The 106,653-nt window shown below is 43.7% G+C and overlaps 5 protein-coding genes across 5 annotated transcripts; 4 read left to right on the top strand and 1 right to left on the bottom strand.

Annotated features, from left to right (window-relative positions):
• Window positions 1–16,602: 16,602 nt before the first annotated feature.
• Window positions 16,603–53,058, top strand: kcnd2 (potassium voltage-gated channel subfamily D member 2). The gene is made up of 5 exons (XM_022755821.1): window positions 16,603–17,996; window positions 45,909–46,071; window positions 50,185–50,280; window positions 50,360–50,598; window positions 52,140–53,058. The coding sequence occupies exons 1-5, from the start codon at window positions 16,885–16,887 to the stop codon at window positions 52,321–52,323; spliced, it is 1,794 nt and encodes a 597-aa protein (XP_022611542.1). The 5' UTR covers window positions 16,603–16,884; the 3' UTR covers window positions 52,324–53,058.
• Window positions 53,059–59,692: 6,634 nt separating this feature from the next.
• On the bottom strand, window positions 59,693–65,591 carry tspan12 (tetraspanin 12). Its single transcript, XM_022755859.1, has 7 exons — window positions 64,936–65,591; window positions 63,804–63,886; window positions 62,903–63,038; window positions 61,753–61,818; window positions 60,650–60,757; window positions 60,422–60,565; window positions 59,693–60,177 (listed from the first exon to the last, which is right to left on the bottom strand). Exons 1-7 carry the CDS (start codon window positions 64,999–65,001, stop codon window positions 59,851–59,853), a joined length of 930 nt encoding a protein of 309 aa, XP_022611580.1. The 5' UTR covers window positions 65,002–65,591; the 3' UTR covers window positions 59,693–59,850.
• A 1,835-nt stretch (window positions 65,592–67,426) lies between these two features.
• ing3 (inhibitor of growth family member 3) lies at window positions 67,427–73,756 on the top strand. Its single transcript, XM_022755822.1, has 12 exons — window positions 67,427–67,537; window positions 67,679–67,750; window positions 68,697–68,797; window positions 69,284–69,349; window positions 69,512–69,608; window positions 69,748–69,819; window positions 70,468–70,584; window positions 70,670–70,833; window positions 71,165–71,355; window positions 71,567–71,759; window positions 72,137–72,175; window positions 72,611–73,756. The coding sequence occupies exons 1-12, from the start codon at window positions 67,510–67,512 to the stop codon at window positions 72,725–72,727; spliced, it is 1,257 nt and encodes a 418-aa protein (XP_022611543.1). The 5' UTR covers window positions 67,427–67,509; the 3' UTR covers window positions 72,728–73,756.
• Window positions 73,757–78,271: 4,515 nt separating this feature from the next.
• On the top strand, window positions 78,272–97,031 carry cped1 (cadherin like and PC-esterase domain containing 1). Its single transcript, XM_022755827.1, has 21 exons — window positions 78,272–79,285; window positions 83,324–83,498; window positions 84,103–84,197; window positions 84,280–84,364; window positions 84,465–84,528; window positions 84,601–84,748; window positions 85,079–85,209; window positions 85,302–85,374; window positions 85,634–85,780; window positions 85,856–85,960; window positions 86,261–86,388; window positions 86,590–86,663; window positions 86,797–86,983; window positions 87,052–87,220; window positions 93,302–93,401; window positions 93,485–93,621; window positions 93,769–93,986; window positions 94,082–94,186; window positions 95,914–96,001; window positions 96,452–96,598; window positions 96,774–97,031. The coding sequence occupies exons 1-21, from the start codon at window positions 79,034–79,036 to the stop codon at window positions 96,990–96,992; spliced, it is 2,847 nt and encodes a 948-aa protein (XP_022611548.1). The 5' UTR covers window positions 78,272–79,033; the 3' UTR covers window positions 96,993–97,031.
• Window positions 97,032–98,257: 1,226 nt separating this feature from the next.
• Window positions 98,258–103,568, top strand: wnt16 (Wnt family member 16). The gene is made up of 5 exons (XM_022755836.1): window positions 98,258–98,271; window positions 98,605–98,724; window positions 101,143–101,369; window positions 102,686–102,975; window positions 103,110–103,568. Exons 1-5 carry the CDS (start codon window positions 98,258–98,260, stop codon window positions 103,566–103,568), a joined length of 1,110 nt encoding a protein of 369 aa, XP_022611557.1.
• The last annotated feature ends 3,085 nt before the right edge of the window (window positions 103,569–106,653 follow it).

Below are 106,653 nucleotides of genomic sequence, written 5' to 3'. Positions count from 1 at the left end.
AGTCAGTAATAAAGTTAAATAACTGCAGAGAAAAAGCAACATAAAGGAACTCACAACACTGACTAATGTAAAAGTAGTAACAACATAATGTAACAAAATATAAAGTAACAAAAGGAAAAAGAACCTGACATAAAGTAAAGTGATGTAATACAGTGTAACTTCATGTTATGTTAAAGAGTGCTGCTTGAACTAACGTGACAATGTAAAGTAACGCAACTTAAAGTAACGAAACTCAAAGTAATGAAACGCAAAGTAATGCAACATAAAGTAACGCAACATAAACGAATGCAACATAACACAACATAAGTAACGCAACGTAACGCATTATGGGAAATGTTGACAAATGACAGAGGAGGACGAGAAACACCTGAACGCACCATTAGCTCTGGTCTCTGTTCATTGACGCAGGAGTAAATCTTGTGTAGACTGTCTCTTGTTGGGGGGGGTCGTCCTCTGAAGAAGGGAGAGTCTCAGAGACACGTCTTTCACTGAGTAGACAAAGGACGAGTGTGTGTTTATGTGGACACCTGGGCTATATGTCCTTACAGTGCACCTTGGTTGTCTAAGTCTGGGTTTCCTGGTCTGGGTTTCCATTTACAGCAAAGTTCATTTATGTTATTTATTCATACAGCTGCAGAGTTCACCTGTGCAGGTTCACCTGTGTACTGCTCACCTGTCTACTCCCTGTATCTGTTGCTCAGACTTTAGAGACGTGTTGTTTGTCTTCAGACTGGATCTATAACTGAGATCTTCAGTGTGTAGTTGTGTAGTTGTTTGTGTAATTGTGTAATTGAGTAGTTGTGTGTGTAGTTGTGTGTGTAGTTGTGTAGTTGAGTAGTTGTGTGTGTAGTTGTATAGTTGAGTACCTCAGTGAGTCTGTAAAGACTCATAACAGCAGCATCAGTTCCTGACCGCTGGTAAAGCTGAACCACCCCATCCTCTCTGCTCCTCTCTGCTCCTCTCTGCTCCTGTGTGCTCCTCTCTGCTCCTCTCTGCTCCTGTGTGCAGAGACCAGACAGCCCAACATGTGTTTCATCTTTAAGATTCACATGTTCATCAGAACGAACCTTGAACAGATGATGGTTCCAGCTGTGGTCGACAGCTGGATGACAGTAACTACGACAACGTCTTCATCCTGTCACTGACAGACGAGCTGAGACAGAGGAAATGTATCCCCCCCCCCCCCCTTACCCCGCTGATATGCAGAAAGTGAGTTATCGTAGGTCATAAGCAGGAATCTATAAGCTGCAGTTGAGCCAACGAATGATCCCAGCTTGATTTCTTTTGGGGGGGGGGGGGGGGGGGCAGAGCAAGTGTCTGAACTGAATGTGTTTAAATTTTGATCACATCACCAGCTTTATCGTCCCTGAGTGAGGAAGATGATAAAAACACCAAGTGGCTGATGGGACTGGAGCCTGAGGCGGCGAGCTGACAGAGAGCTGACCAATCACAGCGGGCGGAGAGCGACTTCAAATCAGGCCTGTCATCATGTAAAACATCTGTAAACAACTGTCTCAACAGTTTCTCCTCGTCTCTGTGAAGACGAACTGGTTGTGGTTTCCTGGTTCATCAGGTCTGAAGGTTCATCTTCTGGAGAGAGAGACAGTCCACCGCACATTTCTGTTTTATTGGTTTAAAAAAAGTCACAGATCTACACCGTGACGCCGGCAGCTGTAGTCCTGTACACGCTGTGCGTACATGAGACCCACTCACTCACGTTCTGAGTCTGGATTCAAGAGGAGAGCAGGAGATAAAGGAGGAGTCTGGAGCTTTGATGCCCAGTGTTGAGACTGCAGATGTGGAGCACTGATGAACATCTGTCATGATATTTTTGATGTGGAGGCCGTTGTGTAAGAGTTAGATGTAACGTTCACACGCAGAATGAACGGGGAGTCTGTAGATCTGGACTCTATTGCAGATCTAGTCTCTGCAGATCTGGACTCTGCAGATCTGGACTCTGTAGATCTGGACTCTGCAGATCTAGTCTCTGCAGATCTGGACTCTGCAGATCTGGACTCTGTAGATCTGGACTCTGCAGGTCTGGACTCTGCAGATCTGCAGGACCAGGACTCTCACTGTGTGATTAGTGACATGTAGAGACGCAGCAGGAAGCGAAAGCTTGTACTGTGGACGCTCCTCTTTGATCCTCGTTCCTCGGGTGAGTCACATGTAGCTGTTCTGACTCATTAACACTGGACTCCACCTGTCTGACCCTGTTCCCTGCGGCAGCTTAACCTTCATCGCTCTTCGCCCTCTCACCTGTCTGAGTGACAAATGTCCGACTGAGGAGAAAATAACATTTAAATCTAATATTTCCACAGGAGAAGGTCATGTGACCAGATGACAGAGTGATGGAGGAGGTCACAGGTGAGTTACCTGTGTGAGGAGGACTCTGTCTGATTCATGTTTGATTAGAGGAGCTGCTCCTTTGATATGATTTTTATTCTGATGATTTCTTAAAGCTGAGCTGCGTTCACCTCAGATATTTACCTGTATAATGAGGAGGAAGATGATGATGATGGTTTATCTTCTTCGTCCCTGTCCTCCCCTCCTGTCATGTGACCTCAGCTCCATCAGGGACATGTCCTCCAGAGGTCTGACTGTCCTCAGCCAATCAGACGACAGGAGCAAACAGCTGATTCAGGAACAACGCAGCACAGAAGAATCCAGGTCAGACTAACTTTACATTACAACAGAAGCAGGAAACAGGTCAGTCTGACTGGAGCTGTAAACGATGATTAATCAGACAGGTAATATTTGTCCGTGAGCTCAAGAAAAATAAAAACCTTTCTATCTAGAAAACAGGAACCTGAGGATGATGAGTCCTGAGGTGATCAATATTCACGTTACTACAGTCACTGAACATTTCATTTACAGCAAAGTTCATTTATGTTATTTATTCATACAGCTGCAGAGTTCACCTGTGCAGGTTCACCTGTGTACTGCTCACCTGTCTACTCCCTGTATCTGTTGCTCAGACTTTAGAGACGTGTTGTTTGTCTTCAGACTGGATCTATAACTGAGATCTTCAGTGTGTAGTTGTGTAGTTGTTTGTGTAATTGAATAGTTGTGTGTGTAGTTGTGTAGTTGAGTAGTTGTGTGTGTAGTTGTTTGTGTAGTTGTGTAATTGAGTAGTTGTGTGTGTAGTTGTGTAGTTGAGTACCTCAGTGAGTCTGTAAAGACTCATAACAGCAGCATCAGTTCCTGTGTGCTCCTCTCTGCTCCTCTCTGCTTCTCTCTGCTCCTCTCTGCTTCTCTCTGCTCCTCTCTGCTTCTCTCTGCTCCTCTCTGCTTCTCTCTGCTCCTCTCTGCTTCTCTCTGCTCCTCTCTGCTTCTCTCTGCTCCTCTCTGCTTCTCTCTGCTCCTCTCTGCTTCTCTCTGCTCCTCTCTGCTTCTCTCTGCTCCTCTCTGCTTCTCTCTGCTCCTCTCTGCTTCTCTCTGCTCCTCTCTGCTTCTCTCTGCTCCTCTCTGCTTCTCTCTGCTCCTCTCTGCTTCTCTCTGCTCCTCTCTGCTTCTCTCTGCTCCTCTCTGCTTCTCTCTGCTCCTCTCTGCTTCTCTCTGCTCCTCTCTGCTTCTCTCTGCTCCTCTCTGCTTCTCTCTGCTCCTCTCTGCTTCTCTCTGCTCCTCTCTGCTTCTCTCTGCTCCTCTCTGCTTCTCTCTGCTCCTCTCTGCTTCTCTCTGCTCCTCTCTGCTTCTCTCTGCTCCTCTCTGCTTCTCTCTGCTCCTCTCTGCTTCTCTCTGCTCCTCTCTGCTTCTCTCTGCTCCTCTCTGCTTCTCTCTGCTCCTCTCTGCTTCTCTCTGCTCCTCTCTGCTTCTCTCTGCTCCTCTCTGCTTCTCTCTGCTCCTCTCTGCTTCTCTCTGCTCCTCTCTGCTTCTCTCTGCTCCTCTCTGCTTCTCTCTGCTCCTCTCTGCTTCTCTCTGCTCCTCTCTGCTTCTCTCTGCTCCTCTCTGCTTCTCTCTGCTCCTCTCTGCTTCTCTCTGCTCCTCTCTGCTTCTCTCTGCTCCTCTCTGCTTCTCTCTGCTCCTCTCTGCTTCTCTCTGCTCCTCTCTGCTTCTCTCTGCTCCTCTCTGCTTCTCTCTGCTCCTCTCTGCTTCTCTCTGCTCCTCTCTGCTTCTCTCTGCTCCTCTCTGCTTCTCTCTGCTCCTCTCTGCTTCTCTCTGCTCCTGTGTGCTCCTCTCTGAAACACTGAAGAATACACGTGATAAATAATAAATGTCTCTGAATGTTGAAAACAGAAATCAGGATTCTGTGGAGCGTCGAGTTTCTCAGTGTGAATCTCTTCAAGGCCAAATAGCAGCTCTACAGCCTCAGTTCATAGGAGCTGCTGCAGGCCCCAGGGGCTGATGGGAAGGTGGGTGGGTGGGTGGGTGGGGGGGCTCTTCACACCTTGTCTTTTAAAGAATCGACCTGCAGCTTGGATTGAAGCTGGGCTTTTATTGTCGAGAGAGACGAGCAGAAACTGCTGCCTCCTCTCTGGATCTCCTCTGTCCCATGGCCTTATGGGAAAAAAACTCCTCATTGTTTGAGCTCAGAGGGAGATGACATCAAACCTAACGTCCCAGAGCTGATCTGAACAGAGACAGGAAGTCAGCAGGAGAGAGGTTCAGTCTGAAGAGATGACGCCTCATCTGCTTTTACACTAAATTAATAAAACTACTCGTCTGAATATTCATCAGCAGGAACGAGGAAACACCTGGAGATGATCAAGGTCTAAACACAAAAACGACTATTAACACTAACAGGCTAACAGGATAGCAGGCTAACAGGCTAACACACTAACAGGCTAGCAGGCTACTTGAGAGGCCAGGCCTTCGTAGACTGTAAACACCACGAACACTGAACCAACATGAAACCGTCTGGTCGACAGAGGATTTCTTCTTTATCTTCTGCCTCTGGATCAATTGTGAAGTCTGCTTTTTGGAAAGTGATTAGTCACCAGCGCACAATGAATCTTGGGAGAGGTTGCGCTGCGTTGCCCGGGAAACGAAGGATGCATTTTACAGCCGCATTCAAAGGAGCCTTCGAAATGAAATGTTCTTTTTGCACCGCTGTGACGTAACCTGTCTTTGAATGCAGCATTTGAAGGATGTGGCTCCTGAACTTAGACACAGCCAGAGTCAGACTCGAATCAGACTACTTCCTGGAGGCTGTTTCCTGCAGAGTAAAACTCCAAGGAGAGAGAGGAGAAAAGATTCAGTGACAGTGTCGCCTCATCACGGCTGCTTCCTCCAGGAAACCTCCACTCTGCATTGTGTGTGTGTGTGTGTGTGTGTGTGTGTGTGTGTGTGTGTGTGTGTGTGTGTGTGTAATGAAGCTTCACTCTCCAACAGAAATCCAATCCTAACCCTAACCTGCTGACGTCTGCAGCTCTCTCATTAACCACAGTCGTCTTTTATTCTGCAGGTAAAACTAAATATATTATGTTAATTAGTCTGATCCTGAGTCCAGATCCTGAGTCCAGACCCTGAGTCCAGATCCTGACCTGGTACTGGTCTGCCTGACCCTCCTCCTCCTCCTCCTCTTCAGTGTCCGTCTGAATAATGGAGTGAAAACAAAATGGCGTCTGTGTGAACGTGTCTCTCGGGACACGAGGAGCTGAAGAGGTCGGTCGATATTTTCTGTTTGTGTCAGAGAGGTGTGAACGTTCAGGTTGAGTCTCCGCAGAGACACCACAGAAGAAGAAGAGGAGGAGGAAGAGGATCCATATTGATGAGGGCATTTACATTGATGTGGAGGGAGAGAAAGTGAGAGGCATTCTGGGTAAAAAAACTCCAGGCTTAAAGAGGTGCTGCGACAACGCTCAGAGACTGCTGATCACACACCGAGAGAGAATGAGAGAGAGCACGTGAGGGTCACACACACACACACACACACACACACACACACACACACACACACACACACCAGCTGTACTTCAGTCTGAAACAGCATCTCTACAGCTTTAGTTCATAGGAGCTGCTGCAGGCCCCAGGGGCTGATGGGAAGTTGGGGGGGGGGGGCTTCTTCACACCTTGTCTTTTAAAGAATCAAGACTTTTATTGTGGAGGTTTTGTCTGTCAGCAGCAGAGAAAGGAGGAGAAACTGCTGCTTCCTCTCTGGATCTCCTTTGTCCCACGAGCTGATCTGAACAGAGACAGGAAGTCAGCAGGGGACGGGGGGTCTCTGGTGATGAGCTGTTCTTGTGGAGGTTTTGGTCCTGATGAGAGACAGACGACAGCTTCGGGTCTCTTTCTGCAGAAACAGAAATTTAACAGTGAAAGTTCCGTGTTTCTCTTTGTGCAAGAACCTGAGAGCGTTTTTATTTCTGCAGCCATTTTGTTTTCAAGTCGTCCGTCTCATTCTCGTGTAACACTCACAAACATTCACTCGGACTCACGGATGAACTGATTAGATTTTGGAGGTCAAAGGTCAAGGTTGTGGTGACCTCAAAACATTTTTTAGCCGTTACTCAAGACTTTACAGCAGTTAGCAATTTGACAGCGACGGTTCATGTTTGATATTCTAGCTCTGACACGGCGTGGACATCAAAGTGATGGCGGTTGGCCCGAGGCCTCGCCGCAGACACACACACATTGAATATGAACAAGCTCTCATCACGTCTGTGTTTGCTTTGTTCATTTACACCATACATGAAGAGAAGGATTCAATTTGAAGCGTGATGATGACGAGAGCTTCATCCTCTCATGCTCTGATTTCCAGAAGAAACCAACTGATCTGATCAGCCAATCAGAGAGCAGCAGTTTGAAATATCCATAACAAGAACCTTTACTACTTCCTCTAACACGTCCTTCAGTCAGTGATCTTCACTCAGCTCTCACCCCCCCCCCCATTCTCCTCCTGTCTGATTCTTCACATTAACTCAAAGAGAAGAGACATCGTCACTAACGTGAGGAAGGTTCAGTCTCCTCATCCTCACTCCTCATCTGATTCATTTATCCACTAGAACCCGAGTGCAGGTCCGACCTGTTGATCCAGATAAAATATCAAACATGAACCGTCTGCGTCAAATTTAGTCATAACTGCTGTGAAGTCTTGAGTAACGACTAAAAAGTGTCTTGTGAGGTCACAGTGACCTTGACCTTTGACCTCCAAAATCTAATCAGTTGGTCCTTGAGTCCGAGTGAATGTTTGTGCCAAGTTTGAGGAAGTTCAGTCCAGGTGTTTCTGAGAGAAGGAGACAGATGTACAACCTGGAAACAGTCGGCGTGGAGGAAAGATAAATGAACATTATATATTTCAGTAAGAGTAGCAGGAGTCTACAGTTCCTCCTCTTCTGGACCAGGTCTACATGGTCCAGGGTCCAGTCCTGGTCCCACACTGTACTGATCACACCTGATCACTTTGAATCCAGTCATCATGAGTCACAAACACGTCTGTCACATGACTGTGATGTCACTGAGTGGTACCTGCAGTTTAATATCAAACAATAAAACTGTGTGTGTGCGTGCGTGTGTGCGTGTGCATGTGCGTGTGTGTGTGTGCATGTGTGTATGTGTGTGCGTGTGTGCATGTGCGAGTGCGTGTGTGTGCATGTGTGTATGTGTGTTGACTCTAACTGATCTCTGAGACTAATGAGCTGTAATTGTTCCTGTGGGAAAAACATGTGTCATGAAAATATCCGTTAAATCTGAATCTGATGTTTCTTTTCACCTGAAACTTTTCCTCCAAATAAAACTCAACCTCTTGTTAGTAACAGACGCTGGTTCATAATTAAAGGAGACATGGACGTGATGAGCTTTAGTTTCCATTAGAAATATTAACATAAATCATAGAAACATATAAAAGGAGGAGGTGATTGTAGTCTTATATATAGAAGCAGGAAACGTTTGATGATGACCCAACAGTTATTAATTATTAATAATGAGAAATGTCTGTCTGTTGAACAGGTAAAATAAAATCATCCAGTGACAGTTTGACACCGTAAAATAATCTGTTTTTTTATTTTTAATGTGGAGCAGAGACCTGGGGGGGGGGGTTGAGAGCTGAGTGAAGGTCAGGAAACACTGACACAGGAGGCAGGAGGTTTCACTCTGCTCCTAAATCACTGAACAAAAAGAACTCAGAGGAGCTCAGATCAATGCTGTGTGTGTATGTATGTGTATGTGTGTGTGTGTGTGTGTGTGTGTGTGTGTGTGTGTTTACGCTACATAGAGAGTACCTGTGTGTGCATTGAGCAGCCAATCAGTATGTTTGATTGATGGCTCCCTGCAGACCTGACAGGAGTCTGAGCAGTGTGTTCTTGTCTCTTGCTGCGCGCGCGCACACGCACACACACACACACACACACACACACACACACTCGCACGCACGCACGCACGCACGCACGCACGCACGCACGCACGCACGCACGCACACACACACACACACACACACACACACACACACACACACACACACACACACACACACTTCAACCTCGGTCTGCAGATGATGTTGTCACTTTAGACAGATGATGGAGTGTGAGGGTCTGGTCCTCCACAGACACTCAGTCAGGACTCTGAGGTGGTCTGAGTCCAGCAGGTCCAGACTGTGGTCTCTGTCAGGACACTTCATTAATTTATTAGTGTTTATTTAACACTAAATTATTATGATCAAACACCTTCAATAAAGTGAGGCCACTAAAGTTTCTGCAGAGAAACTTTTTCCTAATAATAAAATGAAGTGTCAATCAATGAAATATTAACACAAGTTTAATAAGTAAAAAATACTGTGTAAAACAGATTAAAATCATGTCAAACTTCAACTTGCAGTATTTGTGTCAACATTTAATCTTTAAGTGTAAAGTAATGTTAAATCCTGTAGAAGCAAAATCTAAATACAATATTTACTGATTCAGATTCGGATTAATTTTCTTACATTTCTCATAAAATATAATTTACTTAAGAAATGCAAATTAAATTGTTAAGTCTCTGTATGTAGTCTTTCAACTAAAGTGGGGTTGGAAACTTAATTACAAATAACATACGCACCACTATTGACTTTATAACACTTTTATTTAATATATTCAGATGTAAATTTACAATATCAACCAATTATTCACAAATAGTTCTTCAGAGCCCCGGGATGATCTGAAGAACTAAAACTGGCATTTCTCCATTGGTCTATCTTGCCTGTTAAGGTTCCTATAATGAGGAGGTGATGATGTCACCTCTGAAAGAGGGGGGGCTGTGGAGCTGAGGGGGGGTGGTCTGTTGTTTTTTAGCTTGTATCTTCCAATTCAGTTTTATCTTGTTTTCCACAGTATTCTCCATATAGTTCTGACAACATATGTGGACAAACATTATACTATCTTTTATGTCAGAATCCCAACTATACAGTGTATTAATAAGTCAAATCTAAACATACCACAAAGGTCAAGAATGTGTTTCCTGGTCCTCTCTGTCTAAGTGTACAAGTGTGTACAAGACAGTTTTCTCATTCACTTCACTCATTTACCTCTCATCAGTTCGTTTAAGCTTTAAACCAGCTGACAACATTAACACAAACTAGCAACACACAGTAAAATTAGCTTCTTCTACATTGAAAAAAATGCTGTTATGGCTAGCGCGCTAATCGCGGTTAGCTTTTCACTTTAACACGTTAATGACGCAGTATAAACACACATACTCAATGACATTTGTTTATCCGTCTATAGCATTATGTAATCCGAAATAAGCAACATGAACACAAACAACGTGATAAAAACAATAGAGTAAATGTTTTCTTACGTGATGTTTTTGCAGGATATAAATTCACTAGACTTCTCTTAGGTGACTCATTCAGTTGATCAAAGTTAGCTCCTACATGTTGTTTACCTGTAAATGTCTTGTTCTGTGTTCAGTTGTTCTCAAAGACACTCAGAGGAGTCGGCGGTTCAATTTTTTCCGGTAAGTACATTTTGTTTTAAGCCTGTTTCTTTGCTAGCCAAAATTAGCATCCCTGTTAATATCACAGTTCAGGTGAAGATGCACCTTGCTAACCAAGCTAGCCAGCTAGTGCTAGCGTTAGCTGATAACTTAGCGATTGCTATGCTAACGGTACCTGGACCCGCTGGGCTGATAACCTGTGTCAACCTGGGTTAGCCCGTGGAGGTGTTCAGTCAAAGCCCAATAAAAAGGTGAATTTAATCGACGTTAATCTAACGACGTTTGGTTTGTGTTTCTCCACATGTGACCCAGTTTAAGTGATCTGCGTTAGTGTAATGCGCAGCGTTAATGTTAGTTAATACATTGTCCATCAAGACGTCGTGATAGTTCAAGTTAAGATAACGTGACGTTTACAAAATGTGTAGACAAATATTTGTCATATAGAAGATTGTTCATTTAATACTCAAACCAGTCCTCAACTGAAGCAGACATTCATGCACCTATCCTGACAGCTGATCGATATTTGTGATTAACTGTGATCCACCGCATCTTAACTCAAGTGTTTGTGTTTTATTGTCATTTGAAAGGTTTCCACACTGAAAACTGAGTGATCTGTGCCAACAGAAGGAGGACCTCATGTACAGAGCAGCCCGTTTGTTTCCATTCATCTGGTTGTGGAGAAGGGAGACTGCATGGACATCCTTAGTTCTCTAATGTGCTGTGATGATGATGATGGTAGAAAACCTCTCCCAGTTCATCTTCCTCTGATGAAATGACAGACCAACTGCTGATGAGTTAGTTTATTATTCTCTGTCTTCAGGATTCACACGTTCAGTTTCTTACCTGCAACTTCATTTCTGCTGTTGTTGACAGGTGATGGTAGCAACACTTTTAAGATCAGAATTTATAAATATTAAACTGTGATTAAGTGATGGATCATCTCTAGCTCCGTCACCACCTCCACAGGTGAAAGTATTTACCAATTAACATCTGTATGTTTTTTGATCCTTCATTGCCAGTGTTGTCGGACAACAAAGTTAAAGCAAGATCTTCATAAATAACTTTACTGGACATTATAAACTACTCAATCATCAACCACATTACATCAACACTTTGAGGTATGATCCCTGCACATGACAGATATTGTCTATACTGTGATCTTTTGTACATCCCCTAATCAATACCTTTTGCACATCTTGCCCAGCAGGAGTTTTGTCATTCTAAACACTTTTGTACATAGTTAGTTAGTATTGTTAATTTTTTTTTTTAAAGTGTGTGTGTATATATATATATATATATATATATATATATATATTAATCTCTTCCAAATTCTTTACATGTATCATTTGTTCTGATTTATTCATTAAGTCTTGTTTTTATTGCAGTATATGCTAAGTGAGGTTTAAATGGATGATTGATACATCTTTTATGTTCTGAAGTCCTTAGAATGCTTCAAAAACATTTCATAGTCTAAAGAGGAGCTGCTTATTATGATTTTCCTCTTATTTTCATTGGGATGGCAGAATCCACCTCGGGCGAGAACGACACCTTGCCCAGCAACATATGGTAAGTCATGCACATTACTCCACCCCATACATATAGGCTCAAATTAGGGTCAAAATGACTGAGCTTGTAAAGTGACCTTAACAAATAATTCCAATGTTTGTAGTTGTAAATCAACATTTGTTAACATGTAAAATAAATCTGCATGACAAATTCAAGTTTCTGCATCTGTAGAAGAGATCTGTATTTGTTAAAGTCTGAATGTAAATTATGAACAAATGATCAGTTTGAAGTTAAACACAAACATGTAAAAGGAAGAAATGGTTTTGTCAACATCTGTGTCCTGATATAGAGAAGAGAACTGTAAAACGCTGTTCCCACACACTGACGTTACAAGGGTCAAACTATGCAGTTGTCAGTGTCGCACACTGGGAGCGTTACGTGCTGAGATTTACAGTTTTCTGCTGTGTCTGCACAGACATCCACAAAAGCATTTCTTCTTTCCCTGTCTTTGTTTAACCTCACCACTGAGCATTTCTTCAGTTTTGATTCAAACTGTCTTAACAAATACAAATCTCTTTGTCACAAGCACAATTTGTTTTCCCATGCACAAACTTGAATTTCACATGCAGATTTTTTTTTCCAGGTTTACAAAGTTTGATTTACAACTACAAATATTGGAATCATCACTTTATAAGCTCAAAATCATTTTGAGCCTAATTTGAACAAGGGGCTAAGTCGGGGGCGAGCTAGCCGCTGTTTTTGTTAGCTTTTTTGAATTTAAATCTTTATTGGTGAAAAACGGACAAAACAGAACAGAGGGGGTGGTGGAGGGGTAGCTTGCTAGCATTAGCAGCTAGAATCAGCATTAACTTCTCGTTTTTTCTTCTTTATTGGTGGGAAAAAAATAGGGAAAAACAGAAAAGAGGGGTGGGGCTTACTTGCTAGCATTAGCATTAGCAGCGGCCAATAGATTGCAAATAAAAAAATGGTCGGCTGGCTAGCATTTGCATTAGCTTTGATCATCAGGATTAACTTCTTTTCTACAATAATGACACTTATTACAGGTATAATGTTTACAATCATGTACAATAAATAAATGATGATGATGGCGGCAGTGTGCGTGTACAGTATATAGACCTGCCCCCCCATTTCATTAGCTTTAGCATTAGCAGCTGGCTTGCTGGCATTTTTCACTGATGAATGAATTTAAGAATTTCATAATAAGATTGACAGGTGGGGGTGTTAGTTTTCTATCATTAACATTAACTTTTTTTTTCATTGGTGAAAAAAAACGGACAAACAGAAGGTGACACAGAGGGGGGAGTAGCTTGGTAGCATTAGCAGCTAGCTTGCTGGCATTGTTCATTGATGAATGAATTTAACAATTTCATAAAAATAAAAAACAACAAGTAGGGGGATAGCTAGCTTTAGCATTTTTATTTATCCTTATTGGTGAAAAACCGACAAACAGAAGGTGACTCAGAACATTTTAACAATGAAGCACTATAGACAAGTGACAGTCTATATAAAGTGACATTTTGTTTGTGATTGTTTACAAAAATAATAATAATTGTAAAACTAACTGATAATGAGTATTGATAAGTTATAATGCTAATAATGATATATTATAATGGCAATAAATGATAATGATAATGGCAGCAATGAACGTGTGCACGTACAGTACATACAGCTGCCCCCCATTTTCATTAGTGCTAACATTAGCAGCTAGCTTGCTGGCATTGTTCAACGATGATTGCATTTAATGATTTCATTATAACATTGCAGAATGACAAGTGGGGGGGCTATTTTGCTAGCATTAGCAACTAGCATTAATATTAGCAGCTAGCTTGCTGGCATTGTTCATTGATAAATGAATTTAACGATTTATAAGAATATTCAAAATAATAATGTAACAAAGTCAGAACTTTCTAAATGCACTGTATGTCTCACTGATTGATCTGTCCAACAGCCATCTCTAGTATTCTTTTCCAACAGGGAGTTTCTCTAGGATGAAGTGTAATTCAGGCAGAGTTTATGTTCTTACAGCTGCTTTCACACCACTGCTGTGTGTGTACTAAAATCACACCCAAATATTAACATTATCATGTGAAACCTGTCTCTGTCTATCTCTCCCTACAGGTGACAAAGAAGCTGCTGGTGCTGCTTCTGAAACGGTTGCCTGGGTTACCAATGTTGGTGTGTTGGCTTTCCAGGATGGCGGCTAGATTAATGACACCACATCTTGGAGGTGGACCCCCGGAGGTGCCTGTATCATTGAGGCACAGCGGTCCGAGCTGGAGGGGAAGCACAGGATGCTCGGCCTGACTGTTGCCGTGGTGATCCAGAGGATCTCCTGGGAGGAGTGGAGGCTCCACTGTTGGAGGAGGACACATGGGGCAGAGGAGACGTCCTCCTCATCCAGGATCTCCACGTCACCCTGGACATCTCTTTGCTGGATTCTCTCTGCATCCAGGACATATGGAGACACAGAGGAGCCACCAGTTGCATTCAGGACCCAGCAGGTGCAGCTGTACAGAGACTGGTAGACTGACAGAGGGCGGGGTCAGCCTTCAGGTTTCCACCTTCACCACTTCATCCCAGGTACATGCGTGTGTCATAGCTTGTGATTAAGTATATTGTGTATTATCATTTATTTATTCATACAGTGCCAAGTACTTCCAAGCTCCTGGCAACACCTGCCAGACAGAGCAGGAGGAAGAGCGAGGTGTCTTCCCTCCCAGAGACCAGGAGAGGCAGCCCAGGTGACAGTTCAAGGCAGCGACGGGGAAGAACACCTCCTGTCCTGGGAAGGAGAGTCTCCAGAGGTGAGATTCACTTCAGATATCACTGTTTCCTCTAATGAATATCAGATCTATATTAACACACACTGCTCTCTGATTATCTTTCAGCTGTCTTCTTGGACTGAACTCGGGCCCTGCTAACTGGGCCAGTGTTAGCCGCCTGGTGGAGGCCGTTTGCAACCAGCTCTGCGTCTTCACCCGGTGGCCACGTGGTCCAGAGGGACCGTGAGGACTCGGTGGTCATTCATTCTCAAGGATTATGTCGCATCAGAGAGGCAGTGCTGGCCGGCCCCAGGTTGATGGCTCAGACCAACATCCAGCTCTTTGAATTGAATTGAGGACTCAGTGGTAAGAGTTTGTCATGAAGCTGTTGGTGTGTTGGAATCTGTTCTGTGATTTATCTTTTAATGAAAGCTGAAAATCCTAAAACAGTCAGTTTGTCTGTGTGTTCAGGTGCTGGCCAGACTCTCCCTTCAGCAAAGGGTCTGTCCTTGGTCCAGGTGGGACAAGGACAGACCTTTAACCTCAATGTCCTGGAGGAGCAGCCTGGGCCCTCCAGCAGGGGTCTTCCTCCTCCTCCTCCTCCTCCTCCTCCTCCAGACGATGAACAGCATGGCCCCTCATCCAGTGATGTTGGTCCTCCCCTCGCTCCAGCACCACTCCCCTCTTCTGTTCCTCCACCTCCTCTGCCTGGACTACCTGTACCCAGGACCAGAGCCTACAGGAAGAGGAAGGTGACCTGAAGCTGCTGTGGCAGAGCGGGGGCCGCTGCCTGGAGGAAAAACCCTCCAGCTGTCACACACTCTTTAGTGTGAACTGAACACTGACAGTTCAGATTGTGAAGCAGTTGTCAGTGTAGTACAGCTCATGTTCATTAGTTTTATTCACAACTTCATTGTTGTCATTGAAAAGGTGTTTAATAAATAATCCTGTGATTAAATTGTACTGAATGTTTCTTCATATTTACCATCTGCCTCATGATGAATCTAACAGTCACTTTGGTGAATTAGTGTTTTCATTGTTATTTAAATTGGTAAGTTCATAAGACAAATTAGAAAAGGACAAACTCTAGTATCTGTCTCTAGATCCTGTGTTGTCACTGTTGAAGGACGGACACATTTAAACATTTCTATCATGTTTGTTGTTGATTAAAGCAACATAGAAAGTCTTTGATTAATTACAGATTCAGGAAAAACTTCAATGTTGTGATTTCTATACTGTGCTGCTGCTACTGTTTATTTGCCAAATGCTCAGCCAGGAGCCTGTTGCTGTCAGGTTGCCGATGCAGGTGGGTGTACTTGGTTTCCTGGAGGACACAGGTCAGATCCCCCCCCCCCCTCCCTCCTCCCCAGCTCCACCCTCTCATCCAGATATGGTTTCTTCTGGCACAAACACAAAGCCTAGTAACGTGAAAAATTACAAAAGAATCTTTAAATTGTTAGTGTGGACATTAACCTTTGTAATAACAGGCTACATTTTTAATTACAGATAATTAGTCAGTAATTACAGTAATTTGTCTTTACAGAAATGGGAAATAAATGTAATTCATTATTATTGGCCTAATGCTTAAAATAGAAGTTTGGCTGTTAATCCACAGATCGTTTCTGTCATTTTACAGACTTTTGTTCACAATTTTAAAAAGACAGGAAATTACTGTTAGAAAACAGTTATTTCCCGTAAAATTAGGATTTTTTTACAGTGTATATTAAGTGGTGCAGTGTTATTTGATCAGTTGCAGCACTTCATATAAAGGTGTACAGCCTCTTCATTGTGGAGCATTTAGGTTTCCACCTGTCTTTGCTACAGGGGGAGAGGTGTGAATGTGTGTCAGGCCTGTTGTCACCGCCCGGGGCTGATTAACCAAACGATCCCCTGACATGTAATCTCCACGGCGTGTGTCCCGGTGCACGGTGCTGTGTGACGGTGCGTAACGCGGAGGAGATCCGCGGGGTTTCTCCTCAGACACGCCCCCAACGAGAGAGAGAGAGAGAGAGAGAGAGAGACACAGACAGAGAGACAGAGAGAGAAGCGTAGTTGCGTGGTTTCAGTCTCTCTCTCAGCAGCACCTGTGTGTGTGACCGGAGAACCAGCCTCCCGAACATCTCCTGTTTTACCGCTTCAGTTTGGTTCGGTTCTTCTCGGCTCGGACCTCCTCTCCGCTGCGGCTGAGGACACCTCTCTCTCTCTCCGCGGGGAAACTCACGGGTTGCTGCGGAGCCCGGGAGACTCCGGTGGGGAGACCCGGAGGAGAGCATGCCTGCGGCGGATCGGTGCCAGCTCCGTGTCCCGGTGCGGAGTGCGGGATCCTCCTGATGATTCCGGAACTTGTTGCTGGAGGAAACTCAGTGTGTATGTGAGTGTGTGTGTCCTTGTGTGTGTGTGTGTGTGTGTGTGTTGTGTGTGGGGAGGGAAAACGCCGCGAGGAGGATTTTAGCGGGTTTTTTTTTATCAGACTGAAGCTCCAGAGGAGTTTTCTGTGTGGCGGTGAGTTTGTTTTTGCGTTTGCTGCTTTCCCGCGCTCAAAAAAACGATCATTGACTCCTGCTGATCACTTGTGGATTTGGTTGATTGTGGCTAAAAGCGTCGATTTCGCGCGTAAAATCCTATTTTTTTCCCGGAGTACCTCGGTGGATCAGTCCCATCCCTGTTCCCGGTTCTGTGTCTTCTGTCCCCGGATGTCCTCTCGCTGCTCCGCCGCTCCCTGAACCCTCCGCAGAGCTCCAGGAGCAGCATGGCAGCAGGAGTGGCGGCGTGGCTGCCGTTCGCCCGGGCGGCGGCCATCGGGTGGATGCCGGTGGCCAGCGCGCCCATGCCGGTGCCCCCGAAGGACAAGCGCCGCGGGCAGGGCGGGCTGATCGTGTTGAACGTGAGCGGCACAAAGTTCCAGACGTGGCGGGACACGCTGGAGCGGTACCCGGACACCCTGCTGGGCAGCTCGGAGCGGGACTTCTTCTTCCACGAGGAGAGCAAAGAGTACTTTTTCGACCGCGACCCGGACATCTTCCGCCACATCCTCAACTTCTACCGCACCGGGAAGCTTCACTACCCGCGGCAGGAGTGCATCTCCGCGTACGACGAGGAGCTGGCGTTCTTCGGCATCATCCCGGAGATCATCGGGGACTGTTGCTACGAGGACTACAAGGACCGACGGCGGGAGAACCAGGAGCGGATCCAGGACGACGAGGAGAACGACCAGAGCAATGAGCTGGTCTCCCCGGACCTGAGCTTCCGGGAGACCATGTGGCGGGCTTTCGAGAACCCGCACACCTCTACCATGGCGCTGGTCTTCTACTACGTCACCGGCTTCTTCATCGCGGTGTCGGTGTTGGCAAACGTGGTGGAGACGGTCCCGTGCGGCACCGCGCCGAACCGCGTTAAGGAAATGTCGTGCGGTGAGCGGTACGCGCTGGCTTTCTTCTGCCTGGACACCGCGTGCGTCATGATCTTCACGGTGGAGTACCTGCTGCGCCTGCTCGCGGCACCAAGCCGCTACAAGTTCGTCAAGAGCGTGATGAGCATCATAGACGTGGTGGCCATCATGCCCTACTACATTGGCCTGGTCATGACTGACAACGAGGACGTGAGCGGCGCTTTCGTCACGCTGCGCGTCTTCCGGGTGTTTCGGATTTTCAAGTTCTCGCGACACTCCGCGGGACTTCGCATCCTGGGCTACACGCTGAAGAGCTGCGCCTCGGAGCTGGGCTTCCTGCTCTTCTCCCTCACCATGGCTATCATCATCTTCGCCACCGTCATGTTCTATGCGGAGAAAGGATCCAGCGGCAGCAAGTTCACTAGCATCCCGGCCGCCTTCTGGTACACCATCGTCACTATGACAACGCTGGGGTAAGTGGCGCTGATGTATGTGTCTGTGTTTAGGGGGCGTGGCCCCCAAAATGGGCGGGGTTGAGTGTTGGTGGTTTCAGGAGTTTGATGTGACATCAGGTGATGAGCTGAATCTGACGTCATGTTGACTCCAGTGTTACGCTCACTCTGGATTTTACTCCACTTTTGGAAAGTGAGTTTGAAGAGGAGCAGAGTGAAAACACCTGGAGACAGGTGTCTGTTCTAAAGGTCTCTACGTTGTGATTGGCTGCTGGAGGATAGGGTTGTTTTTCTTTAGTCTCCATGTTTGAAACGTTTGTCTGTGATGATTTAGGTGATCAGTCATAGCTCATTGTGTTGTTGTGAGTATGTTTGTGTGTCTGTCTGTGGTGCTGATACTGACCTGTTGTCGCTCCCATGATGCTTTGCTCCACCATCCTCTCACTTCAGATGAAGCTTGTGATTAACTGGAGTCTGTTCCCTGTTTGTTGTAAAAGTTGTTGTTTAACCACCAAGGTCTCTCTCTCTCTCTCTCTCTCTCTCTTTAGTGTAAAACGTCTCCGTCTTCAAACGTCTCATTTTGTCCAAAACTCAGAGATTCCGTTACTGAAAACCTGAGAAGATAAACCAGCTTTTTCATTGATAAATGGCTTTAATTGATTTTTTCCTACTAATATCTACATTCTTGTCATATGTCCAGATATGTCTGTTGTTGTAGCTGTCTCTGTCCGTGGTGCTGAAACTGAACTGTCTCTTCACTGACTGTCAACAGTGTTTCCTTCAGTCAGCTGGAGTCTGGGACATTTTCTGTCTCTGTCTCATGAACAAACTGTTGATAAAGACTGGTCTGTCTGTCTGTCTTACTGTCTGTCTGTCTGTCTGTCTGTCTGTCTGTCTGTTCGTTCGTTCAGGTGAAGTTTCCTGTCCTCTGATTGGCTGCTCTGTAGGATTCAGTGTCTGTAGTTTGTCATGTGACAGACACAGAAAAAACCTGTTTGTTTGAACATAAAACCTGATGAGAGCTGATGTTAACTCTGACCACACACACACACACACACACACACACACACACACACACACACACACCTGCTCCCCAGCCATTAATCAAACAGCTTGTCATATAATGACACATCACTCTGCGTGTGTGTGTGTGTGTGTCATGTTTCTAGTGACCCGACTGCAGGGGAGCACAAACACACATGTATTATTCAGTCACATGACCGCCTCCTCCTGCTGCTGTTAAAGACTCTGACTGACAGAGAGGTCAGAGGTCAGCGCTCTGTTGAAGAAAATGTTGTTTTTCTTGGTACAAACTAGATGTTGTTCATATCCCAGAAGGACACAACATCTGTCCAACATCTGTCTGTGGATGTCGGAGGTTCTGTGACACAAAGTTTAAGATGTGTTTTCAGTTGTGACATAAACACACTTTCTCCCTCTGTCTGTGTTTCAACACAAATCTTCACTGATGCAGGGGGATGAAGGACTTGGATCAGCAGCAGGATCCAGACACAGACCGGTTCTTTGACCTGGTTCAGGTGGAGACAGGACAGGCAGGGGTTGACTGTGGTGACGTGGATCCACACCGTGAAGGTTGAAGTCCAGGTGGGCGGCCATCTTGTTAACGGCTGTGTCTCTGAGTTCGCTCGTGTTGTTGTATCTGAAGAGATGAGAGGTAGTGAATCAAACGCATGATTGGCTGTTGGCTGCAGAGCTTAACGAATCAGATTGAGTCTGTATCTGTGGAGGAACCTCAGACTGACCATCAGAGAACGTCTGTCTGTATATTACAAATGAAAAGTCAAATGAACATAAACTCTTTCATTATTCACTCAGATTTATTCCACACAGAACTCTGCAGTCCAGTAACATGAAAGAGTTCACCTGACACAAAATAAATGTCACATGAACCTCGTCTGACTGGAGATTTGTCAGTTTGACACAAAATCTTCTATCAAGTGATAAAATATTTTGTGTTTTAATAACAAGAAATTAGAACTATATCAGCTTTAAAAGTAAAATTAACTCAAAAATCACATAAAAAAATCATGTCAGCCTCACAAGGATGAGTGTGTCAAGTGAACGTAAAGAACAAACTTATGTCATGGATGGACTGGAGTTCACAGTGTTTTCACATCAGGCAGCAGCCGTTCTTCACTTTAACCCCCCTGAGGACTTTTATTTTGTTTCCCTCTTCAACAGGAAGTGGTTAATGAAGGTGATTTCCTCCCTGCGTCTCTCAGGGAAGTGAATCAATCTCAGATCCTGTTCATGTTTTATTCTGACGTCTCTGTGTTTCCTCTCTCTCTTCTTCTCCTGTCTGTGGGCTGATACGTCGTTAATGCTGCTAATTAAATTAATGCGTTAGCAGCTCAGAACACTCAGACTTCCTCTGTGTGTCTCAGTGATGGTTATTAATGGGCTCAGTAATGAAGCCACCTACAGGAGTGGTCTGGTCCCACAACCCCCCTTTAATGAGCCGTGCAGATTGTTGGATGTCACACAATTAGAGCAGAGAAGAAGAAGGTGCTGATGAGGAGGCTGGTTACAGGAAGTAGAATGATTTAAATATCTGGAGGGGGGGGTTCCCCAAAACTCACACAGGAAGACGAGACCTGAGAGGAGCTGACAGTCTGGAGTCTCGGACTCGGACTCAGAGAGAGACCAGTGGAAAGTGGTGGTCGGATGATCAGTGTCAGTTCGTTCTGCTCACATCAGTTGATCTGAAATCCCATAATGCCAAGAGAAAATCAAGAAGGGGGGGGGGGGGGGGGGGGGGTCCTCTGGGGTGTATTTATCTTTCATCTCTCAGTGAACCTAAAAGTAAAAGGAGTCTTTTTCCTGCAGCTGAGAGTGTGTGTGTGTGTGTGTGTGTGTGTGTGTGTGTGTGTGTGTGTGTGCGTGTGTGCGTGTGTGCGTGTGTGCGTGTGTGCGTGTGCGCTGCAGCTGTGTATTTCTCTGTCATTGATATTCACAGCAGCTCTGGATCAATGACTGACTCTCCAACTATTATTTCATTTCTGCGGGGGGGGGGGGACCATAGACCAGTCAGACCAGTATGACATAATCAATGAGGAGCAGTGTGTTCAGTCACCAGTTTGTTCTGAGCAGGGCGTTTATAAGAGTCACACCTCCTCCTCCTCCTCAGGCTGTGACGCTGGTTGTCAAACACTTTGTGACAAACCTGAGTTACTTCCTGTGGAGGCGGAGTCAGTGTTGACCCCCAGTTGACCTTTGAGGGTGCGTTCCCATCACCTAGTAGTTCCCCTTGAAGTGTACTGCAGGCGTTCAGCCGTGTTAGTAAGACTCCAAACCTCAGGGAAGGTGCTGTTCAAAGAGAACTGAGCAACCGTTCAAGAAGATTACCCATCAGTCATTGCACCTTGCTCGTGCGCCAAAAACGACGATGGACAACATCCTGTAAATCAGTCAAATCAGTTACATAAATTTTAATAAAATACATTTCGTAATGGTATCAGTTTTTGTTTCAATATATAATTAATATTCAATATTTTATTTCAGTAGTGTAAAATGTCCATAGTGGCAGCAACACGTATCCGAGGTGTTTACGTTACTGGGGCAACGCACAGAGGAAGGAGGGGAGCAGGGAGCACTGTTTATGTAACTGTGGATCAGAACACTGTCTTTCCCTCCACAGACTCACCTGTCTGATCACAGTAGATACACCTGAAGTCACAGCTCAGGCTGCACCTGAGGTGTGTGATGATGTCAGTCTTTAGTCAAATGGAATAATACTTCATAGAATAAAAACACTGATGATGTTTGAAGCTGATAAAACTGATATATATGAATGTATTAATAAATATACATATATATATATACATTAATATATATATGACATTATTGGATAATGTCAGAGGTGACATCACACTGATCTCCAGCATGTGACTGTGTCTCAGACCTGGACCTGGATCAGGTTTCCTCCCCTCCACACGCTCCCTGTGTGACCTGATCTCCAGTCAGTCTACACATCACCTGTCTGCACCTACAGGACATGTGACCTGTGACTCCGCCCCTAACGTACGCCTGGCCGGCTGATTGGCCCCAAGCTTGTTAAGTCTGATGAGAGATGATGCTGAATCATCTGTGAGTGTGTCTGTTTCATTCTGCACATGAAGAAGAAACAGCATCACTTTCATTCTGGTGATTTTAACTGAAAATTCTCTCATTTATTTTATTAATATTTTAATAAAGGAACTGATTTTAAAATCGTCCTGAGCTGCAGCTTCATGTTGTTACAACAGACAACCTGCAGAGAACTGACCTGAGAGAGACAGGGACACAGAGAGGGAGAGAGAGACAGAGAGGGAGAGAGAGACAGACACAGAGAGACAAACACAGAGGGAGAGAGAGACAGACACAGAGAGAGAGACACAGAGAGAGACAGACACACAGAGAGAGACAGAGACAGGGTTTCTCCTGCAGCTCTGTGGCAGTAGAACCCAGAGATGGAAGCTTGTTGTTTCTACTGTCGTCCACATGAAGCTGAGCTGCACACACCTCCACCTGTCGGAGGAGGAACACATCATCTCTCTGTCAAAATAAAAGCTGAATTCCTGTGCTGCTGCAGCTCCAGTGTCTCTGAAGGATGGACTGAAGGAGTCTGTCCTGGTCAACGTGAATCAGCTGTGAAACTGGAGCAGTGACATCACCTGCTCACCTGGATCAGGTGTTTACCCCAACATCTACATTAAAGCAGCATCTGACTCCTGACACACACACACACACAGGTCAGCTGATTTTAGGTCAGTGAGCTGACAGGAAACAGGTCAGCTGATGCTTTGTCTATGAACATCTGATCATGTGACGATCATTCAGATTTTCTAACTCAAATGTTTTTTCTTTCTTTGATTTAAACTTTAGTCTAATTTTTACAGGTGAAAATGTCTGGTCACATGTTTGTGTATTTAGTTCTCATTACATCATATTAACTACATACATACATATTAATTACTTTCATGACTGATTGATCATTGTCTTCGTTAGTCTAGAAGTCCAGTAGAAGTTTCTGATGACGGAGGTGACAGAACAAGAAAACTCACTTTGTTTCTATTATATTTATATATATATATATATATATATATATAATATATATATAATATATATATATATATAGTTATATAGTTATATATTTATAACTATAACATAAATATAGAAAATGAACATCTGGAGGAAAACATTAGAGATAAACCTGACAGCTCCCCTTAAACATTAAAATCCAATTTCTGAAATAAATTCAGGTTCTCTTCAGTTTCACTTTTTTCTTTTGTGTCAAAGTAAAATCTCAATAATAAAAACCTGTTTCTATTTGTTGGTTCCACTGAGACGCAGCAACAGATGATGTGAGTCAGACACTGACCATACGGCTTGTGTGTGTGTGTGTGTGTGTGTGTGTGTGTGTGTGTGTGTGTGTGTTTATCTGAAGGCGCCACAGTCTGAATGAGACTAAAAATACAAGAGCAGCTGCTGCTGAAGCTTTTTATTTCTTTATAGTGACAGTAGAGAGAGACACTGTGATACTACTGTACACTGTAGTACACTGTAGTATATCATACTGTAGTATACTATAGTATATTATACTGTAGTATACCGTAGTATATTATACTGTAGTATATTGTCCTATACTGTAGTTCACTGTACTGTAGTATATTATATCGTACTGTATTGCAGTGTAGATGGATTGAAGTATATTATATAACATAAAATCCAGACCGAGTGAGTGAGTCATTTTCTGGCCCGTGGTCGGCCCTCTGTCGTCCTGCTGCTCAGAATATAAACATGAGGATTTAAAGCAGGTTCATGAATATAAATCAGATCTCAGAGGATTCCAGATTTTATTGGTGTCTGCCTGGAGACATTGACTGTTGTTGTTGTTGTTGTTGTTGTTGTTGTTGTTGTTGTTGTTGTTGTTGTGTTGTTGTTCTTTGTTTGTCGCTTCACTGACTCTGTTTATTTTTCCTCCTGATTAATTTAAACCTGAAACCTTCAACCTCCCCATCCGTCAGTGTTAACAGGTTATTATATCACCATGACAGGTGTGTGTGTGTGTGTGTGTGTGTGTGTGTGTGTGTGTGTTATATAATCTATTTGTCCCTGAGAGTAATTACAGCAGCAGGTGTGGAGCTGAGAGGAGAAACTCACCTTGTTTCTATGTCACACGAGACGGACACTCACTCACACACACACACACACACACACACAAACACAGACACACACACACACACATTCACACACTCACACACACACACATTCACACACTCACAGAACAATGGATCCTGACAGCTGTTACGTTCTGCTGTAATCACCTGTCAGAGAGTTTTTGTTTTCCGTGGAAAAAATCCTCCAACATCACGTTTATCAGTTTACACACACACACACACACACACACACACAGTTCATTCTGTGGTCATCAGGATCCTGGTGTCTGTGAATGTTCTCATTCGTCCAGGTCATAGTTATCTCTCTCTCAAATTAAATCGAAGGCAACTGGACTTGTATTTGTCTGTGGAAGACGTTTCGCCTCTTATCCAAGCGGCTTCATCAGTTCATCATGTATTGGTCTCTCTAGTCCGCACTAGTCTGACCAAGAAAATGGAGTAGGACCCAGGTATTTAACCTCTTGTGGGTGGGTCCACCAAAGTACCTGTGAAAGTACTGGTTTCACCTGACCATTGTTGTGGTCTCATGTGGACGACCGTCGTTAGGGGTCAGGTGACCCTGTTGTTGTCCCCTGTGAACGACAGTCGTTAGGGTCAGGTGAGCCTGTTGTTGTCCCCTGTGAACGACAGTCGTTAGGGTCAGGTGAGCCCCTGGTGGATGACGATCGTTGAGAGTCGTCTGAGGTTATGTTGTTGACCCTCCTGGGTACCGATGAAAGGGCGCCATTGTAGATGGGGGATAGATGGTGTCGCAGACCACCTCCCCTGTTTAGCGATGGCCTCTCCACTTTTACATAGATGGCTTCCTTGACTCCCCTTTCAAACCATCTGTCCTCCCTGTCCAAGAGGACCTGGGTCCTTCTCCATTTTCTTGGTCAGACTAGTGCGGACTAGAGAGACCAATACATGATGAACTGATGAAGCCGCTTGGATAAGAGGCGAAACGTCTTCCACAGACAAATACAAGTCCAGTTGCCTTCGATTTAATTTGAGAGAGAGGATCCTGGTGGTTCTTGTGGCTCTAGTTCACACTGAGGAGGTTCTGGTGGTAATTGAGGAGGTTTTACTTCATGTGTTTTTAGTTGATGTGGTTCTGTGAAGCTCCTCCTCTGTCCTCAGTGATCTGGTCTGACTCGGGCCTCTTCAGGTTCTGGTTCGGGTCGTATAGACCAGGTTGGTTCCTCTGATCTGACCTGGATCAGGTGTCTCGGAGCTCCTGCTCTTCTTCATGTGTTTTATTCATGTTGATGGTTGTGAGGTGAGACCTGGTTTTAATTTGACATGAAAGTGATTTAATTAATTGAAAAGACATTAATACGTTTCAGTAATTAAACACCTTTGAAATATCATTAGACCTGATCATTATCACGTCGCTGTGTTTTAGAGAGAAACAGTTACTGATTCTTATTTTTATAGTGTGTCTTATTGTGAAGGTCTGTGAGCCGGATTGTGTCCAGGGGTTTAAACACTCACCTGTCCAGGTGTGTGGATCCTGCAGGTGTATGTGTGGAACAGAGGAGCTGATGTAATCAGAGAGAGGCTGTAGCTCCTTCGTTCACCTTGGAGAGAACATTATCATGCCCCCCCCCCCCAGACGAGCCTGACCGTCATCAGCAGGTCAGTGGATTAAAGCTCTCTGGGAAAAAGGTGGAGGTGAGAACTGATGGATGGAGGAGCTTTAGAGGAGCCCAGGCTTGTGTGTTTGGAGGACGCGGTCGCATGATCGGACCGGAGTGGAGACACAGTAAAGACAGAAAAGATGGAGGATGAATGGAATGGATCTGGAGGAGCAGGGCATCCTGAGCTCCGTCTTTCCTCCTTGACCAATCAGAGCTTTGAAGAATCAAAGGTGAAAGGTGTGGAGCAGGATGAGAGAGATCACAGGTACACAACTCACCTGCTGCAGGTCACATGACTCCTCAAGAACACACAGGTAGCTCAGGCTGTGGACAATTATTCTGCTGTTTCATCTCAAACAAACCAAATCCCTTAATTATCCCTAAAACTCCATTAATGAACCTTTTAATTCACATTCAACACATCAATTAATTGATGACATGAACGTTCTCCATTAATTAATCCTCTAGACATCAGAGATGATCCAGGTAAAACACCTGAACCTGTCACATGTCATTTATCCACTGACCTCCACACTGAGACAAAACCTGTTTCCAGATCATCACTGACTCACAGCCGACATGTTGCCGACTCAGAACCGACTCGTTGCCGATTCAGAACCGACTCGTTGCCGACTCACAACCGACTCGTTGCCAACTCACAGCTGACTTAGAACCGACTCGTTGCCGACTCAACGTCAACATGTTGCCGTCTCACAACCAACATGTTGCTGACTTAGAACCGACTTGTTGTCGACTCAACGTCAACATTTTGCCGACTCACAGCCGACTTGTTGCTGTCCCAGTCCGTTCCCTGTTTCCTCGTTCATAATGATGTAAATCTCTTTTGATGAACTGACAGAGGAAGATGAAAAAGTGTCTGACGAGCTCGAGGTAGTTTAATGTGAACTACAGTAGGACCTGTTTCTGTGGTGGCATGGTCTGTTGACCTGTAGTCCATCAGCTGTTCGATGAGATGGTCTTTGATCTAGAATCAGTATTCTCACTCCTCTGAGGCGTCGTGTTGTTGTCTGTTGTTTTATAATCAGAACTCTCTGTTTACACCAGGCGTCACGTTGTAGCGTGTTGTACCCATGAGCGTGAGTGAGTGTGTGTGTGTGCGTGTGTGTGTGTGTGTGTGTTCAGAGCAGCAGAGCGTGAACTGTAAACACCTCACTCTGTTGTATCACCTCGGCGACCAGATGGTGCTGCTTGGCGACCATCGCCAAGGTGACCCAGGAGCTGCCAGGGGCAACGACCCAAGAGAACCTACATCCATCACACACACACACACACACACACCATACATAGATATATTTGTACTTCTGTACTTGTGATGACCCTGATGGACTCAGCTGGACCTGAACCTGGACCTGGACCTGAACCTGGACCTGGACCTGAACCTGGACCTGAACCTGGACCAGACTCTGAACCCTGAACAACCATCAGACACAGAGTCTTTACTTTCTTATGTAAAAGCCCAACGAGGGACAGAACATCGTCCCTGTGTAAATGACGGAGAGATGACTGAAGACTCCGAAGGGTTAACTGTCCCACAGCCAATAGGAAGCTGCGTCAAAGTAAAATAAAGACAAGAATAAAGAAAGAAATCTGCATGTAAAATAATATCACTAAAAACAGAGTCATTTTAAATTATTGATATACTATAAAGAGAAGAGGAAATAAACACCTGTTCGCATAATTAGAGTAAAAATAAAATATGATTAAAAGTCTGTTGCTGCTGAATCCTGCGTCCTCTCTGTCTCAAGGTCTAAAATACTAATTAGTCCTCACAAGGACAGAAGTACAACACCTCACACACACACTCGTTAACGCTGAATATTAATCACATGACCTCCTACACAGAGTCATTAACACCTGTGATTCAGCTGCTGCTGTAGGTCACCTGTGTGGACACAGACGCTTCATGTCAGTTGATTTCAGGTAAAGTAGTGGCGGAGTTCACATGAAGAACTGACATTGAACTCGTTCTAATGAACTCGTTAATTTAAACTCGTTATTAAACTTATTTCAGGATGTTATTGGTCTTTCTCTCAGTGGTTTCACTTGTCTTTGTCAGCAGCTGTTACCTGTTTCCAGGTGTGTCACATGATGTTTCTGAGGAGGGTCAAAATGATTTCCTTCAAAGTTCACTGTTGATCATTTGATGATCTGTTTGTTGGAACGTTTCTTTCATTTCTTTCATTTTTGGGAGGTTCTGGTTGATCTTGTGATGTTCCCGTTTGTGCTGAGCTGTGAAGCTCCTGAAGGTTTCCTGTGTGAACTCGTCTGTTAAGGTTTAATAGAAGAATCATTCAGCAACATGTATCAATAACTCACAGTTTCCTCTGACATCGTGTGCTGAGCTTCAGCTGGTGAGCTTTATTAGCTGATTTATTCGCTGAACTTTTTCTTATCTGCTGATAATGAGGACATTAATGACCAGCCTGTGATGCAGCTCGTTGTTTTTATTATCCAGATTATAACTTCAAACATTTCAAGATCCAGTAAATTAAGTTAAGTCTCTAAATGTGACGCTGGTGGTTTGGTTTTATTTAGTTTTATTTTCCTCTTTCTTTAACTTGTAAAACATGACCGAGGTCTATATTTAGTGTTGGTTTCCATGGTGATCACATCTGGATCTTTCATTCATCATCTGGACAAGCTCATTATGTTTTAACACCCCATTGACACAGGAAGGTGTTATACAGAATAAATGTACAATGTAAAGGGTTTTAACTGCTCCGAGACAAACTGGAAGAAAAACAAATGAAAAGAGGGAAATTTAATAATAATCATTTATTTTATGTCAGGTATTAAAATGGGTTTTTAAATGTTTTTGCAATAAGATGAATAAATAAATAAAATACAAGAATAAAATATTAAAAAATCAGTTAAATTAACATAAAAAACTAAAAGCCAAAACTTTAATTGCTGCTTTAACAGCTTTTAAACAAAACTGAAAATTAAATTAATTGAATAATTGAATAATTATTACATAAAATACAATACTATCAAAACATATAAACCTATTAACACTGATTTACAAATTTAGTTAGTTAGTTTATTGGCTTAAATCATTTAAAACAGCTGAAATATTTTTCAGACCTTATACGTCCAAAATGGATCAGCTTCAGCTGCAGGTCGAGTTTTAGTGTTTTACTATTGTTATGTTTTGTAGTATTAGTATTTAATATTTTAGTGTTTTATAGTTTTACTGTTTTATAGTTTTATAGTTTTACTGTTTTGTAGTTTTACTGTTTTATAGTTTTACTGTTTTATAGTTTTACTGTTTTATAGTTTTATAGTTTTACTGTTTTATAGTTTTACTGTTTTATAGTTGTATGGTTTTAGTGTTTTATAGTTTTATAGTTTTACTGTTTTATAGTTTTACTGTTTTATAGTTGTATGGTTTTAGTGTTTTATAGTTTTACTGTTTTATAGTTTTACTGTTTTATAGTTTTATAGTTTTAGTGTTTTATAGTTTTAGTGTTTTATAGTTTTATAGTTTTAGTGTTTTATAGTTTTAGTGTTTTATAGTTTTAGTGTTTTATAGTTTTATAGTTTAACTGTTTTATAGTTTTAGTGTTTTATAGTTTTTGTGTTTTATAGTTTTATAGTTTTACTGTTTTATAGTTTTAGTGTTTTATAGTTTTATATTTTTACTGTTTTATAGTTTTACTGTTTTATAGTTGTATGGTTTTAGTGTTTCATAGTTTTACTGTTTCATAGTTTTACTGTTTTATAGTTTTATAGTTGTATGGTTTTAGTGTTTCATAGTTTTACTGTTTCATAGTTTTACTGTTTTATAGTTTTAGTGTTTTATAGTTTTATAGTTTTACTGTTTTATAGTTTTACTGTTTTATAGTTGTATGGTTTTAGTGTTTCATAGTTTTACTGTTTCATAGTTTTACTGTTTTATAGTTTTAGTGTTTTATAGTTTTATAGTTTTACTGTTTTATAGTTTTAGTGTTTTATAGTGTTCCAGTTCAAACCTCCATGACGAGCAGAGATGAAATAAATCTCAGACGATGTTTCTCTTGTCTGTAATGAGGTTTTTTTATTTCCCCCGCTCCTGCAGAAAAAATCAAATCATCTGCAGGTGGAAGAAAACATTCATGTATCTGAGAGAGTCACTCACGAACACAGAGAGGAGAAAATGATTTCTAGATTCTGATGAGTGGGTCTCAGATGAGCAGCTCTTCATGTTTTTAATCCTGCACCAAAAGAAGAAGCAGAAGCAGCTCTTTGGTTCAGCTCTGAAGGATTAAAGAAAACAACAGAAACAGCTACATGATGTTAAAACAGATGTTTTAATGTATGGAAGAGTATCTGTGCCTCCTCTGTCTCCTTTCATCCCTCCCTCCCTCTGACTCTGCTGACGGCTGCAGGAAACATGATCGTCTTATTGAACCTGGTTTCTGGTTTTTCTCACACTGACGGGGGTCAAAGGTCAGAGTCGGAGCCTCAGAGGTCGAACAGTTAAAGTCTGTGGAGCCTCTTACCTACAGGAAGAGGAAGATGTTTACCCTGTGGTCTTTTCAGAATAAAAGAAAAATAACTCACCTGCATATCAATATCATTCACTATATTTATTTGAATGGATGAATTCAGATGTTACAACTGACTCCACCCCTGAGGACGCAACATATTCAAAGTACATTCATTTCTCAGTCTCAATAACAACAGTATTCTGACGATAATGTTCTAGTATTATTTCTTTCTTTAGTAATATTTATCAAACAGCAGGTATTGAGTTTTGTTTTGTGTAGAACATAAAATCTATTGAGAGTCAAAATCGACCCAATTCATCTATTTGAATGATTATTGATGAACAGAAACAGGTGAATATATGATGAGAGGAACAAAATCATTCGCACAATAACTTTATACATTTTCTCATGTTAAAATGAGCAGTTGTTTCTGCATCTTGTAACTGAAGAAGAAAGATGAGATGTTGGTATCAGTGAGGTCCTGATGCTGGATCAGGTCTGGATCACACACACACACACACACACACACACACACACACACACACACAGCTGATGGAAACACATCTCAGCAACATGGTCCTGGATCACCTGGAAGTGTTTCCAGGACTCAGACTGAGTCTGAGGCCTGTCAGGAAAAGCTTGTGTTATGTTGCTGGACGTGTTTATTGATGGTGGTCCAGGGACCAGATTTGGTCTGTGGTTAGGGTTGATTGGTCCATTGTTGTCAGTGAATAACTCCTGGTGAAGAGTGTAGATGGATTCAGTCTCTCAGTCTCCTCGTCTCCTTCATCTCAGACGGACTTCTGGGTTTTCAGGCTGAAAGTTTTCAGCTGATGGGAGAAAAACTTTCAGGCTGTGAACACAGAGTTTCAGACTTTCATGAATAAATGATGCAGCAGCAGAGAAACTTTCAGTGGAAACACTGAAAACTACCAGAGTTTATCTGACCTGTTCTTCATCTTCTTCATCCTCTTCATCTTCTTCACCAGGGTCAATAAAACCATGTCAGATCAGAAATCATCACTTGTGAATGAGAGAGAGGTTCACTCTGCAGCTGCATTAAAAATACAACAGAGACCAACAGTCGATAATCAAACACTGGAGCTGAAGATCTCTGACATCATCGTCTGAACCAGCTGTTTAAAGATCCAAACATCCGCAGCGTGACATCACTGTGTGACCTGTGACCTCCCTCCGTCACCATGGTTACTATAATAACGGTCATGGCTTTGTTAGGTTTATGAAAAGATGGTGATACCACCTCGACATCAGATGATCTTTGCTGTCATGGTTACGACAAAAACAACGTCATGAATAATAGAAACAACACGGGAATCGAACACCGCTCTCCTGTGTCACGTTCATCCAACCACCACCACCTCCTCCTGCCGTGGACTCTGTCTCTCTTTATACTACGTCACTGACACTTTCCCCTTGCCCCCGTCATCATCACTACGACCACTAGATGTCACCTAGCAACAAAACCTAACTATGATGTCAACCTGCAGACAGACGACCTGTGGGCTCGTTTCGTATAGGAGGACAGACTTGAGAGATGAGGGAGCGCGCTCAGTGGCCTTCTTCTTCTTCTTCTTCTTCTTCTTCTTCTTCTTCTTCTTCTTCTTCTTCTTCTTCTTCTTCAGGGTTTTCTGAGGAGACGCAGAGAAGAAGAAGAAGAAGAAGAAGAGACTCAGGTTGTTTGTCAGGTATTTCAGGACAGGAAGTGTTTTTGTCTTTATTCTGAACTTCCTGCAGCAGTTGTCGAACACTTGTTAAATATTAATCTGCAGCCTCCAGAGATGGACTGAGCGTCAGCAAGGAAGAAGAAGAAGAAACTCGGAGGCTCCACAGCAGAAAGATGTTTGTCTTGAAGTTAGAGAGAATCTGAATCACATCTCATCTGTCGCAGAGCAGCATGTAGAAACCAGCTCACCTGTCCACTGTTTCTCACCTGCAGAAAACTTATTGTGGAAGTTCAGTTCAGGTTAAGTTAAGTCAGGTTTAAATTAGTCTACGTTTAAGTTAAGTTTAGATAAGTTAAGATAAAGATAACCTGAACATCCTGTTTTTACTCTTCTCTTTATCTTCTCAGAGATGAAGATGAGTGAAGTGGGTCAGTTCACATCAAACAAACAAACAAACACAACAAAGTCTCTGAGACTCTGAACATTTAAACCTCACAGCTGTTTGATGTTGAGTCAGCGACCTGTCGTCCTTCAATGTGGACATTCAGAACCAGAACTGATACTGATGGAGGTCTTCATGAGTCCACATGAACCCGGGGGACGAGATGTGACCCGAGACTCATATGGGTTCAGCTCCATGTGTTCTGTGGTCAAACAGTTCCAGATCAGGGTCTGTTTAACATTCTGTGTAATACCTGAGTGGATGGAAGAAGAACCGGCCTGATGGAGGGGTGAGAGGTCAGACTGGTCTGGTTTGGGTCTGGGTTTTCATCATGTTCTCTGAGTTAAAGAACCTGTAGTAAGCAGTCAGTGTCTGTAGAACCTGATTCAGACCATGAGGTTCCACCGACTCTCAGGTTGTGTCGAGGATCAGAAACAATCAGAATGATCAGTGATGTCTGTGTTTCCTCTCTGTCACAGCAGCAGCAGCGTGTCAGTGCTTCCCCTCCGATCGACACTGAACTAAATAGTCAGACTGTTAGAAAACCTCCTCACACAAGGGGGGAAGGATACGGAATGGGTTTCCACGGCGACAGCAGCATCCCCCGGGCACACTGTGGTGATTACCCCACAACACAATCAGCCTTCACTTCCTCTGCCCAAATTAGGAAGCAAATCCAATAAAGTCCATGTGAGAGGAGGAAGACAGAGAGAGATTAGAAAGCTGAGGTCTGGTTCAGACTGTTGAGGTTTAAACCTGATGATGAACAGGCAAGATCTTCCCCCTCCCCCTCTGTATATCTCTGTGACGCTCTTAACGACTTTATGATTTGACACTGTTTCTTGTCACTTCATTAATTTTAACTCCTCGCTGCTGCTTTTTTTATTCTTCTCTTTATCCTGCTTAAATTCATTAAATCTGAAATAACGAGTCAGTTTCAGTGAAACACTTGAGAGTGACCTGAACATGAACCAGTCCAGAGGATCCTGGTCCTGGATCAGAACCTGACCAGAACAGATCCAAACAGTCCAAAAGAAAAACAGCCCCCCCCCCCAACAAACTATCTGCTGATTATTTTCCTTCAGTGTTTCATTATTACATTTCTGACTTCAGAGGCAGAAACTGCAGCAGGATTCACAGCAGGTTGTTAATGGAGCAGGTCCTGATGGAGCCTGCTCATAAAAACCCCACAGTGAAGAGGAAACATTACATCTGTTCAGGCTCCTGCAGCGTCTCCTCTCAGCAGCTGATGGTTCAGACTGTCCAAACTGTCACAGTCCTGCTGTTAGAGCCTGGATGTGGTCTGTCTCTGCCCCCCAGGACTGAGAAGGCTTGTGTTTCAGACACCTGATCAGCTGATGGATGTAAAGGTTCAGGCCTCAGGCTTCCTCTGTTCAGCTCTCAGAGACAGTAAAGGCTCCGGCTGTGTGTAATCAGTGGAAACACTTGATTCTCCAACGGCCCCTGAACTACCCACAGCTCTCTCACTGACCCTCTGGCTCTGTGTATTTGCTGAAAACATGAAAACATTCTCCAACATTACTCAGGGCCATGTGTATTCTCTGGAACCTACACACTCTCAGCCCCCCCCCCCCCCCCCCCCCCCCCCCCCCCCCCCCCCAACTGAACTCTGTCGTCATAGCATCACCACAGATATGTTATTCAGTGTAGCGTGTTGTTGTCACATGACAAAGAGCGTGTGTTCGTGTCTGACTTCCTGTTTCTGGAGAGAAGATAATGAGGCTGAAACACATGAACACACATGATTAAACATGTTCAGCCTCATGTGCTGATGTTGCTGATGACGCACACACACACACACACACACACACACATATTTGCATGTGCGAGCAGATACATTATCTCCCACATACAGAGCTACAGTATAAACAGTATAAATAAAACGATGATGAGGATGATGAAGAGCATCATCTTATATACTCTGAGTTCTGACAGTGGGGAGGGGGTGGCAGCACCGAGGGAAGAGGCAGTGGTCACCATGGTGACTCGTCCTCTGGGGACCATGAAGATCCCCTGGACAGAAACTGTAGTCCAGTGATGACGGGACAGAAACCAGCTGCAGTCAGTGAGTCGCCTCCTCACGTCTGTTATTGTCTCTTCACTGTTGTCATTTCATCTCTTCCTCTTCCTCTCTTTCTCTTCATCTCTTTCTCTTCCTCTTCATCTCTTCCTCTTCATCTCTTTCTCTTCATCTCTATCTCTTCCTCTTCATCTCTTCCTCTTCATCTCTTTCTCTTCCTCTTCATCTCTTCCTCTTCATCTCTTTCTCTTCATCTCTATCTCTTCCTCTTCATCTCTTCCTCTTCATCTCTTTCTCTTCCTCTTCATCTCTTCCTCTTCATCTCTTTCTCTTCATCTCTTTCTCTTCCTCTTCATCTCTTCCTCTTTATCTCTTCCTCTTCATCTCTTCCTCTTCATCTCTTTCTCTTCATCTCTTCCTCTTCATCTCTTTCTCTTCATCTCTTTCTCTTCATCTTCATCTCTTTCTCTTTATCTCTTTCTCTTTATCTCTTTCTCTTCATCTCTTCCTCTTCATCTCTTCCTCTTCATCTCTTCCTCTTCATCTCTTTCTCTTCCTCTTCATCTCTTCCTCTTCATCTCTTTCTCTTTATCTCTTCCTCTTCATCTCTTCCTCTTCATCTCTACCTCTTCATCTCTTCCTCTTTATCTCTTCCTCTTCATCTCTACCTCTTCCTCTCTTTCTCTTCCTCTTCATCTCTACCTCTTCCTCTCTTTCTCTTCCTCTTCATCTCTACCTCTTCCTCTCTTTCTCTTCCTCTTCATCTCTACCTCTTCATCTCTTCCTCTTCATCTCTTCCTCTTTATCTCTTCCTCTCTACCTCTTCATCTCTACCTCTTCCTCTCTTTCTCTTCCTCTTCATCTCTACCTCTTCCTCTCTTTCTCTTCCTCTCTTTCTCTTCTTCTTCATCTCTACCTCTTCCTCTCTTTCTCTTCCTCTTCATCTCTTCATCTCTACCTCTTCCTCTTCATCTCTTTCTCTTCATCTCTACCTCTTCCTCTCTTTCTCTTCATCTTTATCTCTTTCTCTTCATCTCTTTCTCTTCATCTCTACCTCTTCCTCTTCATCTCTTCCTCTTCATCTCTCTCTCTTCCTCTTCATCTCTTCCTCTTCATCTCTACCTCTTCATCTCTTCCTCTTCATCTCTTTCTCTCTTCCTCTTCATCTCTTTCTCTTCATCTCTACCTCTTCCTCTTCATCTCTTTCTCTCTTTCTCTTCATCTCTACCTCTTCATCTTCATCTCTTCCTCTTCATCTCTTCCTCTTCATCTCTTCCTCTTCATCTCTTTCTCTCTTCCTCTTCATCTCTCTCTCTTCCTCTTCATCTCTTTCTCTCTTCCTCTTCATCTCTACCTCTTCATCTCTTCCTCTTCATCTCTTTCTCTTCATCTTCATCTCTTCATCTCTTTCTCTTCCTCTTCATCTCTTCATCTTCATCTCTTCCTCTTCATCTCTTTCTCTCTTCCTCTTCATCTCTACCTCTTCATCTCTTCCTCTTCATCTCTTTCTCTTCATCTCTACCTCTTCATCTTTTTCTCTTCATCTCTTCCTCTTCATCTCTACCTCTTCCTCTTCATCTTTTTCTCTTCATCTCTTTCTCTTCATCTCTTCCTCTTCATCTTTTTCTCTCCATCTTTTCATCTCTTTCTCTTCATCTTTTTCTCTTCCTCTCTTCATCTCTTCCTCTTTCTCTTCATCTCGTTCTCTTCATCTCAATTTGATGATGAATTCATTTTTTCAGTAAATTTTCGGAGATTTAAGTTTTTGCAGTTTTTTAATGCAAATATTTTCTGTTTTTATTGAGACAGTTGAAGTCGTCCCTTTGATTGTGCAGCAGATGATCCTCAGTTACAGACTCTGAACAGCTGTTTTTAATATAAACATAATGAGGTGAATCCTTGTATGTACGTGGCAGTAGATGTGATTGTGTTACTGACTGATTGAGGTCAGATGATGAAGATGATGTCAGCCTCCTATAGAGCAGTGCTGTAGAGTCTCTGTGGATGTGTGATGCTCTGATATGGAGCTGTCAAAGGAACAAAGCGCTCACAGCTCAGCTAATCTCCTCACTTGCTAATAGCCCCATGATGAGGCGAAGCGCTGTCATTGGCTGACTTAAGTCCTGATAAATAGCTGAGCTGCAGCAGAGCAACGAGCATGGAGGCCTTAATCTGCTGCAGCTGAAAGTCTCCTTGTCTCAACATCTCCTCCTCCTCCTCCTCCTCCTCTTCATCTTCTCTGGAGTTCAGGCTCATCTCTGACAGAGGTCAGAGCCTGAGTCAAGAGTAGAAGAAGAAAAGACCACGTGTTTTTACTGTGTGACGAGGATGAAATATCTCGGAGGTCCAGACCTGAACCAGGTTTATGTAAATACCCTGCAGATCAGTTCTTATTTACACCTGAGTCAGTAGGCTTCGTCCCGATCCTGTTTCCTGCTCCCGATCCTGAGCTGAGTATCTGAGTCCAGTCAGGTGCTTCACCTGTGAAACACTGTTTACTTCCTGTTTTTAAACAGAGTACAGGTGTGAGTGTGTGAGAGCTGCTGCAGATCACTGATGGATCTGGTTTCAGGATCATTCCCGGAGTTACCTGAGTATCATCGACAGAACAAGTCTTCAGGTAGTTTATCAAAGTGTTGAGAGGCGGGAACATGCTGGGAACAGTGGAGGCTGTCAAAAGGAAAATATGTGCAATTTTATTCAGATTTCTGCTCATGTCCTCCATCACTCCTTTTATTTTTTAGTGCAGTTACACAAGGTCCCTGCTCAGTTTTACACAGGTGAGATATACAACATTGTGATGAACTCCACAGAAGCTGCAACACAACAACAACACAACAATAGGGGGAGTCAGTGAGGATCAGTCTTTATGGTCAATAGAAGAAGAGCTGCAGGTGAAACAGGACTGTGTTTGGTCAGGTTATATCTGTCAGCAGGTGTAAACAGTTTGTCCTGTTGTTTCTTCTGCAGCTTTTAAGCTGAAAGTTTTATGTGTTTATAGAGCTGTTTCCTGTTGTTTACTGAGCTGCTTCATCCACTGACCATAGAGCTGCGGACTCTCTGAAGTTTATCATCTGCATAGAGACGGACATCGATCATAAAGATGTAATAAAATCACCAACAGACCTCCCGTGTGTCCTCAGGATGGACAGGTCTCTGGGTCTGAATCACACAGGGACATGGTCTTGAAGATCCTCTGCAGTGTTGTTTTCCTCTCTGTCTGTAGTCGTGCTGCTCTTACTGGATCTGACTGGATCGTGTGTAGAGGTGATAGTAGATGAGAGGACTAGTTAACAGCTTAACCATTAGTGTCATAAACCAAACCAGCTGTGGAGTCGGACACACTTTAACCTGGCTTCTCTAAAATCTGTGTATGGTCAGTAAATGAACATTTTAGTTGCTTCTCTGTTGTAAACTTGCCCCACAGTGTTTCAGGTCTTTGGAGACAGAGACGACATCGTAGAGAAGAGTGTTTCACTGACTCCACTCAGAGTAAATGTCTCCTGGCAGCTCATTAAGAAGCTGAATGTTCAGCTGTGATGAAGCTGCAGTCGTTTCCTCCTCTGAGGAGACGATAAAGAGTCTCAGAGCTGATCCTGGATCAGACCCGACACTGATCTGAGATCCTCCTCTCTGCTCCTGTGTCGACCCTGAACCTCCCCATCGCAGACTGGCACGCTCAGAAACCACAACTCCCAGCAGGCCGAGCAATTATCTGCTGAAAGAGAGACGAGGCCGTGCCAGCTGATCGTGTATTCACAGTGTGTGGTAATTAAAGCCACAGCTCTGATTCAATTATTCACCATGTCACACACACACACACACACACACACACACACACACACCCACACACACACACACACACACACACTCACACACACACACTCACACACACACACACACACACACACACACACTCACACACACACACACACTCACACACACACTCACACACACACACTCACACACACACACACACACACACTCACACACACACACACACACTCACACACACACACACACACTCACACACACACACACACACTCACACACAGCAGTTACAGGGTTTCATATATGACTGAGATGTTACATGTATATAATAGATGAGTGTTCAGTATTGTGGTTGTGTTGCAATGTGTCTCTGGATAGATACAGGTCCCTGTCTCTGTCCTGTCTCTGGTCCTGGTCCTGGTCCTGGTCCTGGTCCTGGTCCTGGTCCTGGTCTCAGTCTCAATCTCGGTCTCAATCTTGATCTCGGTCCTGGTCCTGGTCCTGGTCCTGGTCCTGGTCTAGATCTTGGTTCTGGTTCTGGTCCTGGTCTAGATTTTGGTCCTGGTCCTGGTCCTGGTCCTGGTCCTGGTCCTGGTCCTGGTCCTGTTCTTGATCTCAGTCTCAGTCTTGATCTCGGTCTTGGTCTCAATCTCGATCTCGGTCCTGGTCTAGATCTTGGTCTCGGTCCTGGTCCTGTTCTTGCATTCGGTCTCGGTCTCGGTCTCGGTCTCGGTCTCGGTCCTGGTCTGGATCCTGTGGCTGCTCTCAGGTCTCAGATATATTTGTTCACAAAGACATTGAACCTGAAACTGTTGAGATGTTAAACATCTGGAGCAGCGGATCCTGTCTGACATGTGAGGCGCTGCAGGTCGTGAACCTGGTCCAGCTGAAGGTCTTCATCTCCTTCAGGTATCTGTGTGGTTCAGGTGTGTTGATGTGGACGGTGTCTGTGTCTCTGAGACTCCAGTGGCTTCGTCTCCATTCTTCAGCTGAGAAACAGTTCAGCCCCAAACTCCTGAGGAAATAAATGACTGGATTCATCATCAAACTGAGATGAAGAGGAAGAGATGAAGAGGAAGAGGTAGAGATGAAGAGGAAGAGATGAAGAGGTAGAGAGAAAGAGATGAAGAAGAAGAGAAAGAGATGAAGAGGAAGAGATGAGATGAAGTAGAGATGAAGAGGTAGAGATGAAGAGAAAGAGATGAAGAGGTAGAGAGGAAGAGGTAGAGATGAAGATGAAGAGGTAGAGAGGAAGAGGAAGAGATGAAGAGGAAGAGATGAAGAGGTAGAGATAAAGAGGTAGAGATGAAGAGGAAGAGATGAAGAGGTAGAGATGAAGTAGAGATGAAGAGGTAGAGATGAAGAGAAAGAGATGAAGAGGTAGAGAGGAAGAGGTAGAGATGAAGATGAAGAGGTAGAGAGGAAGAGGAAGAGATGAAGAGGAAGAGATGAAGAGGTAGAGATAAAGAGGTAGAGATGAAGAGGAAGAGATGAAGAGGTAGAGATGAAGAAGTAGAGATGAAGAGAAAGAGATGAAGAGGTAGAGAGGAAGAGGTAGAGATGAAGATGAAGAGGTAGAGAGGAAGAGGAAGAGATGAAGAGGAAGAGATGAAGAGGTAGAGATAAAGAGGTAGAGATGAAGAGGTAGAGATGAAGAGGTAGAGATGAAGAGAAAGAGATGAAGAGAAAGAGAGGAAGAGGTAGAGATGAAGATGAAGAGGTAGAGAGGAAGAGGAAGAGATGAAGAGGAAGAGATGAAGAGGTAGAGATAAAGAGGTAGAGATGAAGAGGTAGAGATGAAGAGGTAGAGATGAACAGAAAGAGATGAAGAGAAAGAGATAAAGAGGTAGAGATGAAGAGGAAGAGATGAAGAGGAAGAGATGAAGAGGAAGAGATGAAGAGGTAGAGATGAAGAGGTAGAGATGAAGATGAAGAGAAAGATGAAGAGGAAGAGATGAAGAGGTAGAGGTAGAGATGAAGATGAAGAGGAAGAGATGAAGAGGAAGAGAAAGAGATGAAGAGGAAGAGATGAAGAGGAAGAGAAAGAGATGAAGAGAAAGAGAGGAAGAGGAAGAGATGAAATGACAACAGTGAAGAGACAATAACAGACGTGAGGAGGCGACTCACTGACTGCAGCTGGTTTCTGTCCCGTCATCACTGGACTACAGTTTCTGTCCAGGGGATCTTCATGGTCCCCAGAGGACGAGTCACCATGGTGACCACTGCCTCTTCCCTCGGTGCTGCCACCCCCCCCCCCACTGTCAGAACTCAGAGTATATAAGATGATGCTCTTCATCATCCTCATCATCGTTTTATTTATACTGTAGCTCTGTATGTGGTGTGTGTGTGTGTGTGTGTGTGTGTGTGTGTGTGTGTGTGTGTGTGTGTGTGTGTGTGTTATCTTCCTTCCAGAGGCTGAACAGTTTTTTTCTCAGGTGTTTAACACAATAAATGTGAATATGAGTTCATGCTAATGTCGTCAGATATAGATTGGAAGTGAGACAAGGGGAATGGTATGAGTGTGTGTGTGTGTGTGTGTGTGTGTGCGTGTGCGTGTGCGTGTGTGTGTGTGTGTGTGCATGCGCATGCGCGCATATATCAGCAGCCTGCGTGTGTGTCCTTCGTGTTTAATTAACTTCGTCACCCCCGAGGATTTCTACTCATCCCTCTGCTACAGATACCCATGTTACACACACACACACACACACACACACACACACACACACACACACACACACACACACCATCATCATCAATTTCCAATTTGTTTATGAATGTTGGTGATTTTTCAGCTGCAGCCTCGAACACAAACCTCCTGCTGTGTAACATACAGAACATTAACACACACACACACGCCTCTCTTTCTTCTTCTACTGTTAAACTCAAGTCTGTCCGTCGCCTCTTTCTTCTTCTACTGTTAAACTGGAGTTATCTGGGTCTGCATGAATCCGCTGAAGGTCTGATCGTTTCCTTGAGCTTCTCTCAGCTGAGCGAGGATTTATTTTATCTTCCATCAGAGGAAAGAGGAAGAGAGGGAGGAAGAGGAGGAGGGGTCAGTGTATGAAACAGTCTTTGTGTTGATATTCAGGCTCATCTGTCTCTCTTGTTCATCACTGAGCCTGAGGATCTTCACTACAGAGAGTCCAGGATCTCAGAGGAGCAGCAGATCCTGGTTCAGCACAGACCCCACTCACATTCAACAGTGCTCATTTATTATAGCAGGTTATTTATAGGCAGCGCTCTCTGAGGAGGCGTTCACTGACACTCTGTTCAGCTACAACTGAGGATCAGTGGTTTCATTTGTTAACAGCTTACAGCTAAAAATACACAGATTCACCCTGAGAGTCTGAGCTCAGGTCACATGAGATCCTGGTCCTGGTCTGTAGCCTGTTAACTGTTAGTGCAGTGAAGAACCAGATGCTGTTAATTATGAATATAACCTGCTGATAACCTTAGTGTTGTCAGAGTGGACTCCATCACACACACACACACACACACACACTGTTCTAATCTATAATGAATGCAGCTTCTCATTAAGCAGGAAGCATTTTACTCTCATACGTTTCTGAATAGCATGTGTATTTGTGTGTGTGTGTGTGTGTGTGTGTATGTATGTGTGTGTGTGTGTGCGTTAATGGAGCAGCAGGCGAGGCGTTCGAGGTCTGATCGAGGTATAAATGATTCAGATGCAGCGAACGCAACATGATTTCACTTTATGAAACGTTAAACATGTTGTCAACAACCAGGAAGTTAATGGTCTCTGCAGTGTGTGTGTGTGTGTATGTACACACACACACACTCACTCACACACACACACACACACACACACACACGCTGTGTTTCACACCTGGTTGGTTGTTTGTTGTTGACCTGTAAAATCACTGTTTTGTTTCAACTCATGGCCTCATGTCTGTGTGTGTGTGTGTGTGTGTGTGTGTGTGGTCTTAATGATCATGATGTTAGCTGCTGTACAAACCATCATTACAGAAGCTCATTAACTGAGATGTCGGAGGGAAGCAGTGAAACTATTTCTCTTTATCATTTTTATGCGTGTGTGTGTCTCTGAGTCTGTGAGGTGTGTTCATGTTCATTTATATTCTCTCTCTGTTGTTGCTCTGTAACACTGTGGAGTCGTACTGATAAATGATGACTCCGTACCTTTGAAGCAGCCATGAAGTCATATTGTCCTTCTAGTCCTCAATTATTTCTATTCCTTTAGTTTGTAAGAGTCCACAGATCAAAAGAATGAAAAGCGTTTCTCATAAGAGGTTGTAAATATTGTCGTGTGCCGTCCAACTTCTTCTTCACTTCTACCAACATAAAAAACATCTTTTCAAGTTCCGGCTCGGGGGCTTGGGTGTGTTTGTTTTTGTCATTTTACTACCTGGTTATGAACTCCTGACCGATGAGTGACCCAGCTGACCTTTCCTCTGCGTAGGGACAACAAAAGAAAAATTTGATTGGATAACTGTACTTTGATGATTTTAGCTTGACTTCTGATGCTGCTATAGTTAACAGCTAGCCCCCTCTGTTGGCTAGGAGGCATCTGGTCACTATCACTCTATTCTGTGGATCAACAGCTTCTGATACAGTCCACTGGACCGTCAGTGACGTGATGTTGGACCAGCACCGTCAGTTTACTGAATGTAAAACTTGTGTCTGTGGAGGAGGAAACTGCTGATGGCTGCATCACACACACACACATCTCTGTGAGGTGTGTGTGTGTGTGTGTGTGTGTGTGTGTGTGTGTGTCATTGAACGCAGCGATCACCTGATGATGAAGGTGATTCTGAGGAAAGACAAGTTCACCTTCTCTGCAGCAAACTGACTGTAAACATCTGGATTTACACCAAGACATGGAAATTAAAAATTCATCAACTGAATTAGATAATAATAATAATCTTTAATAACAACAATAGTAATAATATTAACAATAATAAAACTATCTGTGAAGGTTAGGATCGAGGTTCTCCAAGAGAAGATGAGTCAGGTTGATCTGGACTTGGTTGCAGATGGTTCGGAGAGGTGAGGAGACTCAGGTATTGAACATCTGTGGACTCTGATGTCACCTGGTTAGTTACTGGTGTAACTACAGTGAATGGAGTCACCTGAGACATGGAAGCAGTCGCTGCTTTGCATTGTGGTCTTTGTAGGATGAGGGTGTTTGAATGAGGGTGTTTGAACTGGACTCTGAACCATTAAAGCTGTTGTTCAGCCAATCAGCATCAGGCTGTTTGATGTCTGAGCTGAGAGTCTCTGTAGAACTGGACCAGGTCCAGGATCTTTGACAAACCGTCTGAGCTGGAGCAGCTTTCACTCAGACCTCAGATCCGCTCTGTGGACCTTGTGAAGAGATTATGGGGCTCTTACTCTGAAGGGCCAGAGGAAATCCACTCAGATCTCTGGATTACTGAGGGATGAACTGAATAAAACCACAGAAGAAGAGAGTGTGGGAGGAAGACAGTGAAAATCCTTAGTTTTATGAAAGCTGCATGTCAGTTTCTCAGACTGTGGAGTGATGCTCGTCTGTGAGAGGAGCTGCTGCTGCTGCAGAAGATGAACGATGGAGCAGACACTTTACTTTTCCACTCCCAATTTATCAGATGAATTCCCTCTAAATTAAAGATGGAGGCTCTGACGGAGCATTTCTGCCATTTCCCTGAACGCATCACATAAATCCATCATCGGCTGTTTAACCTCCGAGTCTGTCTTCAGCCCTCAGCTCTGTGTCAACTGAACTTTAATATAAAGTGAAACTACCAACCACCAACCTCCAGTCCACGTAGATCATAAACCCATAAACCACAAACCACAAACTAAACTGAGAGTAAAGGACGTGACTGTAATGAGCACTGCAGCCTGTAGGGGGGGTCGTCACTTCACACGTGTGTGTACCAATGACAATGAGGATGAATGATTGATTAAAAGGTCCTTATAAATACTTCAACACACCTGTGTGTGTGTGTGTGTGTGTGTGTGTGTGTGTTGCAGGTAAAGTCACAAAAAGTAAACACACACACACAGAAACACACTCCCTCCTTGATGAAGGACACAGTCACATGACTTTAACACAACAGCACACACACCTGTACTCTGAGCGTGTTTCTAATTTTGTATGCTTGGTAGTGGTATTGTGACACACACACACACACACACACAAGGTCACAGCCTGTGATTGGCTGCAGGGGAGACACTGTGTCTGGAGGTTTGAAGGTTTTCAGGAGGAGACAAAGTGATCAGTCACTGACACAAACTTTACCTGAGCTCAAAGACACACACACACACACACACACACACACACACACATACACACAGATAGCTTCAGTTCATCAGGTTTTAAACAAATTCTCTCAGAATAATTTAAAGTTAAATCACACAGACTGTGTGTGTGTGTGTGTGTGTGTGTGTGTGTGTGTGTGTGTGTGTGTATCACATTATTCTGTGTGTTTGTCATCGGTGTTTAAATAAAGTTTAGTGCAGCTGCTCCATCAGGGTTTAATTTGACCTGATGAAGACAGAAACCTTCAGAGACAAACTGAGCCTCTATCTAAACATCTGAGCGCTGAGCATGCTGGGAACGCCGGCCCGGCATCAGATAGAATATCAGCCTGTCCCATAATAATGAATGAGGCGCCTTTTTAAAGGGGGAGGGAGGGGGAAGCAGGGCAGAGAGGAGCTCCAGTCTCCAGAGACGCTGCTCAGTTTTATTTAATGTCACTCTCACTCCCTGAATGTGTTCTCTCTGCAGCCACAGTCAGAACAGTAGAAGAAGAAGTGATGATGATGATGATGATGATGATGATGATGATGATGATGATGATGATGATGGGGGTGGAGAGCAGCTGCAGATCTCTGGCTCCACCATGTGGACACTGACTGAAGTTCAGCTCCAGTCAGGAAACACAAACGCTGCGTCAGCTCCTATTTCTGCTGACACTCTCAAACCGAACGCTGCATTTAGTTTGAACATGGAGTTTGTGTCAGCAGCTGGAACTCATGACTCAGAAATAAACATCTGGATTCACGGCTCATCATCTGGACAGCTCATCATCTGATTGGCTCCGTGTGGAGGGAGAAGCTTCCTGAACACGAAGGAGCTTCTTACACAGGAACAGAAACGTAAAGGGAAGTGTAGAGTTGTAGTGAGGTGTGTACAGGAGAAAGAGTCTGATGACTCTGTAAACATGTCTCTGTGTGACTCGGTCTCTCTCTCTGTCTCTCTCTCTCTCTCTGTCTCTCTCTCTCTCACAGTCTCTCTCTGTCTCTCTGTCTCTCCATCTCTCTTTCCCACTGTCTCTCTCTCTCTCAGTCTCTCTCTCTCTGTCTCTGTCTGTCTCTCTCTCTCTCTCTGTCTCTCTCTCTCTCACAGTCTCTCTCTGTCTCTCTGTCTCTCTGTCTCTCCGTCTCTCTCTCTCACTGTCTCTCTCTAGAGACCAAAACAGTTTTTGTACCAGGCTGTAAACATGTTTATTTCTGCTGTAAAGTTGAACATTTTAACATGGGAGTCTATGGGGACTGACTCACTGTTGGAGCCAGACTCTAGTGGTCGTTAGAGGAACTGCAGCTTCTGATTCTGAACTGCTGATGCTTGGTGGATCATGTGACTCGATTGCTCTCGCAGATTGATGATGATGATCCAGGTCTACAGACAGTGAACCTCTCCCTCTCTCTCTCTCTCTCTGCCCCCCCCCCCCCCCCCCCCCCAGATATGGAGACATGGTTCCAAAGACGATCATGGGAAAGATCTTTGGCTCCATTTGTTCTCTCAGTGGAGTGTTGGTCATCGCTCTGCCTGTCCCCGTCATCGTCTCCAACTTCAGCCGCATCTACCACCAGAGCCAGAGAGCGGAGAAGAGGAGGGCACAGAAGGTCCACACACACTCTGAACACACACTCTGAACACACACTCTGAACACACTGATACACACACTGATACACACACACTGATACACACACTCTGAACACACACTCTGAACACACTGATACACACACTGATACACACTCTGATACACACACTCTGAACACACACTCTGAACACACACTTTCAACACACACTCTGAACACACACTCTGAACACACTGATACACACACTGATACACACACTCTGAACACACACTCTGAACACACACTTTCAACACACACTCTGAACACACACTCTGAACACACTGATACACACACTGATACACACACTCTGAACACACACTCTGAACACACTGATACACACACTCTGATACACACACTCTGAACACACTGATACACACACTCTGAACACGCTGATACACACACTGATACACACACTCTGAACACACTGATACACACACACTGATCATCAGTGAGTGAGGGGGAGTCTGAGGGGGGTACATGTTGACAGTGTGACCATGAGGAACCAGGTCACTTCCTGTGTTCACGGTGTGTCAACTGACAGACTGAAGTGTGTGTGAGTGTGTGTGTGTTAAAGTGTGTGTGAGTGTGTGTGTGAGGAGGCTGTGAGAGAACAGAGTCGAACCTTTACTGATAAAGATAGATTCATCCATTTTAAATAATGTAACTCTCTGCTCCTCCTCCTCCTCCTCAATGAGGCCTTTACAGAAGCTCTGGTGTTAAACAGTTCATCCACTAGAGGGCAGCTCTGTGTCAACAGCTTAATGTAATGATAATGTGTTATAAGGGGTTCCTCCATTTTGAAAATGTCTTCTTCATGTGTCACTTGTTTTTGCGGCCTCCATCCTCGGAGGTGCTGCTGTTGGACCACAGTCTGTCGGACAGGAAGTGAGTCTGACGTTAACGAGCTTCACTGAGCAGCTCAGGTTCAGTTACTGATTCATCAGCTGATTCATCAGGAAGAGAAACAAACTTCATTTAGACTCTGGGCTTCTGTGTAATCCACAGGAGGACAGAGAGGAAGCTGAGTCCAGGGCTTCACCCCCCCACAGAGAGGGGGGGGGGGGGGGGGATTATCTTGTTAATGTTAAAAGTCATGATCTTATTATTGTCCAGTTTACACCAGATCCATATATGTGCTCCATCTTATTCACATAAATCATCGTCCTTTAAGAACAGGTTCTTCTTCTGTTAAATTATTATTACACACAGACATCATCTTGTTCACACGAGTTGGTTTTTGTTATTGTTTTAATCCTTTTTGTGCGACTTCTCATCTTGTTGGCAGAAGATTTGACTAATTAATTTCTCAGCACTTCAGCAGCTGTGTATGATCGATCTGTTAATGAAACACATCTGTAACGTTTAAGTTTCTCGTTTCCTCCAGTCAGACATCTGAAGATCGAGTCTGTCCTCTGAGTGTTTCTGTTCTCCATCGTGCTGCTTCATAAACACTCTGCTGCTTTGCTCAGCTTTCACACACACACACACACACACACATACAGGCTAAATGGACATGTGTATGTGTTCACACACAGAAAACCAGGCTTGCTAGAATCTGTGCAGTGAAGAGCGAAGGAGCTAAAGCTTATTTGCAGTACAAATGCAGCCGGCTGCTGGTTGACCCGGATCAGGAGGTAACTTCTGACCTGCGCTTGTCATCGGGTGGTGCTGATGTTCTTCATCCTTTGATTTCCTCTTTCCTCCATCTTTTCTTTCTCTTGTCGAGCCGTGAGCTAACACTGCAGGCTGCTGCATGCTGGATGCTGAATGCTGATTGGCTGTTTACCTCCTCATGCAGCTGTGTCCTCTGTCTTCATTCACAGGTGTCTCTCTGTCTCTGTTTGTCTCTGTCTGTTCAACAGGGACAGCTTTACTTAAAACACTTGAATATATGACGTGTTCTCAAAACCAAAACCAAAGGAATCATTTTCATCATTTGATATATATGTGACATTAATTGAACATCTGCTTTAGTGTGGAAAAAGACTCTCAGCGCTGCAATACCAGTTCTATAGACACCAGTCACACCAGTTCCTGAGTTCCTCCAGGATGTGTCCACACTTCTACATTTTCATTTTAAACCAGTGTTTTCAAACTAAATCGATCTCCGTCCAGACAGGTTTTTCAAAATAAAACACAACCCCAGAGTTTTTTCAAAGTAAAACACAACCCTAGAGTCTTCAAAAGAAAACACAGCCCCAGAGTTTTCAGAATAAAACACAACCCCAGAGTTGTCAAAATAAAACGCAGCCCCAGAGTTTTCAGAATAAAACGGGTCCAGCAGAGTTTCAAAAAGTTTCAATTTCAGGGTTGGAGAACTGCGTGTGGACGGGAGGAAAAAATGTAGCACAAGAGTTTTAAAATGAAAACACCTGCAGACCTGCATCATCAAGGTGTTTGACTTTAATACTGGAGGCAGCTGCTTCTCGTTTTCCACCAACTGAATCAAAACAAAGTGGTTGTATTTAAACCATCGTTCCCTAATCATAACCAACTAGTTTTGTTTTTAAACCAAACCAAACCTTAACCATCGAGGAGTTAGATCAGGGAAAGGTTGCCTCTGCACACACAGGTAAACACACTGATCCTGGGGGGAGGGTCTGAGGTAGGCTGACTGTGTTTGTTTGGTTTTCAATGTGATGGAGATTCTGGAGTTAATGTCACTAACAAACAGGAAACTGTTACTGTTGAACTGTCTCCATCACTTTACTCTCTGTCTGTGGCTGCATCACTCTCTCACTTTCACCATCATTTCTTCTTTCGTTCATTTGTTTGCACATGAAGACAGAATTCATGTATTAACCCCTTCAACCTTAATCCATCCCACTAACCCACCTGTGCATGACCTGAGGGTCTCATCTCACCAACAGGAAACAGCATTGTCTACAAACACACCTCCACCTCTCAGCTCCTGTCTTCCTCTCTGCTCTGTCTTTGTTTCTTCTTCTTCTGTGTTTTGGTTGGACTCGTGCATTGTGATTGGCCCTCCCGTGTAGCTCGGCTGCCGACTGACTGCTCATTACATCATCACTACGCGTCTTGGATTTCATCACTGTGTGGAGGAATGAGATTGGGCTGAGCTGCATGTTAATCAGCCAGCCTGGCGGCATGCAGGGGAGCAGAGTCAATGCGACGCAGACGTGACAGATGGAGGGCGGTGGTGCTCGATGAACTCTTACCTTTATAGGAACAATTAAGATATGTCTTACTCAGAGTCATCTGAGGGGAGTACAGAGAGGTCTGGGACAAGTGTTAGTTCAGACTAGCAGTCAGGGTTTACTACTGGTGGCCCCAGGACTGCAAACCAGTAGGAAGAGGGCAGTCCCCATGAGTAAGTTTCCCCTTTACAGTCCCTACAAAGGCCGACAGGAGTAAGATTCATTTCTTTCTTCAGGGTTTCCGAAAGTGAACTTCGTGACATACTTTAAGCACTTTAAGACATGTCACCTCTTTTAGCGTTCCCAGGTTGGAGGTGTGTCGCTTTCAGTATTATTATAGTCCTTAAGAGGATCCTCAGGATTAAAGCTTTCTGAATAGGAGTAAGGTTTGGGAGCTCCTTTGGGGTCTGTGGGAGTGTGGTGTGTTCACAGGAGTATGGGTCAGGACTTCCTTCAGGGTCCACAGGAGTAACATCCACGACTGACTTTAGGAATTTCAGGTGTGATGTGTGTCAGTACCTGAGCTCTTTACCCCGTGATCCCAGAGTCCTCAGTCCCTCTGTCTATCCACCTGCGTCACATTCGGTCTGAACCCCAGAGCATCAACGTGGGTACGGTGGCTGTCTTGGATCAAATGAGGCTGGAGTCAGAACAAATAAACAAGCAGAAACACAAACACATTCAGAAGCTGCTGCACGGCTGCTGTCGGTGGCCTGAGTTTGAACCAGTGAGCAACCTCCAATTTTCTGACTAAATCTGAAACAGGAGGGTATTGTGGGTAAAAAAAAAAATGGACCGCTCTAAATGTTCTTTCAACAGTATTAGCAGAACGTTAGCCCTATCCAGATGTGTCACAGTGGAGTGGCCCCACTTTGTTCTGTGGTTCTGTCCAATAGTAGACTCATTATTTGGTCATGTGATTTCTGTTTGTGCCCTGAAGGCGTCCAAGGAAGCAGGACAGGCGCTGGTGTGTAATACCAACCCTAACTTTGAGGTGCATCATCATCACCTCCTGCACTGTCTGGAGAAGACCACGGTGAGCTCACACACACACACACACACACACTGACTTAAAACCTCTTGCCATCCTGTAATGTCTCGCTCATGATCCTCAGAACCACGAGTTTGTGGACGAGAAGATGTACGAGGCGAGCTGCAGGGAGGTGACTCTGGTGAAGCAGGTTTCTCGTTCTTCCTCCATTGCCTCCTCCTCATCTCATGGCTTCAGCTCCTGCTGCTCCCGCAGGAAGAGGAAGACCTTCAATGTCCCGAACTCCAACATATCTGTGGGTATGCAGGGCAGTATCCAGGAGCTGAGTACCATCCAGATCAGGGAGAGGCCACTCACCAACAGGTAGGACACTTATTGAGGTCAATGTTTCTCGGGATCCCTGAGAAGATTCAAAAGATATTTAAGGAGGTTTCAGAGTTCACTGAGAAGGTTGTTGAGGTCTCGGGAGGTTCAAGATGTCACTGGGGAGTTTGGAAAGGTCATTAAAAAGGTTTTAGTTGAACTTGTCGAGACAGCAAATCTTTACGGAGGTTTTGAAGTAAGTTACAAGATTCATAGAGGAAGTACTATGAGTCTTCAGGTTTTAGAGTTCCTTGTGAGGGGTTAAGAGGTCTTAAAGAGGATTCAGGGGTCACTAAGGAGGCTGCAGAGGTCCTTAAGGAAATATTAGAGGGAACTGAGAAGGTTCTGGAGATGCATAAGGAGGTCTGAGGTGGTCCAGAGGTTCCAGAGGTTCTTGATGACGTTGCAAAAGCCCTTAGGGAGATATTAGATGACCTTGATGAGGTTCTAAGACAGTGCTTAATGAGGTTTTAGAGGAACTTGAGGAGCTGCAGGTTATCTATCCAGTCATCCTTGAGCAGGTGTTGGGGTTTCAGAGGTTCTTGAGGAGGTTTTAGAAGTCCCTGTTCAGGTTTTAGTCCCCATAGAAGTAGCATACGTCCTTAGAAGTTGTTGAGACAGTATTAATGACGCTTGAGGACTTTGAGTAATTTAGTGGTAAAGCAGTGGGAAACATCAGTCCTGTTACTATGTTTACCCGCAGTTTACTAAAGCCTGAGCTTTCACTTAGAATGAAGACAGACAGCTGACAGCCAATCAGAGAGCAGGGCAGGAAACTATAATGGCCTTCTGTTTTTTCTCCCAGAAGCTTCTTTACTGAAGTTTAATGTTAAATCTGAATGTGATTTTTAAAAGAAGGGGTTTGAAAAAACAAATGTTCCTTTTATAGAAGAACTGAGAAGCAGACATTTGATGTAACTGAACTTATAAATACACTGAATGAGGTTATAAACACTGACGGTACGAGCCACACACACACACACACACACACACACACACACACACACACACACACACACACACACACACACACACACACACTGTATATAAACACTTGGGACCAGAGATCATGTGACAGTGTATTCCCATGTAGAGTAAGGGAGCAGGAATCCAGAATATGTCCAGCTGTGGGAGGTCTGAGAGCTCTGGGAACGTTCTCCTAAACATGGACAGCTGGGAAAGAGGCTCCTCTGTGAGATCCTCCTCCAGCCCCCGACTCAGTTCATATCATCACTTATGAAGCTGTCCATCCGAGGACAGTTTAATACTCACTGATACAATGGATGTATGCGAAAAGTAACAGACCATATAGCTGATCACTGAGCCTGGACCTGGTGAGTCACATGGTCCTGGGTCAGTATCCGGTGTCTCAGTGTCTCAGTGTCTCAGTGTCTCAGTGTCTCAGAGTCTCAGAATCTCAGAGTCTCAGTGTCTCAGAGTCTTTATGTCCACCAGCTATAGGTAAAAACAACTCACAGAGACACGTTACACTGACTCATGTCTCACTCATCACTACATTACTGCTTCTTCTTCCCCTCTAGTCGTTCCAGTCGTTCCAGTCTGAACGCCAAATTCGAGGAGACGGTTCCTCTGAACTGTGACCAGCCGTACATCACTGCCGCCGTCATCAGCATGCCCACGCCACCCGGCACCACGCCCGAAGGTGATGAATCTGCCAGCTCCAACTACTCCCAGACCAACATCGTCCGGGTGTCAGCGCTCTAGATAACAACAATCACCCCCACCCTCGGAGGTCGACGACCCCATCACCAACACAGACTCAGGCAGCGGGGGGTGGCAGCTGAATCGTGTGTCCTTGTTTGAAGTGACGGGTTAGATCTGATTGTTTCCCCTGGTGGCAGGAAACATGAATCCGAACACGCTAAGCTAACTCACCTGGGAAGTTTTCAGCGTTTTCTTTTATGAAGATTTTTACTCCAGCAGAGAAACATCAGAGAGGAGAAGGCGGCAGCACTTCAGCTGATAACTCGTCTTTAACGAGACACATTCAAATCGTCGCTGTTTTTAAATCCTGTGTCACATTTTATGTCTTAGAACAAAGAAGCTGAAGCCAACGTAGATTTATTTATTCTGAATGAGTTTAAAGGAGACGTTTGACGTTTTAGGAACCACACTGTTCACCATGTCACCTTAGTCAGTTTAGCCTAGCATAGCACAAACACTGAGGGAAAGCAGATGGAAACTGTTAGCCTAGCTTTAGCAAAAGTGAAGAAAGCAACAAGTCCAAAACTGTTTGATTGATATGTTAATCTCGTTAGCTAACCAGCTAAGAGTTAGCTGGGTTTAGTTGGCTGTAGCCTGGTTACCTCTGCTATAACATGTTCTGGTCAAAGACAAACTTACAACTTTGTCATCACATAAAATGACATGTTGTTCAAGGGGCTATATGTAAGTTTTCTCTGCCGCTGAACATGGTGGTGATGATGGTGGAAGAGGATACTCAGCTAATTCTTCATCTTCATCAGTAGCAGAAAAGACGTGACAGAGACAAGAGTTAACAACTGTGTTTGTTTCCACCTCTGGAGACAGATGTTGATGAGTAAAGGAATTAAGTTTGATGCTAAACTCACAATGTTTCTCCTAGACTGGTGAGGAAACAGCTGCTAATGCTAACGTTAGGTATGTAGCAATGGAAAAAACATACATATAGTACCTTTAAGTCCTTGGTGTCTGTGGTTTTTTTATCTGGTGAAGGAGTTGGACTAAAAGTCTTCCAGAGCTATTTGTTCCTGAAACCTCTCACTTTCTATTTCTACCTGTGTGAAATAAACAGGATATAATATATATAATAATATATAATATAATACATTATATTATGATATGTTTGCCCTGATCCAGTCAGTGGGGAGCGTCTTCTCATGCAGAGCATTTCACAGGTGTGTCAGTCACTCGGGTGTTTCAGTCCTTCAGGTGTTTCATGAAGAGTATGTTAAATACAGGACCTCACATGTGGCTGTAAATTGGTTTTAGAGGTGGAATAAAACAAAGTCAGTGAGTATTAAATGGTCCAGAGCTTATATTGCAGCACTCGTGGTTCACATGTCTCATTTATTAATAAATGAGATTCTGTTTTTTAGACTTTAAACCTGACTGACGTGAATGTTGTTCAGATTTTTCCTGATACACTGTGTGAGCTGCTGTGACTGAAATGTCCAGATTTCACTTTGTGGCCTCGACAATCCGTTCGTCACCTGATGGTGATTCACATGAACATTTTCATGTTTGAAACTCGTCATGTTCCTTCAGCCCGAGGGGAAACTAGGATGATGAACTGAACCCGTCCAGCAGCAGGTCGGATCTTCAGATGGATTGTCATGGTCACAGATGTTCAGTCTGGATGATCACATGTTTCTTCGGGGCCAAAACAACATTTAAATCCAAGATTAAAACTATGTCTGTGACGTTGTGTGAAGGACGAGGTCACACGCACTCAGAGTCAGTTTATTAGGAACAGGTGCCGTTTGTGCTGCTGTATTACAAACAATATACAAAGAGGTCAGTCTGTTGTTTAGTCTACTCTCATTGATTTGAATGGGACGGACTAAATATGTACAACAACACAAACACAATACGGTTCAACAGCAGCACAAACTACATCCTCCAGTGATCATCAGTGAATCAACGACTCTAATGAAGTGTTCCTAATAAACTGGCACTGGCGTGGATTGTATTATTATAGAATTATACATTTAATTTTTAATTATTTTTAAGTCATCAAAGTGGAAAATATGACTGAACTAAAGTGAACTGAATATAATATGAACATTTAAAATATGTGTTTTGAAAGGATTCGGACTATCTTATTTTTTTTTTTAAATTTATTTACTTAATTTTATTGCAAATGTGATTATTTTATTTAAGTTGTATTCTTCTTATTTTATTTCTGTTTACTTTTTATTTTTCATTATTTATTTTTCATATTTATTGATACAGTTTATTTTTGTTTGTTCATAACTTCATTTATTATTTAAATTTGACTTTTTATTTGTATAAATCTGAATCTGAGAGACTGAGGAGAGTCGAGGTCTTAAAGTGATTTTCTCAGACCATGATGTCCTGAGTTCTGGATTAGGTCTACGTGACATGGTGAACAAACGTTTTTCCTGAACTGATGATGTTTCCTTTGATCAGCTGATTAGAGGTTTAGAGGTTTTGTATTTGTGGTTCATTGTGGAACGATGTGGACTGATGTGGACCGATGACACCAGGAAACCCTTCGGCATGTTCAGTATCTGTGTGTGAGTGCATGGACCGGCTGTGTTTTTCCCTGCATGCTGATCTGATGGGACGTGTGACTCCTGCTGCGTTCAGGTCCTGACTGTATATATTAGTTTTCTACCTGACATTTCAGTCGGAGCTGACTGCCTTCCTCTCTGCTGTACAGAAACGTGAACACACCTGAATCTGAACCGCCATCATGAAAAACCTTGATGTCAATTTGTGATAAGAAAACTTTCTCTCTTTGTACTGAAGCTGTTTATTGACCTTCGTCGTCTTGCTCGCTGGTTTATTTAACGCACATGTTGCCTAATGTTGTTTCTTTGTTGACAGAAGGTTTCAGGAGAATACTTCACTGACACTGCAGCCACTATATAAATACATATGATAATGACTATTAAACCATAGCATGTCCCATCACAGCTGTGCACTGTAAGAGGAGCAGGAGCTCAGTGTTAGCAGCTTCTGTTTTTTAGATTTGATCAGCTGTGAGTGAGTTAGTCAAGTTTAACTATCTAAACTAGTGTTTAGTATTAGTATTAGTTAGTAAGGACTGTCTTTCTGAGCAGCAGAAGAGTCTGAGTTTACATTTAATTCTCCAGCACAGCACACTGTAGCTACACAGCAGAGTACTGATCATATTGATCGACAACTAACATTAGCATCATAAATTATAGTCAGAATCCCTGTTACATCACATTAACATGTTAAGAACAGGATCTTTGAATGTTTGCTAACATTAGCTAATGTTAGCTAACATTAGCATAATAAATCGTAGTCAGAATCGTTCAGTTAGCTACATATCGTTAGCTCATCTGTTAAAGGTTAAACTGACAGCTTCAACAGGATTGAATCATGATATCTGATGTCTGTTGTTTTAGCTAATGTGAGCTACGTATCATTAGCTCAGCTGCTGAAGGTTAGTTAACGTTAGCTAACGTCAGCTTAGCTGTTAAAGATCAGACTGACAGCAGCAGGATTAAACTATGATATCTGATGTCTTAGCTAATGTTAGCTTCATATTATTGACTCATCTGCTAAACGTCAAACTGTTTCAGCAGGATTAAACTATGATATCTGATGTCTTCATCTTTATCAGAGGTGACTTACCAGCAGTTTGTCATTATGACCATAACAAATACTCATCATTAATATAATTACTTTATGACGTTTTAATGAAGCTCAAGCTAATTTTAGCTGATTCAGGCTCAACTGGGGAGCTGCAGCTGAACATAAATGAGGATTTCTTAAACTGTGAATGATGAAGAAGCTCTAAGAGCCAGAATAGATCCCCTCTCACTAATCTGAGCTACATTCAACTGTAGTAATGTTAAATTAATTCATTCACTGTTTCTCAGGCTGAGATGTTCAGATTGATATAATAAGGTTGTGATTAGCCTAACGTTAGCTTAGCAATTTTTCATTAATAGATATTTTCAGTAGATGATTCCTAAAACCTGACGCTGTTGTTTTCCCAGATTCTGTTTGTGCAGATTAATCATCAGCTTTATTGTTCTTAGTGTATTATACCTTTACACAGAGCCAGGCTAGCTGTTTCCTCCTGCTTCCAGACTTTATGCAAAGCGTTAACCCCAACCCTCTCAGAGGTAAAGTGAATATATAAATATTTTAGGAGCCCATTAAGTCCCAAAATGTAATGTTCTTATCTTTTTGCATGTTGCCTTTTTATCATTTTTTACATATCTGTTACATTAAATTCACATTATTTACTGACTGTTTTTCACTGTGTAGTTCGGTCATCTGGCTATTGACAGAAAATATTCAGTAATTTAAGTGAAGAATTTTATTGTCAACTGACAAACGTAAAACACTGAATATTTGTACTTTTGGTAAAAATGTGTAGATTTAAATCTGCTGGATATTATTTCTGTATCTGCCCCAAACAGCCAAACTCATGTCACAGTGAACAGAAACATGTGAAGATGAACTTTAATCCATTTTGATACAAAGACAAAGTTTGTTTTCTTCACTATGAAAACGTCTTTCTTCTGACTCTGTTCATTGTCTGATGGATTTCAATGATCTGAACCTCGTGGACGTTTCTGGTCACGTTTAGACGATGACGTGTTGTCACCTGAATGTTTTTGGAAATTATGCAGTTATATTAAAACAGTTTTAACAGCTGATGTTTCATCAGTCACAGCTGCTGTTTTTTTTTTAAGTGCCCAAATTTGAAGTTTTGGATTGAAGATGCAAATGTCCGACCCTTAACCTAACCCCCTACCCCACCCCCACCACTGCTCCACAGTAATGACACATATGCAACTGACTTCTTTTTGATTCTTCTCTATGTTTTGTAAAGAGACCCTGTCGGGTGGGGTGGGCTACAGAAAAATATTTTTGAGCATCTTAATGTTTGGTTGTAAAAGAAAGAAATGAGGATTATTATGATTGCTGTTGCTAATGCACATGTGCTGTTGTTCTTTGGTGTTGTGAATCATTTCTTCTGTTTTGGATCATTTTGATGAGAAGCCGTCACGTCTGTGTTCAGTTCTGATGCATGCCTTCATGGAGGAGGAGATAAAGACGTACCCGTAAAAACACTTTGAGGGTGGTTCTGGTCTTTATGACTTTGGTTTCTTACAGCTTGTGTTATAATGATAAGAATATGAATTACTGAGGATAATATTAAAAGAGAAGCTTCATGGTTTTAGTCCGGTGCAGTGTCTGAGTAAATAGAATAAAAACTTTGTCCTGGTAAAACTGGCTTCTTGTTTCATTCAGCACAGACGCTCCAAACCAGGGGCTCTCAAAGACTAGACCAGAGACTAGACCAGAGACTGGACCAGAGACTATTTCACAGACTAGACCACAGACTAGTTCACAGACTAGTTCACAGACTAGTTCACAGACTAGACCACAGACTAGTTCACAGACTAGACCAGAGACTGGACCACAGACTAGTTCACAGACTAGACCAGAGACTAGTTCACAGACTAGTTCACAGACTAGTTCACAGACCCCATCTGTTCCCTATGTGATTAGCTTTATTCAGAACGGTTTAAAATGACCAGAATACTCTCACATTCTGTCACTGTGATATTTACAGGTGGAGGCTAATCACCAACCACCAGGAGGGACGATATTAAAGTTAGTTAGTTACTGGGTTAGTTAGTTGTAAGAACCAGTGGGTGAACTTACTCATGGACCAGAGCTTGGAGGGTGTGATGTCACTTCCTGTCTCTGAGGACCTGCTGTAAAGTGACGCAGCAGCTGAGACACTGAGAGAAATGAACTGTTGATACTGTGCAGTGGTGGAGGAGGGAACATTTCAGACATGCTGGATGTTAAGAGCTTTTCACACTGAACAGCTGACACCGTGTGTGTGTGTGTGTGTGTGTGTGTGTGTGTCTAACAGCTGCAGCAGGACTGGAGTTGTAGGTGACATGTTTGGTGTTTTTCAGTCCTAGCTTCTGTCAGGTTTTGCTTCTTCTGCAGCTTCATATTTCTCCATCATGTGATCATCAGCTCCCTGTAGAGACTGTTTCAGTATCATGACTTCTTAATACAAACATGTAATATTCTCTCTGTTCACTTTATTAGGAACAGATGAACAGTCTGTCTCTAAACTGGACTTCTGTATATTCAGAGGTGTTCCTAATATTCTGACCCTCATGTATGGAAACATGGACATAACAATAGAAACAGCTGTCAGTCTAATGTGATCTAACTAACATGAGCAGCTGTATTAGACTGTACAGGTGTACCTAATAAAGGGACTACTGAGTGTGTGGATCAGCTGATAACCATGGACCTGGATTCATGATGTTTGTTTTTCTTCTATGAAACTTCCAGAAGGTAATTTTCATTTTTTATTTTGTTGTTTAAATCCAGATGTGAAAATTCAAACCTGAACAAGTTTGAATTTTTCATCTGGTCCAAACTCTCTGAACATTTATTACCTGACTGAATTCTCAGAGTGACAGAGGGAGTCATCATATGATGACATCACATGATCATCGACACAGTGAAGTGTTTACTGACATGTTATTGATCATCTCTGTATTAATTATTTATTGAAGGTTGTCAGTGAATAATCATTTATTCATTCACAGCTGCTGTTTGACAAACTGCCCCTCAGAGAGTTAACTCCACCCGGCTCGTCTGCAGGCCGGTGACTAAATCAAGCCTCCATAGCTCAGTGTCGTCCTGCTTTAATGTTCAGTTTGTATTCCAGTGAGAAAATGATCAAACGCTCCAATAACTGAGACAAATTAAATATTCAACTCCATGTTTGTCATATACAATAAAACTCTGATGAACAGTCTGTCTTCCAGTGACGCCTCAGACTCGCACCGACAACCTCCTCCTGACTCAAGTCAACGTCAGGATGTTTCTGTCTCTTCAGTGGTAAAAATTCCCCTTTTCTCAAACAGGTTTTTTCCTTCAGTTTTTTTCGTCTCGTCCAGTGAAGAACCACAAAGAACCACAAACAAAGAACCGCAGTCCGTCCTGTTTCTGCAGAGTTCGGGTTCAGAACCTCTTCTCTTTGTCCCGCTGACGTGTTCCTGGCGTTTCCTTCAGACCTGGACTCGGTTCATTCAAACATCAGTTTATTCAGACTCTGGTCATCGTTTCTCTCAGTGATACAAACTCTGTTTTCACCAGGGGCACGCCTGAAATCTGAAGAATAAAAATCTGATGACTGGAAATGAACCACTTTGTCCAGATGAATAAATGTAATGCTCCTTGAAGCAGCTCAGCAGCTGTCACTTTGTTAAATGTGATGTCATCATAACTCCAGCTGTGGTTGGTGGTTGGTCATGTGATCATGTGATCATGTGATGTTCCTCAGGGCTCCTAAATGACAAACTATTTGATTCATTACCTTTTCTTGATCAAACTTCCTGTTTGTGTTTCTGTACATTGATTATATCTCAGACATGAAGCTGGAGATGTTTTTACACCTGAGTGAAACAATGGACAGACCCATGACTGAACCAGGTTTGTTCTTCTTCAGTCCTCAAACAGTCGCACGCCACTCGGCCTCGGCTACGACAGACGCTCCATCTCAAACTGGTGCTGATGAAATTTGGAGGCAGCAGGTGAGTTAGTGCAGTTTTTATGAGAGCGGCTGCAGCCTGAGGCTTCAGCTGAGGGTCCATGAGTCACTGTGAGGGGGGTGGAGTCGTCCGGGGGCGGTGGCTGCATCGTGGAGTCCGGCTCCGGAGACTGACGTCCATAATAAAGAGCCCAGAGCAGCGTGAGGGTGAGCGCCATTGCCAAGATCTGAGCCACGCCGATGGACACACCCAGGAAACGCAACACCTGCAGCTGCTTCGTCCCACGAATGAAACTGTAGATCTTTGGACCACAGCCCTGAGAGAGAGAGAGAGAGAGAGAGAGAGAGAGAGAGAGAGAGAGAGAGAGAGAGAAAATATTTCTGTATTACATAAAAACCTCATGTGAATGTTAACGAGGTGAAACACAGATTTATATCAGAGGCTTTTTAAAGAGACAGACTAAAAGCGCTCAGTTTCAGACTCTTTACAAACGTCTCTGATTAAATGAAAACACCTGAGTACGTGGTGTTTGTCATCCAATGAGAGTGGGTGTGTCTCACCTCTTGGTGGAGGTCACTCAGATCGTGGTAGTGGGCGTGGCGAGCGCAGCCTGGATACTGATTGGAGCAGCAGGAGTCAGGTGGCCACTCCATCTCTGTCATCTCCAGCCAATCAGTGAAGTAGATCACCCCGCAGCATTTAAACTGTCCACAGGTAAACACACCCCAGGTCACATGACTGCAGGATGTGTGTGTGTGTCTGTGTGTGTGGGTGTGTGTGTGTGTCACCTCTGTCTGGAAGCTGTTCCAGGTGTGTGTGAGCCACTGGTAACGCTGCAGGCCGTAGTTTGGCATCCGGGACTTCAGGCTGATCATATCAGAGCGTTGCACTAATGACTGAACACACACACACACACACACACACACACACAAATATAAGTAAAGTTTGTTATTGTTTCATCTTTTCATCGTCGTGCCTCTAAAAGAAATTGAATCGATCACTGAGTTACTGTTCATCAGTATCTGGTCAGTCGTGTAGCAGAGTCAGTTGTCTAGTGGTTGTTGTTGTAGTTGTTGTTGTCTAGTTGTCTAGTTGTTGGTGTTGTTGTTGTTGTCTAGTTGTCTAGTTGTTGTTGTTGTTGTTGTTGAGTTGTAGTAGTGAACACTTTTGTTTTTGTTGTTGTCTAGTTGTCTAGTTGTTGTTGTTGTTGTTGTTGTCGTCTAGTTGTCTATTTGTAGTTGTTGTTGTCTAGTTGTCTAGTTGTTGTTGTTGTTGTTGTTGTGTGTCTGTTGCTCAGTGAAACTCAGTGAAACAGGACCTAGTCTGGATGAGTCTCACATGTCTGTTTATTATTGGAGTCTGTTGTTTATAACTGAGCTCTGCAGCTGCTCACAGACTCTCCTCTGATTGGTCTGTCAGACGGCCAATCACAGAGCAGCCAAACTTTATGAAAGGGAAAGCTACCACAGAGACTCGCCCAGTGAGAGATGTTTTGATATTAATAATATATGTTATATAATAATAATAATAATAATAATAATAATAATAATAATGATAATGATATTTTTTATAATAATTTATGAGAAAAGAAAAGGTGATGATGACAGAAAAGTAAAGTCGTCATTTTATTCATTTGAATCATTTCAATATGAAACATGTTGCTGTGGCAACCACAATATCTCTAGAGTAAAGTTGTGATGTCATCATGATACTTTCAGATCAAACAGAGAATTTCAGTTACTAAAGTCTTGATGTTATCAGAATATAAATAAGCTGCAGTAATAATTAAATATTAATCAATAATAATTGATAATTGATCATTAATCTGTTGTGTCTGAACCGAACTGTTTCATTCACAGCTGATTTAAACTCTGATGTTTCTGTTTCTCACCTCGTCGTACGTCCACACAGCGCTCGCCAGCTCCACACAGAAGATCACCAGGAGACTGCCGAAGTACTGACACACACACACACACACACACACACACACACACACACACACACACGGAGGGAGAGTTAGACATACTGCAGTGTGTCCTGACTGTAAATGTTAATATATATGATAATATATAATAATATAATTAATAAACTCAGTGTTCTGAGCTTCACGCTGTGACTCAGCAGCTGCTTCACAAACAACAGGAAGAGGCGGAGCTTGTTTCTATTGTGATCTGATCTCCCAGGTGTCTCAGGGTGACTGAGGGAGGGTGGGGGCACTTCCTGTCTCTGCTGGTTTCCCATCATCCTCTCTGGGAGCCCATTCATCAAACCTCAGCTGCTCGTCTCATCTTTCAGGGACAGACTGAGGGGACAATCTTATCTCCTCTGAGGGACAATGGAGACACCTGACACCTGGCCCCGCCCACTGACAGCAGACAGGTGATGTGGCTCACAGACCAGACCCCTTCAACAGGCAGACAGACTGACCTCTGTTCTGATCTGATCTTATGGGGGAGGTGTGTTTACTGAGGAGGGGTCAGCAGGTGCAACTTTCCAGGCGAGTCCACAAACAACAGGTAACCAGGTAACCAGGTAACCAGGTAACCACTGACGTCCAGTGATGAGGGTCTGTTGTCATTATTTACATTAATGTTACTTTATATTTCCACAGTTTTAGTTACTGTAACTCTGATCACCTGACGATCATGTATCAGTCAGAGGGACCGGACCAAACCAAACCAGACCGGACCGGACCAGACCGGACCAAACCAAACCAGACCGGACAAGACCAGACCGGACTGGACCGGACAAGACCAGACCAGACCAGACCAGACCGGACCGGACCGGACAAGACCAGACCAGACCAGACCAGACCAGACCAGACCAGACCAGACCAAACCAAACCAGATCAGATCAGATCAGATCAGACCAGGAGCTGGTTTCACAGAGACAGACTTTAACAGGCAGACTTCAGACAGACTGAGTCTGAATTCATCTGCTGCAGAAACAGTTTAGTTCTTAACTATCTTAAGCCTGACTTAGGTGCAGTGAATTCTGGGTAAATGAAGTTAGTCTGGAGGTGAGGTGTGTTGAGGACGTACCCAGGACAGCAGCAGCAGGTTACATTTGAGCGTGCCGCAGTATCCCACCATGGCCACGATGATGAGGAAGCAGCAGACGGCGATGATGACGGGATGGACAGCTGGAGAATACGTGAGGACGGCCGCTTCCTCCAACCTGCAGAGACACAGTCAAGACTCTTCACTGACGTCCCGCTGCTCAGAGAGACACAGTCTGACTCCCCAGCAGGGGGTTCATACAGGGGGGGTCATACAGGGTCCTGGGCACATGTGATCATGTGATCTCTCCCTTTGTGAAGTATGTAAGAGAACCAGTCACATGACCAACATGTTGTATATATTTGATCGTAGGAATCAACAGTCGCAGTTTGTGGTCGTTTGATTTCTGAGTCAAAATCCACTAAAGATGACCTTTGGTTTGTTTGAACATATTTGAATATATTTATAAAAATAAAATCAGACTGAATCATTTCAAGATTCGGAATTTGAATAATCAGAACTGGAGCAACAACAATGAAACAAAGTGAATTTGATGTGAAACATTATCAGTGTTATTTGAAAATGTCTTCCATTAGCACCGCCTGGTGGTCGTGTTTAAAACAGCACAAGAATAATTCTGAAAACTGAAGGTTCAGTTGCCTCAAACAGAGTGGAGGTTGTTATTGAACGGATGTGAAAAATAGAAGTGAAGTAAACTTCTTTCTTTACCTTTATTAAAGAAAAGACTTGAAGGACTGAATAATTTCTCTTTATCTGTCGTCAAGTATAAAGGAGCATGAAAATCCTGAAGTGTTATAGACGCCTCATCACCACAGAAGTTCAGTATCTGAGTAAATGTCCTTTCTCTCTCAGAGATCAGGTGTCGTCACTTCCCTCCGGTCTGACTGTGTCAACTGAGCTCTGCCTCTCTGTGTGGACTCACCTGGTGTGGGCTGTCAGGGTCAGGACGGTGTTCAGGGAGTCTCTGATCCAGGCTGCCACTCCCAGCACACATGCTGACATCAGCTGGACACACACACACAAATAAACACACACAGAAATAAACACACACGGATCAGTTTCTGCTGCCTGCAAATAACATCTCGGTATGTGAAACATGTTCTCACAGACAGACGGTGGCCTACTTTCTTTAAACCTCAACTTTCACTTTAAAGACTTTAAACTTCACTGTAAACTTTAACTTTAAACTTTAAAATTTAAACTTTAAACTTTAACATTAAACTTTCACTTTAAACTTTAACATTACTTTCTGTGTTAACTTTAACTTTCACTGCAGCCTCATCAAAGTGAGAGAGATGTTGAACCACAGAGAGAGCGGACTGACTTGCAGCTCTTAGTTCAGGTCATTTATCTGAACATGACAAACTTGAGTTTTACTTTTATTTGCAGCGCATAGCAAAAAGTTCTGTTTACATAATGAAGCTGTGACTCTGCTGTGGTCCACGGTTTGAACCCATTATCAGCACATCACAAAAAACAGGTCTTGATATCATGAATTGATCACACAATGACAGCTGAAAGTATAAATCACTGTTTCATTTGTTAGACTGAATAAAATGTGAATTCATGCTGTTTCTCATGTGATATTATTTGTGAAATCATGTGCATGTATCACATTTCACACAAATACTTCTCAACATGTGATAAATATGTTTTTTAAAAATCAGCTGAAGTGATCATTTTGTCTAAACTGTGTGCTTTATGTCAGAGACTAAGATCATATGTGGGCTACTTCCTGTTTCACATGTACATGTCACAAAACCACTTGAGCCTGTTCATGAGTTCATGTGTAGAATGACACGTCAGGTTGTTTGATCACGTGTCTGTGTAAATATTTCATTTTTCTATGATGAACATGTGGTGACTGCAGCGTGTGTGTGAAGCCGGTGTGTGTGGGTGAAGCTGGTGTGTGTGGGTGAAGCCGGTGTGTGTGGGTGAAGCTGGTGTGTGTGTGTGTGAAGCCGGTGTGGTTGGGTGAAGCCGGTGTGTGTGGGTGAAGCCGGCCTCGGGTCTATGTAGACCCAGGTCCTGTGGTGCAGCTCGGACTTCCTCACCCAGAACAGCAGGTTGAGCGCGTACAGCAGACATCGCAGACACCTCACCGCGTCCTCCCGAGCCATCCCGACCGCAGCTCCGCCGTCCTGTTCATCTGAGCCCGGGGCACCATGGCAACATGCTCACTGCAAACACAACACGGAGCCCGGGGAGAGGTCTGCGGGAATTATCGCTCATTAGACGGGAGCCTCTTCTCAGAAACCTCCGGACATAAAAGCGGCATTCCGCGGCCACGACTCCCTCTCGGCTCTCGGCGTCTTGTTTTAGCAGCTCGGGTTGATCCGTGACAAGCTCCAGGAAACTTTCACAACAGGTGGTTTCTCACTTTCCTCAGCCCCGCCGGGATGATGGAGTGCGCGGAGCTGCGCGCAGCGGCGGCGCTGACATTTCCAAATCAATCATCACTCACTTAGCGGGACAGCACAGAGACCAGATCCTGGATCAGGTTCAGACCACTTCACTGGTTCACACACAAAAACCCGCGGTTTATGTTCGTTCTCATCCAAAAGCTTCAAACTCAAACTCAGCTGAACAACACAAAAACAAAACCACAGAACAACGAACATCCAGCGGTCTGCGGTAAACCTCCGACGCGACCTGTGGAGCTCAAGTCCGGGGAGCTGCTGCAGCTGTAGCCGGAGCCCGGAGCAGTGTGGAGGGGGTGGTCCTGTCCCGTCCCGTCTTCTTCCTCACTAAATAAATGCGTGCAGCAGCAGCAGCAGCAGCAGCAGCCGCTCCCTCCCTGCCTCCCCCGCCCGGGTCCTGGGGGAGGACAGAGGAATGTGTCCGCCTCCAGCCGCAGAGCCGCCGGGTCAGCAGGCCGACACACTGCTGCTGTGTTGGGGAGGATGAAGCTGCAGACACGTGGAGGCCTCTGCTGGCAGCACGGGCCCCAACAGGAGGAATATAACACCACTACATCACAGCTGTTCATGTTCACTTACTTTTGGCCATATAGTCTGTCTATAGTGTAGTTCATGTCCACATACTTCTGGCCATAGGTATATGGACAAAACTTCTATATGTCTACCACTTTGTGTCCACATATTTCTGGTATAAAGTATGCGATATAGACAGATTGACAACATGGCCAAAACTATGTGGACACAAACTAATAGATAAATTGAATATATGGCCAAAACAATCCTGACACAAACCATTAGATTAGATTAGGACAGAGCTATACTTTAGACTATATTGCCAAAAGTATGTGGACTCAAAGTATTACCTCACAGCCATTTACGTCCACATACTTCTGGCCATATAGTCTAAAGTATAGCTCTGTCCACATACTTCTGACCATAAGTATGTTGACAAAATTACTGTTGTCTACCGCTTTGTGTCCAAATATGTTTGTTATAAAGTATGTAGTATAGACAGACTGACTATATGGCCAAAAGTCTATGGACACCTATCTATCTATCTATCTATCTATCTATCTATCTTTCTATAAGATGGTTTTATTAAAATATATGTTTGCAGATGTGTCTAATTTATGTTTACTTAAATCCCTTATGTTTGTTAAGGTGCATTTCATTTGTCGGCCCACTTTACCTGATGATGTCATACAGGAGCGTGTTGAGTACCAGGTGGTATAGGTCCACAGTTAAGTTGCAGCAGACAGAATATTTTTCATTCCTCTGGATAAAAGAGTCTGAGGAATCTGACGATGTTTCCAAACCAGCTGTAAGTGTCATTAAAGAGCCACAGGGTTTTTTCACATCAGAGGGTTTATCAGATGTTCTGACGCACATGTCATTGTCACTAAAATGGCTCCTTTAAAAAAAAACCAAACAAAAATTATATAATAGATCGTTTTAAAATGATGCAAAAGTGTCACTGTTGGTATGACGCTTTCAGGGAGAAAATACAGTTTATCTGGGAACAGTCAGTTTGTTTTGTGAATGTACACAATGAAAATAATAGAAATAAACTTCATAAAATTGAGACATTTCATAACTTTTTGATAAATTTCATCAGCTTGCAATTAAATAACTGAATAAATTAAATACAGGTTTAAATAAACATAACAACAGAGTTTGTATAGTTTAAGATCTATTTGAACGTGAATATCCAAATATAGCCAATGTTTTTTTGTCTTTTATATTTTTGTCCTCTGGTCCTTTTTCACGGTAGTCTTTAGGCAGAACCTCAGGAGCACGTCACACTGTATTTCATGTGTATGTGCCAAATAAACCTTTAAATATCGAATTTTTCTAAATATTTTTCATGGCAAATCTTGTTTGTTTGATGTTATAAAAAATATGTGGATTTGCAATATAATGTATAAATAATCTAAATAAAATAATCTGGGTTTGATTTGGGGGGATTTTAAACAAGAGAAATAATCTGGATACGGTTTGAACTCCAATTCCCATGATGCGTCTGTTCTGAAGACGCAAATCAACGCCCGCGTATGTTTCAACCAATCAGAACACAGGCAGCCGGTTGCGTCACGCTCACTGACCTCAGATTGTCGGGGTATTTTTTTCTGAGAGAGACAGCGACTGACGGCGCCATATTGAAAGAGGAAAATTGCTCCATAAAACGTGTAAAACTTCAAATTTGCCGCCATGCTGTACCTGGAGGATTACCTCGAGAGTGAGTATGGGACTGCAACAAAGCGATGGGGTTATTGTTGGGGTGTTTTGTGCGTTAAATGTGTGTTATTTGCCGGCCTGTGCGGTTCCGGCCGTTAGCCTAGCCGTGCTAGCAAGTAACGGCGTCTTCTTATTCTGGCAGTGATCGAGCAGCTACCCATGGATCTCCGCGACAGGTTTACGGAAATGAGGGAGATGGACCTGCAGGTTCAGAGTACGTACAGCCCGCCGGCAACGGCAGTCACACAGCCGGTAACACACCGAGGACAGACACGTTTAACACACACACAGCGTTTCATTCAGGCACATTACAACATAATTTAACCTTAGAGTCTGTTTAGTTAGCACACGAGTTAGCAGCAGCCGGCTATCAAGAGCTAACCGCCTGAACCTGCGTTTATTGACTGATTAACAGCTGTTTACATCAGTGTTACACCTGCTCTATAACAGCCAGCTTTATTGTCATGCAAACATTTTAGTTACATTTTAACCCAGACCTTTTAAATTTTAAAGTCGTTGTAAAATAAAGAAATGTAGATTTATTTACTCATTTATTTTCAGGGACAGTGTCACTGTAATTGTCAGCTGTTGTCATTTTTATTAAATGTTTAATCAGCAAGTAAAACGACAATAAAACGAAATTAAATTAGGTGACAAAGCTGGGAGGGAGTAAGGCAACAGCATGCAGAGTAGGACATGTAAACAGAAGGCAGTGAAAACATGACAATATGATATCACATCACATTATACAGGTAAAACCAGAAGAAACAGAAAAATCAAATGAGAGCAAACAAAAAAAACATGCAGTAACAAGGTGTGATAGTGGATTTATTTATTTATCCTGTAGTTACGATTTATTTTTGTTGTTTAAATATGAAGACTTGTGAAAATGTATACTCTTTTTAATTATAATATCATATCATGACATGCAATATCATCAATGATGTTATGTAGTTGGTGAGGATCAGCTGACCTGAGTCTATAATAAACAGGTAACAAAGTGAGTTTTGACAAGCCGCTGAATATAGAGCATAAAATAGTTTCCTAAAAAGAAGTTACCCCCTGGTTCTGTGCTTGCATAAGTAGCTGATTTTTGTTTTCTGAAGTCTGTGCGACAGTTTCTATGTTAAGTCTTTTTTTCTGTCCTCGTCCTGTTACAGATGCCACAGATCAGCTGGAGCAGAAAGTGATCGAGTTCTTCGTCAACGCGAAGAAGAACAAACCTGAGTGGAGAGAAGAGCAGATGGAGGTCATTAAAAAGGTCAGAAAACTTCTGAAACCAGAGTTCACTGTTTCTCATTTCACCAAATATGTTCAAGAGGAAACACAAGATGATCATAGTGACAAATGTAGGTCGTCTTCCTCCTGATGGCTGAGCTCTGGTTCCGCAGCTGGTGTCTGACCTGTAGTTTCTGAGAAGCTGATGTGTTACAGTTGATTTAGTGGATTATTGGTATTTACAATAATACTATGTACAATAAATTAATAAACATTGACTGAATATATTAAGATTCAGGGAAAACAAGAAGCTGATGAATTATTGCTCTTTTTATTGTGTTTTTTTCTTTAAATGAGACCTGCACGAAAAAAAACATTTCAGTCCATAACATGACTAAGACATCCAGTAGCTCAGTATTTGTTCTGTCATATTATGATGTTCAGATTTCTTGAAAAATAGTTTTTTTTTAATAAGGGTTAGAAACTGTTTAAATAAGTATGTGGTTGATTTGTTTAAACTCCGTTTCAGGATTATTACAAAGCTCTGGAAGATGCAGATGAGAAAGTCCAGCTGGCCAATCAGATTTATGACCTGGTGAGTTACAGGTAGTTAAAGAAGGGGGGTGGGGGGTGGGGTGGGGGTGATGGAGTCAGAATTAATTCACTGGTTTAACAAAATGAGCCTTTAAAAAGCTGAAGGACATGTTCTCTCTCTGTCCTGATGAGTGTTTTTAATTATTCATTCATCTCTCTCCAGGTGGACCGTCACCTGCGGAAACTGGACCAGGAACTGGCCAAGTTTAAGATGGAGCTGGAGGCCGACAACGCCGGCATCACCGAGATCCTGGAGAGACGTAAGTCACTCAGACCGACAGGTTTTCAAATCACCTGTGAACACAGTGACATTCACTTCCTGATGTTTCTTATTCTTCATTGTTCTTAATCTTTTCTGACAAACATGAAGACAAGGATGTTTTTTTTTTCTCTCTTCAGGATCTTTAGAGATGGACAGTCCGTCTCAGCCCGTCAACAACCATCATGTCCACTCTCACACCACAGCTGAGAGTAAGTACCAGCTGATCAGTGTCAGAACCAATACTTTATTGATCAGCCAGTTGATACAGACATCAAATACAGTTTCATCGTCAGTGTCAATTTTAAAATAAATTTTACATTCACAGCTGTTAGCTACACAGCATCATCAGTTTGACTCAGTGAAGTTTACTAGTTTACATTTGGAAAGAAGACATAATTGATAAAGGGATCAGTATCAGAGGAAAAGTCAGATCAGTGCCTCGCTGGTTTTTACAGTATTTTAAAGTTTTCATTTTGCAGAAGGTTGAGACAGTTCAGGGGACAGTCCTGCATCTGACTTCACAGCAGACCTCTGACCTGTTACTTTATGTGTTTGGATCATTAACAGTAAAGAATAAGAGAAGAATATTAGAGATGTTTGAATTTCTTTATAAACATGGTCTCAGTTACAGTTTGTCACCACAGAGCTCACTACACACTACAGATCTGAGTCAGGATTCTCTGATAAACACTTATCGACCTTTAAACTGTTGAAGTCTGTTTATGGAATAATAAATATATAATCATCAGGTTTTTTTTAACTCTCATAGTTGTTGTGTCAGTGTGAGTTGTTGTCTTGGCAACAACACTTCTGAGGAGAGTCTGTTTTTAAACACGTTGTCGTCTTTGTTGTCACAGAGAGGAAGTACAGCGCTCCGACTCACCACACTACAGAACATGTTCCAGAGAAGAAGTTCAAATCTGAAGCTCTGCTGTCCACACTCACATCAGACGCCTCCAAGGAGAACACACCAGGTAACGGCACAGACGCTTCACCTTAACAGACTCTCCTCCCCCTGTGTATTTGTCAACTGTCTGTCTGACTGTCTGCCCCCTGCAGGCTGCCGTACCAACAGCACTTCCTCGTCCACCAACAACGTGTACAGTGTGAACTCCTCTCAGCCTCTGGCCTCCTACAACCTGAGCTCTCTACCTGCGGGGCCCGGGGCCGGAGCCGGGGCCATCACCATGGCAGCTGCTCAGGCTGTACAGGCCACAGCACAGGTCAGAAACACACTCAGCTCTCAGGTTATTCTGGTCGCTGTCCTAAGGCTTTCACTTCAGTGTCGAGTCCAACTGTCCAACACTTTTATATGACAGTGGACAAAAGCTGGCAACACTGTTTTTATGACTTTGAAGCACTTTGATGTTTCAGGTGTTTGTTTGATCCTGTTTGTTTATTCCACCAGATACAGGAAGTCATTCATGCACAGACTGTCCTAATGTCATACTAACGTGCTGAAGAGCTGGTTAACATTGAAGTTAATGTAAAGATCCTAACAGCTGAAGAGAGGTGTAACTCTGTTGTTCTTTGTGATGATTGTTGTGTGTTCAGATGAAGGAGGGCAGGAGGACGTCCAGTCTGAAGGCGAGTTACGAGGCCATCAAGAACAACGACTTCCAGCTGGGCAGAGAGTTCTCTCTGTCCCGGGACAACACTGGATACTCCTCCTCTGCTCTGGCCTCCACCCTCACTCAGACCTTCACCCCCACCACTGCCTCCGACTCCAGGGGGCGCAAGTCCAAGTAAGACCTCCATCCTCCTGTACTGTCTTCAGCATGTGATACAGATGTTCAACTAACACTGTTTTTATAAATGTGTGACAGAGTTTAACAGTAATAATAATAATGATGTATAAAAATAATGAGCAGTGACGGACTACATGTATTAAACATGTTGAGCTGGTCTGTGTCTGTAGATGTTTAAATCACTGATCTAATCTTCTTTTGTTTCCAGGAGCAGCATCAAGTCTTCCAACCATCAGTCATCTTCATCGTCCTCCTCTTCCTCACTGTCATCATGCTCCTCATCATCAGCGTTGGCTCAGGAGCTTTCCCAGCAGGCCTCAGCGCTACCTGAGGCTGAGGCCAACAGCCAGGTGGACTGGACCTACGACCCCAACGAGCCCCGATACTGCATCTGTAACCAGGTACACACACACACACACACACACACACACACACACACACGAACAATTTCACATATTTGAAGCAGGTGATGCCTCTGTCTCTTCACCTGTCAACATAAATGACAGCTCTGTGAGAACTCCCCTCTTTTCTCTCTTGGTTCAGTCCCCAGCTCCTTGTGTATAAAAGCAGTTGAAGAAGAGAAGCTGCTGAGAAATCTCAAATCAGTTTCTTTGGTATAAAAGAACTGGAACATACATTTAAACTCCGCCCCCTTTTATCCATCCATACACCTGGTCACAGGTGACAGTGTCAGTTTCAAGAAGTTAAAAGACAGTTTGTGTGGATTCAGTGTCTGATTAGTTTGATGATGATTTTAACAACTGAAACTGTTTCCCAGGTTTCTTATGGAGAGATGGTCGGCTGTGATAATACAGATGTGAGTATCATGTTCTCAGTTTGTGTGAATATATGACCCAGTGATTAGAGCATAATGATGTTTATTGATAACTTAGTTTAGAAGTTGTTTATGTATTTTTGGTAAACCTACAGTGATGTCACATTTCTCAGAGTTAAAGTTTTTGTTCAACACAAACTTCAGAGTTTTAATTTTTAGTTACAAGTTACATTTTGTTTATTTGAGAAACTAGAACCAGAAAATGTATTTTTCTTGACGACCAAATAAAAAATGAGTTGGTTGATAAAGTTGTTGAATTTTCTATTAACTGATTAACAGTCATTAGTTTGTTTGATTGTCTCAACTTTTGTTTACAGGACCAAAACATCTGGTTGGTTTAGAGTGAATTCATATGTTTTTTTTCTGATCGATTGATTAGTCTAGTCTGTGTATTGATCTGTGATCTTCCCTCCTCAGTGTCCAATCGAGTGGTTCCACTACGGCTGCGTCGGGCTGACGGAGGCTCCGAAGGGGAAGTGGTACTGTCCTCAGTGTACGGCCGCCATGAAGAGAAGAGGCAGCCGCCACAAATAGACTCATCACTGTGCGTCCGCCATGTTGGATTTTAACCTCCAGATCGTCCTCGTAAAACACATCAACCAACACACTGCAGAAAGACAGAGGTCAATGGGCTGCTCACACACTCAGCAGCTGACAGATTAAAAACTTAGTGCCAACAGAAACGGATCAAAGCCACAGGAAGAAAAATCTTCTGAGTTCTGAGATTAAAATCAAAAATCATCCCTCAAAACACATGAAGCCTGAAAAACTACAGTCATGGATCCGTCTTTATTCTCAGAATTAAGATTTAAATCTCAACATTTAGACTTTAAATCTGTCTTTATTAAGTCTAACTTTATTCATCCTGATTTATTTGATCAGTTAAAGTCAGAAGTCTGAAAATGTAAATTCTGTGTTTCAGTGTTGAGGTTAATCTCATGACTCGGATGTTTTTGTTTCATCGTTAGTTCATTGACAGTCTGAAGCTTCGCTCAGATCGACACTAAAAACTCAAACTCTGAAAATATCAACAAACTCGACCTCGTATTGAACCTGATGAAAACAAGTGAAACCTGCAGTTTCCATGTGATTTACAGTCGGAGTTGACTTGAATTTAAAATCTGATGATGACGATGACGACGACGATGACAGACACGTTCTGATCTTCACCTGACAAACGAAGAAGAAACTTGAACTAAAACAGAATCTGATGTTCTGTGCAGGATTACGTTTTTTTAATGGGACAGTTGAAGTTTGTCCGTTATGTCAGCTGACTGATGTAGACCACACACACACAGCTCACCTGGTCAGGAGAGAGGTCAGAGGTCAACCTGTCAGGGTCAGGTCATGGATTTAAAAATAGTCTGACTGGAGGAGGAGGAGACTTTAGTCTGCTATGAAAAGCAGATCAGCTCTGAGTTTCATCTGTGGAACATCTGGAAAAGTCACATCATCGGAGTTAATGAAGAATTATATCTTAATCTCATAATTTAACGTTTTTAAAGTTAAGTTTTTTGTTTGTTGATGTTTCATTTTTTTCACTGAATTCTTATTTAAATGTCAAGATTAATAATGGATTATTTAAATTTTTTGTCATCCTTTTTGATCATATTTAGTCATTAAAATAATAACACAAGTCAGGCTTTTGTTATTCTGACTAAAATAAGTCTGACTTTATTTAAACTAATTTTGACTTTTTTCTGACTGATATCTCAGATTTTGATAATCCCAATTTTATTTGATAATCCTGACTTTATTTTATCAGATTTTTTCACTGATCTGAAAACACAAATCCAGACTTTATAAATTCTGATTTAAAGTAATAAACTTTAAATCAGAATTTATAAAGTCTGGATCTAGTCTTGATTTAGAATTTTATTGTGAAAGTCTGACTAGTTTCTCTTGATGAGGACGTTCTTAAATTCTGACTTTATAAACACACATTTCTTTTTTCTCTCTGTCTTTAAAGTCCAGATTTTCTCTTTAATCTTGGAGCTGATTTTTTTTTTCATGTGGCTCTGCTCCTCTTCCCAAAAACAAGAACTACAAATGAACGAACTTCTGGACTACAACTACAGAAGCCCGACTGAGACTTTTAACAAGATAAAAACTGAAGCAGAGAAACAGCTGATCTCTGACCTCTGTCAACAAGTTTCCAGAATGTACAGAACAAAGCTGAAACCTGTGTGTGTGCGTGCGTGCACGTCTGCGTGTGTGTGTCTGTCTGCGTGTGTCTGTGTCTGCGTGTGTGTGTGCGCGTGTGTGTGTGTGCGTGCGTGCGTGTGTGTGTGTCTGCGTGTGTGTGTGTGTCTGCGTGTGTGTGTGTCTGCGTGTGTGTGTGTGTCTGCGTGTGTGTGTGTCTGCGTGTGTGTGTGTGTCTGCGTGTGTGTGTGTCTGCGTGTGTGTGTGTGTCTGCGTGTGTGTGTGTCTGCGTGTGTGTGTGTGTCTGCGTGTGTGTGTGTCTGCGTGTGTGTGTGTGTCTGCGTGTGTGTGTGTCTGCGTGTGTGTGTGTGTCTGCGTGTGTGTGTGTCTGCGTGTGTGTGTGTGTCTGCGTGTGTGTGTGTCTGCGTGTGTGTGTGTGTCTGCGTGTGTGTGTGTCTGCGTGTGTGTGTGTGTCTGCGTGTGTGTGTGTCTGCGTGTGTGTGTGTGTCTGCGTGTGTGTGTGTGTCTGTGCGTGTGTCTGTGTCTGCGCGGACGGGGGGGTTGTTGCGAGGGATGTTTAAAAGCCGCTGTGTGTGTGTCTGTGTGTGTGTCTGTGTCTGCGCTGACGGTGTGTTTGTTTCCAGGGATGTTTAAAAAAAAAAAAAAAGCCCAATAAAGCTCCAGATGTTTTGGTAAGTCTGTGATTAAAACTGTTTTCATATTTTTCCTCCTGAACAACAAAATCACTTTATGACTCGTCTTTTTCATCAATGAATCTGCTGATCATTTAATTGATCAATGATTTTATCTGTTTGATTCGAGGTGCCAAACAAAAAGCTTGACATGTCATTATCCACTGAGGAAGACCATGAGCCTGTGGTTGAAAGCTAGTAGCACCTTGAGTTCAGACAGCTAGTGCATTAATGAGGGATGGAAGTGAGTATGCCACCGTCTCAGTGTCGTCAGATAATCTGTAATTCATCTGAAATTAAAAAGGAAAAAATCTGTTTTAAAACTAAAAACTAGTCAGAAATGCTGTTTTTGTTTTGTTGATTCCTTTTATCATTTTGTTTGAAACCAAAAACTGAATTTACACAGTTTTATTTTTGATTCTAAATCAGAAAGGAAGAACAAAATGTGGTGTGTGGTCCGAGGTGACGTCTTCAGGTCCGACTGACAGAAACCCAGAGGTTCAGATTTACAGTAGCATCGAACACCGGCTGAAAATAACTGAACAATTAATTATCACGAGTTCAGTTCAGACCTGGTTCAGGTCCCTGAGGATCTAAACCAGTTTGAACAGGTTTCAGTCTTTAGGTTGAGATGGACAGTGAAACAGTCCTGATCAGTGCAGCAGCCACATGTGACCAGCAGGGGGCTCTGGTCTGTGGACAGGAAGTGATCAGAGCCTCAGGGGGTTTATACAGTTTACTGTTGTCTGGTGAGGCTGACGGGTCTGTCAGGAGGAAGACCATGAGCTGAGAGCAGACACACATTTTAATAGTTGAATTCTTCCATTTTCTGTTGTTTCAGTCCAGGTCTCTTTAGGTTTATTAATTATATCATTAAGAATTATTCTTAAACTCTGGTGGGATGAACTGAAAGGTTTGGTTAATATATGGTTTATATCTATGTATAGTCAAGCCTGAAATTATTCATACCCCTGGCAAATTGTCTTAAAGTTACTTTTATTCAACCAGCAAGGTTTTTTTTTACCGTAAATGACACAGGCTTCTCCCAGAAGATAAGACGATGTACAAGAGGAATCATTGTATAAAAAAAAATCTCAGCTTTTATTTACATTTGAACAAAAAGTGGCATGTCCAAAATTATTCATACCCTTCTCAATAATCAATAGAAAAGCCTTTATTGGCTATTACAGCGATCAAACGCTTCCTATAATTGCTGACCAGCTTTTTGCATGTCTCCACTGGTATTTTTGCCCATTCATCTTCAGCGATGAGCTCCAACTCTTTCAGGTTGGAGGGTCTCCTTGCCTTCACCCTAATCTTTATCTCCCTCCACAGATTCTCAATTGGCTTCAAGTCAGGACTCTGGCTGGGCCACTGCAAAACTAACCACTTCTTCACCACTCTTGCTGTGTGTTTTGGGTCGTTGTCGTGCTGAAATGTCCACTGGTGCCCAAGGCCAAGTTTCTCTGCAGACTGCCTGATGTTGTTGACAATCTTGATGGATTGCTCTTTTTTCATGGTGCCGTTTACTGTGATCAGGTTCCCTGGTGCATTGGCTGAAAAACACCCCCAAAGCATTAGGTTCCCACCACCATGTTTGACAGTGGGATGGTGTTCTTAGGGTTGAAGGCTTCTCCTTTTCTACGCCAAATGAAGGATCCATCATTGTGGCCAAACAATTCAATTTTTGTTTCATCTGACCATAAAACAGAAGACCAGAAGTCTTCTTCTTTGTCCAGATGATGATTTGCAAAGGCCAAGCGGGCTTTTGTGTGCCTTATCTGGAGAAGTGGCGTCCTCCTTGGTCTGCGTCCGTGGAACCCAGCAGTGTGCAGTGTCCGTTGGACTGTCTGCCGTGAGACGTTGCCACCAGCAGAGCCCAGATTCACTAGGATGGCCTTGGTGGTGAACCTTGGATTCTTCTTCACCTCCCTCACTATCCTCCTGGCCAGCACAGGTGTCACTTTTGGCTTCTGACCACGTCCTCTGAGATTTTCCACAGTGCGGAACGTCTTGTATTTTTTAATAATACTTTGCACTGTAGCCACTGGAACTTGAAAACATTTAGATATGGCCTTATAGCCCTTTCCTGACTTGTGAGCAGCCACAATGTGCAGCCGCAGGTCTTCAGTGAGCTCCTTTGTCTCAGCCATGACTGTCCACAAACCAACTGCAGAGAGCTGCTGTTTTTCACCTGTTAAGTTGATTAAAACAGCTGTTCCCAATGAATCAGGGTAATTAAGATGCTTTAGAACAGCTTGGACTATTTGGAATGTATAGAACTTTGGATTTTCCCATAGACTGTGACAGTTTGCAAAGGGTATGAATAATTTTGGACATGCCACTTTTTGTTCAAATGTAAATAAAAGCTGAGAAATATATTTTTACACAATGATTGAAAAACCTTGCTGGTTGAATAAAAGTAACTTTAAGTCAAAATTTGCCAGGGGTATGAATAATTTCAGGCTTGACTATATGTATTCCTGCTGTTTTCTGTAGTACTGTCTCAGTTTAATGATGAAGCAGGTTTCATATCTCACCGCTCTTTAAAAGTCTTAAATGTACAGAAGTACATGTATAAATGTGACCCGGGGAAACCGGTTAAAATCTTTGTTGCAGTCAGAGCTGCGGTGATGAGTGTTTGGATTACTGATCCAGTAAAGGTAAACTGACATAAATCCCACGGTTCCAGGTTTTCAAAATGTTTATGAACCTGAATGTGTCAGTGAACGCAACTTCTTTATTTGGATGATTTAAAGGAAAAAACGTGAAAACGAGCTTCCAAGATTTTTCAAACTTAAAAGAAAAACTGCAGCAGAGCTGTGACCGGATGTAATTACATAAACTGTTGCTAATGAAGACCATGTCACAGGCTGGAAAGCTCCGAAAAAGGCTCATAAATGAAACTTGAGGTTGTTTAGTTAAACTCTTTTAGTCTCATTCAGCCAATAACATTCGTGATGGAGGCCGAGCCAGACTCCACCCACAACACGCACATTTTAAAGTTTGTTTATAGGCAAAACACACACACACACACACACACACACACACACTGTGTGAGTGTGTGTGTTCCAGAAATAACCCAGCCTTCAGAGTGTTTCAGCAGGAGGGAGGAGGAGGAGGGTGAAGAGGGGGGAGGAGGGCGAGGAGGTTCTGACCTACAGAGTTTTTATAACTGACTGAACTCTGAAGAGAAAAACTCAGAACTTCTTGTTGATTCTGTTCAGAAAAACAAAACCACAGAAGAAGTGAAGGGTCCGGGTCCGGGTCCAGGTCCATCCGGAGGAGGACGGACTGGAAACATGACCGTGGCTTCTCTTTTCTTCTCCTGTTGGATTTAACTCAAACCAGATGTCCTGCTGCCAGACTCCGGTTGTTTTTAACGTCTCTGTGACGTCACCAAACTCCGTGTTTTTCCTCCACTTCTAACGTCGACTTTTAACGGAACGCGCGCGACTGTAGCTCAGACTGACGGTTTAACAGTTTAACGGGACTTTGTGGTTTGGTCCCGGTGTGATCCTGGTCTTACTGAGTCTTGATCAGCTGACTGGACCGCGGGTTCTTGTGCACAGACAGGATAAAGAAGACAGAAGTGTGGTGTGTTTGAGGGACCATGGAGAACTGAAGAACCTCTGAAGAGTCATGAGGCTGTAAACGCACATGACCACAGACAGAAGATGCGCGTGTCCGTCCGGCTGCGCACACAGAGTCCCGTTCAGAATCAGGCCGATTTAAAGTTTGATTGATTATAGATTGAAGTTATCTGGGTTTATATATTCAGATCATACATTTCCAGACTCTCGTGGCTCCATCAGTGAATTCGGGATAAATAGAATCCAACAGACGGTATTTTATTTTAATGACAGACTCCTTTAACTGTTTCTCTGACAGTCATGTAAACGGTCCCAACTCCTGAAGTCAGCAGAGGGCTGAGGTGATGAAGATGATGAGGATGATGATGGTGCACAGTGAAACCCTGGGCAGTGTGAAGTGAAGCTCTCTCCTCATGCGGTGTCTCCTGGCTTCAGCCGCCCGGATGCTGCTCCGCCGCCGGCCCTGCTCCGGCCCGCTGCTGCTGCTGCTCGGGGTCGCGGTGTGTCTCTTCTACCAGACCCTGATGCTGGCCCGGAACCGGCTCCGGTCCGGACCGCAGCGTCCCGCCACTGATGTTCGCAGCAGGAAGTCTACGGATGAATTCATGATGATGGAGACCAGGAAGTTCATTTCCACCCTGGAGACTTTACAGAGAGAGACTCAGGTGAGCTTAACCTGCTCCCCGTGTGTGTGTGTGTGTGTGTGTGTGTGTGTGTGTGTGTGTGTGTGTGTGTGTGTGTGTGTGTGTGTGTGTGTGTGTGTGTGTGTGTGTTATTGGTGGAGTTCATCCCTGATTTTAAAGTAACTCATGATCTCATGTTGAGAGTAGATTTCCGAAGCTTTCAACAACATGTGATGAGCCACTGAGGAAGACCGTGAGTCTGTGGTAGAAAGCCTCACCTTGAGCTCAGGCTTTTTAAATCAATCTCAGAGGTTTGTGAAGAAATATTTGTTTATTATCAAAATTCCTCTGGCTTCACAACAGGAGGTAATTCTTCTTCAGACTTTCTGAAATTCTGCATCAATATAATCAGACAAAAGACACTTTATGGCAGTTTTTTATTTAACAACACATTCATACACCTGGAGGAAATACTGTCAAAGTACTGACACGCCAAACTTCATTCAAAATGAGAATTTTAAGATTAAACGAGTTGGAAACTCGTACTGACAAACTTCACTCAGAGTTTTATGAATTATTGTTTGTTTATCAGAAAATACTTTGAAAAGACAAAGCAAAAAGCCTCCCATAAAGAAAATACATTCATTCATAAATACAATTCTTGGAAAATGTGAGTTTCAATAAAACACCCACATTTAACAAACTTTTAAGTGACTCTTATCAATACTATCACCAAATTAAAAATCATTTGTCATCTTAACATTAGCTGTTAGTTTTTCAGACTTTAAAAGATCCATCCAGGACTGTGGAGTAAATATGATCCATCCATCCAGAAAACGACTCCTGCCAAACTCCTTTTAAAACTGGAGCATTTTCAGATTGTTTTTTCAGATGTTTCACAGACAACAGTAACTAATTAACTAAAATAATTTATAAAATAATTGTATCAATGCTGCTGTTTGATGGATTATAAATATACTAAACTGACAAGCTCGTTTTACAGAATGTTATTCTTTGAACATGGACAGGTTTTCTCATGGAGTCTCAGTCAGCTGGGCCGAGGCTCCTTCTGGCTCATTGTTGCTGTATTTTTAGATTGTGAGGGGATCAATGGCCGTGTGCACCAGGGTTTTATTTTACTCCAGGATGATTGACAGCTGTATAGACCAATCCGTTTGAGACATTCAGAGTATCCAGTCACTGTGTGAACTGGGTATTTTAAGTGTGTTGTGGTCCTCGGTGTCCCTGATACAAATATTTGTGTGTCATTAATCAGCTGAGGATCCAGTTCCTGACAGATAACTGAGTGTAAACTGGCAGCTGACAGACAGACGCAGTGTTAATCCTACACACACACACACACACACTCAGGCTGTCAGGCTGTGAATCTATCAGGTTTTGTGAGGTTTTATTGCAGCAGTAAAACGTCTCTGACTTCACTCTGTCACAGTTTCATCTTTACAGGAGCAGATCAACATTTTAGGAAACGTCCTGTTTGAGGCCTGAAGGTTGTTCCCACAGAAGCTGAAGTAAAATCAGACGTCGTTTAACAGAGATCAGCTCTGTAGGTGAAAACAAAGATCAATCATCAGAGACAGACATGTTGATTGTAAACATGAATAACCTCATCAGAACATGTCAGGTTCTCCTTCCTGTGTTGGTCTGGATGTGACTTCACCTCAGCTCACTGCAGAGCTGCACCCTGTTCTGTTTATACGGGACCTGAGTCCTTGAGGTCCACACAGGAACAAAGTGGTCTTGGTTAGACGTCCACATATTGAACCTAGACTGGCTGTACTGCATGAGATCCAGGACCGGGTCTGGACCGGCCCACGTGTCTTGTCTCGTCAGAGCCTCAAAACCTTTTATTTTCAGTTCCCTGAGACAAAACAAATGAGTGACATCTCAAATACTCAAAGGTTAACCAAACTGACCGTGTGCAGGAGTGAAGTGACATGAAGAACTGGACTGTTGGTTCTGGATCCTGACAGAGGTTCAGACACTGTCTCCACAGTCCTGTCTCCTCCTCTGACACAGAGTCCACTGGTTTTCTTAAACAGCAGTAGATTTTATTTATAGTCTGTTTCAGTCTGTTCACAGTCAGCTGTCCGACATCAGCTGTTCACCTCCCTGGTTCCCTCCACTCCTCCAGCCAGACTCAGGAAACCTGCAGCCTGTTCTGGGAACAGGTCCACCATTGTCCTGAAGGTTCTGAAGGTCCTGAAGGGTTCTGAAGATTCTTCAAGGGCTCTTAAGATCCTGAAGGGGTATGAAAGTTCTGAAGGTCCTGAAGGGTTCTGAAGGTTCTGAAGGTCCTCAATGCCCTGAAGGGTTCTTAAGGTCCTGAAGGGTTCTGAAGGTTCTGAAGGGTCTTGAAGGGTTCTTAAGGTCCTGAAGGGTTCTTAAGGTTCTGAGGTTCTTAAGGTTCTGAAGGTCCTGAAGGTTCTGAAGGATCTTGAAGGGTTCTTAAGGTCCTGAAGGGTTCTGAAAGTTCTGAAGGTCCTGAAGGGTTCCTAAGGTCCTGAAGGGTTCTTAAGGTTCTGAGGTTCTTAAGGTGCTGAAAGAGCTGAAGGATCTTGAAGGGTTCTTAAGGTCCTGAAGGGTTCTGAAGTTTCTGAAGGTCCTGAATGCCCTGAAGGATTCTGAAGGTCCTGAAGGTTCTGAAGGGTCTTGAAGGGTTCTTAAGGTCCTGAAGGGTTCTGAAAGTTCTGAAGGTCCTGAAAGACCTGAAGGGTCTTGAAGGGTTCTGAAGGTCCTGAAGGGTTCTGAAGGTCATGAATGCCCTGAAGGGTTCTGAAGGTCCTGAAGGTTCTGAAGGGTCTTGAAGGGTTCTTAAGGTCCTGAAGGGTTCTTAAGGTCCTGAAGGTCCTGAAGGGTTCTTAAGGTTCTGAAGGTCCTGAAGGGTTCTCAATATTCGTAAAGTTCTGAAGGTTCTTAAGGTTCTGACTGTCTATGACCTGACCTAATGCTCGAGGTCTTGGTGTTTTAGAACCAGACGTGATGACATCACAGTGTGGTGTGTTCACTTCTCTTTGGTATTTTACAGATCAAACAGTTAATCGATTAATCAGTGAAATTATCATCTGATTGATCCACAGTAGGTTTTAATCCGTAGTTCAGATTCTTTTATTCTCACAGAAAGCTTGTGTCTGATAAACGACGTCAGCTGTTCCTGTCACTCAGAGGCTCCGTGGTGTCTGACATCATCATACAGGTGTTCCCTCCTGCTGTGTGACTGACAGCAGCTCAGACAGGTGACAGGTGTTGTTACAGCTGGTTTTCTGCTGCTCTTTGATCCAGAACAAATGTTGGATCTGCAGGATCTGGTCTGGGACTGGAGTTCAGTCTGTCGCTGTCTGACCTCAGTGATCCTGGTGCTGGTGTCATGAGGCTGTTCACCTTTTGAATGTCCTCTGTTTTCACACTCTCAGGTAGGGGGAGGGGCTAGACACACCTGTACCTGGTTTACCTCATCAATCTGTGTGTCTCTTCTGACTCAGGACAGTTTGTCCTTAGTGTCTGGTTCTGCAGATCAGCTGACCGACGCCTCAGACGTGTCATGTGACCAGTGTGTGTTATGGTGCCTCGCTTCATCAGTCTGTGGTATGAGACCTCATTAGTGAGTCTGTCTGTGGACAGGGAGCTGAGAGACTCCTCCTCCATCAGTCCATCAGGTCTGGACTCTGAGAGGACCCAGTCTGTCTGAGAGGACCCAGTCTGCAGGACTCGTGGTCCTTGGAGGATGAACCCTCTTGACCTGAGCTGCGGCACCTCAATCAGGACAGAGTGTGAGGGTTAGAATCACAGAGACCAGTCTGTCCTGGTTCTGATCTGCTCTGGTGTTCTGGTGTTCTGGTGTCCTGGTTCTGGTCTGTCCTGTTCTGTCCTGGTCTGTCCTGGTCCTGGTCTGTCCTGGTTCTGGTCTGGAGCCTGAGCTTCTGCTTCCAGTCTTTGGGCTAAGCTAGGTTGAACAAGTCCTGGACTTGGTCTCTGTCCCGGACCACAGCTGGGACTGTAGTCCAGCTGCAGACTCAGTGGTTTCAGACAGGGGACTGAATGCTTCTGTTCCTCTCACTGCAGGTCCAGGTGTGGTCTCGGAAACCCCCCTGGCGTCGTCGGGCCGTGGTTCTGACAGGTCAACATCTGGCCTCTGACACCGAGGTCCAGCTGTACCAGCAGGTCCTGCAGCAGATAGGCTACGAGGTCCACATGTCCAGATACGCTGAGACCAGCAGCGTCCTCAGAACAAACCAGGGTGAGTATGGGGGGGGGTCTCAGAGACCGGGTCCTAGAACCCTGTGAGGACCAGAGGAGGATCAGGACTTAAACTCTGTCGCTGCAGAAACACATGAGGAGCCTCATCAGGGTCAGAGGTCACTGTGTGTTGTTATTTGTTTTCCATTAGAACCAGGACCAGGTTTAAACTCTTTGTGCCTGAAAACACTGAGACCAGAACAGGAACCAGACCAGTTTCCTGTGGGCCCTGGAGTCCTCTCTGCTGGTCCACGTCAGACTGTTTGTTTGGACAGACGCTTCCTGTTTCCGCTCTCAGCTCAGTTTCCTGTTCCACAAGGTTTTTAGTCTTTAGTGTTTGAGTCTGTTTCATCGTCTTCACTTCTAAACTCCACCCAGTGATCACTTTATTGGGAACAGCTCACTCACACTGGCCGGTCCCTCAGTTCTTCATGTCATGATCCTCCAGATGTTGAAACTTTCCTCTGTTCCCAGCAGCTGTACAACAGCTGTATGTGACTGCGACACTCCGTCAGCTGCTCCTTCTTCTCCTGTTTCACCATGCTCCAAAGGTGTTCTACAGGATCCAGGTCACTGAACTCCTGTCTGTGTCTCCATGGTAACAGGTGTGAGTGGGTGGAGCCTGTTGCTGTGCCTCAGTAGTTCAGAGCGGAGCTGTCTGAGGAGAGTCTCCTTCTCTCACCTGCAGTATCATCAGAAGGTGAGACTCACCTGTTCACCTCTGTGTTACAGCCAATCACTGAGTGTCCTGTCTGAGCTCACCTGTGTCTCCACCTCCTCAGGTTAACCTTATTCCTGGGCTGATGGAGGCCTTCTCTGATGCAGGTGGTGGTCTCTGTCACCTCTTCACTCGGTCACACCCGACAGGTGAGTGTGCAGGTTTCAGGCTCCTGAAAACTTCATTTTCAAACCTCAGGTGTGTTGATATTTACCTGTCTGTGTTTTTGTCTCCTCCTCTCACGATCAGATTTACCCATGAAGCCATACTCCTGTGGATCGACCAGTCAGAAGCTGCAGATTCCTCAGGACAGGTAAGTTATCAACTCACCTGTCAGAATAATGACACGCACTCTGTACATCTGTGTTCACCTTCTCTCTGGCAGGCGCTCACCTGCCCGAGCCCCACCACCTGGTCTGGTTACCATGGTGAATGTTTACATCCTGGTGACTTCAGTCAGACCGCTGACATCCTTCCTGCATGACATCAGCGTGGTGTCAACCAATCAGGATCCGAGGGGACGACCCATGAAGGTGAAACACCTGTAAATCATTTTATGGACCTGTTTTAAAGCAGGCCCTTCAAAATAAAAGCCCTGGAGACTTTAATGGACATGACGCATCAAACTGAGCTTTATTTTACTTTAATTTGTCTTATTTAATAAAGAACTAATTAATGTATTTCTTTATTAGTTGATTTACCAGGAAATAGACAGACAGATTTTACAGATGTTCTACCTCTGACCTCTGTATAAACCAAACATCTGTGTGTGTCTGTATTGAATATTTTGAGTGCTACTGTTCCTTTAACGAAGCTCTTCCTGTGTGTTGCTGCCCCCTGCTGGTGTGACCCCTCTCCCTCAGCTCAGGGACTTCCTGCTGCAACAGCTGGGACCAACTAACTCCCAGCAGGCTTTGGGGCAGATGAAGCAGGTCATAGGTGAAGTGCTGCAGGCGGCAGCGTCAACCAATGAGAAGACAGAAACAGTCAACAGGTAAAAAACTTGCTGTCATCTGCAGCAGGGGAGGATGCTGTTGTATTTGGTTATTTTATTGATTGATTATTGATTGGCGTTGTGTGTTTCAGGTGTGTGTTGTGTTACCAGCTGCTCACCTTCACTCTGCTGTTCAGCAGCTCCATCACACCTGTTACAGTCCAGGTAAGAGACAGACTGCTCCTGTCTGTTTTCAGCTTGTAGACACTGTAGACCCGACCCCTCTGGAACCGGACTGACCGATCTGAGACGTCACCTCCTCTCCGTGTCCTGCCGTCTGTCCTCCACCAGAGGTCACTGTGTCTTCAGCTGCTCTCTGATTGGTCAGCAGCTCCTCTGCAGACTGATCTCTGTCTCCAAGTTTAATGTTTGACTCGCTGTCTCCAGGTGGACACTGATGTAACGTTTGTCTCTTTGTCTCCAGGTGGACACTGATGTAACATTTGTCTCTCTGAGTAAAGACACGTTTGACAGACAGATCACCAAAGACCTGATCCTGGAGGACACACTGCACTTCCTGCTGGCAACACACCCACACCTGTCCTCAGAGCCAGAGACGGAGGGGGGACAGGTGAGTCTTTTCTGTCATGATGCAGATACTGTACGATGTGTGTCCAGGATGTATTAATAATGTCTCTGTCTTCAGTACGGCGGCTGCAGAGGAACAAACAGTCGGTGTCTGTCAGAGGACGAGTTTCTTCTTCTGCTTCAGTTTCAGCGACAGATGACGACGTCTTCAGCTTTTCAGCTGGTGAGACACACGTCACATATATATATTATTAATATATATTATTATGTGTTATTATTGTATATTATTATCATATATATTATGATCATACTGTGAGGTCATATATAATCAGTGTGATGTTGTCAGTGTATCTGCACTGACACAACAAATATACCTCAGCACCTGAAGGTGGAGCTGCTGCACCATCACGCCCCCACCCCCTTAAAACTCAGCACATCCCTGAAACTCATACAAATGTTTTGAACTACACCTGGAGAGGAGCTGAAGTCACCTGGTCTGATGCTATTTATTGTTTCTCTGCAGCTGTATCCCAGCCCCTCCTCCTCCTGCTCCTCCTGCTCCTCCTCCTCCTCCTCCTCCTCTCTGAGCGTCTCTGACCTCCTAATCAGGATCAGCCGTTACTACGAGCTCCAGAGGAACTCCAGCTTCAGGTGAGGATGATGAGGAGAAACCCAAGCCAGCTGCTTCTGTCACATCTGGAGAGCAACATCTGTAACAGTGCTTAATTTATGAAATGTTCAGAACAGAACAACATCCCATGATTCATTGCTCCAGCAGTCTGTGAGTCATTCTACAAACAGGAAGTAAACCTGATATTGTGAAGAAACTAACAAACCTCATGTTTCTGACAGAAGTGATGGGACGGGAGCTTTGACCAATCAGGAGTCAGCGGTGTACTCGTCACAGGGCGGAGCCGCAGATAAAGGTGAGACACTGGCTTCATCTGTGTGACACAGTATCCGTGACAACAGCAGTTATTCCTGCATCATGTCAGACTGTCATACACCCTGTACCTGCCATCCAGCCCTATGATTGGTTGATTTCTCTGTGTGGGTCAGGTCCCTGTGTGGACCCCCGCCTCAGACAGATCTACACCGACCCCCCCCTCACCCTGACTCCCCCCTTCAGCCCGTGGGTGAAGGAGTACCGTGCTGAGGTGACCTTTGACACGGTGACGGTTCGAATTCGGCCAGAGCCCGTCAGCTCAGTCTGCCGGGTCCACCTGGACGAGCACCGAGGACCCAGGTGAGATCAGGACCTGACCCCCGACCCCTGGTCCCCCCTCACAGATGATTGAAGTTTCTTGTCCACAGGATGGCAAACTACCCAGTCGGCCTCGGCGACAGCAGGATCAGCATCCTGGTGACGGACGACGCCGAGCCGCAGCCCATCATCATGACGATCTACACAGTCCACATGTACCGCGAGAACCGACCTAGTCTGCCCATGTTTGGAGATCATGTGATGTGCAGCTTCGTGCAGGTAGGTCAGCTGCTTTCCTATTGGCTGCTGGGCTGTGGGGAGGATGTGATGTCATCATGACGAGATAAAAAACATGGAGACGACTCACCAGACCCAGACCCAGATCAGTCTACAGACCCAGACCCAGACCCAGGCCCAGGCCCAGACCCAGACCCAGGTCCGGACCAAGACCAGTCTACAGACCCAGACCCAGGTCCAGGCCCAGACCAGTCTACAGACCCAAACCCAGACCCAGGCCCAGACCAAGACCAGTTTCTTGACCCAGACCCAGACCCAGACCCAGACCCAGACCAGTCTACAGACCCAGACCCAGGATAGAGTCGGAACCGGTTTTTTCCAGACTGGCTGCAGATTCTCTCACAGTAGAATCTGTGTTTGTGTTTGAAATCCAAACATCAGAATAAATCTTTCTCTGCTCGACTGCAGACGACAGAGACTCTCAGAAACGTGTCACTGCATTTTTCAGTTCCTGTCTCATGTGTCTCATAAAGAAATCTGGTCCAGATTTCTGTCCTTGATTCTGTGTCTGGACTCTCGTCTGCTTCAGATCAGAGACTGTAAACAACATGTTGAACCAAAATCAAAGGATTTCAGTGAAACTGCTTCGATCGCTGGAGACAGAATAAATCCAGCTTGGTGAACTTTGACACTCGTCAGCAGCTTGTTGGTTCCAGAGCTTTTGACTATGTGACGGTGGCTTCATCAGCTCAGTGGAGAGAGACCTGATCTCTGTTCAGGTAAAATAAATCATGTTTCTCTCTCAGCCTCCTCCCTCACCCGTCCTCTTTGATCTACCTGTAGGGCTCAATTAGAGCAAGACACATGAAGAGAGTAGGTGTTCACTCGTCCCGCTGGGGGGTCAGTGGGCCCCCGCTCGGGCCCCTGGAGAACAGAGAGGCTATTGATGCAGTGTGGGGTCTGCTCTTTGAAGCTGTGTCATGTGAAGATAAAACGAGAGCTGCTGCTGTCTGCGGAGGACAGGTACACAACAGGTGTTCATTAACCACAGGTGATAACCCACTCACAGTCCCCCCTGACCAACCCCCCCGACTGACACCCCCCCCCGGGTCATGTGGGTCACAGCTGCAGGTCCACAGGTTTCTGTCCTGAGCTTAGCTGCTTCATGTTCATGTGCCCTGGTTTAAATCTGTCTAAATCCGTTCATCCAACAAACATCAGACCAGAACAACAGATCACAGAACAACAGATCAGAACAACAAATCACAGAACAACAGTCCAGAATAACAGACCAGAATAACAGATCACAGAACAACAGACCAGAACAACAGACCAGAATAACAGATCACAGAACAACAGATCAGAACAACAAATCACAGAACAACAGACCAGAATAACAGACCAGAATAACAGATCACAGAACAACAGACCAGAATAACAGACCAGAATAACAGATCACAGAACAACAGACCAGAATAACAGATCACAGAACAACAGACCAGAATAACAGATCACAGAACAACAGATCACAGAACAACAGACCAGAATAACAGATCACAGAACAACAGACCAGAGTAACAAATCACAGAACAACAGACCAGAGTAACAAATCACAAAACAACAGACCAGAATAACAGATCACAGAACAACAGATCAGAACAACAGATCACAGAACAACAGATCACAGAACAACAGATCACAGAACAACAAATCACAGAACAACAGATCAGAACAACAGACCAGAATAACAGATCACAGAACAACAGACCAGAATAATAGATCACAGAACAACAGATCAGAACAACAAATCACAGAACAGACCAGAACAACAGACCAGAATAACAGATCACAGAACAAAAGATCAGAACAGCAAATCACAGAACAACAAACCAGAACAACAGATCACAGAACAGACCAGAACAACAGATCAGAACAACAAATCACAGAACAGATGAGAACAACAGATCACAGAACAGACCAGAATAACAGATCACAGAACAAAAGATCAGAACAGCAAATCACAGAACAACAAACCAGAACAACAGATCACAGAACAGACCAGAACAACAGATCAGAACAACAAATCACAGAACAGATGAGAACAACAGATCACAGAACAGACCAGAATAACAGATCACAGAACAAAAGATCAGAACAGCAAATCACAGAACAACAAACCAGAACAACAGATCACAGAACAGACCAGAACAACAGATCAGAACAACAAATCACAGAACAGATGAGAACAACAGATCACAGAACAGACCAGAATAACAGATCACAGAACAAAAGATCAGAACAGCAAATCACAGAACAACAAACCAGAACAACAGATCACAGAACAGACCAGAACAACAGACCAGAATAACAGATCACAGAACAAAAGATCAGAACAGCAAATCACAGAACAACAAACCAGAACAACAGATCACAGAACAGACCAGAACAACAGACCAGAACAAAAGATCACAGAACAAAAGATCAGAACAACAAATCACAGAACAGACCAGAACAACAGATCACAGAACAACAGATCACAGAACAACAGATCAGAACAGCAAACCACAGAACAACAGACCAGAACAACAGATCAGAACAACAAATCACAGAACAGATGAGAACAACAGATCACAGAACAACAGATCAGAACAGCAAACAACAGATCACAAAACAACAGAACAACAGATCACAGAACAACAACTTAGAACAACAGATCAGAACAATAGATCACAGAACAACAGATCAGAACAACAAATCACAGAACAACAGACCAGAACAACAGACAACAGTACAACAGACCACAGAACAACAGACCACAGAACAACAGACCACAGAACAACAGTGTTTATACACTTTGTATAACCCTTAAAAACCCTTTGAGACCCAGTGCAGTTTCCTTGTACCCTGGTCCAGAACCAAAGCTTAGGACCAGCGTGGGGTTCTTGTGTCTCTGTGTGAGCTATTTTCTGCCAACGATCAGCTGGTGGTCGTTGTTTATTCATCAGCACCAAAACGTCAAAAACACTTCAGTTCTTCAAGTGTGAAAAATTTGATCAGTGTTTGGTGACTGATGTTTCCATAGTAACACAGTGTGTGTTTAACGGGTGTGGGTTCCATGACAACCACACAGAGTCCACATCAAGGATCAGACCTTAATGGTGTTTATTATGACAGCATTGTAGTGTGAAGTAACAGTTTAGAGTTTTTACAGTGTATCAATGAAGCTGCAGTGAGGATGAGGATCTGCTCTTCATCCTGGTCTCTGTGACACTCTGCAGCTACACACAAACTACACACTGTCCAAGTCCTGGACCCTGAGAGACCTCACAGACCAGCTCTGCTGTGTGTGTTAGCTTCTGGTGGCTAGCATTAGCAGACTTCAGGGACTTTATTCACTACTGAGCTGAACCTGATATTCTACAGCCCGGTCCTGGTTCTGGTTCTGGTTCTCTAACTGGGTTGATGGTAAGCACTGTTCTGTAATAATATCTGGGTGAAGCAGTCCAGATCAGAGACCAGGAGAGACCAGGGGCTTCACTTCAAACCGCAGCGTTCATACAGTCCAGTCCGGCTGTGTCTCTCAGAGTCTCTGTACAGGTGTTCATCCTCCTGTCAGGTTCGGCTTTATGGTCCAGATGTTTGTGAGGGAAGTGTTCTATGCCTCTTTCAGGATCCGGGCTGTGTGAATGTGGTCCCCGGACTATCGGCCTGAGCCTCTGAGTCCTGATCTGATCTCTGCTGATGATCCAGATGGACCAGGTCCAGGATCTCAGGTCCACTGCAGAGGCTCTCGTCAGTTGTGAAATCTAGTTGTATAAACCGAGGTCCAGCTGGAGGACTTCCTCATCTGAGGAGGTTTGTTGTGTAACAGCTGTGAGGCCTGAACCTGAACAGACTGGAGTCACTGAACTACGACCTGGACCAGGATTTAGACTCTGCTGTCTGACAGACAGAGCTGTTGAATCTGAAGTGACACTGTCCTCACCTGTCTGAGACCAACACCTGGACAGGTGCATGAACACAGAGCTGAAGTCAGTGATGTCAGACAAGAAACTGAATGTTCAGGTAATGAGCTTTTATTTTGACAGGAACATCCTCTGTGTCACCTGACAAAACCTGTGTGTGTGTGTGTGTGTGTGTGTGTGTGTGTGTGTGTGTGTGTGTGTGTGTGTGTGTGTGTGTGTGAGAGAGAGAGAATCCTGTGTGCAGGTCTGAGATCAGATCAGGACTCTCCTTGTGTCAGGAACAATAAAAGTGAACCAGAATCCAGTTCCCAGGTCTCTGTTTGAACCAGGTCTGTGTTCAGGCCCTGTTTCAGACTCAGGTGTTGTCCTGCTGTTACAGTCAAACATGAATGCACCCCCCACCCCCCCCCACCCCCAACAACTGGACTGACTGAGATCCCAGACAGACAGAGAGGAGGAGGGAGGAGACACGTGTTGTGAAAGTGAAGCTTCATTCCTCAGTTAAACAGAACACAATGTGTTGGCAGAGACTCTATGACCTTTGACCTCGTGTCTCCAACTGATTTAAACCTGCAGATGTTCCTGACAGACGACACAAAGCTTCATTAAAATCAGTCACATGACACACATCAGGCTGATGGACACTGTCCTTGGACAGGAAGTCTCAGAGCAGAGGACATGACGAGACACCTCAGTCCACAGACCTGATGTGATGTTGCTGTGATTTCTGACTCTGGTCCGTCTTCTGGTCTCGGTTTGCTCGTGGTTTCAGGTCTCTGAGGACGTCCCTCAGTCCGTCTCCCAAAAAGGCAGCAGCAGCAGCAGATATGATCTGATGACTGTGTTGATCTGGATTATGGGCCTGGTTTACTCAGAGAGTCGGATCAGATCAGGTCTGAGATCAGTGGAGCTCTTTGATCTCATGAGAGGATTATGTCTGTTCAAACAAATTTCTCTAATCTGTTGGTTCCTACTTATTAGACTTTGTGTAAAATCATCTTTTATGTTCTAATCACAGAGAGGATCAAATCTGAACAGTTCTGAACAGCAGTTTTATTATATTTTCATACAATTAATTTCAACTCATTTCTACTTATTTTGTTGGATTTTTTATTTTCTTTCTTTCTTATTCTTAGAATATTTCATTCCCCACATTTTAATAAATACAGAACAGATTCTAAAAAACCTGAACATGAACATTTAAAGTGAGAGTTTGTTTCCTCTGGTGGTCCTGGTAGACCTGGTCCAGGTGTGCTCTGGTCTGAACTGGACTCAGCAGCAGGATGTTTTCACCGTGTCGAGTGTGTTGGTGTGTGATGTATTGTGGGACGTGGGATGGTAGAACCTGATGACTGCAGGTCACCTCAGTAGAAGCGGAGCGTTGTACGTGGCAGCGGCTCAGACGCTCAGAGGATGAAAGGTGTCGGTGTGTTTGGAGTTTGAGGCTGATCTCAGACCAGCCTTCGTCTGTTTGACGTTTACACTGAGCTCAGGTACGAACAAGAAAATCCCTGTTAAGTTTTCTTGTCGCACTTTGTTGTGAGCTGCGACGCCGTGGTGAGGAATGTGACGCCGCCGCCACGAAACCTGCAGCAGAGGGAGAGGTGTGTTTGTGTGTGTGTGTGTGTGTGCGTATGTGTGCGTGTGTGCGTGCGCGGGTGTGTGTGTGTGTGTGCGTGCGTGCGTGCTTGCGTGCGTGCGTGCGTGCGTGCGTGTGTTTTCCACATATTACTCATGTTGTGGGGACACAGTCACATTATGGAGACAAAACAAAGTCCCCGTTAAATCTTCGTTAACCTTCATTTAGTTTAGGTTAAGGTTAGTTTATGTTAACGTTCGTTAGGGTTGAGGTTTAGGGTTACACAACTAGTAGCTATGGTTAAGGTTAAAGTAACTCTCCAGGAAATAAATGTAAGTCAATGTAAAGTCCTCTGAAGTCATGGAGTGTGTGTGTGTGTGTGTGTGTGTGTGTGTTGGTACAGCGTGTTTGACGGCGGTGTCTCTGAACTCAGGGCCAGACATGGCGGCTCTCACAGGGCCTCTGAGCTGGTCCAGTTTATTTGACCTTGACCTCTGACCACGAGACTATGACTGTGACACAAACAGAAGAAGAAGAAGAACTGAGGCTGATGACAAGTTCTCTGTGTTCTGGTTTCAGGACTGTGGTCTGTTGGTTCGGCCCGGTCGGTCCTGTGGTCTTCAGCCCTTCATCAGGTATCGGAGTCCACTTCAGACCTGCAGCTCAGGACACGCACCAGGTCTGATGTCACTTCTTGTCCCTAGTATCAGATCTGTTCAATCTATTATCTCTGAGAGTTTACACCTGTCTCACCTGTCTCAGGTCGGTGGGTGGTTCCATGTCTGAGCTGTTCTGACAACAGGACGTGTGATTGGAGGGAGGTTGCCTGGCAGCCAGACGGCTGTTCTCACCTTTTAGTGGACCGTTCCCTGCTGCAGGACTGTATGATGGACAGGAAGGTGAGGTCATGTGATCACAGGTGAGGTCTCTGATGAAAGACCTGAACCTGGTCCCTACAGTGAAACTGTTTTCAGACCAGGTCCAGTATGTAGACAGGTGTCCTGATGGTGGAGGTGACTCACCTGTTCATTGCCCCTCCCCCTCAGGTGTTGTTTATCGGCGACTCGACCAATCGTGGGATGATGTACTTCCTGATGGAGCGAGTCAACTCGAGTCTGGAGGACTGGGGCAAAGCTCACAACACACTGGTCTACAGGAACCTGAACAAGGGGCAGAGCCTGGTCAGCTACTCGTACTACCCTCAGTTCTGGTTGGAGAAGAAAAAGAGGCCAACGTTCAGGCAGGCGCTGCTGGCAGTTGCTTCCACAGTGACAGGAAGTGGGGGGGGGGGGTGTGAGGAGGGGGGGGGGTACCACACAGATCCTTATGTTCTGTCTTTACTGACGACCTCTGTCCCTGAAGGTCTCGACCTCTGGTGAACTCTGACCTGACGGTGCTGGTGGTGGGAGGAGTCCAGTGGCTCAACACTGATCACCTGAGGACAGTCAGAGAGGTGCTGGACAGGTAAGACAGGATGATGAGGTCACATGTTCAGAGGCGAGAGGAGACGGGCTAATGTTCTATTTCCTTAATTAATGAGGATGATGATGAGGATGATGATGATGAGGATGAGGATGATGAGGATGATGATGATGATGGTGATGATGGTGATGATGATGATGGTGATGATGATGATGGTGATGATGATGATTGTGATAATGATGATAGTGATGATGATGGTGATGATGATGATGATGGTGATGAGGATGATGGTGATGATGATGATGGTGATGATGGTGATGAGGATGATGGTGATGATGATGATGGTGATAGTGATGATGATGGTGGTGATGAGGATGATGGTGATGAGGATGATGGTGATGATGATGATGATGATGAGGATGATGGTGATGATGGTGATGATGATGATGGTGATGAGGATGATGGTGATAGTGATGATGATGATGGTGATGAGGATGATGGTGATGATGATGATGATGATGAGGATGATGGTGATGAGGATGATGGTGATGATGATGATTGATGATGATGATGATGATGATGATGATGATGATGATGAGGATGATGGTGATGATGGTGATGATGATGATGGTGATGAGGATGATGGTGATAGTGATGATGATGATGGTGATGAGGATGATGGTGATGAGGATGATGGTGATGATGATGATGATGATGAAGATGATGGTGATGAGGATGATGGTGATAGTGATAGTGATGATGATGGTGATGATGATGATGATGGTGATGAGGATGATGGTGATGATGATGATGGTGATGATGGTGATGAGGATGATGGTGATGAGGATGATGGTGATGGTGATGATGGTGATGAGGATGATGGTGATGATGATGATGGTGATGATGGTGATGAGGATGATGGTGATGATGGTGATGATGATGATGACGGTGATGACGGTGATGATGGTGATGGTGATGATGACGGTGATGATGGTGATGGTGATGATGATGATGATGGTGATGATGGTGATGATGAGGATGATGATGGTGATGATGATGATGATGATGGTGATGATGATAGTGATGATGATGGTGATGATGATGGTGATGATGGTGATGATGATGATGATGGTGATGATGGTGATGATGGTGATGATGGTGATGATGAGGATGATGATGGTGATGATGATGGTGATGATGGTGATGATGATGATGGTGGTGATGGTGATGATGATGGTGATGATGAGGATGATGGTGATGATGATGATGGTGATGATGATGATGATGATGTTGATGATGATGATGATGATGATGATGGTGATGATGGTGATGATGGTGATGATGGTGATGATGATGATGATGGTGATGATGGTGATGATGAGGATGATGATGGTGATGATGATGATGATGATGGTGATGATGGTGATGATGATGATGGTGGTGATGGTGATGATGATGGTGATGATGAGGATGATGGTGATGATGATGATGGTGATGATGATGATGATGATGTTGATGATGGTGATGATGATGATGGTGGTGATGATGGTGATGATGATGATGATGATGTTGATGATGGTGATGATGATGATGGTGGTGATGATGGTGATGATGGTGATGGTGATGATGATGATGATGGTGATGATGATGATGATGGTGATGGTGATGATGATGATGAACTCCTGTAGTTTCATGATGCTTATCCAAAGTGCAGACTGTGGTTACCATGACAACAGGTGTTGACGACTCCTCCTCCTCCTCCTCCTCAGGGAGTCTCTCAGTAACATCCTGGTGGTGGTGAAGTCTTTGGGGATGGGCTTCCACCTCCCTGTGGACGGGATCAGGTCTCTGAGTCTGGTAGGTTCCTGTTCATACCTCTATCTTCTTCTGTCCTGGGGGGGGGGGGCAGAGACACAGTGAAGATAACACAAGTAATATCAGTGTAATTGTGACAGATGATGATTCTATTGTGACATCATGTCTTCATTCCTCCACCTGGCGACAGTCAGAGCAGCCATTTTGTTTTCAGGTTGTCCGTCTGTCTCATTCTCATTGACATAATCTCTCAGAAACACCTTGAAGGAACTTCTTCAAATTTAGCACAAACATTCACTGGGCCTTAAGGATGAACTGATAAGATTTTGGTGGTTGAAGGTCAAATGTCAAGGTCACAGTGACCTCACAAAACACTTTGTACTTTTACTTTTTTATGACTGGATAAATAGGGATGTAATCTGGAAACTAGTCTGAGTGGCGGAGGGATAGAACCACGAGGAGGTGATTCTAGTTCTTTCATTGATCTTTCAGACTGAAATCCAAGATCTGGACAATGAGAACAACAACATCATCGCCACAGCAAAGCATCATGGGTACGAAGTGATTGACACGTTTAGCATCACGATGGGTCGATACAAAGAGTTCCTGCAGGGACGATGTGCCTGTCACTTCCACGAGGTAACGACCATACTCATCTCTGACACGACTAATGAGCAATTAAAACATGTGACTGAAAACATCTGCTGAGAACCTGAACCTGGACTAATCAGAGGAGGAGTTACTTCTTAACAAATACTAAACCAGGTGCAGATATAAAATCGAACTCTGTCGCTTCTTCTTTGTTCCCTCACAGGTGGAGAAGTTCCGGTCCTCCAGGCCTCCAGACGACACCACATCCACCACCAATGAAACCAGATCCACCAGACCTGGACTCAGCAGCCAATCAGCTGTGCAGGACACAGACCAGGAGGCGGGGCCCGCTGACACCTGGATCTATCACGTGAGAGGAGCAGTTAACCAGGTGTACTCTGAGATCCTGTTGAGCCGCCTGTGCTCCAAAACCCGAACCTAAGTGTGTGTGTGTGTGTGTGTGTGTGTGTGTGTGTGTGTGTGTGTGTGTGTGTGTGTGTGTGTGTGTGTGGGTGGCAGTGGGGGTGGGGGTGGGGGGGTGTAAGAGGAAGAGGGGCAGTAATAATGAGGAAAAAAAAGATGAACATTTAAAAACTTCTCTCTTCTGGATGTGAAAGAGGTGTGGTCAACATTTGTTTTCTTTATTCTATTTACAACACAACAACGACAAGTTAGTCGCCGACGTTAGTTAGTGAGCAGCAGGTTGTTTCTAATGACAACCTGCTGCTAGTCAACACAATCAGGTTAGCTTCATATGCACCTCCTAGTTTCACCACAGCACCTAGTTTCTAAAGAGCACTGGCTAGTTTTACCACAGTAGCCCGGGTTCTACTGTGTACTAACTAGTTTCTGATGCTTCGCCTAGTTTCTGGTGCATAACTAGTTCTGATGCATACTAACTAGTTTGTGATGTTTAACTAGTCTCGTGTACACCTGTTGGCTCCTGATGTGCTCATATTAGAAGTGAATATCTGATCATTAATTAAAGATTAATATTATTGTTCTGCTCCTGTGTGGACCTCAGACCGGCCTGATCATTAATCAAACAGTAATATTATTGATGAGCTGCCTCTCCTGTGTGTTTATATACCTCACTGATTCCTGTTCCAGCTTCAACCAAAGACTGATGAGAAACGTCTTATATTTGATCCTCTCTTATATTTTCTATATTTTTCTACAGATGTTTATTGTTTATTGTTTATCTCTCAACATGTTTACATGCTGGAAACTAGAGTCTATGAATATTTATATGAAGGTTATGATTCTGTCATTAATAATCCAACTGTGAAGACATGGGATCTGTTTTTATTATTTCTTTTCTACTTCACCTTTTTAAACTGTAACTTTACGCATTTTATTAAAGTCATCATAAAACTGAAGGTTTGACTTTTGGGTTTTTTTGATGAATTCTGTGAAGTTTTCAGTTCTCACTCAGATTTAAGGAGGACCAGATCAAAGGACTGTCTCTTCCAGCTGATTAACTTCAGGTCCACCTTACTGTCTGATAAGAGACTCTTGAGCTTGGATCCACTGATGTGGCTGAAAGCTCTGGAAAACATTGAAGTGGATTATTCATTGATTCCTCAGTTAAACCTGTCAGACATGTCACATGTCACCAGCCTCCATCCCGCGCTCATCAAACTCAGACTTCGTTCACAGATCACACTCTTTCTCCTGTATCACTCCCTGTCAACACATATTTTAATAATGGCGGATCAGATGTCAGTGTGCTGTCTGTCTCGGATCCATCCGTCCAATTGGAGTCGGGCTGTGACGTCACTGCTGAATATGAATCCTCGGCTGGTCCAATGAGGATCCTCCGGGCCTCGGACTGGTCCAGTCGCTCCTGCTGCTTCTCTCGTAGAATAAAAACGTGTGGAAGCTGAGCGGAGTCCTGGAGAGTTTCTAACGGCTCATCAGAGCGGGACAGCGGGGAGTCGGGCCGCCGCCTCACCGCAGGGTCATTAATGGACTGAGACCGGGATTAATGAATGTGCTCTTGGACCGGGTCTTAGTATGAGACAGAGACTGATGGACTGATGGACACCCTGCAGCCCTGCGGCTCAGATAGATGAAGAGGACATGGAGACACGGATCTGTGGAGTGCGACACATGTGCACTCTGACTCTGCTGCTGGTGTCCGTGTGTCCGCTGTGCTGCAGAGCCAGCTGGATGTAAGTACGAGCCTCAGATCACAGACCAGACTCCGTTTGACAAACCGTCACTTTAAGGTTTCTGTGCGCGTCTGCTCGGGCACTCACCGTTTCAGACACAGTTCAATACATGATCCGGAGCAACGGCACTCGTCCTTCAATTCGGCCACAATTTTAATCCAACATATTCAATTAATGTAACTTCAGTACTTTTTTTAATGGATTCATTTAGTCTTTGACCACAAAAACAAAAAGAAGCAAGAGATCTGAACACCGTTTAAAATCTGGACTATCTGATAGTCTGTCCGGGACATGGATCCATCTCAGTGGCCGGACGCGCATTGGTTTTACGCATTAGTCTCGTGAGATCCACAAAAACTAAATCCCGTTAACAAAACTGTCATTTAAAGGTTCCCTGCTCTTCAGCTCCTGCTAACACTAACAGACATTATTCACCACACATTCTCCCATCGGTGTACAGTATATTCACTAAACTATTAACCAACTATTCCGTAGTTCTTCACAGTGGAAGCAGCAGTCTGAACCGAACTGACAGAGTTTCACTCCTCTGATTCTCTGGTTGTCGTTGAATCTACAGGTTGTTTGTTCGTGGGATCTGAGCTGGATCCGGTTTTAATTAAACGAACTTCCATTAACAAAACTGAATTTAAAGCGTTTCCGTGTATCTGTTCAATCCCTCAACACTTCAGACATTATCCAGCAAAGCTCCTGTAGTAGTTAGACCCACTCTTCAATTCGGTTCATTTAAACAACTTAATATTGGTTAGTTCGCAATTACGTAACTACATAAAATGCCTTTCGTATAAGAGGCGGCGGAAGCGAGCGACGAGAATCAAGTGTAAAATCTGGTGTTTTATGGGAAATCCTTTGGTATTTTACAGCTGCGGATGATTTAGTTTTCCGCCCAGTTTTTAATTTGGCCTAAATAAAATGAATAAGAAACAGCAGGGGAAATAAAATCCCAACACTGTTTCTTTTTCAGTTTGTTCTCGGGATATCAGATGAAGTGATGAAATGTGCGTCGACCTCGCGGACTGAGCCAAACATCATTTAAAAAACTGTAAATTTAACCACATGCCGCTTCAGAGAGGATTCCTAAAGTTTCAAAAGTTTATTGGATCCACCCGGTCTGTGATTCAATTAGTAGGCTAATGGTGTAAAATAATAATAATAATGATAATAATAATAATAATAATAATAAGAAGAAGAAGAAGAAGAAGAAGAAGAAGAAGAAGAAGAAGAAACAGGGGCTAATGATCCGAATCAAGCGAGAGTGTGATTGTCTAAATAAGAGGCAGTGAACGGGGCGCGGCTCCTCGGCAGCAGCTGGATTTATGATTTATGAGCTTCAGTTTGTTCATGTGATCTGAGCTGAAGCGGTTTACACAGTTACCTTTCCAGATCTAATAACACCAGAGTCCCATTACAAATCTGTCCGTTTATCTGCCCGGGCAAATACCGCCGCTAACAGCCTGTAATTCACTAAATCATCCGGAGCGACGGACGCCACTCTGTAATGCGGCGCACATGTTCGACCTCGCCCGTCGTTCACTCACTATTTTCCATCAATAACCAGAAACAGAATCAATTCAAAGTCTCAGATTTATTAAACATAAACTGAAGAGCTGAAATAACGAGCTCCACTTTTAATGTTCATTAATTAAAGGCCCCAACACACACGTAACATTTAACCAATGTAATGTAAGACCCGCTCTGCTATTCTGCTCATACATGTTCCACATAGTAACAACTCGCTGTCAGCGTTTACTCCAGCCCCCCTCATATTATCAGGTTCAACTCTTATTATCCTCGGGTTAAATTTATATTATCCTCAGGTTGAACTCAGATTATCATCAGGTTTAATTGATATTAACCTCAGGTTTAACTCTTATTATCCTCAGGTTGAACTCAGATTATCCTCAGGTTTAATTGATATTAACCTCAGGTTTAAATCAGATTATCATCAGGTTTAATTTATATTAACCTAAAGTTTAATTTATATTATTCTCAGGTTTATTTTTTTTATCCTCAGGTTTAATTTATATTATCCTCAGGTTTAACTCATATATTTTCATCAGGTGTAACTCAGATTATCATCAGGTTTAACTCAGATTATCATCAGGTTTAACTCAGGTGTAACTCAGATTATCATCAGGTTTAACTCAGATTAGTTACCCTTTGAACTCGGATTATCATCAGGTTTAACATCCCTTAACATGGGCCAAACAGACTTTTCATTAAAACGCGGGAAAGGTTCATTATATTTATGCCGGATGTAAAAACTTGGTTTTATTGATTCTAATTTACCTGAAGTGTCGTTGTTTCGGTGTGTTCACTTTCCAACAAGCAAGATTTCCCCGGTGAGGGCGGCACCTGTCAGGGAAGCAGAGGGGCAGTAACGGCCGGTGTTCTCCACAGGTGGTTGGGTGTGACCGCGGAGGGAGTGCCGGAGAAGCTGGGCTGTGCTAACCTCCCCCTGAGCCACAGGCAGCGGGAGCTGTGCCGGAAGAAACCGTTCCTGCTGCCCAGCATCCAGGACGGAGCCCGGCTGGCCATCACTGAGTGTCAGAGTCAGTTCAGACACGAGAGGTGGAACTGCTCCACCACCACCGAGCCGTCCGTGTTCGGGTCCGAGTTAACGAGCGGTGAGGCCGGTTACTACTGTACACAACACTGGGTGATAAAAACCAGAGAGAAGTGCTGTGAAGTTTGTCTTGATGGTGGCGGCAGAGATAAAGACCTGCTGCTCATTATAACACAATACATGTTTAATGAAGCTAAAACACTTAAATCCACCTCTTAAAACGCTTTAATCAACTAATGACTTTCAGGGTTTTTAATAGTTTCCCCTTAAATTACACATTAACTGTACATATCCCACAAATCCATGAATGCTGAGTGTAAGGTTTATTCAGGTTTATTTTATTTTCAGCTGCTAATTAATTAATTAATTCTTATTCTCTGGTTTTTCAGCTAGATAATTTAATAATTGATATTTCTGTTCTCCTTAATTTGAACCGTTAAAAGACTTTAAGGTGTGAATTCAGAGGTTAACTAATGGATAAATTAATGGATTAAAATATATCATGGAGGTTTTAATGAGTGATGGATCTCATGTTTCTGTGTATTTAGATCTTTAAAATCTTTCATCCACACAGAAAACTCATTAAAACTAAGGATACGTTTTTTAATAAAGGTGTTTTTGAAGTAATTAATTTTGGTCTTTTTAAATTAATGATGAGTTGAGGGATCTTTGGTGTTTTCATGAGTACAGGTTCGTGTTTGTACACAAAATATCAGGAACAGCTGTTGGTTGAATCAACACATCTCTAAAACACTCTGGTCATTATTAACCTCAATGACACTTTTTTACCTTTTATAATAAAGGATATAATCATAAGAAGCTTTAACCTGACCCTATTGGATCAAACTGACTTAGATTAAAGGATTTACAGCAGCTTTGATTCTACTTAATGCAGGAGAGTTTCCCTCTTATATCTTTAGTGGCCACAGTTTCACTTAAATGTGTCAGTAAATGTCAAGACAGGACATGTGATGATACGTATGTTGATTAAATTGAGTGAATCACATGTTTTAAATCAGGATATTAGAGACACGTGAGACGTCATAAATCTATTAGTGATGGAGGACAAACATGAACCTACTTCACTGAGTCTTTATCCTGTTTAAATCCATACAAGTGGTAAAGTGCTGAGAGATATATGAAGCTTTTAAACCGCCAAAATAAAGTGAAAACATCAATTCATTACTGAAGGAAGTTGAAGTGGTGGTTGGAATACACCTGGGAGTTGTTGGTCTTGACTGGGGACTTGATGAACTCTGGACATGCAGGTGTTCAATGTGTACTGAAGTATTTTACCACCTTTACTCTGATCTTTGAGCCTCCTCTTTAATCTGGACTTGATGTCACACTAACCCCGCCCTCCCTCTCGTCCAATAGGAACCAAAGAAACAGCGTTTATCTACGCAGTCATGGCGGCGGGGCTGGTCCACGCCGTCACGCGGTCCTGCAGTCAGGGCAACATGACGGAGTGTGGCTGCGACGCTCGGCTGCAGGGCAGTGGCTCGACAGAGGAGGGCTGGCACTGGGGCGGCTGCTCAGACCACATCCAGTACGGGACCTGGTTCAGCCGCAAGTTCATCGACAATAGCGTCAAAAACATGTCGACGAGTAGAGGAGGGTACACACTGGTCACCATGAACCAGCACAACACAGAGGCTGGACGGCAGGTAAGACCGGGAACAGGGGGGCTATAATTTGGACTGGCTCGTCACTTTCTGATACCGAGTGCCTGTAGTCTCAGTCCTTCCATTATAATTATATTATAACCTCTTTAACCTCTGTCATGTTCTGTGTCCTTCAGGCGATTGACAAAACGATGTCCACAGACTGTCGTTGTCACGGCGTTTCTGGTTCCTGCGCGGTGAAGACGTGTTGGAGGACAATGGCGGCGTTCGAGCGTGTGGGCATGTACCTGAAGGAGCGATACGAGCGCAGTGTTCAGGTGTCAGACCGCTCGAGGAAGAAGCCGAGGAGGAAGGACCAGCGTCTCTTCCCTGTCGACAAACACCAGCTCATCTTCTTCAACAAGTCTCCCAACTACTGCCTGGAGGACCGGCGGCGGGGTGTCGCCGGCACCAGAGGACGCCGCTGCAACCGGACGTCTGCCGGGCCGGACGGCTGCAACCTGCTGTGCTGCGGCCGAGGATACAACACACACGTGGTGAGACATGTCCAGCGCTGCGAGTGCAAGTTCGTCTGGTGCTGCTACGTCCAGTGCAGGCGCTGTGAGAGCATGAATGACATGCACACCTGTAAATAAAGGAAACGGCACAAGATCAAGATCACACCTGAGAATCAAGATCTCACCTGAGAACGAAGATCTCATCTGAGAACGAAGATCACACCTGAGAATCAAGATCTCATCTGAAACATCTCACCTGTATGAACCACAGATGTTAATGAAAACATCTACCTGTGAAGAGACAAACCCATGAGTCAGCGATGGACAGATTTTACTGGATTTCCCTGTGACCAATCACAAAGCTTTCCACACCTATCACCTGTGCAGCAGAGGACGGGCTGTGATTGGTTGATGTGATGCTGCAGAGGATGACCTCCTGAAATGTTCATTCTCTTTCCAGCGCCCACCCCACCTTTCCTTCACCTGTAAACATTGACGGACATAGTGAAGACAGAGTTTGTTTTCTTCTTTTAGTTCTTTAGAAAAACTGAAAAATTAATTTTAAAATGAAATCAAATGTTTTTGTATTTTATTTTTGGCAATAAACATAACTTATGTGTAAATAATGATGCTTAATTTTTGCATATTGAGACGTTACATCCAGATATTCTGAAGTAAACAGAAGTAAAAACTCTTTGTACCAAACATCTTCACAAAGAGCCAATCCACCGATTCAGACAGTTTTGGTCAGAATATTAATTGAAATGAAGATTAATGACAAATAAACCCAAACCTGCATGAAACAGATGCTCTGCATAAAACTTAAACATTAAAAACTGTACCACAAGTTATTACAAATAAATCAGTCAAATAAAACCAATTCTTTAATGAGATCAGATGTCATTTTATTGAAAATTCTGTTCAAAAGTTTTGGCACCAACTCCTAGAAACTTTTAAAAGAAGTAGATTTGTCTGAGAAAGAGTAGAAATAATTGACACCTGTGGTTGCTGTTTATGTTTTGAAGACTTAGTCTCCAACAGTCTGAAGGAGAGGACAGGATGAGGGTGAGGATGAGGAACCTCCTCTCAGAGTCTTCCTCCTGTCGCCTCCTCGTCTGAATAACAGACTGATGTGTGAGAAGTGACGATGCTGCGTCAGATACTTTGAGTGTTTTCACTTATGACAGACTTAAAACCTGACGGAGACGAGAACACGACAAAGCTGCAGTTATTAACTACACTTTAAACATCTCAGTAATAATATGAAGAATATGAAACAACTGAAGATGAACAAAGAAAAGTAAGTAAATTAAAAAAACTGTATTTTACTTTTACTTCACCAGTGAAATGTAGGAAAACGTTTCTGACAGTCGCTGATTAGATTATAAAATATGATATTAAATTATTGTCCACTGACCCCCCCCCCCCAAAAAAAAAGGTCAAATCAAATCAAATCTTTTGATACAATTTCAGACACCCCTAAAGTGGACCGTACCATTTCTTAACCTTGACATTGCCTGAACAGCTAGTTTGCTGAGTCACTCCATCAGTGGCTCCGCCCTCAAGTCTCCGCTCCCCTACGTCACACAGACACTGTAGGTAAATACAAGCAGCGACAGTATAGAGGATCTTTGATACAAGTAGCAGTAGCTAAAGAGTAGTAGCAGTAGCTAACTATGTAGCTTTAATACACTTTACTTTCTTACCTTCAGAGTTTCTGAATAAGATTGTGTCAAGTATCTATGGATGAATGCTAATGTTAGCTAGTTTCTAATTTAGCCTTAAGTTACAGTTTAGCTAACGTTTTTTAAAAATAATTGTGGGACATTTTGCCTCCACTCTGACAGCCACAGTGAGAGAGACGGGATGTTGTGGAACAAAGGTCCACGACTAAAGGTCGGACTCGATCCCGGACCGCTGCGGTAAGGACCGATACGGCTTTCAGATAGAACAGCACCGTGCTCTGAAATCCATTATTTCCAATGACTAGCGCCGCTCCACGAACGTTTTTAGCTGCAGCTCGCGCTGTGACGAACACTCGCGCGGCTAATAGGAACGAGGCATCCCGCCAGTAGACCTGGTCCCGTGGAAACGGAGCTCCTCCCCCAGCTCCTCCCCCCAGGCTGCTCTCTGTACCTGAGGTACCTCTGACACACCCACAGCCTTTTCTTTGCTGCGGCCTTTCTTCTTATTATCAGCGGGAATAATGCTAACGTTTCTTAGCACAGGAAAGATACATCTTTGTTGCTCGTAACAATAGCCTGTAAACACAGCGCGAGCTTCCTGCGTCACAGTGACGTGTCCCACCAGAAGTTTGGAAAACTCACCCATTGTTTGCTCTGCCCCCCCCGGAGCTCAGTCATGAGCAGTGAGACAGTGGAGGATTAGTTGTTGAAGAGAAACGTCTGACATCATTATAGAGGTTATTATTTCATGTTAATGGTCTCTGTGTGTCTGTGGTGGTTTAGTTAGTCTGTCACCTTTTTGATATTAGCTTCTATAACAGACTCCATCTTTTTGTTCACTCAGGAGTTTTACCCGTTGGCACATTGAACAGTATTAACATCCATGTGTGCGAAGGCTCAGTGATTGTATTAGCAGTGGTGGAAGGTAATTGAGGTCCTTGTACTTTACTTAGGTATATGCTTTAGTTAAAGAAGATACTGTAAAGGAGTGTGAGTGTCAGTGACATAAAGAGCTGAAGTGTCAGTGATGTGGTAAAAGGATGAAGTGTATTTATATCCCCCTCTTTCATTCTTTCGTTCAATTAATGTTTTTGAGAGTTTTTTTGATCTGGATCTAAGACCTCAGGATACTCTGTTGTGTACAGATGTGAAGTCCTCCAGGAAGACTCTGTGATCTGTGATTCTGGTCTGTGTAAAGTACTGATCTGACTCTGCTGCCCCCTGATGGATTGAAGGAGGAAAGACACCCAGAGACTACAAAGACCAGATTGAAAGAGGTAAATGTACTGATGATTAAAACAGCAGTTAAAATATTGTTCCTGCAGATGTCAGCTGACTCTTAACTCTGTTGTGAGAGAATACGCCACAAGGATAATTATCTTTATTTCTGAGATTTATAAAGTTAAAGACATGACATATTTCTGCTGTGAGCTCATAGAAACCTCACATTCAGCAGTTTAATCAGACTGATATTAACTGTGTCTGTCTGTCTGAGCCTCCTGAGGAAAAATGTTCAATGACACAAAATAGAATCAGTG

Source organism: Seriola dumerili, unplaced genomic scaffold (assembly GCF_002260705.1).
Source record: "Seriola dumerili isolate Sdu_G_001 unplaced genomic scaffold, Sdu_1.0 BDQW01000236.1, whole genome shotgun sequence".
NCBI lineage: Eukaryota > Metazoa > Chordata > Actinopteri > Carangiformes > Carangidae > Seriola > Seriola dumerili.
Note: the sequence above shows the minus strand (reverse complement) of the source record. Positions and strands in the feature narration are given on the sequence as shown.

Coding starts and splice junctions, on each gene's coding strand:
- kcnd2 (XM_022755821.1), top strand. CDS start 16,885: ATGGCAGCAGGAGTGGCGGCGTGGCTGCCGTTCGCCCGGGCGGCGGCC. Junction 46,072..50,184: donor AGAAGAGGAGGGCACAGAAG/GTCCACACACAC, acceptor TGTGCCCTGAAG/GCGTCCAAGGAAGCAGGACA. Junction 50,281..50,359: donor ACTGTCTGGAGAAGACCACG/GTGAGCTCACAC, acceptor CATGATCCTCAG/AACCACGAGTTTGTGGACGA.
- tspan12 (XM_022755859.1), bottom strand. CDS start 65,001: ATGGCTCGGGAGGACGCGGTGAGGTGTCTGCGATGTCTGCTGTACGCG. Junction 63,887..64,935: donor CGCTCAACCTGCTGTTCTGG/GTGAGGAAGTCC, acceptor GTGTGTGTCCAG/CTGATGTCAGCATGTGTGCT. Junction 60,178..60,421: donor TGAGTGACCTCCACCAAGAG/GTGAGACACACC, acceptor TCTCTCTCTCAG/GGCTGTGGTCCAAAGATCTA.
- ing3 (XM_022755822.1), top strand. CDS start 67,510: ATGCTGTACCTGGAGGATTACCTCGAGA. Junction 68,798..69,283: donor AGATGGAGGTCATTAAAAAG/GTCAGAAAACTT, acceptor ACTCCGTTTCAG/GATTATTACAAAGCTCTGGA. Junction 69,609..69,747: donor CACCGAGATCCTGGAGAGAC/GTAAGTCACTCA, acceptor TTCTCTCTTCAG/GATCTTTAGAGATGGACAGT.
- cped1 (XM_022755827.1), top strand. CDS start 79,034: ATGCGGTGTCTCCTGGCTTCAGCCGCCCGGATGCTGCTCCGCCGCCGG. Junction 85,961..86,260: donor CGTCTTCAGCTTTTCAGCTG/GTGAGACACACG, acceptor GTTTCTCTGCAG/CTGTATCCCAGCCCCTCCTC. Junction 93,987..94,081: donor GCGCTGCTGGCAGTTGCTTC/CACAGTGACAGG, acceptor CCTCTGTCCCTG/AAGGTCTCGACCTCTGGTGA.
- wnt16 (XM_022755836.1), top strand. Junction 101,370..102,685: donor CGGGTCCGAGTTAACGAGCG/GTGAGGCCGGTT, acceptor CTCGTCCAATAG/GAACCAAAGAAACAGCGTTT. Junction 102,976..103,109: donor ACACAGAGGCTGGACGGCAG/GTAAGACCGGGA, acceptor TGTGTCCTTCAG/GCGATTGACAAAACGATGTC.